The sequence below is a fragment of the Ochotona princeps genome, chromosome 13 (genome assembly GCF_030435755.1).
Source record: "Ochotona princeps isolate mOchPri1 chromosome 13, mOchPri1.hap1, whole genome shotgun sequence".
Lineage (NCBI taxonomy): Eukaryota > Metazoa > Chordata > Mammalia > Lagomorpha > Ochotonidae > Ochotona > Ochotona princeps.
The window spans coordinates 41,611,563-41,725,438 of record NC_080844.1 but is presented as its reverse complement, the minus strand read 5'-3'; the positions used below and the strand labels follow the sequence as shown (position 1 = coordinate 41,725,438).

Sequence of the window (113,876 nt, the reverse complement as noted above, 5' to 3'; positions counted from 1 at the left end):
AGGAGGATGGCCCAAAAGCCTTGGGATCCTGCAGCTGTGTGGGAGATCTGGAAGAAGCTCCTGACTCCTGTCTTTGGATTGGCTCCAGCCCCAGCTGAAATGGCCATCTGGGGAGTGAACTAGTGGCTGGAAGATTTTTCTCCTTGTCTCTCTTTCTCACTGTAAATCCAATAAAAATAAATAAATGTTATAAAATTTCAAAATTAACAAAAAGAAACAATGAGATAAATCATGTGACTAAAAATATTTTCAGCATTTTGGATTCTCAGATGCCACACAGTTACAAATTAATGTGGAGTAAATGAGTATACTTTACAGCTTATAATAGAAAGTGCTTATCTTAGCTTTTACACATATGTTCTTCCCCACAATGCCTGGTTCTACCACTTGTGAGCTAGCTTCCTCCATCGGCACAGCTTGGGAGTCTTCAGGTGTTTGGGTCCCAGGCACCCAAGTGGGAGACTCCGAGTTGTATACTCCAGGCTTTGGTCTGCCTGAGTTTTGGCTACTGCAGATTTTGGGGAAGTGAATCAGTGGATCGAAGATTTTGTTCTGTGTTTTTCAAACAAAATAAAAATGAATTTAAAGAAGCCACATGGATATTTTTTTCTTTGAAACTGGAAGCCTTCAATATGCCTTTGAGCTTTTTATTTATTTTTTTAAAGATTTATTTATTTTGGGCCCGGCGGCATGGCCTAGCGGCTAAAAGTCCTCGCCTTGAAAGCCCCGGGATCCCATATGGACGCCGTTCTAATCCCGGCAGCTCCACTTCCCATCCAGCTCCCTGCTTGTGGCCTGGGAAAGCAGTCGAGGACGGCCCAATGCATTGGGACCCTGCACCTGTGTGGGAGACCCGGAAGAGGTTCCAGGTTCCTGGCTTCGGATCGGCGCACCGGCCCGTTGCGGCTCACTTGGGGAGTGAATCATCGGATGGAAGATCTTCCTCTCTGTCTCTCCTCCTCTGTGTATATCTGGCTGTAATAAAATGAATAATTCTTTAAAAAAATTTATTTATTTTTATTTTTATTATAAAGTCAGATATACAGAGAGGAGGAGAGACAGAGAGGAAGAGCTTCTGTCCGATGATTCACTCCCTACGTGACCGCAATGGCTAGTGCTGTGCTGATCCGAAGCCGGGAACCAGGAACCTCTTCTGGGTCTCCCACATGGTGCAGGGTCCCAATGCTCTGGGCCGTCCTTGACTGCTTTCCCAGGCCACAAGCAGGGAGCTGGATGGGAAGCAGGTTGGCTGGGATTAGAGCCGGTGTCCATGTGGGATCCTGGCACAGGCGAGGCGAGGACTTTACCCGCTAGGCCACAGTGCCGGGCCCGCCTTTGAGCTTTTTAAAAATAAAATCCTAACATTATTCTTGCCAAGTATGATAGCTAGCATAACTCATTTATTATTAAATTTATTTTAAAAATTGTTCTATTTATTTGAAAGAGCTGCAGAGAGAGGGGGTAACATTTACACACAGAGGACATATTTTATCTTTGGTTTATTACCCAAATGGCTACAATGGCCACAGAGGGGCCAGGCCCAAGCCATGAAACTGGAGTTCCATCTACATGTCCCATTTGGTTGCCAAGCTCACATGTACTTGGGCCACATTAAGCTTCTTTCAGGTGCATTGCCGGGGAGCTGAATCAGATGTTGGAGCAGCTAAGACTCCAATCCAATGTTCCTATGGGATGCTGGCATCACTGGTAGTAGATTAACTCATTGCAACACAATGCTGGCCCCTAACAGATAAACCTATATATAATTGTACCATCTACAATGTTATGTTCTCAAATGCATATTCATTTAAAAGTTACCAAATCTGGCTAATTAATAATTGCATCCCATTACAATAGCTATAATGTATATGGTTGAAAGCACAAAACATCCACTATCTTTCCTTTATGTTTTTAAAATTTACTTATTCTCATTTTATTTGAGGAAAGGAGGGTATTGGAGAGAGGTATCATCCCTCTCTGAATTCATTTTCCAAAAGTCCTCAACATCAAAGGTTGGGGAAGGCTGAACCATGGACCCTGGAACTAGATCAAGGTCTTAGAGGAGGGGATGCAAACTACTTGAGCCATCACTTGATGTTTGCCAAATTGTATGATAACAGAAAGCTTCAGTCAAAGATCAAATAGCAGCATGAATGCAGGCATGAGCTTTGAAGTGAGTGTGGACATTTTATGCAACATCTTAAAAAATACACCCAACTTCAACCATTTGCTTTACATTTTTAGAAACACAATGTATTAATCCTACAGCAAATTTCTTGCAATTTATTCCTCTACCAAATTACAAGTAGCTATCCTTTGGTCAATATCTCCTCAATTCTAGCAACCATTACCTCTCTGCTTTGAATAGATTATCATTTTTAGATGACACATGTGAATGAGGTCCAATGTCATCTCTCCTCTCTTCGGTTTAATATGCTTAACAAAATGTGTTCCGTGTTCATCCATATTGTAGCAAATGGCAATGGCAGCAATTCAGTTTTGTGACTCAGTGGTACTACTTTTGGACATTTTTAAGGAGCAAAAGTATACAAAGTAGTTAGTAACTAAACATACACAACTTCTTTTTTTTAAATCAGTAAACACTCTAAAAGCACTGCAAGACAGAGATGTTTACTTTGAATGCTTATTTTTCAAATGTGGAGAAGGGACTGTGAGAGAACATATCTGCCTGGAGTCACTCAGCTCACAAGCAATAGGACTGGGATTTAAACTGGGAGTTTCTGACACGCATTGTGATGCACTGTGGCTTGTTATGTCCTTGCCCTTGACACCACTTCTAACCAATAAAAACTATCAAATGTTGGTTAGTCTGATGTCCTCTACATTGACTCTGTTTATCCATCCTCAGGTCACTGTAATAATAGCTGGGACACAGATTCCCATAAATTGAGGAATAGGGTTTTATCACCAAAACACAAATCTCTAATTCTTCCTACATCTCACTTACTTGCATTTCAATATGTCATAGTAATGTTTCTGACAATGACATACAATTAACACAGCAGAGTAGACTTATCTGGAGGTGACTAAGAGATGGAAATCTCAAGGCCCCCTAACAAAATCCTTCTCTTTCTGGCTCTATTCTGAGTTATACCAAGCAATGATAGAGAGGACTCTGTGTCCCAGGGTCTTGCTCAAGTGGTTTTGATAGCTCAACAGTTATGAATTGCTGCCAATCGCGCCATTCCAAGCACGATGAAATCTCTCCAGAATCCACTGGCTGACAAACTTCACCTTAGAGGCTCTGTTTGCCCAGTTTTTTTACTTCCAGTATATGGCCGGGACAGTTGATTGATTTGTTCTGTCCTCTATTGTGGTGCCAGGTATCCTCTGCAGGTTCTGATAGACTGCCCTATTCTCCATGTGCACCTGGTTATGCTGTCCACTGCTCCATCTGAGCCTCTGAGGAGGCTAGGTTCTGGCATTTGCAATCCATGGCAGACCATGGAACCTGCACTTCTCTTCATGATTGGGGTTCTGAGTCCAGCAGTTCAATTGGGGAGATCCCCAAAAAAACTTTTTCCGAGGTGATCCCAGACCAGGTTCTTGTGTGTACTTGCAAGTACAGGGCCTGACACAGTCCATCGCCCCAATCAGCTGGTGGTTGCAATTGCTGGGTCAGTTCTGTTTCCAGCCCTGTCTTCAGTGGCAAGAATCTTGATAAGATGACTTACAATTACTCTTCCATGCATTGCTGTCAACCCTTCTGAGTTTGCTCATTGCATCACCATATGGACACATTGGTGTCTATTCCCACATGCTGCTTGCTGAATTCCTTCAGGTTTGTATGGGATTATGGTTTAAAAAGAAAAGACTCTGCTAGCTCCTGAAATGTCCAGACAAGGCAAAGTCTTTTTAGTCTGCTCTGATTAAAATTTTCCTGTTCCTCTTACTGGATGATAAAATGCACAGGTTAGAAATAAACTAAAATTTAGTACTTATTAACAACATGAAATTATTCTAATAAAAATGTGAGAGCTCTTTTTAAACAGATAAATTTGTCCAAAAATTTCACGACATAATTAATGAGAAAAATGAACATTAAAAATTCTGTTAGAGATCATTGGCCATGCTAAAATTTTTAGATGAATTATACGTGAAGTGGGATATTCACATGTTCTTAAATTCCATGCCACATATGTTTATTAATTAATGAAAACCAGGAATATTTGACAAACATTTGCTTTCTAAATGAGCAGCTTTTTGTCATCTATTTTTTTGTCATCTATTCTGAGACGTGACATCTTCAAGATCAATGCTTCATACATCAATAAAATTTAACCTAAAGTAGACCATTAATGTACATGTGTGAGTTAAAGTTATAAAATTATTAGAAAAATGTAAGGGTAAATCTTCGACTCTATCTGTTGTAAAATATATATAGATAGGACACAAAAGCACAAATAATTTTTTAAAAAATTTATTTATTTTCATTGCAAAGTCAGATATACAGAGAGGAAGAGAGACAGAGAGGAAGATCTTCCGTTCAATGATTCACTCTCCAAGTGACCGCAATGGTCGGTGCTGAGCCGATCTGACGCCAGGAGTTAGGAACTTCCTCTAGAAGTCCAACTTGGGTGCAGGGTCCCAAGGCTTTGGGCCATCCTCGGCTGCTTTCCCAGGCAAAAGCAGGGAGCTGGAAAGGAAGTGGAGCTGCTGGGATTAGAACCGGTGCCCATATGGAATCCCAGCACATTCAAGACGAGGATTTTAGCCACTAGGCCATGCCGCCGGGCCCAGCACAAATGATTTTTATTAGGCTTCTGAAAATGATCCTTGCAGTTGAAGTTTTACTCTCTTTCAACTTTCTGCTTCTGATAAAAATACTAGCATTTATCTTCTTAGAACTCCAAGTATCCAATTGCTAAAGTGAGAATATAAGGGCCTAATATATTTCCATCTTCAGATTTTTTGTGATTTTCACAAGATATTATGAAGTAAACAGCAGACTTTATGATTCTTTTATTGTATTGTAGTTGTATATTCTAAACAAATAAATTGATAATTTTATAAAAATATGAATATTTGCTAAAATTTGATAAATAAGAACAGTATTTCCCAGGCCACAAACAGGGCACTGCATCATAACGGAAAGAGGAGCAGCTCGGAATCAAACCAGAGCTTATATGGGATGCCCTGTCACAGGAGGGTTAGCCTGCTATGCCACTCCCATATATTTGTTTCTGAGAATTCTGATACCTTTTGAATCTTGCTGCTGTACTTCCAATCCCCCTGTTTATGGCCTGGGAAAGCATCAGAGGATGGCTCAAGTCCTTGGTCCCCTCTACTCACGTGGAGGACCCAGAGGAAGATCCCAATTACTGGTTTTAGAATAGTCCAGCACTGGCGCTTGCAGCCATTTGGGGAGTGAACCGGTGAATGGAAGATCTCTCTCTCTCTTCTCTCTCTCTCTTTCTCCATGTGTCTCTTCCTTCCTGTGTAACTCTTTCAAATAAAAAAAATTAATAAAATGTGTAGAGGATTTCAATTTTCCCAAATTTATAATGCTGTAGCAGTCAGCATTCTAAGATAAAAAAGCAGTTGATTCAGCAATAAATTTTTTTCCAAAAGAAAATACATGTAACAGAAATAAGAATGGAATTCATGATTCCATTCATGATTCCATTTCAAAGCTTACTTCAAAACTACCATAATCAATCATTGATGGCCACTTGGTTTTCTTTTTAAAAAATATTTATTTATGTCCTCAATCCACTCTCCTGAGTAAATCAATCAACAAATGAGCAACCAGCTGCAGAAACTCTCACAGAGCTGAGCTGTTGGAACATTTCACTCGGTCTGTTTTGAGCAGGAAAAATAAAGTTCCAAGGATTGTTCATATCCAGTGATTGCTGGTCTTCCTTTATTGTGGATATCAGTGGTATTATCAATAAATTTTTTATGACTCCTTGGTAAATAACCTATGAGAGCTAGAAAATTATTTCAGATACAAACAAAACAAAACAAAACAAAAACAAAATGAAGCATTAAAAAAAAATCTGGGGCTGGCACAGTAGCCTTGTGGCTAAAGTCCTCGCCTTGCGCACTCGGGGATCTGGTTTGTGTCCCGGCAGTTTTGCTTCCCATCCAGCTCCCTGCTTGTGGTGTGGGAAAACAGTCAAGGGCAGCCCAAAGGCTTGGGACTCTGCACCCACATGGGAGACCTGGGGAAGGCTCTGGGCTCCTGATTTTGGATTGGTGCAGCTCCAGCCATTGTGTCTGCTTGGAGAGTGGATCAGTGGACAGAGGATCTTCCTCTCTGTCTCTCCTCTCTATATGCCTGACTTTATGATATAACTAAAATAAATTTTTAAAAAATAGAAAAATAATAAATTATTTGATTCAAAACTTTTCAGAATTCTTAATTCTCATATTGGTAAATGGTTCTAAAAATATTGTTGATTAATTTATTTAATTTAATGTCAGAAATACAGAGAGGAAGAGAGAGAGAGAGAGATCTTCCATCTGCTGGTTTACTCCTCAAATGACCTCAATGACCAGAGCTGGGCCAGTCTGGAGCCAGTAAACAAAAACTTCTTCTGAGTTCCCACAGGGCCCCAGGGGCCCAAAGACTTGGATCATCTTCTGCTTTCCCAGGTAAATTATCAGAGAGCTAGATTAGAAATGGAGCAGCTGTAACTAGCACAGGGACACACATGGGATGCCAGCTCTGCAGGCTGAGAATTAGTCTGATATGCCACTGCGCTGGCCCCAATAGACAGAAATATTTGTCTAGGGGAAATGAGTGTTTTCTATGTTTTGTTTATAGAAAATGTTTATCTTGTAAGGATTTTTACACAATAAGAAGTGCAGTGACCCTTCGGTAGCATGATCAATATGCACCTGCTGCTTTGTCATGTCTTGTTCCTCCACTGCCCAGCTTCCTTCAAGCGCTCACCCTGGAAGGCAGCAGGTTTATGGCAGAAGGATTTTAATCCTGTCCATCCCTGCAGGTGACTCAGGTTACATTCTGAGTTCCTGGCTTGTCCTGGCCCTGCTCTGTTGCAGATATTTGGGTGGATATGTTGCAGATGTCTTTCTCTGTCTGCCTTTCAGATAAAATACAAAAACCATTTCTAAAGGCCACATGGATATCTTATCTCTCAAAATGGAAAACTTTGATACATTTGAATATATGCCACTAACATCATAGCCACCTATAAATAAATTAGATAGCGTTTTAAATTTATTTTTTAAACATTTATTTTTTATTTGAAAGGTAAGGTTACATCTAGGAGCCTAGAACTGAGTCCAGATCTCCCACTTGGATGGCAGGTGCACAAATATTTAAGCCATCTTCTGTGTATCCTCAGGGAGCTGGATTGGAATTGCAGCAGGCGGAGAATTGATATGCTAATGTCGCCCTGGTCCCTTGGAAGAAACGTGCTCTGGTGAATCTAAGACATGGTGGGGAAAATACCCCTTTATATTTGAGAAAAAAATGAGGAGTTGGGGACCTAGAACACCCTAACTGCCTACTACCCAGTCTAACTCCTCTCTCAAGGGTACACCACGAAGCAGTGTTCTCTGGTTCAATCTCAATCAATGGTTTACAAAGCAAGTGCCAGATTAATAATTACAGTACCCGTAATAGTTCTGATGTGAAACCTTTACACTTACATAATCCTTGGCCGTAGTGAAATCTATTTTGCTCAAAAAGAAGCAATGCTTTACCGCCTGGCTTGCATAACTGTAAAATCTAAAAGAAATACACTCTCTGATTTAAGATAAAATGAACTTATGAATTCTTCTTGTTCGTTTTAACGCTATTTTCTTCCTCCTTCATCCCATGAGGCTTGTTTTTGGCCCTTTCTATCTTTTTTTAATGATCCACTCTTAAGTCATTTGAGACAGAATAAGTTTCAGAGATCCATCACTTTTTACTTAGGAATGATGAATTGAAGTTCCTACGACCTTAAATATTTTAGCACACACTTTTAGAAACCAACACTTTTCTTTTGTACAATTTTCATGTTACTATCAAATTTGGAACTTTACTATTAACTCATTAGACCCATCCATTCCTCAGAGGCCACGAGTGTTTTGGCAATAACATCCAGGAACATCTTCTATGTCCACATCAGAATGTATTCTCTATATAAAGCAGGTGGCTGTACCTGTCCCTTCTGTGTGTATTCCGCATGTCTCTGTTTTCTCAGCCTGGTATGTCTCTCTAGAGACATTCCCTTTTTGCTCGGCTTGGTTTGTGTCTCCTGACTAGGTAGTCCCACATTCTGCAACAGTATCCTTTTGTTTACTCAAGCTTTGTGATTTCATGCCCAGCTATCACAGTGGTTATCTTTGTCTTTGGTTCAATTGGTGAAGCCCCAACTCAGAAGACTGCTCATGTGTAGGTCCTGTGCCGCTGCTGCTCAGGATATGACGCACTATGAGAAAGTGCTGCCTTGGTGGGCATCATTCTTTCCCCACCCGCAGTCTCATCTATTACCCAAGCTGCCCGTCTGCAGCTGTATGTATTTATTTTTTACCCTGAGTGGATTTTACCAACTGCTATAGAGAAAGGCTTATCATTAGCACAATAACTCATTATTTGCAACCAGAGTGGATATGCTACTGAATTTCTCTAATATGTGAATGAGAGGAACAGGGTGCAGAAACCCAACGACTCCATTTTATATTTTGTTTATATCATCTGATATGGGGGGTGACTACATAGGGCAAAATAACAGTATTGGACTCCATGCATGGTTGATTCCAGAAATCCACCTACAAATTATGATGTTTTCCTATTTCAGTGAGTCTAGCAGAATCACAGTGAACCTAAAAATGCTCTCAGTTTTCTAGAATAATATGTGACAATTCAAATGAAGGAACACAGCAGTAAGAGGGAATATAAAAAGTCCTTGAGGGTCTGGTGCGATAGCCCAGCAGCTAAAGTGCTTGCCTTACATACACCGGGATCCCATGTGGGCACTGACTCTAATCCTGGCAGTCCCTGCTTCTCATCCAGCTCCCTGCTTGTGGCCTGAAAGAGCAGTTGAGGACGGCCTAAAGCTTGGGACCCTGCACCCAAGTGGGAGACCCGCAAGAAGTTCCTGGCTCCTGGCTTCAGTTCGGCACAGCTCCAGCTGTTGTGGCTGCTTGGGGAGTGAATCATTGGATGGAAGATCTTCCTATCTGTCTCCTCCTCTCTGTATATCTGATTTTGCAATTAAAAAACTAAATCTATTAAAAAAAATAAGTAAAAAGTCCCTGACTTTTGATATTGGAACTTACTCTTTTCATCCATTATAGGGATACAAGATTGATTTCTTTTTAAACATTTACTTATTTTTATTTTTATTACAAAGTCAGATATACAGAGAGGAGGAGAGACAGAGAGGAAGAGCTTCTGTCCGATGATTCACTCCCTAAGTGAGTGCAACGACCGGTGCTGCGCTAATCCGAAGCCAGGAACCAGGAACCTCTTCCGGATCTCCCACATGGGTGCAGGATCTCAAATCTTTGAGCCATCCTTGACTGTTTTCCCAGGCCACAAGCAGGGAGCTGGATGGGAAGTGGAGCTGCCGGGATTAGAACTGGCACCCATATGAGATCCCAGAGCGTTCCAGGTGAGGACTTTAGCCGCTAGGCCACGCCGCCAGGCCCACAAGATTGATTTTCATCAGAAAGAAGGCACGATGCTGGGCTGTGGCAGTGGATCACAGCTCCAAGTCAGCTGTGCGATCACAGTATCAGGAACCCAGACTCCACAGTGTGCTCTGTTGCTAAGACACAATGTTCAGTATATTCAGTGTATTTACGATACTATCAATTAAGTGATATTTTGCCCTTACTATGAGATTATTGATCAATCCATGACTCCATCACATGTAAGGAGCAGCCATACTTAGCAGTTTCTGATCTACATTGGACATGGAAGATTTTCCAGAATAGTTTCTACTACAGAGGTTCTCAAATTTGGTGCTAAAAGGAGTGAATTGGGTTTTCAGCAACATTGGCACTGTTAGACCATGCTATACTACCAGAGCAATGACTACGAGAAGCTCACTAGATTTTCTGCAAAGTGTGAGCTGATGTCACATTACAAACTCCAACAAAACAAAAAGCAAAATAAAAACTACAAGAAATCAGAAAGCAAAATAACCTATTTACATTGTATATATTGCTCTCAAGGGACTTATTTCTAGAAAATCTCTGTGTATGTATGTAAATGAGACATATGATATTATGCGAATCTAATTATCAGAAAAATTCAGTTATTTTCATTTTATAAATTTAAAAATATTTGCTAAATTATTTTCAAACTTAGACATTATACATACACATATATACTGTTATTTTCCTTTAAATTTGTATACATAAAGTTGCGTGACAAAACCAGACAGATTGCTATTTACATGGTATGATCAAATGAAGCAATATGTATAATTAGATACCAAATGATGTAATATACATACAATTGTGAATGTATCTTTATATAGCACATTCCACAAATCAACAAAAACATAGAATATTTGTCTTCATCATTTCTTCCTTCCAAAAAATGTGCACAAAGTATATTTTCTATTCTTTGTTAAAAGTATTTATACAACATTTAACAAAATAATAATAATAAAAAGTTATCTGTAAGCCACAGTTGAAGAAAGGTTCATATCCAGAAGATATCAGCAAGTCAAAAAAATTCAACATCAACAAAAAAACCAATTAATTCACTTCAGAAATGGGCAAAGAATTTCAACAGACTGTTCTTAAAATAAGAAATAAAAATGGCCAACAAATATATGATATAATGCCCAACAATATCAACCATTAGGGAAATAAGTGTATACACAACATATTAATATGATCTATTGTCACCCTGCTGTGTAAAGCAAGAAAAAACATATTTTAACATATGTTAACATTATTTTTTTAAAAATTTATTTATTTTTATTACAAAGTCAGATATATAGAGAGGAGGAGAGATAGAGAGGAAGATCTTTCAATCTTGCAATTCAAATCATTTATTAAACATTTTCCCTTGAATATTTTCGTGGGATTGAGATTCTGTTCTGTCTGTTGCCAGAGACCAGCTCCAGCTGAGTTCGGAGCTCACTGAAAGATGTGTGGAGTTGACGTTTTAAAAAAAGGTCAAGAGGGCTTGGCAGCGTGGCCTAGTGGCTAAGGTCCTTGCCTTGATCCCATATGGCTGCTGGTTCTAATCCCGGCAGCTCCACTTCCTCTCTATCTATCCTCCTCTCAGTATATCTGACTTTGTAATAAAAATAAAATAAATCTTTAAAAAAAATATTAAAAAAAAAAGGTCAAGAGATAAAGAGAAAAGATGGACTGCTATAATTAGATGATCATAATGGACAATCTAAGAAAGCTATCTCCTTTATTGATACAGAAATCATTCAAAGCTTTTGCATATACTTTTTTTTACTTCATGATAAAGTGGGTGTTCTCAAAAATTATGAAAATCATTTTACTTCAAGGCAGGCCATTATCCATTCTGATCTTGCATCCAGGAACTCCTCAACTGGCAACACATACTAATTAGTAATACAGTGCTACTACATTTCTCTTTCTGCAAATTATTTAATCATTAGAGGAGAAAATATATCACAGAGGGAAAAACATAAATATCAGAAATAAAACTCTTTAAATATAAATTCCCACAACAACCATGGGCTTTACAACTCTTTAAAGAGTTTGAAAGCATGTTTTACAATGTTAGTACAAATATCTTTGAGCCAAAGGGTCACGGGCGTGGCCAAGACAGCATACATTACTGCTAAAGATCCACTCATCCAGACGTTATTAACAACATTAGTTCCTAAGCTCACATCCATTAGAGACCATCTCACAACGGAAAACGACAATACGTCAACAGGTTTCAGTGTTTTTAAGGGGGTTGTGTCCGTTAAACTGCATTGAAGTGGGTGTAGAGGCATTTGCCAGGCCTTGCCATAGAGCTGGGAGCTCCTTGTGGCCTTGCTAGCAAAGGAGTCATTCTCTTCACACCTTTGTGTCTTTGATTCCGATTCCATGGCTTGTGGCAGTCTGTTCTCTGAAGCTGGAATTTATTCTTTTCAGTTGGAGAAAAATTTGAATTAGCCTTCCAAATGTTTATGTTTTCTACTCTGTTTCTACTCTACTTACTATATATCATCTGTATATAATGCATAATTCATAACTTTCCACACAGTTATATCCTATCTTCATCTTGAGTGCTCTGATTTCTGTAATAAGCTCCCCTGATTTTGGGTTAAATATGAACCTGAAAATTGAATGAAAAATCTAAGGAGTTTCTTAATATTTCTCCTTCTGCCCAGAATGCCTCCTATTATTAGCTGCATTTGTGTCACATGATGACACATTTGCTGAAATGTCACCCTGGACAGGCTCCAGGGGTGAGGCTTTGCCACCTCAGACCTTCTGAGGCTGAAAAAGAAGGCCCTCAATATTGAGGTACTCCAGGAGATTTGAGGGATATACCTCAGGTGTCTGGCAGCCTAGGCATGAGGATTTGCCACCTCAGACCCTCTTGGGTGACAAAGCCCTCAATGCTCAAGGTGCTTGGAAGATCCTCTGAGTTTCCTGACAAGCAATTGGTCTTTATTTTCTGATGTTTTCTATGCATCACTAGGACCACAGTGGTGAAAAGGCCTTCTGGGGTCACCAGCCTTAGACATGGCAGGGTAAGCCCCTTGAGAATTTTCAGGGTGCAGTAGTCATGGGATTCACCTAAAATTCCATTTGTTTGTTTCATTACCCAGAAACTCAGCTTCCTTTTATGAGGTGTGACCTCCTGGATGCCTGTATCCAGCAATGGTGTGAACAGTCCAAACTTGTTTGAAGTGTTGTGAAGAAGCCCAAATCATAGACGCATGTGTTTTCAAGTGTGTTGACATTTGTCATGGTGGTGTCCCCCCTAAGTGAGATGCATCGGAGGGTAATTGATCCATATGGGAACCCACAAGTGGGATGAATAAAACTGGAAGCCCTCCAGTAGGGTTACTAAAACAGGAAATCCCTCAATACAAGGTCAAATAGAGTCCTTTAGAAAGCTGTGTGAAACAGTGGACCCCAGTTTGGGTGCAAGGAAAAGAAATTAGGCACAAAAATTACAGTTGGCTACATAAAGAATTCAAGCCAAATATGTAAGCATAACTAGGCTCATGGAGAGCCATTTCTACTTTAGTCCTCTCAGATCATACAAAGAGGCTGCTCCACTGTTCACTTCTGCATGCATTCCTACAGACTCACTTCTAAGGAAACAGTTTCAAAACTGGTCATGGGATCCAAATTAGGGTGGCCTGCATGGTTAAGGGCAATTACTGCTACAGCGTCCCTGGTGGAGGAGGCGACAAAGCTAGCTTTAGGTTAGCCGCCTGATGTTCAAACACCACCTCAGGTGCAAGGAGTTGTAGAAATTAAGGGACATCAATGCTTTCTAACAGGAGGACATCTCACAAAATATCAGGCTAGACTCACCTGAGATTACTCTTAAGGTGTGTTAAGTCTTCAACCCAGTGACCCTCTTGCCACTGAAGAGTTAGTTCATTCCTGTGTAGAAATTATAGAAGAAAACTATAGAACAAGTGTATTCTAGTTGACCTGACCTATAGGGTAAACCTCTAGAGAGTTCTAATGTTGAATGGTTCACTGATCACAGCAGTTACTTGAAAAAGGGAGTCAGAAAGGCAGGCTATGCCATTGTGGAGCTTACTCAGGGGATGGAAGTTCAGACATTGCCAAGTAATACTTCAGCTCAGGAGGCTGAACTTATTAGTTTAACCAAAGGCTTGCAATTAGCGAACTTCAGAGAACTAATATCTATACAGATTATAAATATGTTTTGCTTGTGTTACATTTACATGCTGCTAAGCAGTCAACATCAAGCATGGAAAAGAGATGTAGACCTACTCCAGGCAGTGCTGGAACCTTTGGAAGTAGCTATCATTTCATGTGTGGGGCAAAATAAGGAAGATAGTCACATAAGCCAGGGAAATGCACTGGCCGATCAGGCAGCAAAACAAACAACCAGCACAGGCACACAGGAAACCAGGGAAATGGCTTTAATTCCTCAGTCTATAGAAATAACTAGGAGTCTTAATCTACAGAGTCCAAGGTTGAATGGGCACAGCAATGAGGCTACACTGAAGATGCTAGTGGATGGTGGACTTTGGGTCACAAGCTTACACTACCAATGGCATCTCAGTGGAAAATTATTAGTGAAATATATGATCCCACTCTCCATGGAAGAGGAGCATTAATACAAATAGTTTCTTGGCTATCTAGAGGCAAGGGATTGCATACTGTCATAAAGGAAAGAACTTGTTCCTTTCCCTTTTGTTTATAAATAACCCTGGTAGTAATATTCAGTCACCATCTTTTCTGACTTAATTTTAAAGTCCTCATAGTGGTTCACTGTCCAACCGGTCACAACAACCAGAGATGTGCCAGTCTGAATCCAGGAGCCAGGAGTCTCTTTTGGAGCTCCCACATAAGTGCAGGGTCTCAAAGCATTAGGGCATTCTCTACTGCTTTCTCAGGACATAAATCCATCTCCTGTGAACCAGTGAACATGTCCTCTGTTCATGTGGTTGTTTGAAAGCTGGCTAGTTCATTCCTCATCTCACTCACTGTAATAAAAACTAAAGGTCAACATTAGAGAGTTGTACTCAAATTTTTCCTCCATGCATTTTTTTTCTTTAGATTCTCAACCCACAACCTTAGCATAAAGCCTGAGATTAGCACCATGAACCGGAATACAGGCTGAGCTAACAAGTTCTCTCTCTCATCCCCATCCTCCTGATATTTGAGCTTGCTTTAATTCCCAGGTTACACATGAACCCCAGTCAGCACTTCGTCTCTCTGGAACCCTAAATAATATATTTCTTCTGCTTTATGAAAATTGACTTCACCTCCTCATTTTCTCATCTGACAACCAAAACTGACTTTCATTTTGTCAGGGCTCTCCTACAATTGTTGTCTTGCTATTTTGCTTGTGGGCTCGGTCACAGGCTAACATCTTCAGCAAAGTCTAGGACTTGCTGCAGTGCTCTGCTCTGCTGTGTGCTGCTGCCTGTTGCCAGTAGAGTACTACTAATACCCCATCCCTACTGGGAGGTCTTAGGGAGGACAAGTGCTTTCCAGCAATTGTAGCCTTCATAGAGCAAGGGTGACAACCAGAGTCACACTTTCATACTCCTACATGGCAATGTCATGTATGAAAAAAACACATAAAAACACAGAAAAATACATACTCAAATACTTCCATGTCACACTGTGTCGAATCATGAATCCATGAAGAGTTAAGAGTGCAATGATTCATCCCCTCTGGTTTTCTGCTGTGCTAAGCTGGTTCAACCAGATTCTGACACCTAGAATGTATATGATTTTCACCAAGCCAATTTAAACAGCATCTTTTTGGATATCCACAAATGCACACAAGAAAAGTGTGATAAGCTGAATAATGACCTTAAATGGTCACAATTTAATCTTCGGAATGTAGATCTTTAATTCAATATTTCACATGATAAAAGGACACCACAGATATGACACTGTTAAGAATCACAAGTGTGTTAGATTATATAAGATCATTCAAGTTGACCCACAGCAGTAACAAAGGACTTTGTATTAGGAAAATTAGAAGATAAACATGTGCAGAGATGTGATGAAGGAGGTTGAGATGGAATAAAAAGGAATCAGGGTCTATAGGACCCTGAAAATTCAAGTGAATGGATTTCTCTGCTAGAGATTCTGGAAGGATCAGCACTGCTGACACCATGATCTCAGCTCAATACGTTAGATATTCTAATCCAGAGTTTCAAGACTAGAAACGTATGCTTCATAGTATAAGACACTTTAGTTAAGCCACTATATTTGGGGCACTATTTAGGAGAAGTAACTGACATTAGCACAAGTGCCCAGATTATATTACTGTTTTATCAGTATATGTATAAAGTAGTTTCATGCATATGCCAAAAACAGTGCAGTCAGAATCAGAATTAAGAATTCAATAAAGGGAAAAGTGGTGATGCAGGGGGGATTAAAATTTTCATCAAGTACCAGATGAGTCATTGAGAAACTGACTTTATGTCAGTGCACCAGTCTGATTGTCCATACCTTCATCAACATTAGTGTACTAAAGGTACGTTTATTTGACAAATACAGAGTTTAAAATATACTTTAGCCTTATTTTAAATGCTTTATTTTTAATCAATTTCCATGTTCATTTTTTGATAAAACAATAATGGCATGCATTTATAGAGTGAAAGCTGAAACTGTGACATGTGTAGGCACTGCAGAATAACAAAAGCATATTAATTAATATGGTCATTATTCCACATACTCGTTCATTGCATGTGAGGAAAGTGTTACTGAAAAACTGTTTCAATAGTTTTAAAATATACAATCCATTATTAGTAATTATAGTCATCACATTGTAGAAAAGCTCATTAGAAGCTTTTCCTCTTATTGAAGTAATAGATTCGTAGATTTTAGTCAACAACTTTATTCTCCTCATTCACTTCACGCCTGCTACCTTCCAAATAACTGCATTTTGCCATTTATCTTTATGAATTCAAACTTCAAGATCCTATATGTAACTGAGATCATGTAGTATTAGTCTTCCTCTGCTTTATTTCCCACTAAAATCAGTTTCCAAGTTTTGGTCTGGTTTTGGTGACACCAAATAGATCACATGGGTATAAAAGATACAGTTGCCAAACACATGTGGGGAGAATGAAGAATGAGGAAGTTGGATGGTTCATGCATGCAGAATGGATAAGATGTGGGATGAGGTCATAGAGGCATCCCTAATAGAGAGAGAAGGAACTGAAAGGTGCCCAGCAGAACGAGTTGTTGACAACAGCTCAGATGCAGCCAGGACAACATCCCTTCTTCAGATGGGAATGAAGCAGAGCTGGTATTTCGGTGGTATAGAAGCAAATCCTTTGACAACTGGGGTGATATTGATGTCCTTTGGGTCATCCAGAGGTTTCAGCTTGAAGTTCTGTAAGATGGTGGTGAGGAACAAAAACAGCTCCATGCGGGCCAGGCCTTCTCCCGCACAAACCCGTTTTCCTGAAAGCAACAACACAGAGGACAGATATTCCTTGACTATGATATTCCTTTTGGCACAGGAAGAATGTACCATTATCATGTGATGGATTATTGAATGAATGTTTTCCAAGTGAATATGAAGGGTGATTGGAAGGATGGTTCATGTATTGATGGATAAGTGGATGGAAATGCATTATAGACACCTCATAGCTTTGTTATCAGGCATTATTGGATAAGTAAATTTATGGAATGTCTGCTCTGTGTGGATCTTCCTTCAATTCTTTTTGTAGAGGCACACCCTGATTGCTTATGTTCCCTGTTCACTGTCAGCTATTCGATTGCATGATCTTTGCCTCCATTGATTCCATTCTTTAGCCTCATATCTAGCCACCAGTTGTCCTCCTCAGTCTCCAACACCTCAAGGAGTTTCAACCTCTTTCTTACAGTGCTGTGTCTCATTAGGAAGCCCTAGTAATTACTTAGTGTTGCAGAGTGTGTGTGTAGCTGTGATCATGCAGTTCTGTCTTTCTGTGCTCACTTGTCCCATTACCCTCCATGATCCCTAAGACTGTAGATTCTCACTCTTTCTGGTTTCAGTTAGTAGTTAGACATAGATTCTTGAATCATTATTTTGTTTCCAAGTGGTGAAGGAGTAGTGTTGGTGATACAGTGATGCATTGAGAGGCAGAATTCAACTCTTCCTCTACCTCTCTTACTGTGGAAAGAGCAGAAGTCAGCCTCCAAATGAGGATACATCATGAGCAGGGCAGGTGCCAGAGAACTCAACTTTTTGTCATCATTCACACATTGAAGTTTTTCAGGGCCTGGAACAGGCATGATCAAGATCAAATGATTCCATGAAGTGAATCTTGACCTCTGAAAGATGGAGTTTCTCTTACCTGTTGAGAAAGGCATGAAGTAGTCACTCTTCTTAAAGTTGCCATTCTTGTCCAGGAAGTGTCCAGGGTCAAATCTTTCTGGGTTGGGGAACTCTTTGTCATCATGTAGCACTGATGTCAGCGATGTTAATATGGTCGTGCCCTGGAATGAACAGGCACAGGTCAAGAGTATACTGACGTCAAGGAGCTGGAAGAGATGTTGAAGGTTACTTGTTTTTCCTTTATTTCATTTTTGGTTGAGAAAATGCTAGGCCAAAGGAAAAGAAGTGCCATTCCTATGAGACATTTCAAATAGTTTAAGGCAGCTTTAGAGAGGAGAGGTAGAGAAAGATTTTCCATCTGCTGGTTAACTCCCCAAATGCTGCAAAAGCTGGAGTTGCACTGATTTGAAGTCAGGATCCAGGAGCTTCTTCTAGTTCTTCCACATGTGTGCAGGGTCCTAAGAATGTGGGCTATCCAGGCCAGAAGCAGAGAGCTGGATGAGTAGTAGAAAATCCAGGACATGACTCAGTACTGATATGGCAGCACGATTTGGAGAATTAGCCTGCCAGCCATGCCAAGCCATTTCACTGGCTCTGATATCATCTAGTTTAAAATTGCAATGAAATTGAGTATCATGAAATATTTTTTTTTCCCAGATGAACTAAAGTTTAATGATGTTCAGGCCTTGGGACCAACATGATGGGTCAAAGACCAATTATCTGCTGTTACTGGTCTCAACCTGTGTGGGAACTGCTTGTAGTCCTTGCTACTCCATTTCCCATTTAGCTCCATGGTTTTGTCCTTGGAAAGCACCAGAGGGTGTTCCAGGACCATGAGCGCCTGGACCCATGTGGTATCCCTTGAGAAGCCTCTGGCTTTGAATCAACTTGTTTTCAGGTATTTTGGCCTTATTTGGGTAAGTCCACCAAGTTACCACATTTATGAGCTTTTCTCTTCCCTTGTTGTGTTGACAGGTAATAGGCTGAAACTGTGAATTTAGCACCTTCAAGTTTGTGGAGGTGCAGTTTGACAGAAACCAGTTTACCTTGGGGATGAAGTAGTTTCTGTATTTAATGTCTTGTGTCACTGCATGAGGCAGGTTGGTGGGGATGAGGTCAATGAATCTCTGGATCTCATGTATGACAGCGTCCGTGTAGGGCATGTGGCTCCTGTCCTGCATGCAGGGGCTCCGGTGTCTGCCAATCACACGCTCAATCTCCTGCTGGAGCTTGACTGTTAAAAAATAAGAAAGAAGTGTTAGGAATGAGAAACCTGGCATAGTTGACAGAATATTTTCGGATTACAAGAAACATGGGATTATCCAAAAGGCATTTACATATGAATTACATGTTCCCAATATACTGAAATATAATATACTGAAATGTAATTGCCAAAAAATGGAGATATGTGACTCTCACACAAGCCAGTCACTATGGTACATTTGTACATATCAATCAATTGACATTCATGGCAGCTAGGAATTTCACGATGGTTTATATTTCAAACATGAAGATAATATATATCACATACTTAGTTTTGGAAACTATTGATAATGCAGAAAAAAATCAGGAATGCAGATTAATTTTTATTAAAATAATATAGAATGTTTTAAAATAAAATTTTACTGGTATTTTCCTTTTGATGCTCCTCATCTTGCAATGGAGCTATGCCTTGACAAAGCTATTCTAAGCTGAAAATATTAGTGTCAAAATGCAGTGCATTCTCTTTTTTTAAATTTAGGATTCCCCCCAAACTCCCACCCTGGACAAAATTTTCCAGTGTTGCTACAGTAGTACAGAACTTCATCAGGAGTCACAATCCCATTAGTCTTCTATTTAAGTGTGCCCCAACATTGCTGATACAGACAGTGTCAGACAGTCCGGCATATCATTGTCTATGCATTTCCAACAGTTTCAGTGGGAATCCATCTTTTGTTTGGAAGCAGGAATGCATGTTGCATTGTACCCCCACATCTGGATATGGTAGACCCCAGTACGCCATCACTATACATTTCCATAAATGAGAAGCCATGAAACAAGGTCAACAACTGGCATGAATTAGAACAACAACAATAGAGCAACAATAACAAAAGCTAGAGCAACAATAACAACAAATTACAGCATCATGAAAAAACACACCACAGAGTAACCCACACATGGATGACAAAAAGAAAACACGAAAGACTCTTGGGAAAAATAATGCCACTGTGTAATCCATGAGCCAGTGATGAATTCTGCAAGAGCAAAAAAGTATTTGGAATAAATGAAACAGAAACAAAAAACATCAGAACCCATGGGATGCAGCCAAAACAACAACAACAACAAAAATCCCAGCATGGATCGGGTTATAGAAGTTACACTTTCCTGGGCTTTTTTTTTTTTTATAAACACAAGTTACACTTTCTATGATGGTTTGCTTATATTAGAGAGAATATATGGTATTTGTTCTTTTGTGACTGACTCATTTCACTGAGCAAAATGGTCTCTAGTTGGGACCACCTAGTTGTAAATGGCATAATTTCATTCTTCTTAATAGCTTAATAATATTCCATGGAGTAGATGTACCATAGTTTCTTTAACCACTCTTCTTTGGAAGCACATATGGTTTGTTTCCATGTTTTTGCTGTTGTAGATTGTACTGCTGTAAATACACGAACACAGATCCCCCTCTCATATGAAGATCTAATTTCTGTTGGGTACATTCCCAGGAGCAGGATAGCTGGGTCATATGGCAGATGTGTTTGCAATTCTCCAAGCACTTTCCATACTGCTTTCTGCAGTGGTTATACTAGCCTACCAGCAATGAAGGAGAGTACTTTTCTCCCCATATCCATGCCAGCAGGTGCTGTTAGTTGAGTTCTGAATGTAGGCCGGTCTCACTGGTGTTAGGTGGTACCTCAACTTGGTTTTCATGTGTATCTCTCTGATGGCTAGGGAGCCTGAGCATCTTTTCAACATGTCGTTAGCCATTTGAATCTGTTCTTTTGAAAAATGCCTGTTCATTTCCTTTGCCCATTGTTTCACAGTTTTTTTTTTAAATCACTTGTGTAGTGTGCAAAAATTTTGTCCCATTCTGTTGGTTGCTTCCTCACTTTGTTGTTTCTTTTGCTGTATAGAAGCTTTTTAGTTTGATGTAGTCCCATTTGTTCATTTTGGCTTTGACTGCTTTTGCTTTTGGCATCTTTTCAAAGATGTCTTTCCATGTTCCTATATCTTGGAGAGTGCTTCCTGTGTTTTCCTTTAATAGTTGGATGGTTTCTGGGTGTAGATTTAGGTCCTTGATTCATTTAGAGGTGATTTTTGTATACTGTGACAGGTGTGGGCCATGTTTCTTTATTTTGCAAGTTGCTATTCAGTTGTCGCAACAGCATTTGTTGAAGAGACCAGGATTTTTGCCTGGATTGTTTTCCATTTTCTTGTCAACTATTAGTTGACTATACATGTGTGGATTCCATTCTGGTGTTTCTATTCTGTGCTATTGATCTTCTTCTCTGTTTCTGTACCAGTACCAAACTGTTTTGATAACCACTGCTCTGCAGTATGTCTTGAGGTCTGGAATTGTGATTCCTCCAGCTAGGTTTTTATTCTTCAGGATAGCTTTGGCTATTCGTGGTCTTTTGAGATTTCAGATGAAGAACTTTTGTATCATCTTTTCTATTTCTGAGGATAAGTTTCTCCATTTTCAAGATCTTCTTCTGTTTCCTTTTATGATGTTTTATAGTTTTCATCATAGTTAGCTTAATTCCTAGGTATTTAGAATTCCTCTCCTCTATTTTAAAAGGAACTGTACTTACAATTTCTTTCTCATCCATGGAATTGTTTGTGTACACTATTGCCATCAACTTGTGTTCATTAATTCTGTATCCTGCTATTCTGTCAAAGTCTCTTATGAGTTCCAATAGTCTCTTGACTGAGTCTTTTGGTTCTCCTATGTAGAGAATCATGTCGTCTGCAAATAGAGATAATTTTATTTCTTCTTTTCCAATTTGGATTCCTTTAATTCTTTTTTCTTGCCTAAGAGCTCTGGCAAGGACTTCCAGTACTAAATTGAAGAGTAGTAATGACAGTGAACATCCCTCTCTAGTTCCAGATTTTAGTGGGAAGGCTTCCAATCTTTCTCCACTTAGTATGATGCTGACATTGGGTTTTTCATAAATTGCTTTGGTAGTCTTGTAAAATGTTCCTTCCATGCCTATCTTGCTTAGGGTTTTCAGTATGAAATGGTGTTGGATTTTATCAAATGCATTCTCTGCATCTAATGAGAGGATCATACGGTTTTTATTATTTAATTTGTTGATGTGATGTATCATATTTATTGATTTACAGATGTTGAACCATCCTGCATACCTGGGATGAATCCCACCTGGTTTGGGTGAATGATCTGCCAGATATGCTGTTAGATCCTTTTGGCTAGCATTTTGTTGAGGATCTTTGCATCTATGTTCATCAAAGATATTGGTCTGTAGCTCTCTTTTTCTGTTGTTTCTGTATCTGGCTTTGATATTAAGGTGATATTGGCTTTATAGAAAGAGTTTGGAAGGGTTGCCTCACTTTCCATTGTTTGGAAAAGCTTGTGGAGGATTGGGGTAAGTTCCTATTGAAATGTTTGGTAGAATTTAGTAGTGAAGCCATCTGGTCCAGGACTTTTCTGGGTTGGAAGGGCTTTGATTATTTATTCAATTTCAGTGCATGTTATAGGTCTACTTAGATTGTTAATTGCTTCTTGATTCAATTTTGGTAGATTGTATATATCCAAAAATCTACCCATCTCTTCTATCTCTTCCGATTTGTTTGCATATACTTGCTTATAATAGTTCTTGATGATTCTCTGTATTTCTGAGGTATCTGTTGTTACATTTCCTTGCTTGTCTCTGGTGTTACTGATGCATATCTCCTTCCTTTTTTAATTAGTCGAGCTAGTGTGGAGTCTATTTTGTTGATTTTCTCAAAGAACCAGCTCGTTGATTCATTGATGTTATGAAGAGTTCTTTTGGCCTCTATTTGATTTATTTCCTCCCTTATTTTGATTATTTCTATCTTTCTGACTCCTAAGAACATTAAAATTGGAAACTAGAATCATGGTTTTTACATGAACAAGTGAGTATCACATTCATTACATAGTGGAATAAAAAAATTTCCAAGTAGAATGATCATGTATATAGGAGTGTCTCTACAGATGCATATGTCTTGTTCGTGAGTGCTCATCAAGTTTTCACAACACCCTCCTCAACCTTCTAACCAAGTACAACTTCTTTGAATCATTCTAGCCAAGCTCTTTCACACAGATTTCTACATACTGATTCAAATTTTATATTACATCAACATATATATATATATATTTAAACAATTACAACCACCTTCATACTATTCACTAGTAATAATTTACTTGTGAAATAATTGCTTGTTACAAAATTTCATATGTAAAGTCACAGCTAACATTTGGCTTTTTGTATTGGTCTTCTGTTCTTCATACCTGTTGCACTTTCTTACTGGAATCTGTTATGGTTGTTTTTTTTTTTTTTAAGATTTATTCATTTTTTATTACAGCCAGATATACAGAGAGGAGGAGAGACAGAGAGGAAGATCTTCCGTCCAATGATTCACTCCCCAAGTGACAGCAACGGCCGGTGCTGTGCCGATCCGAAGCCGGGAACCTGGAACCTCTTCCGGGTCTCCCACGTGGGTGTAGTGTCCCAATGCATTGGGCTGTCCTCAACTACCTTCCCAGGCCACAAGCAGGGAGCTGGATGGGAATTGGAGCTGCCGGGACTAGAACCGGTGCCCATATGGGATCCCGGGGCTTTCAAGGCGAGGACTTTAGCCGCTAGGCCACGCCGCCGGGCCCCTGGTTGTTTTTAATACTGAAGCTTTCCAAACAGAAATGAGATGCAGAATATTAACAGTGTGTTGACAAAGTCAAATTCTGAGGTTCCCCCTGCTCACCCTATATGCTCATACCTGCCACCTCAGGGTGCTTCAGCAGGAGCAGCAGCCCGTATCTCAGGGTGGTGCTGGTGGTCTCTGTTCCAGCAGAAAACAAATCAGCGGAAGTGATTTTCAGGCTTTCCAGAGTAAATTCAGACTGTGGATTATGCTTTTCCTAGGAATGAATTGATAAAATTATTGAACTACTTTCTAACACATTGATTCCAGTAATCACAAAATAATTGAGTTTGTATAAAGTCAAGCCAGCATTAAAAACTGGAGAAGAAATGGTAGGGAAGACATCTGTGTGACATCATGGACTGCAGTGCAGGTGACCTATTCCTGCTTGCTTAAAAATCCTCATCACCATCCTCTTTGCAGCCGGCTGTTCAATGGGTCTAATTAATCCCATTTGTCTAGTTTGAGTTTTGTTGCCTGTGCTTTGCAGCTTGTATCCAGGAAGTCAGGTCATCCACTACACCAATGTCTTGGAGTGTTTTCCTCCATTTTCTTCCAGTAACTTTATATTTTGAGATTCAACACTGAGATCTTTGATCTATACTGAGTTGACTTTTGTTTGTGGAATGAAATAGGGATTGAGTATATATAAATACACACAAAAACTATTCACATGGTTATTAAGGAATTCTTGTCTTTCTTGCACCCATGCCAAGTAGTTAGCAAACGCAACCTAACATGCACAAAGCAGTCAACTCTCTGAGCTGCTGTTCATACTTTACCTGTTCCATTTTGATCAGGAAACAATCAATAAGGTCCCGAGGATTGTTCACATCTAGGGATTGTTGGTGTTCTTTTATTTTTTCCGCAATAAAATTATGGATACAATACATATTATGTAAAACTTTGTTATGGCTCCCTGGAAAATAGTCAATTAGAGCTGGAAAATTATTGCAGACCTGAAAAGCAAAAACAAGAATTTTTTTTTAACCAAATAAAACATTTACTAAAGACATCCAGACTTCATTTTTAAGTAAAAGTGGGAAACTTTAGCCTTAAAAAAATAATGCAATGTTCACCTTGAGATAGATTTTTTTTCCCCCTTTACATGGACAATAAATCTCATACAATTGAGTTCTGGAGGAAAAATGTGACCAGAATTTAAAATTCAATAGTTATGTAATGTGGTCATAGAACAATATTATCAGTAAATACATGAAAAAAATAAATGCACTTTCAGATGACAACAAATGAGGAGGTATGATGTTTATCCGCTGTTTATTACTTATACCTCTAATGTAGAATGATTACTTCAGGACAGGGAGAGTTTGAAAATTCCATGAATGTATTTACTGGAGCATTTTATGTTCTTAGAAATGAGCATTTCTGTGACTTTTCTAAGATCCTACAAGGATTTTTCTTTTAAGAAAGAAAATAGCGTAATAGCTCAGCATAGGAAAACAATCACATTTCTTTATGTGATTTCTTTATATTTCTTTATATGTATATATTTAAAGATTTATTTATCTGTTTTTCTTTTAATTGACAATTTAGATAGAGACAGAGAGGAGGAGAGACAGAGGAAGATCTTCTGTCTGCTGATTCACTCCCCAAGTTGTTACCATTGCCAGAGCTGAGATGATTCTAAGCCAGGAGCCTGGAGCCTCTTCTTGGTTTACCATGTAGGCACAGGGTTCCGAGACTTTAGGCTGTCCTTGACTGCCTTCCTAGGCCACAAACAGGGAGCTGGATGGAAATTAGGGCCGCAAGGATTGGAAATGGCACCCACATGGGCCTAGAGAAGGGTGCCATTATGGGAGCCACTGTGTGCAAGGCGAGGAGATTAGCTGCTAGGATACCACACTGGGCCTTGTCTGTTAGCATCCAGACTGAGGCATCAAACTTCCAAATCTGTTTACAGCTTTCTGGCGACCTCTGTGCCTGTGGATATTGTCCCTCCTTGATTTTTAACCCATGATATCTTCCAAGTGTGATCAAGAAATTTCTAAAGGTCATTGTGGTACAATCCTGGTGATGGATGTCATCCTCCCCTAAACGCTGCACAAGCTTGAGTGTTGTGTCCCTGCATTTGTCAAGTCAGACAATGTCTAGGTAAAAGTTGTTTCTGGAGCTTGGTGAAACCCCCACAGGTCAAGGAGCCAGTGGGCTCGAACATCAGCTTTTTACTGTTGTGCGTAGAATCAAGGGCTCAGCTCAGCTTTTCAGAGTCCATTGACAACACAGAGCTCTGTGAGTGACTGTGGTGACATTTCATAGCGTGGGTCTCTTACTTAGCATAACAGGTACATTGGAGCCATGTTTTCTTATGAAGAAAGGATCTTGGTCTCACCTGGACCCATGGTGAGCTCATAATACTGATGGTCTCATGCAATAGCTTCAGAAAGTGAATAAATTTTTGGTCGGAATATTCAAAACGTTTCTGAAAAATAACGGAGCAGATCACATTGCAGGGAGCACAGCCCAGGATAAAGGCAGGATCACAGGGAGAGGCTGAAAAAATAACAGAGTTTAAAAATAACATTAGACTACATATAGTTAAGTTTTCATCTTTGAGACAGCAGGAAAGGATAATTTTACAAACGTTATTATTTACATAAAAGTCTCTCAATTAGAGAAAAACCACCATTCATAAAATTAGCATGTCTTTTGACTGAACTTCACTTGCATACTACAATTTTTCTAATATTGGTTATCTGATATTCCATACAAACACACAATCTTTACTAAATACTTGGTAAATTTTAAAAATCCATTTAAAATTTGTTTAATAGAACTGATTTTTGCACCTTATAGATACAATTCTAAGACGATAACCATATTTCTTTCCCTTCCCCCTCAGTTTTCCATTTTTCTTCCTTTTTCCTCTTTCCTTCCCTTGCCTTCCCTCCTCCTCCTCTCTCCCTTCCTCCTCTCCCCTCCTCCTCCTCTTCCCTCCTCCTCCTCTCCCCTCCTCCTCCTCTCCCCCCCCTCCCCTCCTCCTCTCTCCCCTCCTGGTCTCCCCTCCTCCTCTCTCCCCTCCTGGTCTCCCCTCCTCCTCTCTCCCCTCCTCCTCTCTCCCCTCCTCCTCTCTCCCCTCCTCCTCTCTCCCCTCCTCCTCTCTCCCCTCCTGGTCTCCCCTCCTCCTCTCTCCCCTCCTCCTCTCTCCCCTCCTCTCCTGTTTCCTCCCATTACCTTCCCTTTCCTTTTCATCACTCCCAATCCTCTCTTCCCCTCATCTCCTTTGTTTTCCTTCTTCTAACCGTTGTAATAGTACAATTCAAATTGACTTTATTACCACAGGTTTAAAGCACCACTAACTCTAATGTTCAACAATTAAAAAATAAGAAAAATATTACATTTTAGGTCAAGGTGTTCTGTATTTTGGGTGGATATTGAAAATATTAAGAAGGTGTATTTTTTGACGTGAAGTTGTGGTGCAGTGGGTTAAATCCCTCCTCTCAATGCTGGCTCCCCAGATTGGGGTACTGCTTTGAGTCCTGACTGCTTCACTTCGGCTACAATTCCCTGCTAATGCTCCTGGAAAGGCAGCATATGATGGTCCAAATACTTGAGTCGTTACCACCCATGTGAGAATCAAGGATGAAACTCCCAGCTTTTGCTTTTTGCCTGGCCCAGACTTGGTTCCTACAAACATTGTGGAGTGAACTAGGGAATGGGTTATCTCTTCTCCCTCACTCTCTCTGTTGTTCTTCCTTTCAAATAAAGAAGTATAACGAGGTCAAGAGGGAAAAAAAATAAACCCTTCTCATGCCAACAGAGTGTGATAATCAAATGTGGCCAATATTATTCATGAGCCAGGACCATTCTTCAGCTTCTGTCAGACCTTCATACTTGAGCCATCATCCACTGTCTCCCAGACGCAGTGAGAATCTGACATGAAGAGGAGCAGCTGAACTTGAGGTGATACTCTGATACACAATGTGGGTGTCACAACTTGTAGAATAATATGATGGACTACAATGCAGTTCGCTACTCTGTAAGGCTAAGAATTAGAGAATTCTTTAAAGAAAAAATGAGTAAATGAAAGGGCAATGAGTAGCGACAAGCCTGCTGAGCACCTTACTTTTACGATAGTGTGCATTAAACATTGCAGAGTTCCAAGATTGATAGCAAAGGTTTATTTTAGCTAGGGAGATGAAGGGTAATTGTGAACCTAGGGAAAACTTGGTGCATCATTCACAGTTAGATTCTGATGTTCAGATAGCAGGGCAGAACAAAGTCACCCACCGTTGGTTTTCCTCAGCTCCTCCACAAGGCAGCGGGCCTCCTCTTGAACTCGGTCCTCTATGCTCCTCTTCCCCATCCCGAAATTGCGCAAGGTCATGAGAGAGAAGCGTCGGAGCTCCTTCCATGTCTTCCCATTACTCATCCCGATTCCTGCCAGTGGGAGAACAGTGAGTAAGAGAATACCAGGCTAGGAGGAGGCAGATGACAGGGAGCAGTCACATGCATGGCATAGGCTCTCTCACAGAGCTCCTCAGGTCTCTGCTTTCCATCCTCCCCTCTTCATTACCAACCGCTGATCGACCAGGTACTCACTTCAACATGCATAGAGATGCATACACTCACCAAGTCCTTTGTTGATTCTTTCCAACAGTGGAATACTGCCTCTCCCAGCAAACTCTTCTCCACGATCAACCAGGGCCTCCTTCACTGCTTCATATCCATGCAGTATCACAGTGGGCTTTGTGCCAAAATACAGGGTGAACACGGGGCCATAGGCTTTGGAGAACTGAAAAAGAAGATGGAAATTTTACATAAAGAAGACATTATTTTGTCTGCGGAGAGTTCATCACTCAGATTTTAAATTCTGAAGATTTTATTACATCAGGTAAAGTTTCAAATATTTCTGAGTTATATTCATAAATGTGATGGTGATTATTATAGTTGCTGTTGATGTATGATCTAAAATGTGCCATGAAAAATCTTAGTATTTTTGGCAAACATTGTAGTTAGTACTCACTTCAGTACATTAATCAGGTTTATATGTCATGTTTGGAAATTATGGAAATTAAGTCAGAACCAAAAAGCTGCATTTTCCCATTTATATAACAGATTAAAATCTGTTAGCCTCACTATATTATTAGTATAGTTTTTCAAGAGTCATATGTCCATCATTGTGGGCATGGTGGACAATGGCAGAATGCAGCATCCTATTGTCAAGATATAGGTAACAGTTTCGCTGGGAGTTCATCATTGATCTGGAAGTACAGATGCATACTGTACCAGATCCTCACATCTGCGCATGTCGGTATCCACTACACAGTCACTATAAATCATTGAAATGAAAAGCCGCAAAACAAAATGAACAACAGGAAGAAAAATAGAAATTTACAATGCCATAAAGTGAAATAACATGCTACTGGATATGATAGTCTCCATTACACAGTTACTATACATTCCCTTAAATAAAAACCACAAAACAAAATCAACAACAAGAAAATATAAAACATTAAAGAACATGCTACTGAATGTCTAATGTGTCACTAAAGAAATGAAAAAAAAAATCAAGAACCTTCTTGAAGAAAATGATGCTACTATATGATTTATGAGACCATGAAGAATTTAATGAGAAACTAAATTAAATTAAATTAAATTAAATTAAATTTAATTTAATGAGAAATTAAATTTAATTTAGTTTCAAGAGATGAAACTAAATAAAAAAAAATCAATAGCCATGAGACACAGTTATCTTTGTTGGTGAGATATGGCATCTGGGGGCAACAAACGGGTGGGTTTTGTGTTTTTAATCCAGTCTACTCATCTATGACAATTGATTGCATTTAAGCCATTTACATTCAGGGTTAATATGAATGGGTGTTCATTTGTTCTTGTCATTTTAGCAATGAGTTGTTCATTGATTTAGTCTTCTGTTGTTACTTTACTGGGATGTTCATATTTGCCTTAGGTTTTGGTTGGTGTTATTCCTCTTGTCTGTCAAGAGAACATCTTGAAGTATCCTTTGCAGGGCAGGTTTGGAAAAGGCATATTTGTTTAACTTTTCTTTGTTGTAGAAGAATTTTATTTCATTTCCAAAGACAAAGGAAACCTTTGCTGTGTATGTTATGCTGGGCTGACAACTTTTTGGTTTTAGAATTTGGAATATGTTGCTGAATTCTCTTCTGACCTGTAGAGTTTTCTGTGAGAGGTCTCCTGTGAGTTTAATTGGCAGTCCTTTATATGTTAGTTGATTTTTTTCACATGCTCATTTAACGATCATTTTCTTATGTTTGATTGAAAAGAGCTTGATTATCATGTATCACGGTGAAGATCGCTTTTGGTCAATCCTGTTGGAAGTTCTGTGACCCTCATGGGTGCTGTTTCCCACTTTTTCTCCAGTTTAGGGACATTTTCATTTATTATTTAATTGAATACATGTGTAAGTCCAGTTTCTGTTTCCGCGCCTTCTGGGACTCCCATAACTCTTTTTTTAAAAAAAGATTTATTTATTTCTATTGGAAAGGTAGATATACAGAGAGAAGAGACAGAGAGGAAGATCTTGCATCCAATGGTTCACTCCTCAGATGAGAGCAAGGGCTGGAGCTGAGCCAATCCAAAGCCCGGAGCCAGGAGCTCTTCCAGATCTCCCATGCTGGTGCAGTGTGCCAAGGATGTGGGCCGTCCTCAACTGCTGTCCTAGGCCACAAGCAGGGAGCTGGATGGGAAGCAAGGCCGCTGGGATTAGATCCCGTGACCATATGGGATCTTAGGCGTGCAAGGCGAAGACTTTAACCACTATGCTATCGCACCAGGCCCCCATAACTTTTATATCTGGCCTTTTCATAGTGTCTTTCAATTCTTGAATACTTTTTTAGCCTGATCCAGCTCTGCTTCCAGGTTTTTGTTTGTTTCACCCTGATGACAGGATTATCTTCCAACTCTGAGATTCTTTCTTCTGCCTTCTTTGTTCCATTTTGGAAACTCTCCACTCTACCTTTAATTTGTATTCTTCATTTCTGATATATCAGCTTTAATTTGGTTCATTTCCTGCTTAACATATTGCTTAAATTTTTTAACTCCTGTATTACATGCTTCTCATTGTTCATAAGAAGCTTCACAGCATGTGTTTTGAAATCTGTATCCCCCATTTTCTCGAGGTGTTCCTCAATTAATTTTGAGTTTGGCAAAGGCTTTTGCTGCTTTGGAGGGGAGTCTTTGGTAACATTCATTGTGCTACTGTCGCTTTTGTGCTGTTGGTCATTGTTCTCCTAGTAGGCAGATTCTTCTCCTTATCGCACGTTTCTAAGCTGTGTATTCCTCAGTTCTACAATTCGATTTTACTTATTGTGGTTGGTACCTGGCTCTTTGCTTGTGATTACTTGTGTCATTCCTTCCAGTGAGTTCCAGGTCTGGGTTCTTATGTTAGATTTCCACAATGGTCTCCATAAACCCATCTCCTGACTCACCAGTCTCCACCCCCTGTGATACTGTGCTGAGGCTGTACTGTTGTCTGTGCAAATTTTTTCGCACTTCCTGTTAGAGCAGTTCCCAGCAATAGGGAGACACCAGGGGTCCTTTATAACTAGATTGTTGGTGTTGTTGATGTTTCTGGAACCTGTTGTGTTTTAGGTCTGTGGGACCAGTGTAATGCATTATGCTCAATGAGTTTGCTCCCAGCTCAGTGCATGTGCAGATCACTGTTGTCTCTGCAGTCTTAAATTCTTTGCCACACTATACAAAATGGTGCCTGATGTGCCACTGGTGGAGTTCTTGATCTACTGGCTGTTTTACCTGAGGGGTACTTAAACCTATTTTGGGTGAACCTGTAGGATGTTGCGTTGTTGCAGTACATTGAGCCAGAAATGAGTTCACTCCTAGCTCACTGTATGTGCAGTACTGTCCATAGCCATTGCACCCCTCTAGGAAATGGTACCTGATTTGGCTCTAGGGGGCAGACTAGGCTGTGAAATCTAACCTGCTCCTGCTCTGCCCATCTGGGACCTCTTCTCTGTCTCTGCTGCTGGTCAAATGAAACAGACCAGCAGAATGGGCAGTTCTGTATGGGTTCACTTCCTGTGCTCTCAGTGAACGCCTCTTTCTACCTGTTGCAGATAGGATTCTTTTTGCTGACTCAGTTCATCTTGGCAATCACTGAATGCTGCTGGGATATCAGGTCACTGCAACAGCACATCGTTGTGTCTGCTGCTTTGCTGTGTCTGTCAGTCCCCACGTACCCCTCTGCTGTTGTTTTGTCCTCTCCTATTGACTGTGCCTTCTCTGCTTGACCCTGGCTAATGTTTCTCCATCTGTTTAAACATGTCCTTAACCTCTTGTGCAATCTTGATTCTGTATTTCCTGTTCTTTTAATAATATCAGATATAAAAGTGTATTGTCTAGCATTTTTAGGGTATGTAATTGCTGCCTAGTGACATCCAGGGATAAGGGCTAGTGTGAGTGTAGGCAAGGGATGAATTCTGTGATTCCTAGTTATGGGGTCATGGAACTTGATTGCAAGCCTCGGGACTGAGATGTGAGGGTTTGGAGGGGAGATTCCATAAGTTCTATTTGGGCCAGACTAATTCACCAACCCATAAGGGAATCCTGAGATAGGCTGTTAGCATCAAGCATCACTGACTGCCACACACCAGTCCACGCAAAAGCTATGGCTGGGGTCCTGTATGGCAGGGCTAGGTACCAGTACCTGACCAAGTGGCGGAACAGGGGATGATGGGTCACACTTGGGAGGGTCAGGACACTAACCAAAACGTGAGAGAACCAGATCTGGCAGTAGATTCTCTAGGGGAAGTGTGGGCCCAACCCTGTGGAAATGCAAGTCCTGCTGCTTAGCTCGCAAGTTGGGGTTGTGATGGGCTGAGCTAGGTGTGACCATGGAACCTGCTATCACTTATGCGTAAAGGAACTGACAACAGTCTGGGAAGGTCAAGGCAGCAGCACCTGAATGTGTATGCTAAAACAGGATGTGCGGTGGGCTGAGCTGCAACTGGAAAGGGGCAAACCTTAACTCACAAGGAAGAACAGAAATCAGGATGGAGCACAAGTCATGCCGAACTAGGCTATTAAACCTACTGGTCTGCATGAGCCAGGGATACTTGGACACAGCAGTGAAGGCAAAGACAAATACAGGTGAGGGGCTGTGCCATGCTGGGTCAGAGCAACCACTGGCATGCATGCAATCTATGGTTGGGAACAGGCCCGATTGGGGAGCTAAGAAGACACCCTAACTAGGTTGGGGGTTCCCATTGGTGAGTTTGGGGGCTGGAGGGGAACTGTGTTCTGGTCTGGACATGGCTGCAGTCTCCCTTGGTACAAGTATGGACTGGGAATTAACTCACCAGGCTGGGGGAGACTCCAGCACCATCCAGTGCTCTGGAGGACCAGGGTAGATATAAGATGGACTAGGCTATGTCTCTGCCTCTACTGAGCTATGTGTGAGCCATGTCTGGGTATGGACGAGCCTTCCTGGGCTGAAACATCCAACAATAAGAACTGGAATGGGTTGAAGGCCAGTCAGGAAAGGCCACTGTTTCTTTTAGGACAAGAGGTGGCCTAAGTAGGGCTGGCTCATGGACCCACCGGTATGCGTGAGATCTGGCAATGGGAGAGGTTCTGATGGAGGAGCTTGGGCAACTCCTCTGGCAGGACACAGTCCATGCAGGTGATTGCAAGAACCACGATAGGGAGCAGCCCAGACCAGGCCAGGGAATGGTACCCACCAGCATACATTTGGTATAGGTTGGGGGCAGATCAGGCTGAAATGGTTCACACCACTTGCTGGCAAATCTGAGCACCAGAACAGAGTGTGGGTCAGGCCAGGTACGATCACAACACCGACCAGTGCACATTATGGCTGAGACTGGATGCCTGATGGGTTGGGCCGGGCCAGGCTATAACCCTCACCAGCATCAGCTGAAAATGGGGTGGGCTGGGCCAGGCTATAACACCCACTGGCAAGGTGAGGTGGACCGTACCAGACTGGGCTGCAACGCCCAACCAGCACACGTGAGAACTAGGGAGGGAGGGGGCAAAGGTGGTAGGAGGAATGTGGAGTGCTCCCCTGCTGGACAGCCATTCCCATAGGAGAATGTGAGCTAGGATGGAGTCGGATCAGACCAGGCAGGGCTGCGACACCTGTGGGCCTCATGTGAGCTGGATCAGGAAAAAGCCAGACTGAATTGACTGTTTCTACTAGTACAAGTAAATTAGAGTGGGTGAGGGTTGGTTGGGCTTTGACACACCATCAGATGGCAGAGGCTGGCACTGGGGGCTAATTCTGTCAAGTTAAACCGCAGAACCACCTGGAGAGTATGTAATCTGGGGGTGGGAGTGGTCTAGGAGGGAAACCGTGAGCGCCTCCCCCTTGGGTTGCCATTCCCATTGGAGAGCATGAAAACCAGGACTGGGGCATGGGTGGCTAGACTGAAAGGCACCTCCAAGTATGTGTGTGGGTTGGATAATAGGACTGGTTGGTTTGAACTAGGTTTCAATGTTCATTGACCCGTACGAGAGCTAAATGGGATGTGGGACAGACTGAACAAGTCTGCGGTACATACTGGCAAGCATGGGAACCAGGATAGGGGGCAGGCCTGGTGGGGGTTAAGGGGAGTCGCCCCGGTTAGGCTGCAGCTCCCACTGTTTTGTATGAGGGCCGAGTATGAAGTGGGCAGGATTGGGTTGGATTACAACACCCATTGGTTCAAGTGAAAGACAGAACTGACCCAGCAATTGCAACACCAGCACATGCATGAGCTGATTGGGGTGACAGACAGTGCCAGACCTTGTACTGGCAAGCACACACAACAATCAGGTCTGGGAACATCTCAGACGAAGTTTCTCTAGGGAGCCCTCCAAATGAACTGCTGATCTCAGAACTCTAACCATGAAGAGACTATGCCAACCAGTGGATTCTGAAGATTTAATCATGCTTGGAACGGTGAGATTGGCAGCAATTCAGAACTGTTGAACTATCAAAACTCCCACCAGGGATGGGTGGGAGGCTATCTGGGGCTTTTACCTTTATCTCTTACCTCACCCCAGATACAGAAAAAAAATTAGCTCAAAAACAATGGTCTTACCCACTTTCCTGTAGCCCTTGACCCTTTGTGCCCTAATCAACTATGTAAAGATTACCAAAATAAAATAATAAAAAAAGTATATTGGTGATGCAAGATTAGAAAGCTGTCCTCCATACTTTCTTCTGAATAATATATTTCAGAGTCTATGAATATCACAGAACTAGAGTGTAATGAAAGGGCTGGATACATAGATGAACATGGGAGATGAAGATATTGTTCAAAGGATATACATTAAAACTAGATGACCAGATATTTTGAAATTCAGAAATAGAAATTATGGAGAGACCGGAGGTTAATAAATGGTTGTTTGGGGCCTAATATAATAGAAGAGGACGGAGAGTGGGAAAATTCTTTGAATCTTTTTAGGAGTTTGAAATTTACTTTTCACTATGATGTTTAAACATTATTTTAAAAATAATTTTAATTGGTTAAACAAGATGGCAGAATAGGTTAAGGGCAGATGTAAACAGATAATGAAATATTAGCCATGATGAAGCAGAGAGGCCGTGATCCTGGGAAACAGGAGAGGACAAATGGCTGAGCAACACTTGGAGACCCATGGAGAAGGGGAAGTAGCAGAGACAGCATAGTGGTGTTGCAGTGACCAGACACTCCAGTGGTGGTTAGCAATTAGTGATCAGAGCTGCAAGAGCAGTCAGGTGAGAAGGGCATTTCACCTGGACCTCATGAGGTGACCCCAGGTGTAGAACTGCCCATCCTGCTAATTTGCTTGATTTGACCATGAGCAGAAGCAGAACAGAATAGCCGAAGCAGGTGGGTCCAGGAACAGGGATAATTTCATGGCTCAGATCCACACCAGTACCACATCAGATGCCATTTTATGTACTGAGGCAAAGTTTATGGGGCTGGAAGGAAAACAGTGATTTGTTATTCCAGGAGCAGTTCAATCTCAGCTTGATGCATTTCACTCGCCTCCTAAGCAGTACTGACTTGGGATCCTATAGGTGCCACCCAAGAAAGGTCTGGGTGGCACTCAGACCTCATGGATAGCAATCCCTGACCTCCACCAGTGCCACATCAGGTGATATTGAGTACTATGGAAAAGACTTCCAGCTCAACACATTGTACTTGTGAAACTGGGAAAATAGTATTGACCTAGCATCCTATGGGTTCCACCCAAAATTAATTTGGGTGGACCAACACCACTGACAATCCAGTAATTTAGGGCAGCTGGCATCTCCCTGATCCTGGGCACTGCTCAAACTGGGAGTGGGAGAAAGGTCATGCAGGCAAGCGTGTGGCCACAGCATGGGATGACAGGGGATGGAAAGTGGCACTGGGAGCCTGCACTAGGGGGACATTGGTGGTGGTGGTGGGAGGGACATTGGTGGACTGTAGTATAAGATCCCAGGACTGAAACTTGCTGGAGGGAGTGGAACAACTGTCTTCAATTGAAGAACCAAGTACCAAATGTAATCAGTAAAATTAACCTGTAGACCAGTGGACAACACAGCTCAGAAACCTGTCCTAAGGGGAAGAATCTGCTAACCAGAATAGCAACGACCAAGAGCAAAAGAAGACACAGGGGCTCAATGAATGCTACTGAGGCCCTACCTTCAAAGGAACAAAAGCCTTTGTCCAACTCAGAGCTATCTGAGAAAAGAACAAGGAAGTGGGGGATAAAGAATTTAAACATCAAAAAAAAAAGAATTAAAATATCTTGTTATAAAACCTAACAACAATGAGATGTACATACAAGAATTTAAGGAATTTAGGAATATGTCAAACAGGTAATAGGAACCCTGAAAGAAAATCAAGGAATGAAGCAGCCATATTAGAAATGAAGGACACAACGGAGCAAATGATCAGTTCAGTAGAAAGCCTCAACAATAGAACTGTGGCATATATATATTTATATATTTTATATAAAAATAAATATAATGTGATAATAAAATACACATCATATATATTTATATATATAACATGGCTAAAAACAAAGAAAATGTACATTTGTTATTGGTTTTTATTTATTTTCTGTTTTCTTCTTTGACAGATGACTGGAGTTTTGGATTCCTTTTCTAGTATTTGCTTATAAAAATTACCACAGTCCTTTATAAGTTACAGTCATTTCACTCCCAGAAACATACATGGAACTGGTGGCTATCATATTTACTAGAGTCATTTATATACACAAAATAAATACAACCTTACCTGCATCATATATGAAAAGTAAAAAGCACCCAATCTGAACTCAGATATCATTTTTCAGTTGTTGTTTTGAAGCTTTATTTACTCCTTTCTTCATTCACTTAGAGAACTTATTCACTTTAGATATTTTTTCTCAAAAATTTTCATGCATCTTAGTATGAAAGCCTCCTTGAAATGCTTGCTATCAGGGCCAGAACTTTGGTGCTGGTATTCCATATGATGCTGCTGTGTGTCCCAGCTGCTCCACTTTGGCTGCAGCTCCCCGCTATGGCCTGGGAAAGCAGTACAAGTTGATCAAGTCCTTTGAACCCTACAACCATGTGGGAGACCTGGAAGAAGCCTCTGGCTCCTGGTTTTGGATTGCCATTGCAGCCATTCGGGGAGTGAAGCAGTGGGTGTGAGATTGTCTTTGTCTCGCCATATATCTGTAATTCTGTAGTTCCAATAAAAAAATCTTTTAAAGAAACATGCTATGGGGTCCAGTGTGGTAGTCTAGTGGTTAAAATCCTTGCCTTGCATATACTGGGATCCTAAATGGGCAACAGTTTCATGTCCCAGCTGCCCCAGTTTCTGTCCAACTCCCTGCTTGTGGCCTAGGAAAACCGTTAAGAAAGGCCAAAGCCTTGGGATCCTGCATCTGCTTGGGCGTCCTGGAAGAAGTTCCTGACTTCTGGCTTGGATCAGCTCAGCTCCAGGCATTGGGGCCACTTGGGGAGTGCATCAGTGGATGGAACATCTTTCTCTTTGTGGCTCCTTCTTTCTAAATGTCTGATTCCAATAAAAATAAACAAATCTTAAAAAAGAAACATGCTATGAATCAAGTGGGTATTTAGCTTAGTGGTTAAGATGTTCCCAACAAAACTAAGCTATGGTCCTGGATCCAGCATCTTGCTATTGTGTCTCTTGGAAAGATTCTGGGGTGACTACTTAATCAGATTCTTGTCACTCAGTTGTGAGACCTGGATCATGTTGTTAAACTTAGCTTTGAACTTGGCCTAATATGGGGCATTAAGGATGTTTGGGAATTGAAACAACTGATAAACTCTCCCTCTCTCTCTCTCTGTCTTTCAGCTCACAACCAAAAATTGAAAACATATTTGGTAGGGTCAAAGCCAAATAAAATTGTCTATGTAACTTCAAGAGAGACCAGCAAGCACAGTCTAATAACCAAAGTTAGCATTAATGAACCCAAATAAAACAACATCAATTCTGTTACAAGATGTGTTGAGACAGTCTATGTGAGCACTGATTTCTAATCCAGTGTAGAACGTCGGTGAGAGGAAGGGTGTTAGTAAGTCCATGAAGAGGCAGGCACATTGCTCTTGTTTCCTCACTCAAACACAGAACTCAGCTTTGTGACAAAGGACAGGAACTGATCTGTGTAAGGCAGGCAGTTCTCTATGGACAGAAAACCTAGAGAGAAGACAATGGATCACCCTCTACTGTGACTATGGGAAACCTGTGTGTGATAGGCAGGGAAGTACATGTGACTGTTAAATGCTGATTTTTTTTTTAACATTTTATCATTATTATTATCATTTTATGATACAGTTCCATAGGCTCCTGGTATATCCCTTATCCCCTCCCCAATTCTCCCCAACCTAATTCCTCTATATCATTACTAAAATGTAGTTCTTCATACACAGTCATATGTCCATCATTGAGGGCATGAACAATGGCAGAGAGTCCAGCATCCTATTGACAAGATACAGTGAACAGTTTCATTGTAAGTCCATCTTAGTCTGGAAGTAGAAATGCATACTACCTTGTATCCTCACATCTGGACGTTAGTCTCCATTTTACAGCTACTGTACATCCTCTTAAATGAAAAGTCATAATACAAAATCAATAGAAAGAAAAACAGAAATTTACAATGCCATGAAGTTAAATAACATGTTACTAGATATGACAGTCTCCATTACACAGCTACTATACATCCCCTTAAATGAAAAGTCATAATACAAAATCAACATCAGGGAGAAAAAAGAAATGGACCACACCATGAAGTTAAATAACATGGTAATGAATGACTAACATGTCACTGAAGAAATGAAAATCAAGAACCTTCTTGAAGAAAATGATGTCACTGTATGATCTATGAGTCATTGAATGATTTAATCAGAAGAAAGTGTTTTGAAGAGATGAAACTAACAGAAAACATAAAAACCCGTGTGATATAGTTTCTGCTGACTTTTGTTGGTGATGTGTGTCTCTTCTAGACAACAAATAGATGGGTTTTGTTTGTAATCCAGTCTATGACGTTTGATTGAGCTTAAGCAATTTACTGGTGAGCCAGGAGCTGGGGCTGTGGAGACCATGGTGGAAATCTAACATAAGAACCCAGACCTGGAATTCACCAGAGGTTGTGGCACAAGTGGCTGCAAGCAGAGAGCTGTGTACCAACTGCAAAAGTAAAATCGCATTGTAGATCTGTGGGTGACACAGCTTAGAAACCTGCTCCAAGGAGAAGTCTCTGTTAACCAGAAGTATAATGACCAAGAGCAAAAGAAGAGACAAAGGCACTAGGAATATTACTGAAAATTCCCCTGCAAAAGAGCAAAAACCTATGCCAAGCTCAGAGTTAACTGAGGAAGACATCGAAAAAATGGGGGACACAGAATTCATAAAACTCATTTTAAAGCTGCTGATCAACAATGAGAAGCACATACAAGAGTTCCCTTTACTTTTCAGATTCCACATGAATCCCTGTCAGCACCTTAAACTCTGTGGGACTCTAAACCATATATTGCTTCTCTTTGATACATCTTGCTGTCACTTCCTCTTTGCCTTTTATTTGACAACCAAAACTAACTTTCATTTGGTGAAGACTCTCCTACAGTAGTTGTCTTGCTTTTTTGCAACCTTTGGCTGAGGGATTTCAAATGAGCAAATAGGTTATTTGAAATCACAATTGGTGTAGGGAGCAGGGTACGGGGTCAGGACTGTCAGATACACAGCAGAATGTCTTATTTCTCTGTTGCTTTTGGGCTCAGCCACAGGCTAACATCTTCAGCAAAGTCTAGGACTTGCTGCAGTGTTCTGCTCTGCTGTGTGCTGCTGCTTGTTGCCAGTGGAGTACTCCCAGGACCCCAGCCTTACTTGGTGGTCTTAGGAAAGCCAAGTGCTTTCCACCAATTGTAGCCTTCATAGAGCAAGGGTGGCAACCACAGTCACACTTTCATACTCCTACATGGCAGAGTCATGTATGAAAAAAACAGAAAACATGTATTTCAACAATTCCATATCACACTGTGTAGAATCATGGCTCCAGCATGAGTTGAGAGCACACTGGTCAGCCCCCTGTGTTTTCCTGCTGTGCTATGCTGGATTAACCACACTCTGACACCTAGAATGTATGTGATGTTCACCACGCCACTTTAAATAGCTCTCTTTTGGTTGTCTGCAAATGGACACAATAAAAGTATGGTGGGCTGAATAATGACCTTAAATGGCCCCAATTCATCTTTGGAATCTGAATCGTCGATTTCATTATTTCATATGATAAAAGAACACCAGAGATATGATACTGTTAAGGATCACAAGAGGGCTAGATTATATAAGATCATTCATGTGGACCCAAAGCAGTAGCAAAAGACTTTGTTAGGAAAATTAGAGGATAGACATGTGCAGAGATGTGATGACGGAGGTCGAGATCGAATAAAATGGAATCAGGGTCCCTAGCACCCTGAGAAGTTCAATCGAATGAATTTCTCTGCTAGAGATTCTGGAAGGATCATCACTTCTGACACCATGATCTCAGTTCAATAAACTTGATGTTATATATATTCTAACTCAAGGTTGCCAGAATACAAATATATGCTTTATAGAATAAGCCACTTATTTAAATCACTAAATTTGGGGGACCATTTAATAGAAGCAACTGACATTAGCACAAGTGCCCAGGTTATATTACTGTTTTATCAGTATATGTATAGAATAGTGCCATGCAAGTTCAAAAACAGTGCCATCAGAATCAAGACTTCAGTGATCAGGGAGGTGGTGATGCAGGGGAGGTGGAAGTTTCAAGTACCAGATGAGTCACTGAGAAATTGACTTTATGTCAGTGCACCAGTCTGACTGTCCATACATTCATCAACATTAGTGTACTAAAGGTATGTTTATTTGACAGAGAGTTTAATGTATATCTTAGTCTTAATTTAAATCCTTTATTTTAATCTATTTCCACGGTTTATCATTGATAAAGAAAATAATGGCATGCATTTGTAGGGTGAAAGCTGAAGCTGTGACATGTGTAGGCACTACAGAATAACAAAAGCATATTAATTAACAGCGTCATTATCCCACATACCTCTTCTTTGCATGTGAGGGAGATGTTGCTGAAAAACTGTTTCAGTAGTTTTAAAATATACAATCCATTATTAGTAGTTATAGTCATCACATTGTAGAAAAGGTCATTAGAAATTTTTCCTCTTATCGAAGTAATAGTTTTGTAGGTTTTAGTCAGCAACTCTTTTTCTCCTCATTCACTTCACCCCCACCACCCAAAATGAACTATATTTTACCATTTACTGCCATGAATTCAAACTTCAAGATCCTATATGTAACTGAGATCATTTAGTGTTTGTCTTTCTCTGCTTCATTTCCCGCTAAAATCCGTTTCCAAGTTTTGGTGACACCATAGTAATAGGTCACATGGGTATAAAAGATACAGTTGCCAAATTCATCTGGGAAGAATGAATAATAAGGAAGTGGATGGTTAATGCATGCTGAAGAGATAAGATGTGGGGTAGTGAGTTATAGAGGCATCCCTAATAGAGAGAGAAGGAGCTGAAAGGTGCCCAGCAGAACGAGTTGTTGACGACAGCTCAGATGCAGCCAGGGCAACATCCCTTCTTCAGATGGGAATAAAGCAGAGCTGGTATGGCGGTGGCACAGAAGACAATCCTTTGACAACTGGGGTGATATTGATGTCCTTTGGGTCAACCAGAGGTTTCAGCTTGAAGTTTTGTAAGATGGTGGTGAGGAACAAAAACAGCTCCATGCGGGCCAGGCCCTCTCCCACACAAACCCGTTTTCCTGAAAGCAACAACACAGAGGACAGATATTCCTTGACTATGATATTCCTTTTGGCACAGGAAGAATGTACCATTATCAAGTGATGGATTACTGAATGAATGTTTTCCAAGTGAATATGAAGGGTGATTGGAAGGATGGTTCATGTATTGATGGATAAGTGGATGGAAATGCATTATAGACACCTCATAGCTTTGTTATCAGGCATTATTGGATAAGTAAATTTATGGAATGTCTGCTCTGTGTGGATCTTCCTTCAATTCTTTTTGTAGAGGCACACCCTGATTGCTTATGTTCCCTGTTCACTGTCAGCTATTCGATTGCATGATCTTTGCCTCCATTGATTCCATTCTTTAGCCTTGTATCTAGCCACCAGTTGTCCTCCTCAGTCTCCAACACCTCAAGGAGTTTCAACCTCTTTCTTACAGTGCTGTGTCTCATTTTGAAGCCCTAGTAATTACTTAGTGTTGCAGAGTGTGTGTGTAGCTGTGATCATGCAGTTCTGTCTTTCTGTGCTCACTTGTCCCATTACCCTCCATGATCCCTAAGACTGTAGATTCTCATTCTTTCTGGTTTCAGTTAGTAGTTAGACATAGATTCTTGAATCATTATTTTGTTTCCAAGTGGTGAAGGAGTAGTGTTGGTGATACAGTGATGCATTGAGAGGCAGAATTCAACTCTTCCTCTACCTCTCTTCCTGTGGATAGAGCAGAAGTCAGCCTCCAAATGAGGATACATCATGAGCAGGGCAGGTGCCAGAGAACTCCACTTTTTGTCATCATTCACACATTGAAGTTTTTCAGGGCCTGGAACAGGCATCATCCAGATCAAAAGCTTCCATGAAGTGAATCTTGACCTCTGAAAGATGGAGTTTCTCTTACCTGTTGAGAAAGGCATGAAGTAGTCACTCTTCTTAAAGTTGCCATTCTTGTCCAGGAAGTGTCCAGGGTCAAATCTTTCTGGGTTGGGGAACTCTTTGTCATCATGTAGCACTGATGTCAGCGATGTTAATATGGTCGTGCCCTGGAATGAACAGGCACAGGTCAAGAGGTATACTGACGTCAAGGAGCTGGAAGAGATGTTGAAGGTTACTTGTTTTTCCTTTATTTCATTTTTGGTTGAGAAAGTGCTAAGCCAAAGGAAAAGAAGTGCCATTCCTATGAGACATTTCAAATAGCTAAAGGCAGCTTTAGAGAGAAGGAGAGGTAGAGAAAGATTTTCCATCTGCTGGTTAACTTCCCAAATGGCTGCAAAGACTGGAATTGAACTGATTTGAAGTCAGGATCCAGGAGCTTCTTCTAGTTCTTCCACACATGGGTACAGGGTTAAGGATGTGGGTATCCTTCACTGTTTTGCCAGGCCAGAAGCAGAGAGCTGGATGAGTAGTAGAAAATCCAGGACATGACTCAGTACTGATATGGCAGCACGATTTGGAGAATTAGCCTGGCCATCCATGGCACTGTCCCCAATTACATCTCAGTTAAAAGTGCAATGAAATTGAGTATGATGAAATTTTTTTTTCCCAGATGAGCTTAAACTAGAGGACTTAAATGCTTTCATGTCAGCATGATGGCTCAACGACCAATTCTCTGCCTTTCATTGCTGGCCTCTGTTATGGGAACTGCTTCTAGTCCTGGCTATTCCACTTCCCATTCAGCTACATGGTTTTGTCCTTGGAAAGCAGCAGAGGATGTTCCAGACCCTGGGTACCTGGAACATGTGGTAACCCCTGAGAAACCTCTGGCTTTGAATTAGATTGTTTTCAGCTGTTTTGGCCTTCTGGGAGTAAGCCAGTAGAAGAAATATTTCTCCTTCCCTCTGTAAATCTGCTTTCAAATAAACATAAAAGAAATTTAAAAACCTGGAAAAACACCACCCCCTTTTCATCTAACTCCTATTTGATATAAGGCATAAGCACAAGTTATTCATCCTCAATTCAGTTAATCTGGCATCTCAAAATCATTCTTGGTGAACTACTTTTACTATGTTGCATTTGTTCTGTTTTAATTCCCAAATTTGATCATTTACCTTTTTAGAAGTATGCAATGTCATTAGTGAAGATTCATAGACCTAGTGTATTTCCATTTTAGGAGTTTTGTATTTTAACAGGTGATAGGAAATAAACACTAGAATTTATGATACTCTCAACATACTGCAGAATGCTGAGATTTAGTCAAATACAGTGACAAGTTTAGAAAAACATGAATATTCAAACTTTTGCACAAATGAGAACATCAATGCTGCCCTTTAGTTCAAGTCAAGTTTTACTCACCCAATTAGCTCATGACAAACTTGTACATAGTTTTTAACACTTGAAGTAATAAAAGATTTCTAAATAGAGTTAAGGAAAAAACATGTTTCTGGTCTAAGTTAGTTTAGCTATGTGCCCACAAATTTATTTATACTGAGTAGTGATCTTATTAAATGTTTGTAAATGAATACAATTCACTAATGCACATTTATTAATGAAATCATAAGAATTGAACAGTCAGCTCTGGTTAATTCTGTTTTTCTTTGTTCAAATAGGAATGCTTCATGAATTTGCATGTCATCCTTGTACAGGGGCTTTGCTAATCTTTTCTGTATCATTTAAGTTTTCGTATATGTGCTACTGAAGCAAGTATGGTTAATTACGTTTTACAGGACAATACAGGTTTTGAACATTTCTATTGTGTAGAAAGTGCTATTGGACTTAACTGTCTCAGCACAGTACTAACTTAATTAGAGCCATAGCTAATTTAGCCTGCCACAGGCTTTTGTAAATATCTTGATTTCTGAATTTAAAATTGATAAATCATAAAAAATCAATAATGCTTTATGACACATGGATTATTAAATTTAAATTTCAGTTTATCTGACTGTTGGGACACACTATCTGCATTCATTTACATAGAGGTTAAAACAGCTTTTTATTATAGTGAAACTGAATATTGGCTGGAAAGAGTTACATATATCTATAGCTATAGGTATGTCTATATCCATCTATATATGTATTAAAACTTATGATTTGTCACAAAAAATATTTTGCAATTTGCTTTAGATCATGCAGTGCTTCCCTGAGCAGGTCCCCAGAACTGATGCAGTGTGTGAAGAAGTAGATGAGCCCTATCTGATCCCCATTGTATTTACCAACTAGTTATAATAGAGTCTTGAAGAATTTTGACTTGTATTACCCTTAAAACCCAATATTGAGGAAGAAACTCTATAGGTACAACTGAATATTCACTAAATAAGAGTGAAAATCTAGGAATATAATAAAAATAGACCGAAAAATGACAGTATCTCACCTCATTCTATGAAGATCAACATTACCTTGATATCAGAAATTTGACATGAACGTTTCAATGAAGAAATATTAGAGAAGGCTAAAATGGCCGACAGTGGTAGACTAATGTAACCAGGGGTGTTGAAATAACTGAATGGGAGTCAGCAGAGGAGAGGGCAAGAGGAAGAGAATCCCGGGGAAAGCTGGGGGAAATCCCCGGGTGTCGCCAGGACCGAGAAAGATGGCCCACAGCAGTGAAAAAGACATGAAAGACTGAATTGCAACCTGGGTGGGTAAAGGAGGGCTCCACCCAGGGCACTGGAGCGAAATTCGGTGAGTAGCTGACACAGGGAAGTGCCGGCCCATACCAGGGGGAGAGTGACAGGTGGATCCTGGGAGCAAAACAGGGGCTAAGGGAGCCTGAACTGAGAGAAGTGTAGCAGATGTGGAGCTAGGTGAGCTGGCCGGAGGAGCGAATGCCATTGCGCAGAAAGAAACAAAGGGGCTGGGAGAACCTGGGAACTTGAATCCTCCCACACCAGGCTGCACCACTCAGTGGACCACTACAACTACACGGAAGGGAGACCTAATATCTACCTCTAATATTACCCAGGACCGAGATGCCCACAGAATCACAGAACTGTGGGAGTGAGGAAGAAGGCAAGTGAGTAAGCTCATCTCCATGATGAACATTGATGCTAAGATCCTCAACACTACCCTAGCCATTAGAATTAAAAAAAAAAATACAGATCAGTCATCTGGATCAAGTAGGATTCATCCCGGGCATGCAGGGATGACTCAACATTCATAAATCCATGAATGTAATACACCACACCCAGAAACTGAAGTGCAAAAATCACATAATAGTCTCAACAGATGCAGGAAAAGCTTTTGACAATATCCAACACCACTTCATGCTAAAAGTGCTAAACAAGGTAGGCATAGAAGGAACAATCCACACCATAATCAAACCAATATACGAAAAACCCAATGCCAGCATCATACTGAATGGAGAAAAATTGGAAGCCTTCCCACTGAGATCTGGAACAAGACGAGGATGTCCACTATCACCACTGGTATTCATCATAGTACTGGAAGTACTCGCAGAAGCTCCAAGGCAAGAAAAAGAAATCAAAGGAATTCAAATGGGAAATGAAGAAGTCAAGCTTTTACTATTTGCAGATGAGATGATCCTTTACACAGAAGAACCAAGAGACTCAACACAGAGACTGCTAGAACTTATATGAGAGTTTGGTAGAATGGCAGGGGACAAAATGAATGAACAAAAATCAGCAGCCATAGTGTATGCAAAACACTCCCAAGATGGAAAAAGATCTAACCAGCATGGTATCGTTCAAAATAACAGAGAAGAAAATGAAGTATCTAGGAATAAACCTAACTAAAAATGTAGAAGACCTCTTTGAGGAAAACTACAAAATACCTAAAAAAGAATTTGAAGAAGATTCAAGAAATGGAGAAACATACCATGTTCCTGGATGGGTAAAATCAATATCATCAAAATGTCCGTACTACCAAAACCAGCATATACGTTCAATGCAGTCCCAATCAAACTGCCCAAAACATTCTTCATAGTACTGGAAAAATGACACAAGGGTTCATCTGGAAACACAAAAAACCACAAATAGGTAGTACCATCCTGAAGAACAGGAATCTAACAGGGTGGATCATAATTCTAGACCTCTGGACATACTAAAGGGTGGTGGTTATTAAAATAGCCTGGTACTGGCATAAAGACAGAGAGGAGGATCAATGAAGTAGAATACAAGCAGCAGAAGGGAACCCATGCAGGTTCAGCCAAATAATCTTTGACAAAAAACAGATGACAATCCAGGAAATTGGAAGGTCTCTTCAATAAATGCTGTGGGAACAATTGGTCAATAGCCTGCAGAAACAAGAAAGTAGACCCACATATTTCACCATACACTAAGATCAAATCTAAATGGGTAAAAGACCTAAGCGTACATCCAGAAACCTTCAAATGTTTGGAAGAAAACGTTGGCAACACCCTGCAAGATTTAGGTGTAGACCCTGATTTCCTAAAAAAAAATCACCAAAAGCAATAGCAATCAAGACCTAAATAAACAACTGGGATTACATCAAACTAGCAAGCTTCTGCACAGCAAAAGAAACAATCAGTAACATAAAAAAGCAACCCACAGAGCGGGAGAAGATCTTTGCACACTACATAGGTGTTAGGGGACTAATCACCAGAATGTACAAAGATCTCCAGAATAACCAAAACACAAAAACAAACAAACCACTCCATAAATGGGCACGGGAAATGGGCAAACACTTCACAAAGGAACAAACCCAAATAGCAAATAAACATATGAAAAAATGCTCAAGTTCTCTGGCAATAAGGAAAATCCAAATTATGACTTCACTGAATACCACCTAACGCCAGTAAGAATGGACCACATATGAGAAACCACCAGCAACATTTGCTGGCAAGAATCCAGGGAGAAGAGAACCCTACTGCACTGTTGGTGGGGCTGCAGGTTGGTACAGCCTCTATGGAAATCAGTATAGAGAACACTCAAACAACTGAAAATCTGCATACCATATGATATAGCAATAGCACTTCTAGGAATATAGCCCAAACACCTGTTACACGAGAAACCAACATGCACCCTTATGTTTCATAGCAGCACAACTAATAATTGCAAAAACTTGGAAGCAACCAAAATGCCCATCAACAGAGTCCTGGATAAGGAAACTATGGTTAATCTACTCTATGAAATACTACTAAGCTATTAAAAAAAAATGAAATGCATTTCTTCATGGCCAAATGGGCCCAATTGGAAACCATTATACTAAGGGAAATGCGCCAATCCCAAAAGGTTAGATACCACATGTTTGCTTTAATTTAAGATGAGATGATGTCAATCCTAAAAATGATACCTGTAGAGCCCGGTGCTGTGGCCTAGCGACTACAGTCCTCGCCTTGAAAGCACTGGGATCCCATATGTGCACTGGTTCTGGTGTCGGCGGCTCCACTTCCCATCCAGCTCCCTGCCTGTGGCTGGGAAAGCAGTCGAGGACGGGCCAAAGACTTGGGACCCTGCACCCATGTGGGAGACCTGGAAGAAGTTCCTGGCTACTGGCTTCGGATCGGCACAACACCGGCCATTGTGGGCCCTTGTGGAGTGAATCATCGGACGGAAGATCTTCCTCTCTGTATATCTGACTTGGTAATGAAAATAAAAAAACCAAATCTTTAAAAATGATACCTGTAAATTGTAATATTATTACACCCTCAAACAGCCAGCATGACACGCAATAAGATATTGTGATGTAACCAATCAATGAGAGTCAGACTGCTTATGATCTACATCAAAGAACTGAAGAGCCTGATATGCGTTTAATACTCTATGTTATTCCACAATGGGTTGGAAGAGCAGAGAAATTTTCCACCTTCTTAGAGTGCTTGAGGAAGATGCTAAGTATAATCTATCAAGATTGTAACAGGTAACTTACAGACAGCAGACTTGAATCTGCATTAGATATTAGCAAAAACTAAAACGACATACAGTGGAATCCAAGAGCGATCCTGATAGCCTCTTACATAGGTGGTCATTTGCACAGAGCAGGAGGGGACCCCAGTGTGGAACAGGAGGAGGTTTGTATTCTAACCCTGGAGACTCCCAGTAACCTCCTAAATGCTTTTGCCACAGAAGCAGTGGATACCTCATCAAGGACTATCAGTATGGGCACCAAGGACTATAACCCAACTGCCAAGGAGATCACAGGGAATTGGAATGCCCTCATAGGCTGAGAACTCTGAGGTCAACCATTCCTTTTTGGATCTCCCACATGGGATGGAAGAAGCCCAAAACCATCCTCACAGGGTCTAATGACATCGGAACAACAGCCAATGTCCTGAGTGGTCCTTAGAAACAGAAGAACAGTAAACTTCCTTTGGGACTCAGGAGAGGGGCTTTCTCTGGCCCTTACTAAGCTCCAACTTTGGCTCCCCATCCTCTCTTGCAATGACCATCAGGGTCGCTCCAGATTCCCAAAAATTAGATCAGATAGACAAACAGAGACCAATAAGGAAAGCTTAGAACAGACAGGAAAAAGTCAGCTTGGACTCCCATATACCTCACTAGGTAGGACACAAAGATCAGTTACTCCTCACTAAGTTAGAGAAGATATCTCTGTGCACCCCTCCTAAAACTGTTCTGAATTATCTTAAAACTCACAAAGTTCAGTAAAATCACGCGTGAATGCTGTAAGCTGCTAAACATAAATATGAAGAAAAAAGACATGAGACAACTGAATAGTATCCTACAATCATTTTAAGGTTTACAGCAGTCGGTTATGTATAAACTGAAATTGAGATGTCAAGGAAGTAGTTACAGGATGTGGTTAACAACTTGCATTTTCTAACACATTGGTCACTCCATAGCATGTCAATTGACTTCATGATGTTGTAAATTTCCATGTTTCTTCCTGTTGTTGAATTTGTATTATGGCTTTTCATTGGAGGGGATGATATTTTGCCAGCTCTACTCTCAGATCAAGGATGGTCTCTCAATGAAACTGTTGAATTTATATTGACAATGAGATGCTGGACTCTCTGCATGGTCCATGCCAATAATGATGGAATTATGACTGGTTATGAGCTATACTACTGTAATAATATGGAGGGAATCAATATGGGGGAAGGTCATGGGGAAGGGTTGGGGGAATCCCAGAGCCTATGGAACTGTGTCATAAAATTAAATAATAATAATAAAAAGAAATAATAAGGAATGACTTCTCACAAATATAGATATAAGATTCCTTTACATTGGTGAGAAAATATGATTTGCATATTTTGTTGGCGAAGTGATGCCAAATATATGTCTATATCAATGAAATTGGTTTAATTGTACTGTACATACATTGATCACAAGACATCATACAAAGGTTGAGGAAAGAAAACATCTCTCATACATTAAAATGAAGAGGAGCAGTTGCACTTCATAGCCTGGTATTAAACACTCTCAGAGAAACCATGAAACAAAGAAGATGTCTACCCCCACAGCTTCTGCTCAACACTCTCTTGAGAACCTTGTCATAATGGGTAATTAAGGCCATGAGATTTAGAAAAAAAGGAATAAAACAGATATCAACCTGGCTAGCAGGATAAACACATAAGAAGCTTCAGCTATCTATGCAAGCAATCTTTAACAGTAATTGATGAGTTTAGCAAATTGGTAACAACAAATGATCAAAATAAAATGTAATTACATTCTGCCTACTGAAAATCAAGAAATAGAAAAAGCATTTAATATTTTATTATTGATAGTAGGAACACAAATATTAATCAACAGGAAGAAGCCTTACAAAATGTGTGCCCAATTGTAATGATCAAGTCCGTAAAAGATGGAAAGATATGCAATGGTCATATACTGAAATATAGAAGAAGTTAGCATCACCATTCTTTCTAAATTTTGCTATAGATTAAAGTCAGCTTCCAAAATTCTTGGAAAGGTTTGGAAATTTAACATTTGACACCAATATTTATTTGGAAATGTACAGAGCTAATAGCAGTCCAATAATAAAGAAAAAGTGGAACAAACTTCGAAGACACATTACCAAATAATGTTAAATTTTTTCCTTTCTTTTGATACATGAAAATATAATTACATTTTAATTTTTATTACTTTTTGATACAAATTTTAGCCATTACAGAGTTATTTTGGAAATAGTGCTAAGTCTATCAAGCTACCGCATTTGTGTGATTTGTTCTTCCCTTGCTGTGCTGGGAGATAATGAACTGATATTATGAATTTAGGAACCTCGAGAATGTGGAGGTGCAGTGTGAGAGAAATAATTTTACCTTGGGGATAAGGTAGTTTCTGAATTTAACGTCATGCGTCACTGCGTGGGGCAGGTTAGTGGGAGCCAGGTTAATGAATCTCTGGATCTCGTGTATGACAGCGTCCGTGTAGGGCATGTGGCTCCTGTCCTGCATGCAGGGGCTCCGGTTTCTGCCAATCACACGCTCAATCTCCTGCTGGAGCTTGACTGTTAAAAAAATAAGAAAGAAGTGTTAGGAATGAGAAAACTGGCATAGTTGACAGAATATGTTAGAGCTACAAGAAACATGAGATTATCCAAAAGGCATTTAGATTTGAATTACATGTTCCCAATATACTGAAATAGATAATGTAATTGCCATAAAATGGAGATGTGTGACTCTTACATGAGCTAGGCACTATGGTACATTTGTACATATCAATCAATTGGCATTCATGGCAGCTAGCAAGTTCACGATGGTATTTGTTTAAAAATATGAATGTAATATTTATCACATAATTCCAGAAACTATTGGCTATGCAGGGAAAAATCAGGAAGACATTTTTTAAAATTAAAATAATACATATGTTTTAAAGTTAAATTTTACTGGTGATTCCCTATAGATGCCTCTCATCTTACAATGGAGTTATGCCTTAACAAAGCTATTCTAAGCTGTAAATGACGTTCTTGTGAAAATGCATTGAATACTCTTAATATCTCAAATGTGATCGCTTAGTGTTGGTTTCTTTAAACGTGCTTAGATCACATACAAAGCCCAAAGTTGAACAAAACTCTTTTTTATAAACTCTCTTTATTGATATTATTATCATATTATTAGTATTATATGATACAGGTTCATAGGCCATGGGAATTTCCTTATCCCCTCTCCGAATGCCCCATGTGCCTCACAGAGTTCTCCCATATCATTACAACAGCATAGTTCCTCGTAAACAGTCATAAGTCCATCATTGCAGGCATGGACAATGACAAAGGATTGCTATTCTTTTATGTGTCAGTTGATTATTTTCACAGGCATATCTTTTTTATATTTTATTTTCTATTAATTATTTTGCATTATGTGACAATTTCATAGGCTCTGGGTATCCTCCCACCCCTCCCCACGCCCCTCCCCCCTGGTGGATTCCTCCACCTTGATGCAGTATTACAGTTCAAATTCAATCAAGATTCTTTCCTTGCAAACGTATACCAAGCATAGAGTCCAGCTACTTATTGTCCAGATGGGTTGAACAGTTTCTTGGGGAGACCATTTCTGGTCCGAAGTTAGAGCTGGTAGAATATCATCCCAGTCAATTAAGAGTCCCAATATAACATCAACAGCAATTTGCAACATTATGGAATTGACATGGTTTTGAGTAACCAGTATGTTAAAAAAAAAAAAAGAAGCAAGTTCTTAACCACAACCTATGATTAGCTCATTGACATTTCAATTTTAGTTTGTATACGGCACCGGCTGCTATATACCTTAAAATGGCTATAAGGTACCATTCAGCTGTCTCGTGTCTATTTCATTTTAGTATTTAGCCATTTGTTTTCACAGGCATATTTAAGGATACTATCCTTTTGTTTGATTGATAAGACCTTAATTATCATGTGTCTTAGTGAAGATTGCTTTTGGTCAACCCTGCTGCAAGTTCAGTGCCCTTCCTGGATATTATTTCCTAATTTCTTCTCCAGATTAGGGAAGTTTTCATTTATTATTTCATTAAACACATTTTTAAACCCAGCTTTTTTTTGTGCATCTTCTGGAACTCCCGTAACTCCTATATTTGGATTTTTTATAGTGTCTCTTAATTCTTGAATATGATTTTTTAGCTTGGCCCAGATCTGCATTTAGCGTTTTCCCATTGTGACAAAAAACATCTTCCAATTCTGAGACTGTTTCTTTTGCCTCCTTCATTCTATTATTGAGACTTTCCACTAAATTTTTAATTTGCTCTATTGTATCCTTCATTTCCAATATTTCAGCTTGATTCTGTTTCAATGTTGCTATTTCCTTTTGATACATTCCTTAATTTTCTGCATGTGTTTTTCACTGTTGATAAGAAGCTTTGTAATAAGTGTTTTGAATTCTTTATCCCCCATTTTCTCGATGTCTTCGCAGTTAACTCTGAGGCTGGCAAAGGCTTTTGCTGCTTTGCAGGGGGAGTCTTTAGTAATATTCTTTGTGCCTTTGTCTCTTTCTTTGCTTTTGGTTGTTGTAGTTTTGGTTAGTAGATTCTTCTCCTTAGCTCAAGTTTTCAAGCTGTGTCACTGCAATTTGATTTTACTGATTGTAGTTTGTACACAGTTCTTTGTTTGCAGTCCCTTTTTTCCATTTCCTACAGTCAGTTTCAGATCTGGGTTCTTACATTATACTTCCATCACGGCCTCCATAGCCCAGCTCCTTGCTTAGCACTCTACCTCCTGTGATCCCATACTGTTGTTGCACTGTTATCTGTACAACGTTTCTCCAATTCCAGTTTGCATAGTTCTCAGGATTAGGGAGACACCAGGGGTCTTGAATAGCTAAGTTGTTGGCAGTGCTGATCTTGCCAGATCCTGATGGCCATTAGGTCTATTGGCCACTCACGGATATTTTGAGTTACAAGATGCCAATGTTGGTATTATTTTTTATTTTGGACTGGTGCAATGTACTGAGCTCGATGAATTTGCTTCCAGCTCAGTGCATGCACAGCTAACTGTTGTCCTTACAGTCTCAAAATCTTTGCCATACTGTACAAAATGGCACCTGATATGCCACTGGTGGAGTTCTTGATCTGTTGGCATTAGGTTTGGGGCCTACCCGAACCTATTTCAGGTGGAACCTTAAGGCTGTCACATCAATGCAATTCACTGAGCCAAAAATGAGGTTGCTCTGAGTTAGTGCATGTGCATTCCTGTCCCATAGCCAATGCCTCCCTACACATGATAATGCCCTATTTGGCTCACTGGAATTTTGGGCTGTGAAATCCACCATGTTCCTGCACTGCCTGTTTTGGATACGTGTTTACCTCTGCTCCTGGTCAAACGAAACAGACTGGCCGGCAGAATGGGCAGTTCTTTGGCAGGGTTCACCTCCTGATTTCCCAGTGAACTCCTCTCTTCCCACCTGGTTGCTGGTGGAGTTTTAGCTTCCAGTGGAGTTCAGATCGTCCCTTGCTGAATGTCGTTGGCATATTGCATGACTGCAACACCACACCATTGTCTCCAATGCTTTCTTTTCTGTGTCCATCAGCCTCCAGGTGCTGCTCAGATTTAGTCTGTCCTTTCCTAGTTCTTGGAATGTGCCTTGTGTGCTTCAGCCTGGCTAATGTTTCTCCATCTGTTTAAATGTGTCCTCTACCTATTCTGCCATCTTGACTCTCTGATTAAAACTCTTAATGCAAATAAATTTCATAATAAAATGTGGGCTAATTCATCAAATTTATTGAAAATGACTCACTGTAGAGAATTAGTTGTTTTCCTCGTGTCATTGTAGAACAGACTGTTAACTTCAATTTCCTACGCTATTAATACCTGTGACCTCAGGGTACTTCAGTAGGAGCAGGAGTCCATGTCTCAAGGTGATGCTTGTGGTCTCTGTTCCAGCAGAAAACAAATCAAATGCAGTGATTTTCAGGTTTTCCAGAGTAAATTCAGATTGCTCATTATGTTTTTCCTAGGATTGAATTGATAAAATTATTTGATGAATTAATTTCTAGCATATTGATTCCAGTAAGCACAAAATAATTTAGCTTGTATAAAGTAAGGCCAACATCAAAAGCTGGGGAAGAAATGGTAGGGAAGACATCTATGTGACATCATGGACTGCAGTACAGGTGACCTGTTCTTGCTTGCCTAAAAATACTCATCACCATCCTCTTTGTAGCTGGCTGTTCCATGGGTTATATAGTTCATGATCACTATTTACAAGCAGAGGCCTGTTAGTATCACTTCCTTCTTTTCTTAAAAAATGAAGATATGAAGGTATAGACAAGTGAAACAGCACCTGAGGGTAGGATTTAAGGTGAAAGCTGGCATGCAAAGTGTGATGGTAGCAAGTGGGAGTAAAGCAACCTGTAAAGGGGCAGAATTAGTGTACTAATATCACACTAGCCTCCACAAGATTTCTTTTTTTGCAAGATAAATAAGCTCATAATTTTAAGCCATTTTTGATTGGAATTTTTTGTGGGTAGATAGTCTTAATTTATAGTAATAGATAAAGATAAGTGATTATTATGAAGGGATGTAATAATCGTCTATCAAGAGTGCGTGGTTTTCTTCTGGAAAAGAATTACTTGGATCAGAAACTTCCACACACTGCAGGTGAATCTGGAATTGTTCATAACGTGAGACAACAGTCAAGTTCGCCTAGAAAAGTTCAAGACAAATCAGAAATATTTATGCTGAAGAGAACTGCAAACCTGTGGAATAGGGGCACAAACTGCCAATGTGGGATTAAACTGGAGAAAAAGAGATGATAGCCATTGAAAAGAAAAAAATTAGATTGATTTAGAGTTGAGGAGATTATTTGAAACGATAATGCTGACAGCATGGTCTCAATTTAAGTCTATTAGATACAACGTGTTCAGATGTTTTGTGTATATATCAAGTAGTAGGCATGGTAGTTCCAATGCGAAGTCAATTTTAATTTTTAAAGACCTGCATACAGTTTTCCAAAGTGGTTGCAATACTTTACATTCCCATCAACAGTGCCCAAGTGTTCTCCTTTTTCCACAGCCTCATCAACATTTGCTACTCTGTGTTTCAGATAATAGCTACTCTGACAGCAATGACAGCAATCTCATTGTGGTTTAGATTTGCATTTCCTTAATGGCCAGTGAGGTTTAGCATTTTTTTTCACATGTTTGTTGACCATTTTTACTTCTTCCTTTGAGAACTGTCTATTGAGGTTCTTTGCTCCTGAATTTTTTTTTTGTTTTTGGAATATTCTGGATATTAATCATTTGTTAGGAAGCTTAGAAATATTTTATCCATTCTGTTGAATTCTGTCACTCTATTGATTGTTTTCTTTACTGTGTTGAAGCTTCTGTGTCTGATTAAACCAATTTGTCTAGTTTGATTTTTGTTGCTTGTGCTTTGCAGCTTGTATCCAAGAAGTCAAGTCATCCACTACACCAATGTCTTGGAGTGTTTTCCTCCATTTTCTTCCAGTAACTTTATATTCTGAGATTCAACACTGAGATCTTTGATCTATACTGAGTTGACTTTTGTTTGTGGTAAGAAATAAGGGTCTGGTACAGATCTATACACACAAACTATTCACTTGATTATTAAGGAATTCTTGTCTTTCTTGCATCCATGCCAAATAGATCAGCAAATGCATCATACATGCATAAAGCAATCAACTCTCTGAGCTGCTGTTCATATTTTACCTGTTCCATTTTGATCAGGAAACAATCAATAAAGTCCCGAGGATTGTTCACATCTAGGGATTGCTGGTGTTCTTTTATTTTTTCTGCAATAAAATTCTGGATATAATACATATTATGAAAAACTTTGTAATGGCTCCCTGGAAAATAGTCAATTAGAGCTGGAAAAGTATTGCACACCTAAAAAGCAAGAACAAGAAAAAAAAGTTTACTGAATAAAACATTTACTAAAGACATCCAGACTTCATTTCAAGTGCAGTTTGAAAACTTAAGCTGTAACAGTAAAAACAATAAAATGTTCACTTTGAGAACGACTTTTTTTCCTTTAGTATACATTGACAATAAGTCTCTCACAGAATGAGTTCTGGGAGAACAATCTGACCAAAGATTTAAATGTGATAGTCATGTAATATGCTCATAGAAGAATTTTATAAGTAAATAAATAAATAAATGCACTTTCAGATGACAACAGATGTTGAGGAAGTTGGGCAGTCAAACCATGAGTATGATGTTTATCCGCTGTTTATTACTTATGCCTCTAGTGTAGAATGATTACTTCAGGACAGGGAGAGTTTGAAAATTCCATGAATGTATTCACCGGAACACTTTATGTTCTTAGTGACAGTGGAAATAAGCATTTCTGTGACTTTTCTAAGATCCTACAAGGATTTTTCTTTTAAGAAAGAAAATAGCGTAATAACTCAGCATAGGAAAACAATCACATTTCTTTTGACTCTTGTCTTTTTAAAGGTTTGTTTTATTTTATTTTTCTTTTAATTGACAATTCAGATAAAGACAGAGAGGAGGAGAGACAGAGGAAGATCTTCTGTCTGCTGATTCACTCCCCAAGTTGTTACCATTGCCAGAGCTGAGATGATTCTAAGCCAGGAGCCTGGAGCCTCTTCTTGGTTTACCATGTAGGCACAGGGTCCCAAGACTTTAGGCTGTCCTTGACTGCCTTCCTAGGCCACAAACAGGGAGCTGGATGGAAATTAGGGCCGCAAGGATTGGAAATGGCACCCACATGGGCCTAGAGAAGGGTGCCATTATGGGAGCCACTGTGTGCAAGGCGAGGAGATTAGCTGCTAGGATACCACACTGGGCCTTGTCTGTTAGCATCCAGACTGAGGCGTCAAGCTTCCAAATCTGTTTACAGCTTTATGGCAACCTCTGTGCCTGTGCATATTGTCCCTCCTTGATTTTTAACCCATGATATCTTCCAAGTGTGATCAAGAAATTTCTAAAGGTCATTGTGGTACAATCCTGGTGATGGATGTTATCCTCCCCGAAACTCTGCACAAGCTTGAGTGTTGTGTCCCTGCATTTGTCAAGTCAGACAATGTCTAGGTAAAAGTTGTTTCTGGAGCTTGGTGAAACCCCCACAGGTCAAGGAGCCAGTGGGCTCGAACTTCAGCTTTTTACTGTTGTGCGTAGAACCAAGGGCTCAGCTCAGCTTTTCAGAGTCCATTGACAACACAGAGCTCTGTGAGTGATTGTGGTGACATTTCATAGCGTGGGTCTCTTACTTAGCATAACAGGTACATTGGAGCCATGTTTTCTTATGAAGAAAGGATCTTGGTCTCACCTGGACCCATGGTGAGCTCATAATACATGCAATAGCTTCAGAAAGTGAATAAATTTTTGGTCGGAATATTCAAAACGTTTCTGAAAAATAACGGAGCAGATCACATTGCAGGGAGCACAGCCCAGGATAAAGGCAGGATCACAGGGAGAGGCTGAAAAAATAACAGAGTTTAAAAATGACGTTAGACTATACATAGTAAAGCCTTCATCTTTGAGACAGCAGGAAAGGATAATTTTACAAGTGTTATCATTTACATAAAAAGTCTCTCAATTAGAGAAAAGCCACCATTCATAAAATTAGCATGTCTTCTGACTTGAATTTCATTTGCATGCTACATTTTTGTAATATTGGTTACCTGATATTCCATACAAATACATAATCTGTGTTAAATGCTTAGTAAATTTTAAAAATTATTTTTAAAAATTTTTCAATAGAACTGATTTTTGCACCTTATAGATACAATTCTAAGACGATAACCATCTTTCTTTCCCTTCCCCCTCAGTTTTCTGTTGTTCCTCCTTTTTCTTCTTTCCTTCCCTTCCTTTACTTTCCCTTCTTTTTTGTACCCTCCTTTTTCTCTCCTCCCCTCATCTCCGTTGTTTTCCTTCTTCTAACCGTTGTAATAGTACAATTCAAATTGACTTAATACCACAGGTTTAATGCACCACTAACTCTATTGTTCAGCAGATATAAAATAAAATTAGAATATTTTAGGTCAAGGTGTTCTGTATTTTGGGTGGACATTGAAAACATTTAAGAAGGTATTTTTTATGGGGTGAAGTTGTGGTGCAGTGGGTTAAATCCCTCCTCTCAATGCTGGCTCCCCAGATTGGAGTACTGGTTAGAGTCCTGACTGCTTCACTTCGGCTACAATTCCCTGCTAATGTTCCTGGAAAGGCAGCAAAGGATGGTCCAAATACTTGAGTCCATAGGACCCATGTGAGAATCCAGGATGAAAATCTTAGCTTTTTTTTTTTTTTTTTTGCCTGGCCCAGACATGGTTCCCACAAATATTGTGGAATGATCTAGAGAATGGGTTATCTCTTCTCCCTCACACTCTCTCTGTTTTTCCTCCTTTCATATAAATAAAGAAGCACAAGAAAGTCACAAAAGAAATAAACCCTTCTCATGCCAACAGAGTGTGATAATCAAATGTGGCCAATATGATTCATGAGCCAGGACCATTCTTCAGCTTCTGTCACATGGTGGCAGAGACCTACATACTTGAACCATCATCCACTGTCTCCCAGACGCAGTGAGAATCTGACATGAAGAGGAGCAGCTGAACTAGAGGTGACACTCTGATAAACAATGTGGGTGTCACAACTTGTAGAATAATATGATGGACTACAACACAGTTTCCTGTGCTGTATTGCTTACCGTTAATTAATTAAAAAAAAAATAAATGAGTAAATGAAAGGGCAATGAGTAGCGACAAGCCTGCTGAGCACCTTACTTTTACGATAGTGTGCATTAAACATTACAGAGTTCAGAGATTGATAGCAAATGTTTATTTTAGCTAGGGAGATGAAGGGTAATTGTGAACCTAGGGAAAACTTGGTGCATCATTCACAGTTAGATCCTGATGTCTGGTTAGCAGGGCAGAACAAAGTCACCCACCGTTGGTTTTCCTCAGCTCCTCCACAAGGCAGCGGGCCTCCTCTTGAACTCGGTCCTCTATGCTCCTCTTCCCCATCCCGAAATTGCGCAGGGTCATGAGAGAGAAGCGTCGGAGCTCCTTCCATGTCTTCCCATTACTCATCGCAATTCCTGCCAGTGGGAGAGCAGCGTGTAAGAGAATACCAGGCTAGGAGGAGGCAGATGACAGGGAGCAGTCACATGCATGACGTAGGCTCTCTCACAGAGCTCCTCAGGTCTCTGCTTTCCATCCTCCCCTCTTCATTACCAACCACTGATCAACCAGGTACTCACTGGAACATGTACACAGGTGCATACACTCACCAAGCATTTTGGTGAATTTTTGAAATACTGGAATACTGCCTCTCCCAGCAAACTCTTCTCCACGATCAACCAGGGCCTCCTTCACTGCTTCATATCCATGCAGTATCACAGTGGGCTTTGTGCCAAAATACAGTGTGAACACGGGGCCATAGGCTTTTGACAGCTGGAAAAGGAAATGAAAATTTTATCAAAGAAGACATTATTTTGTCTACATAGAGTTCGCCACTCAGATTTTAAATCCTAAATATTTAATTTTTTTCAGGTAAAGTTTCAAATATTTCTGAAATATATTCATACATGTGATGGTGATTATTATAGTTGCTGTTGCTGTTTAATCTAAAATGTGCCATGAAAAATCCCGATAATTTGGGCAAACATTGTAATTAATCCTCAGTCAGTATATTAATCAGGTTTATATATCATGTTTGGAAATAATGGAAATGAAGTCAGAAAATTGCAAACCAAAAAGCAGCATTTTCCCGCATTTGCAGCAGATTAAAATTTGTTATCTACTGGTGTTTGAGCAATTTGTGATGCCAGTGTCACACAGAGATGTGGCAACGTGGAATTGATTGCTTCAGGATCATTATCACAGTTCTTTCCTGGTCGATTCTAGTATATTAGCATGATAAAAAATGCTGAGAATAAATGAGCCTTTAAAAATGAACCCAGGCGATTTTAATATTTACCCCCCTCTGAGAATACATGACATAAGCAGCTCAGAAAGACAGCAAGTACTAGAGGCAATGTCAGACCTGGGACGTCTTATGGAAGCATAACACTTCTCTCTGTGTATTTGCAGTAGACAGGCAGTAAGAGTTTGAAGAGTCTGTGTGATACTGTCATCACCCACTGGAGCCTGAATGATTAAACATTTACTGATTTATGCTGGCCCTCAGTTATCAGTGATTTTCTTTTATTAATTAATCAATTTGTTTTTTGAGAAGCAGCTTTATTGCATCATGATTGGAAAAATCAGATTTATTTCAGCTATATAATGTGATATTGGGGATGAATGTACACATTTCACAAGGATTGTCACATCAATTAATAATCAGTGCTGCAACAGCAGCCAGGTGAGAATGGCATTTCACCGGAACCTCATGAGGTGACCCCAGGCATAAACCTGCTGATTTGCCTGATTGACTACAAACAGAAATCTCCATCCTGCTGATTTGCTTGATCCAATGACAAACAGAAGCCGAGTTGCAGAGCCAAAGCAGGCATGTCCAGGAACAGGGTGGATTTCATGGCTTAGATCCACACCAGTATCACATCAGATGCCATTTTATGTACTGAGGCAAAGTTTATGGGGCTGGAGGGACAACAGTGATTTGTTATTCCAGGAGCAGTTCATGCCTAGCTTGATGCGTTTTATTTCCCCCACCCCCAGGGAAAACAGTACTGACTTGGAATCCTACAGGTTCTACCCCGGAAAGTCAGGGTGGCACTCAGACCTCATGGATAGCAATCCCTGACCTCCACCAGTGCCACATCAGGTGATATTGTATACTGTGGAAAAGACAGTGGGGGCTGAAGGAATAAGGGCACTGAGCCTGGAGAAAACTCACTTCCAGCTCAACAGATGGCACTGGTCTCACTGGGAAAATAGTATTGACCTAGCATCCTACGGCTTCCACCCAAAATTGGTCTGGGTGGACCAACACCACTGACAAGGAAAGAAAATTCTTCCACACTAAAAACAAGCTCAAAGAATTTGCCTGTTTCAGACTTCCAAAGGATGTTCTTTTGACAAAGAAAAAGAATAGCACCTACCAAAACCAAAGGCAAATGTGCAGAACATCCCAGTAATATAATAGCAGAAGATGAAATGAAGCAATGAACAACCCATTGCTAACATGACAGGATCAAGTGACCACCTATCCATATTAACTCTGAATGCAAATGGCTTAAATTCATTAACTAAGCCACATAACTTTATATGTCAACTGATTTTTTTCACGTGCACATTTCAGGATCTTTTCTTTATGTTCAATTGAAGAGAACTTGATAATCATGTGTTGTGGTGAAGATCACTTTTGATCAAGGCTGTAGGGAGTTCTGTGACCCTCCTGAATGTTGTTTCCCAATTCCTTTTCTAGATTAGGGAAATTTCCCCTTATTATTTCATTAAATATATCTGTAAAACCAGTTTCTCTTTCTGCACCTTCTGGGACTCCCATAACTCTTATATTTGGCCTCTTAATAGTGTCTTTCAATTCTTGAACACTTCTTTTCGGCCTGATCCAACTCAGCTTCCATGTTTTTGTTTGTTTCCCCTCAGTGACAGGAAATATCTTCCAATTCTCCTTTTTTTTTTTTTTTTTTTTTTAATCTTGCTTTTGCTTGCTAATCTTTTCTTTGCTAATTTGTGGCCTCCTGGAGAGTGATTGAGCAGATGAAACATCTTTCTCTCTGTGGTTCCTTCTTTCTAAATCTCACTGTCTAATAAAAATAAATAAATCTTATAAAATAAACATGCTATGAATCAAGTGGGTATTTAGCTTAGTGGTTAAGGTGATACCAACAAAATTAAGCTATGTCTCTTGGATCCAGCATCTTGCTATTGTGTCTCTTGGAAAGATTCTGGGGTGACTACTTAATCAGATTCTTGTCACTCAGTTGTGAGGCCTGGATCATATTCATGCACCCAACTTTGAACCTGGCCTAGTATGGGGCATTAAGGATGTTTGGGGGAGTGAAACAACAGATAAAATCTCTCTCTCTCTCTCTTTCAGCTCACAACCAAAAATTGAAAACATATTTGGTAGGGTCAAAGCCAAACAAAATTGTCTATGCAACTTCCAGAGAGACCAGCGGGCACAGTCTAATAACCAAAGTTAGCATTAATGAACCCAAATAAAACAACATCAGTTCTGTTACAAGATGTGTTGAGACAGTCTCTGTGAGCACTGATTTCTAATCCAGTGTAGAACGTCGGTGAGAGGAAGGGTGTTAGTAAGTCCATGAAGAGGCAGGCACATTGCTCTTGTTTCCTCACTCAAACACAGAACTCAGCTTGGTGACAAGGGACAGGAACTGATCTGTGTAAGGCAGGCAGTTCTCTATGGACAGAAAACCTAGAGAGAAGACAATGGATCACCCTCTACTGTGACTATGGGAAACCTGTGTGTGATAGGCAGGGAAGTACATGTGACTGTTAAATGCTGATTTTATCTCTCTTGAATGATTCTCTCTCCAAATGGCTGCAACAGTCAGGACTGGGGTCCAGATGAAAGTCAGAAGCCAACACTTTCTCAGGGTCTACCTCAGGAATGACAACAGCCCAAAAACCTGGGATAAGATTTGCTGCTCTTCCCATGCCATTAACATTTATCTGGATTAGAATTGGAGCAAGTACAATGGGAAAAATTGGCAATATTTGATGTTGGTATGCTGGTGGCAGCTTGATATGCTATTGTATAGGCCAGCCCCTGGATTTGATAGCATTTTGCTCCATATTATTGGGTGTTCTTCAGAGATCTGATCCCATGGTTCTCCTTTGTCTTGCATGTTAGATTGGTTTTGGCCTTAACCTATGCTGGGCTCACAGAATGAATTCAGGAGGGTTCTTTTCTCTTTCATACTTTTTTTTTTTTAATAATTTAAGTTGAATTGAGATGAATTATTTCTGAAAAGTTTGACAAAACTCATCAGTGTATCCCTCTTAGCTGGGCTTTTTTTTTTTTAAAATTCTTGAGGCCTGTTATTAGTGATTCAATCTCAATCTTTATTCTAGTCAGATTTTGTTTGTCATGACTCAATGCTGATAAATTTTAAGTGTTGAGTAATGTATCACTTTCTCCTACATTTTCCAATTTGTTGATGAATAGTTATTTTTTTTTAAATTCCTACTTATTTGTTTTTTTGTGGTAGGAACTGTAACATGTTGTTCATGTCTGTTTTTATAAACTTATGGCTTCCCCCATTTTTGAATAATTGGTCATATGGTTTATAATTTTCTTTTTAAGACCATCTCTTTGTTTCATTAATCTTTTTATAGATTTTCTTTTTTCTATTTTAATTTTTATTTTATAATTTCATTATTTCTTCTCTTTTATTAACTTTATTTTAACTTTTTTTTTAATTCATTGATTACATTGTATTATGTGATACAGTTTCGTTGGAGTTGGGAATCACCCCAGCCCTCCCCCAGCCCTCCCGCCATATGGAATATTCCACCTTGTTGCATATCCACTGATCAAGTACAGTTGAGATTCCCTCTTTGTATTTTAACTTGTTCTTGCCTTTTTCGGTCTTCACCTGAACATCTTGGAAAAAATGTTTTAAATATTGGCAATCATCCCTATCAACCTTCCTGTGAGCACTGCTTTTGCTGTTGCTCAGAAGTTTGAAATGTTGTGTTTTCATTTTCCTTCATTTCAAGTAATTGTTCTTATTTACCACTTGAATTCTTCTTTGACACCCTGTTCCTCCGGAAGCATGTTGTCTAGTTTCCTTGTGTTTGTGCACATTTTAGAGTTTTCTTGACTAAAACACAGCTGAAGTTTCTATGTTGAATTTGTGTAGTGCAACTTTGCATAATTCATTTACAGTATGAACAGTTCCGGTGGATTCTTTAGGGTTTTCTCTGTGTAAGGTAGTGCCCTCTGCCAGTACAGACTATGACATACGTTTTCTAATTAGGATGTCCTTCCGGACTTTCTGTTATCTCGTGTCTCTGCCTTTGGTCTAGTTTGAAGTTGATTAGAACGAGCAAGACTGGGCACTCTTGTGCTTGTACTTCGAGGAAAATCTTTCAAGTTTTCAGCCCTGAGCATAATGTTAAACTTGTCATATACCTACTTACTATGTTGAGACACATCATTTCTGTGCCTATTCTACTGGGAATGGTTTTCATGTAAAAAGGAACAATTATCTCACATATCTTTTCTGTACCTGTTGAAATAATCATATAAATTTTGTTGTCCAGTCTGTTAACATTTGACCTTTCTGGATGTGTGTATTGAATCATCCTTGTTTCCCTGGGTGAATAGCATTTGATCTTGATCAATGATCTTCCAAAGCAATGGAAGTGAAAATATAATTATTTTGGCAAAAATAAAACTGTTCTTTCTGTGAGTTTGAATGATTTACTAGTATTTTGTGATCCACTGTGCTGTTGTAGGTTCTTAAGTGAACTCCTAAGTTCTCCTGTGCCCTTTGTCATTCCTGTATAGCTGTTTATAGATTGATTGCATGAAATTAGTCACTTTAGTATTTTGATCCTACCACGTGATAACTTAAACATTTCTCCTTTTTCAAAGTACATTATCTCTGGGTAGTACTGATAATAATGAGGAAAAACAAAAAAGCAATGGGACTGTCTAAATCCATAGGAGTCACTTCCTACACAAAAATAGCTCACATATTTGCCTCCAAGAATATATTTTAACTTCAAAGTCAATTCATATTTACTTACCCTTTGCAAGCCACCAGAGGAACATCACGGGTACTTACTTTGGTCAAGGATTTGCTTATGTCCTTCAAATCCATCTGCAGGATGTTTCCAATAACTGGAAGAGGCGTGGGGCCAGGAGGGAGCTTCTGCCTGGTGGTGCTCCATCTCCAGAGTGAAAAGAGAAGCAGGCAGCAGACACTGAGCACCAGAGCCACAGCTGGGTCCATTGGAGCTGCTGTTCCCCTGAGACAGTGAGGAGCTGAAGATCGAGGCTTTTAAAATCCTCCCTGCTAGCTCAGTGTGTGTGTGTGTGTGTGTGTGTGTGTGTGTGTGTGTGTGCCATTGACATACTAAGTGATTAATCAATCTGGTAGGTCAGCTCTAATCTTTTCTGAGTGGACTTTGTTCATTGAGAAAGTTAATAAGAATTTTTTTCCAAGACTGGCTCACCTGGCAGTTCTTACCTTGCAAGTTTGTTAGATTATTTCTGTGAAAGGACATAGGAATCACTAATAAACGATGAAAGATGCTTTCATTGTACAGCAGGATTTAAAAAATAATGAGGTAATTTTTAACATTCTAAGTTCCTAAATGGATAGATAGAAACCTTTGTTGAAAGTTGATGTGCTTTACGACTTGTAATTGGCTCTTGTTACTATCATAAGGCTTTATGAAACCCTGCGAGGCTTTATTAAACATAAGGAGATGAAGTGAGCATTTGGTGTGGTTTTGACTCCTCACATCCCATACAGAAATGGTTGGCTTGAATCATGTTTCCTCTTTTCTGAACCAGCATCTTCCTAATGTTCCCCTGGTAGGCTGTAGGTGATCTCTCAAATCCTTGGGTTCTTGTCCCAGCACTTCAGAATGCTGTGGGGTCCTTATTCAGGTCACACAGCGTGACTTCTGGTTTGCTCCCACAGTTAGTCCCACAATTACCATCTTGAAGCACAGCAATGCAGATAAGGCTTTCCAGGCATCACCAGTGACTTTGAGTTGCTCCCGGAATTGTGTCCCCAGCACTCACAGTCCTAGGGCTTCAGAACACAAAAGGAACTGCTCTCAAATTGTACATGGCATGCTAGGGTGGTGCTGGAGCTTGTACCCAGGCCTCCAAGAAACCTCTGCTAAGTTATCAAGCAGGGATCATGTTAAGTTCTGTTCCTCTGTGCTCGCACACCAGCTGCTTTCAGAATCAGTCTCAAACAATGTTCCTAGATTACAGAGTAAACAAGGCATTAGGGCTTGTGTCAAGAAACCATTCATATGCAGTATTCAGGAGGGCCTAGTCTCTGCCCTGTGAAGTGCCCTGGGATTTCAGGGCCACCTTTTTGGCAGTGACACACCTGCTATTGCTTCATACCAAATAGAGCTTAGTGGTGCTGGGATTGTAGCACCTTAATTCTAGCGCTTTTGAGACATGAGGGATATGAGGAGCGTTTTCTGCCCCCTTCCTTTTTTAGGTAGAAAAGCATTTGACACAGCAGAGATACATTCTACTTTTCTAGGCTGAATTTAAAGACAATGAAGACTGTCAATCTGTGATGGTGTATGACTCATGGAGCTTTCTGTTTACCTTTTTCCTTTAATATAGATTTCCCCAGGCCAGGGAACTGGTTAGAAGTTATAAGGTTCATTGAGCTTCTCTCTGTGCTGAATTTCTGGGTCTATGCTCTTCAGAGTTTCTATCACGTCTTCTCAGAATGTTTCCTTCTTTCATAGTTTTTAAAGGTGAAAGTTGGGCTATTCATTTAAGAAAACATGTAATACAGTGTGGATCATACAAAATATATGAAATAAGAGAGTACCATTCACTCATTAAGCAAAATTTCCTATAGTATGATAAACCTGGAGATCATTATGTAAAGTTTCATAAATCAGGTGTAGGACAAACAATACTGCAGAATGTCATTCATATGTGTAATCTAAACAAAGGGATGCCATCATAGTAGGGAGTGTAATGGTAGCTGGCAGAGCCTGGGAGCATAGCAGACAAGGGGATGAGCAGATGTTGGTCAAAGGATGCAAAACTATGGTTAGACAGGAGGAACACTTTTTAAGGAATGTATTGCACAGCAATGTGACTATTGTTGATATATTGTGTTTCCTGAAGATGTAGAAAGGGAGTTGCATCCAGTTGTTAAGATCCTCCTAAAATGCCCACATTCCATGTCAGAATACCTGGAGTCAAGTCCTACAGATCAAAAATGATCAGAAAGGATGTATTGAGAGTCCAGAATTGTGGGTAATAACATTCCTGAAGTCACCCTGTGTGACCCGAATAAGGACCCCACAACATTCTGCAGCTCTGGGACTGTGGCTGTGGGTTATATAAGGTACATGGACACCCGTGCTCACCAATAGGGACAGTGAGGACTCAACTGCATTCCTTTACTTTTGGCCTATCCCTTCTAATGTGCAATCCTCGTTATAAACTGTGATTACAGTGTAGGGCACGTATCAGGTGCCTTCATGCCCAAAAGCCGTAGGTCTTCGAGGCTATGTTCCATAGTCACCTGCATTCACACTGATAGACCTGGGAAAGGACCCCATTTTGGTCAGCAACTCCAGACCTGTTGCTGTTTGTGATCTGTGGCCCCAGAGACTGCTGTACTGAACTGGAGATGGGGGGAAGGGAGTGACTGAGAAGGCTCCATTTGTATGCATATCTTTAAGGCTTGCACCCTTTAGTACACAAGCCACTGTGTATTTTGTGATAAACATTGAGGGTGTTGCTAAGTCACACTTTGAGTGCTGCAGGTCTGAGATTATAACTGTTGGAGCCATGGTCCCCAAGTTGCCTGAGTTCAACTCATACGAATTGGTGAGAATCTCAGATGTAGACAATAGATCCCAATCCTGGCCTGCTAGGCCCAGTCCCAAACCTAAACTGCTCATGAAACATAGGACTTTGATAAAATCCTGCAGGTCGTTGTTTTCCTGTGTGGCTTGTGCATTATATACCTTTAAAAAAAATGCTTTTAATTTTAGATGATTTCATAGTTGATTAGAGTGGGAAGGATGAATATTTAGGGAAAAGTGGGTATGGCCATTGTTTTCAAATTTTCTATTTTTTCTTCCTGTTTCTTAGGAAGGGAAGTATAAGGGCAGAAGCCATACCCAGCTTCCCAACCGCCCCAAACACGGGGATTCGGAATGGCCACCTGGTATCAACCCAGGGTCCTGATGTGGTACATGCTCTGAGGGTTCTGTCCAGGTGGTTTTGATAGTTCTGAAATGTTGTTCATCTCACCAATGCAAAGATAAGGAAATGCTTCCAAGGTCCATTGGCTGACATAGTTGATATTAGAGCCTCCATTTGCCCAGATATTTGTTGTCATTGTTGATTAGGGGTAGTTTTCCAATTTGTTCTGTCCTTCCTCTGGCAGGTATCAGATGTCCTGTGTAGGCATCAATGGGCTGTGATATCTTCTATGTGGATCAAAGCCAGCTATTCACTACTCTATTTTTTCTATTGAGTAGGACTAGTTCTCACAGGTGTGCCCAAGGACCTGTGCCAGATGACCTTGCCCCCACTGTACATCTCACCCTGTGGCTCACGGACCTGGCACTCACTCTGATGATTGGCCAAGGACCCCTGCCAGGTGAGCTGGGTCTTGCTGAATCACCTGCCCCCGGGACTCACAGGCCTGGCATCCACCTCATAGACAGGCCAAGGACCTGGGACAATCTGGGCCCCCTGGACCCTACTGGACGCCCTTCCTCCTGGGCTCATGGAATCGGCATCCACCATGCAGGCAGGCCAAGGGCCTGGGCCAGGCAATCCAGGCCTCCTGACCACCTGACCCCTGCAACTCACTGACTTGGCACCCTCTACGGAGGCAGGCCGAGGACCTGGACTAGGCGATCAGGCCTCACTGGATTCCCTGCCCCCAGGGTTCAAATACCTGGCATTCAAGAAAGTGGGCTAGATGATCCAGGCCCGGCCTGACCTGCTGCTCCTGGGGCTCATGGATCCAGCACCCACTTCCCCCAGACTGGCATGACTCACCTTGGCATCCATCGGTGGATACTGTAGCCTGGTTCAGTCAAGCCTGTTGCCAATTGTAGTGGGTATTGCAGCCTAAGCCAGCCCAACCAGCCAGCCAGCCTCCGGTCCTTGTTCTAATGTGAACTGACTGGTGTTGCGTCCCAGTCAGGCCCCTCTTGCACCCCGTCCTGGTTCTCAGCTCTGACAGTGGATGTCATGAACTGGCCCAGCCTGGCCTGCCCCCAGACCTGGCCCACACATATGTAGGTGGGTACAGTGACCTGGCCTGGCCTGGGCTGCTTCTTTCCTTTTTTTTTTTTTTTTTTTTTACTTATCTACAAGGACTGCATCCTGACAAAGCAGTTCCCTAAGCTTCTCTATCAGGTCTCCTTTCAGTGGCAGATGCTGCACACAGCAATGGGTCATTGTCCCAGGTTGACTTAGTCCACCTCTTGTCCTGACAGGAACAGTGTCCTTACCCAACCAGCCCACAAACATTCTGGCTCTTATTGTTGGGTATTACAGCCCAATCACAGCTCGTCCTCAGAGACACAGCATCCATGTGACTCAGCAGGAGCTGAGGCCTAGCCCAGCCTGTTCCACACCCATCCTGGCTCTCATGAGTACCAGTGGGTGTTGAGTCTAGCCCAGTCTGGTGCTTCCCAGACCTGGTTCACATTCATGCCAAGGGAGACTGCAGCCATGTCCAGTGTAGCCCACTTCCTCTGTTCTGATTCTTGTATTTACTAGTATGAGCTCCAACTCAGCCAGGGTATCCCTTTAGCTCCTCAACCAGGCCTGTTCTCAGCTACAGATCTTGCTTGTGCCAATGGAAACTGTTGTTCCACAGGAGTGAGGACCCATTGTGTCCCCTCCACCCCCTGATTCTGCCCCCAGACCTGATTCATTCACATGCTGGTTAGTGTCATGGCCTGGCTTCACATTACCATTCCCTGTTCCGATCCCACTGGTTGGTACTGTGATCGAGCACTGTGAGATAGGCCCACATCCCTAGCTCTACTGTGTTCCTGTGAGTGGTGTTTCGTGATGGGCGATGTTACCTACTCCAGCTCAGGCCTCCCATGTGTGCTAGTACTTTGGTCTGATCCTTACAGGACCTCCCACTCCCCACTCCAAACAGCTCAGTCACAGCCCCCTTGCTTACCTGCCAGTAGATTGGCCAGGTTCATGGGAGTCCCTTGGAAGTCATTCCTTACCTGGACAAGAATCCTCAGCTCCCTACACTCCTCTACCTGTGCTGTCCTCCAGACCCCCCATAGACCCACATCCCCAAGTTTCCAGAGCTCACTGCTGGGCGACCTAAGATTTTACTGACCACAGCTGCTCAGCGGGCATGATAGAAATGCAGGGTCAGGTGCCTAAGCTGCCTGAAATTCCACTGGCTGTAGCTGTGCATGCAGCCAGCAGGGTGGGTCACATGCCTAGGCTGCCCAAAATTCCACCGGCTGTAGCTAGGCAGTCAGAGAGCCAGCAATCCTGGATGTGTGCCTAGGTTCAGGATACTTTTGTCCTACAGTTCTGGGATTATGAAAAGTAAAGCTATTTTCCTCAGAGTAACTCACCCAGCACAACCTGGAGATGATTTCGTGTACATTGCACAGTTCCAGGTCCTCACTTGTCATTGGACAATCCTTAACACTATCTGTTTTCATTCCACTGTTCTTGTGCAGGGTTCACTCAGTATTGAGACTGAGACTTTGGTGCCAGAAGCCCTGGTGCCACCTCTACCTACAAGGTTGGACATACTATACATCTCACTCAGATCACACATTCTCAGGGTCACAGCTATCGCTCACAGTTGGTAGGATAACAGTGCAGTTCTTCTGTGTTCCACAGCAGAAGGAACCAGGCTGCTGCCACTAGAAACTTCGGTGTGCTTGACATCCTGAGGCTAAAGACATGTACCTTTCACATTCCACTTGTCCACTTCACATTCATACTTCTACCTGCACGAACTGCTACAGATAACTCAGAGACATTAGTGACACTAATTTCAGCCATTGACATCACTCAGAGATTAACCTAAGGGATCATATAGAGCCCAAGTAAAGTAGCTGCGTAAATGACACCCTGCACTCCATTCAGACCAAATCTGTTCCATAAAGAACAAGGGACTATTACAGTACATGCACTGCTGAATGTAGGGGCACAGAAAATGATGAGATATTAGAATGCTGATTAATAGAGATCTAGATGTAGATTTAAGGAAATATATTACAGATCTAGCAGTAGATATTGTACTATGCCATGTTAAGCCACTGTTTGCTCTCTCAAAGTAGCAGCTAAGATAGAATACTGCCTGTCCTTTAAAAAAAGATAGATGTATTTATTTATTTATTTATTTGTTTGTTTGTTTGTTTATGGGTAGTCCTCTGCCCTGTGGCATCAACATCCCATGTAGGTACCTGTTTGAGTCCTGGCTGTTCCATTCCAATCCAGCGCTCTGCTTATGGACTGGGAAAGCAGGAGAGGATGGCTTAAGTTTTGCAGACACTGCATTGGAAATTTATTTAGTAAAGTAACAGTTGAAAACATTCTGAGTCTTGAAAGATCTATTACATACAGATGCAGTGAGCTCAGAGGACCACCACCAGATTCAACCAAAAATGGTAAACCTCCAAATTAATGTTGTAAAGAAAAGATCAAAAACTCAGAATAAGGAGAGAATTAAGACTATATGAGAAAAACAACAGCCTGTATATAAAAAAATGCATTAAATAAGCTACAGACTTCTTAGCCAAAAACCTATGAGCCAAAACAGAATGGAATGCAACCATTCAAGGTCTTCAAAGGAAAAAAAAAAAGAAATAAAACTTCTAACCAAGAATAAAAAGCTCAGTGAAATTAATGAAGAAAAAAATCTCTTTCAGTCAAGGGAAAATTGAGCTACATTGTTGAAGGACACAGAATTTTCACATTTTATAACCACTTCCTGCTGATTAGAGACATAGGTCTTTTATATCCTAGGTTCAGAAATCTCTCCCAATCATCTAATGGATTGATCAAATGAACTGGAGAATTTCACATTACTGTCAATGGATGTAACCCCCTTCTCATTACTCTGAGAAATTATCAGATTCTGAAAAATAAAAGTTTATCAGTCTGTATGAGTGCAATTTGAAAGAAACTAATTTCAAGTGGAGTGCTCTTCAAGAATTGAAGAATAGGGCCCAGCATGGTAGCCTAGTGGCTAAAGTCATCCCCTTGCATGTCCTGGGATGCCATATGGACACCAGTTGTAATCCTAGCAACCCTGCTTCCCATCCAGCTTCCTGCTTGTGGCCTGGGGAAGCAGTCGAGGACAGGTCAAAGTCTTGAAACCCTGCACCCACATGGATGAGAGACACAGAAGAAGCTCCTGGCTCCTCTCTTTGGATTGGCTCAGCTCTAACCATTGTGGCCACTTGGGGAGTGAATCAGCAGCTGAAAGATCTTCCTCTCTGTATCTCCTCCTTTTCTACATATCTGACTTTCCAATAAAAAAGCTTAAAAAAGGAATTGAAAAATAAATATTATTTCCCAAATGCTGGGTATTGACAGATTACCCCTACACAGATGGTAAAACCATCTAGCTTACTCATTAAAACTTGTAACATCCCTTTCAGTGAACATACTAGCATTAGAAGTGACAGATTCCATTAATGTGTACTAACATAGGCTCCTCCTTGTTTTGCAAGTATATATTCTAGTGTTTCAGTTGTCCACAGCTGCTTCAGACAGAGCGTCTGTGTATTTGAGTCCATACCGTAGAAGTTGGCTTGAAATGACTCCCAGGAACAAATTTCCAGGCTAAATTACCTAAAGCAATGTTTTTTTTTTTTTTTTAGATAATTAGATTGACATCAGAAACAGATCTTCCAATAATAATAGAAGAGCTCACTGAGGAGTGCTCCTGCCAATAGAAGTTTCCAGGGAGGATCAAGGGAAGAAGCAGGTAAAAACTCATTTGTGTTAAAGTGCAGCATTTGTGTTTTGTCTTTTGAAAAGGTATTGAGGCCTTTGGTTCACTAGAGGAGGCAGATTTATCTTCCACATGTACCTGGGTATATTCCTCTCCTATGCATAAAAGTCAGCAAAGGAGGGAATTAACATATAACTTCTTTGCTGAGGTCAGGAACACATCCATGGACTTTGGTCCCTGAGACTGGAGATACTGAAGTATCTGAAGACAACAAGTTAAAGAAGCATGAGTGGCTTGGCAATACAATCAATCATCAATGACATAAATAGCAATTTAGATGAGGGCAAGGGTTCCTGGAAGTTGCAACTGACTGGCTTCTACGAAACAGAGGTGACGCGGGCATCAACACCTTGACTCAGGCCCTCTCCCAGCCGGGTAGCTATAGCGGCAGAGTCAGAACAGACTCCCTGTCCCCATCCCATCAGGTCCAGTTTCTCTACCAAGAAAAATGAAAGAAAGAAAGAAAGAAAGACAGAAAGAAAGACAGAAAGAAAGAAAGAAAGAAAGAAAGAAAGAGGGAAAATGAAGGACAAAAAAGAAAAGAAAGAAAAAGCTGCCCTACATTTACATGATTTATTCGAAAAATTGCATTCTGTGAGGATTAAACATTTGTATCAACTAGGCTAGGTTATAATACCCAGACCTAGGGTATACACCAATAATCATTACTTGAAGGTGCTTTTTGGATGTGATTACGTCTAAATCCAGAGACACTGAATGGAGCTGTTTCCATAATTTCCAAAGGTTCGTCTAACCTGCGGAAAGCTTAGAGAAAGGACTAGGGTCTCCCCAAAAGGAATGGATTTTGCCTCCAGTTTGTGTTTCTACTAAAGACTGCAGTATCAGATTCCCCCAGGTGTCTAATCTATGGGATGTATTGATTTCAAAATTGTCAAACCAGCATTAAGTGAGGTACTCCCTTGAAGTAAACCATTTATCTCCCACGGTCTCCTTGAATTACAATGGAAAAGTAAACACACCATGATTTCAGGGCACTGTATTTCTGAAAGTACGAAAAATGTAAGTTTCTATATGCTATGGTATACCACTTTGTCTCTTGCAACTGCTTTTAAAGCTATCGTAGAGGATTGTTAAAGATAAATTCATGTAGTAGTGTTTACTATAAAACTAAAAAGATAGTATCTTTGAAAAGGTGAATAATTTTAAGATTATGTAATTGCCATGCAACAGGATATGATAAAAATATCTATGATACATTAAGCTTCAAATAGTAGCCATATTATACACATTCACAATATTTTTTATTTGCATGGTTTAAATATAATCTTGTACTCTAATTTCATGTAAGTTTTAAATTATTTGTTTATTTATAAAGTTTTATTTTATTCATTTGAAAGGCAGGGTTATATATAGAGAGGGAGACAGAGAAGGGGAAAAGGGTTTCAGAGAGAGAGAGAGAGAGAGAGAGAAGAAATCTTCCAATGGCTGTATTGGAAATGAATTAGAAATGAAAATAACAGGACATGGGCCAGCACCCATATAGCATGTTGGCATTGCAGGTGGCAGCTTAACCCATTATAACACAATGCTGGCCCCTTCCCCAAATGTTATTTATTTTGAAAACAACAGAGACAAAGTGAGGTAGTGTCAGATAGACAGAGCTCTTCTATATCCTGTTTCACTTCCCCAATGCCTGCAACAGCTAGGCAAGAACTAGGAATATGGAACATTCATGAGATCTCCATGTGGATGGCAGAGATGCGACACCTGAGCCATACCAGGACTTACATCAGCAGGAAACTGGAATCAGGAGTTGTTGGGTCAGGGCTTGAACACAAGCACACCAATGTGGATTGAAGGCATCACAAGTAGTGTCCTAACCTCTGTTCCAAATGTCTGTGCTGTGCTCTGCTTCTTCATTTTTAATAAAATAACATAAGATACCTACGGTGAGTTTCCATTAGATATATACCAAAGAGAGGTGGAGTTTATGAACTCTGGATTGCATTATGAAAATAATTTTATTGGGAGTCCAAACAAGGAATTATTTTCTATGTGGGAAAATTTGGACTGGATCCTGATGAATTGGGAAAATTAGAAGGCACAGTGTTTAGTTACAGCATTCTCCCTGGCAAGGGAGGGGTGGAGAATGTATGACACAATGTTGGAACCATCTGATTGGTTCAGATAACTGTGCAAGTTCCCTCCCTAGAGGCTGCTGACTTTTTCAGACTGGAATAAAGCACAGCTCATAGCAGGGGGAAAAGAGACTATCCCATTGTCTGCTGGGGTGGGGTCAATGTCCTTTGGATCAACCAGAGGTTTCAAGGTGAAATGCTGTAAGATGGTAGTTAGGACTAAAAACAGCTCCAGGTCCTCCCCATCAAGCAGTATGGAAATGAGCATTTGCTTGCAGAGTGAGAGTCCCTGGTTATACCAATAGCATATGTGTGGAAGGCTCAGTGGTCTACAGTTCTACTGTGATAACAACTGTGGTCTTAAGAAGGAGCTTTACAGGTGACAGGCCTTTCACCTTTGGAATATGATACCCTCTGAACTGACCATCCTGAGTCACTGCATGGGGCAGGTTAGTGGGGAGGAGGTCAATGAATCTCTGGATCTTGTGTATGACAGCGTCCGTGTAGGGTATGCGGCTCCTGTCCTGCATGCAGGGGCTCCGGTGTCTGCCGATCACACGCTCAATCTCCTCCTGCACTTTAGCTGGGAATGCAGGAATAAAATATCAAGATAATTCTATTTAACAATCATTGCAACACACTGGAAAGAGATGGGTAGATTGGGAAGTGATATACTACTCTCTGCACAAAGGGAAACGGGGTAAACAGTTTCATCTTCCACGGATGATTGCAGATTTATGGGAGTAACTAGATGCACACATAAAATGTAACAAAACTCTGAGATTTCCTACCCAATTCAAATTCTCTGGGCTTTGTTTGAAAAACATGGGCATCAGGGACTTCAACGGCTCACTAAAGATATGTATTTCAGTTTTTATTTCAGATGTACACTTTCCAAGGGGATGACAACCACCTGCTGAAAGAAGTGTTCAGTAAGAACAATATGATAACTCAAATTGAGTCGATTTAGCATAGAGAAACAAAAAGCAAGCCAACACTCATTTCAAAGTAGCTTTATGTATTAGGTATTATACACCTACGTATTAGGTATTGTAACATCTAGGCAAGATGTGTCTTTTCTCATGAAATTTCCCTAATACAGGAAGGGAATGAATGCAGCGGGAAAAGCGGTGAATCTAGTCCCAAGTAGAGTCAGAATCAGAAGCCTGTGCCATCAGAGTATCATCTGTGTACCAAAGTAATAATACCATGTTACTGCTTTGGTCAAATTGAATATATTTGCTATTTGAAGAATATTTGTAATGGAGTATTTGAAAGCTTAAAGGAAAAAAAAAAAAGAAACACAGGCAAGTTTAGGTAGAATTTCTTCTCAGAGAGGTTGCTTTTTTGTCTAGTTGACCATGGAGAAATAAGGTGACTGAGAACCGCTCATAAAGGCAAAGTGGAGTATAGAGTGACACCATGAGGGAGGAAGACAGGGAGAAAGGAAATGTAGCTGAGCATGTACAAAAAGATGGAAATGGAAAATAAACATAAAAGTGATGGCTTCTCAATGGCCAAAATATCTACTGTTTTGGAGAAAATGTCATATCCTACTTCCAGTTTTGATACAAGGTAAAGTGAATTTATTCTTGCAAAGTTTGGGTCTTATGACAGAAACACAGGACCACTGTATGTCATATTGTGTTCTATCAAAGTAATTTTAAGATTATGTTCATAAACCACAGTATCCAAAACTGATTTGCTATTCAAATGAGAGAACAGAAGGATATTAAACAACCCAGAAAAATTAAATGTCCATATTATAGCAATAAATTCTGTAAGATGTAATCATAATAAAAATGTCCCAACACTTAAATGCAATAGATGATATTATATTGACAGAAATTTCTGCTTAGGACTCATAAAGAGAAAAACAGAGGAGACAGAGAAGGAGAGAGAAAGACAATGGAAGGAGCAGGAGGGGGGAGGAGGGAAACAAAGGGAAAAACTGCAATTACAGGAGAAACTTGTGAGAAAAATTTTGTTTACTCGAAACAGTAAGTTAAAATAAATTTTTATTTCCCTGCAATGCTTTCAAAGAATGTCAAGAAATATTAGCAAATTAGACCAAACATCAACTCAAAAAGATCATTGATTGTGATCTAGTGTGACTTATCTGAGAAATGCAAGGATTGTTCACTATATGTGAATAAGTATAATAAATGATGTTAATCAAATAATTGAACAAATCACATAATCATCTCAATAGCTTCAGGAAAGTAGTCAATAAAATTTATCCTCCATATTAACTTATAATCCTAGGCTAAATAGAAACAGAAGGTTCTAGTTTACTTCCCCATCCCCAAGTTTCGCAAAATCATGAGTGTGAAATGACACAGTTGTCTCCATGTTTATCTATTGCTGAGAACAGCTCCTATCACATGCAGACACAAAAATAGAATACTATCTACTGTCATGAATTCCAGGTGATTGACTTCATATCTGGAAGTTATCCATAAACAGCTGTAGTAGGATATAATTACATCTCTTGCTTTCTAAAATAAGTTGACCTACATGCTGGTCTTGCAGATAGTGGGTTAAATAATTGCCTGAGATACTCATGTCTCCTGTGTGTTGCTATTTGAATCCCAGTTGTTCTTCCCAAGGAACCCAACTGGAATTCCAGGCTGTTGGGTAAGACTGGCCCAGCTCCAGCACTTTTGGTAATTTTGAGAGCAAAACAGCAAATGGAATCTTTCTTTATTTCCCTCAGCTAGAACTCTTTAACTTTGACTTTAAAATAAATAAATAAATAAGTACACATAAATAATTATATAGACAGATAATCAAATAAATATGCAAATTAACCAATTTGTGTTTTGGGAGCCAGTACTGTGGCAGTGTGGGTTAAGTAAATGCCTGCATCATCAGTATCCTATAAGGGCAATGATTGGTCCTAACGGATTTACTTTTGATCCAACTCTCTGCTACAGTTTCTGGGAAAGCAGAGAGGATGGCCTGAGTGCTTGGGTCCTTGCATTTTTGTGGAAGACCCGGATGAAACGCCTGGATCCTGGCTTTTGTCTGGTAAAACTCTGGTGTTTTTTCTCTGTCTCTCTCTCTCTCTCTACCTGTCCCAGGCCATAAGCAGAGAGCTCAATGGGAAGTGCAACAGCCGGAACAATAACTTATGCCAATATAGAATGATGGTACCAAAGGGTGGAGAGTTAGTCTTTGCCATGGTATAGGCTCCAAATAGCAACTATTATTATGTTACTGTTAACAATGGTAATATTATTATCACCAGAAATACTTATCCTCTTGAGATATTAATGTGTAACAGAGATATATTTTGTATTTATTCATAATATATTTTTAACATTTTTAAAACCTAAAAAAAATATTTGAAGGGCAGAGTTACGGAGGGAGACATAGGTGGAGAAATACATCTTCCATCCACTGGTTCACTCCCCAAACAGCCCCAACCGTTGGAAATGAACCAAATCTGAAGTCAGGAGCAGGGTGCTGTCTCTGATTCTCTCTTGTGGGTATAGCAGCCCAAGGACTTGATCATCCTCTTCTGCTTTTCCTGGTGATTAGTGGGGAATCTGGATCAGGGAGTTTCTGGGGCTCAAACTAACACACATATGGTATGCTGGTGACACAGGCGGAACTTTGCTATGCCATGGCAAGAACCCCCCTTTAAAATTCTTATAACAAATCTGTTTTGCACTAAATTTCTTCTAAGTAGGGAACAACCCTATGACATTCCTGATACAGAGACAAAACTATCCTTCATTTTCTGGTCTTCAAATTTTGTTTCTATCACCAAGGACTCTAAACTTAATTCATCATGAATATCATGGCATCATTGGCAGATTCATTGCCCAGGTTTACTTGAAGCCAGATTGTGGTCCCTTGACTGTTTCTTTTACTGATGTTAGCAGAAGAGAGAGTTGCAAATTCTATGCTGCTATCTGAAAAGCTTTTGTAGCCCATTTCTTCTACTATTGGTCAGAATGGTAGAATCCAGATTTCAATCTGTAACAATGCAATGGGACAGTCGTCTAGGGACAGGCAGTAGTAGAACCTGAACACTAGGGAAAACTGGTTCTCAGAAGGACCCCTGGAGAACAGGCAGCTTTCAATAATCACCTCTAGGTCATTAGCTGCGAGAGAGATTAACTCCTGTGTTTTGTTAGTCTTTGTGTAATTGGGGCCTTCCTGTCATGTCAGCTTATTTGGTATTCTAAATGACATAACACAATGTTCTGTTTGTAAAGATTTTATTGTTTTAATTTTTAAAAGATCACACATGCAATATTTCTCAGTGTCACAAATAGAACAGATTCATTGTAGTCCCTAGATACAGTTCTAAGAATATAATGATGGTTAGGAGGGGAGTGAGAGAAGCGAAGGGAGTCAGGATCACAACGTTTCAGCTTGTCTGGTGTTGGGCTCCTTTTGGTGCTCTCAGATGCATTCTCCGTAAAGCAATCAGGTGAACTTTACACACTGCAAAGACTTTGTGTAACATGCGTGCTGATGACAATATACAGCTCCTTGATGAAAAGCACTGATGTTATTAAAATCCCGAGATAGTCCAGGGTAGGACAGGCCAAAGATACAAGCCTGGAACGCTGCTGAAAATAGTGTTCATGCAAACCTGACATTCCAGGCACCAATTCAGGCCCAGATATATGCATTCCTAGAATGTGAGGGTTTTATTTTTTTTAGTATTTTAAGGTAGTTTCATATCCTTTAGCATTCATCAAAGTATCATTGTAGTAACTGAGATCTGCAACATAACATGAACAGGGAATTATCCTTTTGGAAATTTCAATATTTCATGGCTCTCCCTCTCTTTTGAACATATTCATTCCCAAATCACATTCAGCTATCCAATGGGTACTTTTCTTTAAGATCTTCCCTTTAAAACAAGACATGGCCTGAGACTACTATTGTTTAGTTATGACTGCCTTCTTTACACACTGCAAACAATGGAGGGAAAACTTACCATGTCTATGGATTTGCTGATGTTGTTGGTATTTAGCTGTGGCGTATTTCCAACAATTGGGAGAGGAGTAGGTCCAGGTGGGAGCTTCCCTTTAGCATTGCTTCTCTTTCAGAGAGAAGCAAGAACCAAACAAGAAAGACAAATCCCAGGGCAGTGAGGAGATCCATGGGTGTGTGTTGAGTGACTGTGATGGTAAGCTGAGGCTTTTAAGATGTTATAAACACAGTTCTTGCTTATCACCAAAAATGTCCTGGACTTGAGCTTCAGTTAAATATTGCTTGCAATGTACTTTGGGCTGGTAGCAGAAATGAAAACAAAATTAATCAAATACACATTGAGAAATTAATTTTCACTGTACATTTACAGAAGAAATATGAGACAGTTGTAACTGTGGTCACAGTTTTAAAATAAAATTGAAAACTGTAAGATTGTTAAGGATTTGAACTGATGGGAGCTGAGAACACAACTGAATGAGATGTTCCAGCGATGACTTCCCCACAGACATGATTTTCTTTCTTTATTTCTAGAGAGAGAATAAACTCCATGCATTTAATATCTATAGCTTCAAGAGCATAGTGGTTATTCTCAGCTACCCTTTCTCCCTCCTTTACTCTCCCTTCCTGTTCCCTTCTGTTCTTATTTTTTCTTTTCATCTTTACAATGAAATACTTTTAATTTACATAATAATCACAAACATACCACTTAATAAGGAAGTTAACAAGTAATAAGTATAAAATCTGTTTTAAAGGAAAATAATAAATAATCATGAATTGCAATGGCTCTTGATGTACTAGGTCACATTCACAAGTTTTATAGGGCAGAGGCAGAAACAGTGCTTTTCTCTGGTGCAATAACAAGAAAGTTTGCATTGAAGAAAACAAGAAAGAGGTTTCATGTCACCTCTCCCAGCTCTAAGAAGGTTACTGTGGAGAAGGCAGCTTCCTGTTTGGGACGGAGAGAGGGAACTGGATCTCAAAAAACCTACAGCTAAAACTTCCAGAAGCAGACCAAGGCATTCTGCTCTTATCCTCAGCACTGTATCTAAGGAGGAGAACTGGCAGCCTCCGTAGCCAGGTGGCCTCCATCACCCCTCCATCAGCATCTTCAGAACAAACTCCAGTCACTCATGGTATGAAAACAGAGGGTAGTATGGACCTCAGATTGGACATCGGTGTCAGGCTGACCACCAGGAGATCCAGACCTGAGGAAACCCCAGGCATTCATTCTGACCTCTGACAGAGTTCACAGAGTTGTTTGATGTCAGCTGGGGACCTGCATAGTGATGGGACAGGCTTGTCTTTGTATGCATCATCATTGTCTGTCTGTGAGCCTGCTGTGCAGCCTTAGAGTTCAGTATACAGGGACACAGGTGGGGCCCAGCCTAGTATCAATCTTTGTAGACAGACATCTGTATTTATTACCATGCTGCAACTTTGGGTATAAAAAAAGCTCAATTTGTTTGGGACAAATATACTCATCTTGAGTGAACATCATGGAATGTGTACATGTATTAAAATACCATATTGTACCCTTAGATAGTGTGTTTCTACCAAGAGTTTTGTTTTACAATGTCTTTAGATGAATATAGAGGTATAGATGGCACAAAATGTGGCATCAGCAAGAGGAAGAAGCAGAAAAGCCAATGTTATGATCCAGCCCAGTTTCTTTCTCTAAAACATTTATTTATTTTTTATTGTTAAGGTTAATTTATAGAGAGAAGCAGAGAAAGAGAGTCAGAGAAAGATCTTTCATTCTCTGTCTCAAATGGCTACAATGAGTGGAGTTGAGCCAAGAAGCCAATACGTCAAGCTTCTTCTGGGTCTCCCACATGGGTGAAGGTACCAATGACTTGAGTCTTTGTTCACTGCTTTCCTAGGCTATATCGAACAACTGGGGGCAGTAGGGACATGAACCGGAGCCCAAATGGAATGCTAGCACTTGTAGGTAAGCATTAGCCAATTGAGTTACCATGCCAGCCCCAATTCAGTCCTACTTGAAAGCACTGAGAACAAGCGTGGCCAAGAATTGCCTTAAACACGTGACAAGGGAAGAAAGAGCCTGCTGGTGCAAGTTTTGGGGTCCATATGCCTGTACCCAAGGGCAGAGGAAGTAGCTCCCTGCTCAAGAACTCACGGGATGTTTCAAAATCTTCCACACTGTCTCCTTAAGAGCTTTACCAATTTATATTTTCAGCAAATGCATGCAGATGCCATATTCTCTACACACTTAACAGTGCTCATCTTTTGCTTTGTTTCGGGATAGAAGATCCAACAAATAGGAGATATGTTATCATGGCTTTGATTTTATTTTTGTAATGACTACAGGTAATGTGTATCTTTTCTCAAATGAGGGTTGGAAGACAGAATAGGAGTCTGTCCAGAGTCACTTCTCTTACAGGTGGTAGAACTGGAACTTAAATGTCATCAGATAATACTCATTGTGCTGTGCCATTGTTCAGCTTCCTGTGTCTTAAAGAAAAATTTTGCTAACATGAAGTAAAATGGCTGAAACATTAGTATGTGAATCTATCCAAATTTTTATGCAGCCCTATTTAACTCTGAAAATATCTGAGTCATTGAATTCTAGAAAAGGTGGGGAAAAGATATCATTCTCCATTCTTCATCACTGTGGAAACTAAGCCATCTCAGATTGACTGTAACCACTAAATGAAACTTAATGGGAAATTCTTAAAAAACTGTAATTCCCATTTCACACTTCACCTAAGGTAAGTCTACTTCTGCTGCTACTTTAGTACATTATTGTCAAAAATAATGTAGAGAAGCATCATATAGCAAGGGAGTGGATATAGGAGGCAGAAGCACAGACCTACATTGTGGGAGTGGAGGGACTTCATTCAACAGACTCAGAGCACAGAAGGATGACAAAGTGCAAACCTGAATGGGAGGTGTCATTTAAAGTTGTGAGTCCATGAAAGATCACCAGTGGCACTGCAAGTACAAAGATGTGCCCTGTGAATGTGGCATCATATATTTTTCACTCAGTAGTTCAGTTATTTTCAAGCTCTTTAACAATGAGAAATCTAGCTTCCAGCAACAGACTCCTGTTTTGCCCTCAAGTTTCCAGAGATTTTGATATTTAAAATGAAGTTGAAACTCACCATGTCTCGTTGATGTTTACCAATGAACTTTGCCTGGTGAAAATGTATTCCCGCTTTAGATCTGAATAACAGATCGGAATACTACCTTAGTCAACAGCCTAAGGTAGACTGCTAACAAGAAACCATATTCACTGTGTCTTACAGGATCTGAACAAAATGAAAATCAGAGATTATTGAGTGTGTTCTATCATGCACTATTTCTTGAATCACCTTGCACCAGTGACATATAAACCACTACTAACAATAATTTCAATACCAGTGGCAAAAACAGGGATCACAAATTGATACTTTAACCTTTAGAATTTGTGTAAGCTAAGGTCTCAGTGAACTTTGTTGGGTCAAAGAAAATCAGGAGTTTTCTACCTGATGCACTAGGTTCAGAGCCAAACCCGATTACTTTGGAAACACATGATCTCAATGGCTCTCCTTACACCATTCCAATTTCCTACTAGAGCATGGGTGCCTGCTCTTCCTCCCCCCAGGAACTATTTTTTGAGCAGGTCTCTGGATTCTGTGAAAATCATAAATAATCAGAGACAGAAATGCTTTCACATATCCACCAATCTTATTATTAGGATTGCAGATTTAAAATTGTGATGATTAATCAGTGTAAGACCCTCCTTATTATTGTCATGATTAAATAAAGAGATGGATGGGAAGTGGAGCAGCTGGGACATGAACTGGAGTCTGTATGTGTTTCTGGCACTTGGAGTTGAAGGATTAACCAAATGAGCTATCATTCCAGGCCTAGGTCTTTATTCCAGTTGGCTTAAAAAAGAATGTGAGACAGAGGAAAACAAATGTATTCTAGTGCATGTGAATATGCAAAAATACCAGCATTATTTATTGAAAAGATGATAGAGGTTATCAATGATAGTTTCACTGCTAGACTTTCAGTTTTGTTCTCACTGCTCTGTTACTGTTGTTTTTCCTTTCAAATTTTGTTTTGTAAGTTGTGGAACAGTATAACACAAATTGTTGTTTATTCATTTTTTGAAATACCAAGAGAAGAGAGAAAAAGTCACATAAAGAAGAGAGCTCAACATCTCTGGTTCATTACCAGAATGCTAACAGCCAGAATGGGCCAAGGTGAATCAATTGGCTGATATTTCAACTTGAATTTCTGTGCAATTACCGGAGTCATCATGTGCTGCTTCCCAGGGTGTACAATAAAAGGAAATTGCAGAAAGCTTTGTGCGGCAGTGGGTTAAATTACACTCTGAAATGCCAGGATCATATGCAGGTACGTGTTCAAGCCCTAACTGCTTTATTTCCAGTCAGCCCCTTGTTTATACACCTAGGAAATCAGTGAGAGGTGGTTCAAATTTGGGTTCCTGATGTCCAAGTGGAAGACCTGGCATTTGATATTTCTAGATTTGGCCAGGACAAGGTCTTGCTGTGGTGGACATCTGGGGATTGAACTAGTAGAAGGGAACTCTCTCTTTCAAAGAAATAAGTAAATATCTTTTATTAAAAAAAAACAACAGGAAGCTTGAAATGAGAGCAGAACCAATATTCAAACTTATGCATGCTACTGAATGCTTGTATTATTTAAGACATTTTAGAATGATGTTTTCCGTCTGGTCCTTCTTGTTCAAGATTGCTTTGAAAGGTTGAGATCCTTTACAAATGAATAGATATTGTAGTAACACATTTTTCTACTTCCTTTTATCATTTATTTTTCAATCTTTTTCTGAAAGCCAGGATTACATAGAGAGGGGGCAGAGAGAGAGAGAGAGAGAGAGAAAGAATGAGAAATGACCCAGGTGGCTGATATGGTTAGAGCTGGGCCAGTTGAAGCTGGGAGCCAGTACATTCTGGATCACCATATGTGACTTAGAATCACCTTGCAGGGATCCAAGGGTTTGGGCCATCCTCCTTTGCTTCCCAAAGATATCACAGGGAGCCGAATCAGAAGTAGTGTACCGGGAAACTAAATGGCACTTGTGTGGGTTGCTGGCACCACGGGCTGAGGATTAGCATTATCCATAACTGCACCAGCCTCCAATAAGACTTTTTCAATAGCTCAGTGAAATAGGTCTTGTACTGCCTCTGTCAATCATTTTGAAGAGTATACACATTTTAATCACACTGAATCTCCCATGAATATAGGATGCTTTTTTCATTTCTTTTGGTCCTCTTTATTTTTATCAATGTTTTATAGTTTTCATTTTGGAGATCTCTTACCTCTTTGGTTAAATTTATTCCTGTTTGGGTGTTGAAATAGCATTCCTTTCTTGACGTTTTTACACAAGTTGCTATTGGCCTATACAACCCTGCTATTTATTTTTGGACATTATCTTGATGTTGTAGTTATGCAAATTCTGCTTATTAGTTCAAATAGCTTATTGGTAGTCCTTGGGTTTTCTGATGTTCACATTATGTTACTTGCAAATAGCAACCAATTGATTCCTCCTTTCCTACTTTGATGATCTCAGCTTATTTCTGTTGTTTACTTTTTCTTGGGAGGACATGCAGTTCTGGGTTGATTAAGTATTGTCAGATAAGATCTTGTTTATAATCCAGAATTTCAAGTCCCAGTTCCATAACTTCTCACAGCTGATGGACTGGTCACACTACCTTGTTGGATACACACCAGGGCATATGGTACATTATTTAGACAATAACTAAACGTTTCTTTGCCTGAGCGGTCGGAGACTGCATGCTGTTTCCATATTAAGGCTATTTACATTAATTTTCTTTTTTGATTTTAGATAGGGAAATCACAATGTGCATTTAAAAATAAAATGTAACACTGTAACCTGAACACGCCTTTCCCTTTTTTGGAGGAAAATGAATTAAAGATCACTCCAATCAACTAAGGCCAATGTAAAAAAATAAATCCTGCTAAACATCTGATACAAGTTGAGTGGAATGATGGTGACTGAAGAGGAGGATGGAAAACAGTATTGTGACATGTCGCTTAATGGAAACTAAGCTTAAACAAGAATTTCTGGTATCCTACAAATCGTACAGATTAACATAATGTGCTGATAAACATAATAACTACAGACAAACATAACTGACTCTCTGACAGTCACTACAGTCACCAGCAATGTAGAAGTGAATCAGTTTGTCCACAACCTTACATCGTTGTTCTTTGTGTGCTTGACATTTTTTTTCAGTCGGATGGGCATGTAGTGCTGTCTCCCTGGAAGACTTATCGTCCATGTGCACCTGGATGTGTTCCTCTTCCTTTCAGAAGGTCAGAAAGGAAGTGGCATGTCAGTGTACATAGTGTGCTGAGGTCAGGGTTCACACACTCATGGGCTCTGACCCCTGAGATAAGAGCTCCTGCAGCATCAGAAGCCAACAGATGTGAAATCACAGGCTTTTTTTCTGATGCCAAAGGCCATCAGTGGGGTGAAGAGCAGTTCTGCTGAAGGCAGGGCTTCTGAGAAGGCTCAGATGACCTGCCTACGGGACACAGAGGGGACACAGGCAACAACACCCTGGAACAGCCTTTCTCCCAGCCAGGCTGGTGATGGTGGCAGGGCTGGGAAGACCCTACCCACATGTCGCAGGCACTCTCTCTCCCGCAATGCGTGGGCATGCATTAACACAGATACTGCTTTGAAGGCTCTTTTTGGAAGCAATGAATATGTGGTGTAGCATGGTGACTTGGAACACAACCCTCTATCTGTAGTTGTCGTTCCACCTCCAACCCAGTTCCCTCTTGTGGACTGGGAAAGTAGCAGAGGATGGCTCAAGATCTTGGGCCCCTGCACCCATGTGTGAGATCTGGAAGAAGTTCCTGGCTCCTGGCTTTGGATCAGCTCAGCTCTGAACATTGCAACTGCTTTGGGAGTGAGCCAACAGAAGGTCTGCTTGTCTGTTTCACATTTTGTCTGTAAGCTAGTTTTTCAAACAGAAACAAGCAAATAGTTTTTAAAAATAGGCGGTTACTATATAAATCCAGAGTGCTTGAATGAACTTGTTCACCCTTGAAATGCCTTAAATATTGCAGTCAAGTAAGGAAATTTTTCTTTCATTTATTTATTTAATTACATATTTATTTTCATTTAGACTGTCAACCCACAACCACACTAAAAAGCTTGTGATTAGCACCCATGTTCGGAATACAGGCTGAGCTTAACACGCTCTCTTTCTGTTTCTCCCTCTCATTCCCTCCCTCATTCCTGCTTTTTGAGTTCCCTTTACTTTTCAGGTTCCACATGAATCCTTGTCAGCACCTCAAACTCTGTGGGACTCTAAACCATATATTGCTTCTCTCTGATACATCTTGTTGTCATGTCCTCTTTGCCTTTTATTTGACAACCAAAACTATCTTTTGGTTGGTCAGGATTCTCCTACAGTGTTGTGGGCTAAGGAGTTGATTAGTGCTCATTGGACTGAGCAGGAACAGGAACTGGGTAGGAAAGGGTACTGGGCTAAAAACAGTTAGACTAATTGGACTCATCTCTATCCAATATCCTGCTAAATGAGGATGTGGGGGAAGAGTATACAAGGAGAGGTGAAGGAGCAATAAAAAGAGACTTTCAGAGACTTGTGCCATCACTGGTCTCCTGTCGGTGCTTTATCCTCAGACCCTCTTCCTGTCCACATTACTGGCTCTGCTGGTCGGAGCACTACAGTATTTGTCTTGCTTTTTTGCAACCTTTGGCTGAGGGATTGCAAATGAGAAAATAGGTTATTTGAAATCACAATTGGTGTAGGGAGCAGGGTGTGTGGTCCGGACTGTCAGATACACAGTCTTATTGCTCTGTGTTGCTTGTGGGCTCAGCCACAGGCTAACATGTTCAGCAAAGTCTAGGACTGAAGAGCCCAAATTTAGCTCCAACAAAAAAAAAGGGTCAACAGGATGCCTATAGGCAGAAGACCTTACAAGATAAGGAATGGCAGAAGACCTTACAAGATAGGGAGCTGGGAGCCGTTGGGTACTTTCCAAGAGCTCAGACAAATAAGTTTCAGTTTCCCAAGTTTCTATTTCCCAAAAGAGAGATAAGTTTCCATTTCTCGGACACTGAGCCATTCTTAAAAACCGCCTTAAGCAAGGGCAACTCCTGTACCAATTGCAGCCTTGTGTAATTTAAATGTGCCAATGAGATCCCTGTAACCATGCATCTGCTTCTGTAACCTCGCTTCCTGCTTCTCGTATCCTATAAAAAGACCCAGCTTGTGTGGCTCGGCTCGACTCCTTGCTCCAACGAGCGAGAGCGCCCACAGGCCCGTGTGAAATAAACCTTGCCTCATGCGTAGTTGCATCTCTTGGTCTCCTGTCTGTCTGCCAGAGGGATCCGTTCGTCCAGGGGCGAGGGGCCCCTGGCCATCGCCCGCTCGGGTCTAACAGGACTTGCTGCAGTGTTCTGCTCTGCTGTGTGCTGCTGCCTGTTGCCAGTGGAGTAGTACCAGTACCCCATCTCTACTGGGTGGTCTTGGGGTGGCCAAGTGCTTTCCAGCAATTGTAGCCTTCATAGAGCAAGGGTGACAACCACAGTTTCATTCTACTACCTGCCAGTGTCATGGATTAAAAAACACATAAAACATGGATTGCAACACTTCCATGTCACTCTGTGTAGAATCATGGCTCCAGCATGAGTTGAGAGCACACTGGTCAGCCCCTGTGTTTTCCTGCTTCTCTATGGGGATCAACCAGACTCTGACACCTAGAATGTATGTGATGGTCACCAAAGCACTTTAAATAGCACGGTTTAGGTTGTCTGCAAATGGACACAATTAAAATATGGTGGGCTGAATAATGACCTTAAATGGTCCCAAGTTAATCCTTGGTATCTGAATCGTCGATTTCATTATTTCACATGATAAAGAGCACACCACAGATATGACACTGTTAAGGATCACAAGAGGGCTAGATTATATAAAATTATTCATATTGACCCAAAACAGTAGCAAAAGACTTTGTATTAGGAAAATTAGAGGATAGACATGTGCAGAGATGTGATGACGGAGGTTGAGATGGAACAAAAAGGAACCAGGGTCCCTAGCACCCTGAAAATCAAGTGAATGGATTTCTGTGCTAAGATTCTGGAAGTATCCCCACTGCTGACACCGAGATCTTAGCTGAATATATGATATTCTAAATCAGAATTGTGAGAATGTATATGTCTTCTTCATAGTATAAGCCACTTTATTTAAGCCACTATTTTGGGATACGTTTTAGCAAAAATAATTGACATTAGCACAAATGCCCACACTATATTACTGTTTTATCAGAATATGTATAAAATAGTGCCATGCAAGTTCAAAAACAGTGCTGTCAGAATCAAGAATTCAGTAATCAGGGAGGTGGTGATGCAGGGGAGATGGAAGTTTCATTAAGTATCAGATGAGTTATTGAGAAATTGACTTTATGTCAATGTACCAGTCTGACTGTCCATACATTCATCAACATTAGTGTATTAAATTATGCTCATTTCCCAGAGTTTAAAACATACTTTAGTCTTAATTTAAATGCTTTATTTTTAATCAATTTCCATGTTCATTGATAAGACAATAATGGCAAGCATTAATAGGGTAAAAGCTGAAGCTGTGACACATGTAAGCACTGCAGAATAACAAAAGCATATTAATTAATAGAGTCATTATCCCACATACTTGTTCTTTGCATGTGAGGAAAATGTTACTGAAAAACAGTTTCAGTAGTTTTGAAATATACAATCCATTATTAGTAGTTATAATCATCACATTGTAGAAAACATTATTAGAAATTATTCCTCTTATCAAAGTAATAATTTTGTAGGTTTTAGTGAACAACTAACTCTTCTCTCCTCATTCACCTCACCCCCACTACCTTCTAATTAATTGCATTGTGACTTCTACTTCCATGAATCCAAACCGCAAGATCCTATATGTAACTGAGATCATTTAGTGTTTGTTTTTCTCTGCTTCATTTCCCACTAAAAGAAGTTTCCAAGTTTTGGTCTGGTTTGGAGACACCATAGTAATAGATCACATGGGTATAAAAGATACAGTTGCCAAATTCATTTGGGGAAATTGAAGAATGAGGAAGTTGGATGGTTAATGCATGCTGAAAGGATAAGATGTGGGGTAGTGAGTTATAGAGGCATCCCTAGTAGAGAGAGAAGGAGCTGAAAGATGCCCAGCAGGAGGAGTGGTTGACAACAGCTCAGATGCAGCCAGGACAACATCCCTTCTTCAGATGGGAATGAAGCAGAGCTGGTATGGCGGTGGCACAGAAGACATTCCACCAAAAACTGGGGTGATACTGATGTCCTTTGGTTCAACCAGAGGTTTCAGCTTGAAGTTCTGTAAGATGGTGGTGAGCAGCAAAAACAGCTCCATGCGGGCCAGGCCCTCTCCCACACAAACTCGTTTTCCTGAAAGCAACAACACAGAGGACAGATACTCCTTGACTATGATGTTCCTTTTGGCACAGGAAGAATGTACCATTATCAAGTGATGGATTATTGAATGAACGGTTTCCAAGTGAATATGAAAGGTGATTGGAAGGATGGTTGATGTTATTGATGGATAAGTGGATGGAAATGCATTATACATACCTCATAGCTTTGTTAACAGGAATTATTGGATAACAAAATTTATGGAATGTCTGCTCTGTGTGGATCTTCCTTCAATCCTTTTTGTAGATGCACACCCTGATTGCTTATGTTCCCTGTTCACTCTCAGGTATTCTATTCCATGATCTTTACTGTTTCTGGTTTTAGTTAGCAGTTAGACATAGATTCTTGAATCATTATTTTGTTTCTAGGTGGTGAAGGAGTAGTGTTGGTGATACAGTGATGCATTGAGAGGCAGAATTCAACTCTTCCTCTACCTGTCTTACTGTGGATAGAGCAGAAGTCAGCCTCCAAATGAGGACACATCATGAGCAGGGAAGGCGCCAGAGCACTGAGCTGTTTGTGATCATTCACAGACAGCAGGTTGCCAGGGCCTGGAACAGGCATGATCAAGATCAAAAGCCTCCATGAAGTGAATCTTGACCTCTGAAAAATGGAGTTTCTCTTACCTGTTGAGAAAGCCAGGAAGTAGTCAGTCTTTTTAAAGTTTCCATTCTTGTCCAGGAAGTGTCCAGGGTCAAACCTCTCTGGGTTGGGAAACTGTTTGTCATCATGTAGCGCTGATGTCAGTGATGGTAATACGGTCGTACCCTGGAACGAACAGTCATAGTTAAAGGGGTATACTGACATTAAGGAGCTGAGAGGGGTGTTTAATTGATTTTCATTTCTTTTTTTTATAGATAGGATGAGAAGTTATTTAATAAACATTTTAAAACATCAGACTGGATCTATTAAAGTAAAGGGAATATGCTGCATGAATCAAAAGATGGGGTTTTAATCTCACCTTTGAATTTTTTTTCATTTCTTTGATTTTTAGGTTGAGAAAATGCTGAACCAAAGGAAAAGAATTGACCTTCCTATTAGATATTTCAAATAATTAAAGGCAGATTTACAGAAGGAGAGGCAGAAAACTATTTTTCATCTGCTGGTTGACTCTCCAAATGGCTGCAAAAGCTGGGGTTGAACTGATTTGAAACCAGGATCCAGGAGCTTCTTTTAGGTCTCCCACATGTGTGCAGGGTCCTAAGGACATGGGCTATCCTTCACTGCTTCGCCAGGCCAGAAGTTGAGAGATGGATGAGTAGTGGAGAAACCGGGACATGAACCAGAACTCATGTGGCAGCAGAGTGTGGAGAATTAGCCTGGGAATCCATGGCACCGGCCCTGATAACATATAGTTTAAAAGTGCAATAAAATTGAGTTTTGATGAACGTTTTTTTTTTCCAGATGAACTTAAGCAAAAAGATGTGTAGGTCTTGGGGTCAGCATGATGGCTCAGCAGACGAATTCTCTGCCTGTTGGTGCTGGCATTGCATGTGGGCACCACTTCTAGTCCTGGCTACATCTTCTTCCCATTCAGCTCCATGCGTTTGCCCTGGGAGGACAGCAGAGGACGATCCTGGACCATGGGCACCTGAACCAATGTGGTAGCCCCTGAGAAGCTTCTGGCTTTGAATCAGCTGGTTTCAACTGTTGTGACCTTTTGGGGTAAACCAGTGGAAGGAAGATCTCTCCTCTCTGTAAATCTGCTTCCAAATAAACATTAAAGAGATTAAAAAATATAGAAAAAGGTCACCCCCACAAATTAAAGATCTTGTGATATAAGCCATTTATGATATAGCACAAATTATTCATTCCCAATTCATTTTAATCTGGCATCTCAAAGTCATTTTTAGTGAGCTATTTTGCTACGTTGCATTTGCTCTGCTTTAGTTCCCAAATCTGAGCATTTATCTTCTTAGAGATAGAAGTATTCAATCTCTTCAGTGAAAATTCATATACTCAGTGTATTTGCATTTTCAGGACTTTAATATTTTAACAGGTGATTGGAAATAAACACTAGAATTTATGATACTCTCACATACTGCAGGATGCTGGGATCTACTCAAATACACTCATAGTTTTAGAAAAGTATATAAATATTCAAACAATTTTGCATAAATGAGTACATCGATGCTGCCCTTTAATTCAAGTCAAGTTTTAGTCACCCAATTAGCTCATGACAAACTTGTACATAGTTTTTAATACTTGAAGTAATAAAGGCTTTCTAAATAGATTTAGGGAAAAACATATGTCTGGTCTAAGTTAGAGTAGCCACGTGTCTATAAATTTATTTATACTGAAGATTGATCTTATTAAATGATTGCAAATGAATACAATTCACTAATATACATTCACTAATGAAATCACAGGAATTCAGCAGTCAGCTCTGGTTAATTATCTCTCTTTTTTTTTTACATGAAACGCTTCATGAATTTGCATGTCATCTTTGTCTAGGGGCCATGGTAATCTTCTCTGTATAGTTCCAGCTTTGTGTATGTGTTGCCAAAGTGAACAGTGTTAATTACTTCTTATAGGACAATACAAGTGTTGAGCATTTCCATCACTGTATTGAACTCAACTATCTCCAAGCAGTCATAACTTAATCACAGCCCCAGCTAATTCAGCTTGCCACAGGGTTTGGTAAGTCTCTAGTTATGAATTTAATATAGAAAAATCATAAAAAGTAATACTGCTTTATGACACATGGAGTATTAAATTTTAAATTTCAGTTTATCTGACAGTTGGGACATTGTATCTACATTCATTTACACAGAAGTTAAAACAGTTTTGTGTAAGTATGGTGAAACTGAATATTGGCTGGAAAAAAATATATATATATGCTGAAGCTTATTACTTTTCACAGAAAACATTCTGCAATTTGTCTATCTCCTGCAGTGCTTCCCTGAGCAGGTCCCCAGAGCTGATGCAGTGGATGAAGGAGTAGATGAGCCCGATCTGATCCTTGTTGTATTTACCAAGTAGTTAGTAATAGAGTCAGGAAGAATTCTGACTTGTATTAAAACACAATATTGAGGAAGAAACTCCAGAGCTACTACTTACTATTCACTAAATTAGAGTGAAAATCGAGGGATATAATAAAAATAGACCGAAACAGACAGTATCTCACCTCATTCGATGAAGATCAATGTTACTTTGACATCAGAAATTTGACATGAATATTTCAATGTAGAAATATTAGAGAATGACTTCTCACAAATATAGATACGGGCATCCTTTACATGGTGAGAAGATATGATCTGCATATTTAGTGGACAAAGTGATGCCAAATATATGTGTATATCAATGGAATTTGTTTAATTGTACTGTACATACATTGATCACAAGACATCATACAAAGATTGAGGAAAGGAAACATCTCTCATACATTGAAATGAAGAGGAGCAGTTACACTTCATAGCCTGGTATTAAACTCTCTCAGAGAGAGAAAGATGTCTACCTCCACAGCTTCTGCTCAACACTTGATAGAAAACGTTGCTGGGGAAAATGTCATAACGGGAAATTAAGCCATGAGATAGAAAATAAGGAATAAAACAGATATCGACCTCATTAGCAGGATGACACACAGAAGAAACTTCAATTTTAAACAACTTTTAGCACTAATTGATGAGTTTAGCAAATTGTAAAAAGAAAGAATCAAAACAAAATGTAAATACATTCTGTCTAGTAAAAATCAAGAAATGGAAAAAGTATTTAATATTTTATTATTGATAGTATGAACACAAATATTAATTAACAGGAAGAAGCCCTATAAAATGTGTGTACCTAATTGTAATGATAAAGTCCGCAAAAGATGGAAAGCTATACAATGCTCATGTACTGAAATATTGAAGAAGTTAGGATCACCATTCTAAGTTTTGCTATAGATTAGAGTCACCTTCCAAAATTTTAGGACACCAATATATATTTGGAAATGTACAGAGCTGATAATAGCCCAATAATCACATAAAAGTGGAACAAACTTGGTAGACTCACATTCCAGAAAATAATAAATTCTTATTTTTCATTCATGAAAATAATTACATTTTAATTTTTATTGCTTTTTTGATACAAATTTTAGCCGTTATAGAGTTATTTTGGAAATAGTGCTAAGTTTATCAGGCTGCCACATTTATGTGATTTGTTCTTCCCTTGTTGTGCTGGGAAATAATGGACTGATAATGTGAGTTTAGGAAGCTCGAGAATGTGGAGGTGCAGTGTGAGAGAAACAATTTTACCTTGGGGATAAGGTAGTTTCTGAATTTAACGTCATGCGTCACTGCGCGGGGTGCGTTAGTGGGACCCATGTTAATGAATCTCAAAATCTCATGTATGACAGCGTCCGTGTAGGGCATGTGGCTCCTGTCCTGCATGCAGGGGCTCCGGTTTCTGCCAATCACACGCTCAATCTCCTGCTGGAGCTTGACTGTTACAAAAATAAGAAGGAACTGATAGGAAAGAGAAAACTGGCATAGTTGACAGAATATGTTAGAGCTACAAGAAACATGGGATTATCCAAAAGGCATTTAGATTTGAATTACATGTTCCCAATATACTGAAATAGATAAAGTAATTGCCATAAAATGGAGATATGTGACTCTCACACAAGCCAGGCACTATGGTACATTTGTACATATCAGTCAATTGGCATTCATGGCAACTAGCAAGTTCCCGATGGTATTTGTTTAAAAATATGAATGTAATATTTATCACATTTTCCAGAAACTATTAGCATTGCAGAGAAGAAGCAGGAATGCATAATATTTTATAAAAAAATAATATAGGATATTTTAAAGTTAGATTTTACTGGTGATTCCCTATAGATGCTTCTCATCTTACAATGAGTTATGCCTTAACGAAGCCATTCTAAGTTAAACATGGCATTAGTGTCCAAATACATTGAATACTCTTAATATCTCAAATATGATATATTAGTGTAGGTTTCCTTAAACATGCTTAGAACACATACAAAACCCAACATTGATCAAAATTCTTTTTTCCATAAACTCTTTTTTATTAATATAATTATGATATTATTATCATTTTATGATCCATTTCATAGGCCGTGGGATGTCCCTTATCCCCTCTCCTAATGCCCCATGTGCCTCACAGAGTTCTCCCATATCATTACAGTGGCATAGTTCCTAATAAACAGCCATAAGTCCATCATTGTGGGCCTGGACAATGACAGATAATCAAGCATTCTATTGCCAAAACACTTGCAAACATTTTCACTGGGAGTCCATCCTCGATGCAGAAGTAGATATGCACACTGCACCATATCCTCATATCTGCACATATCAGTCTCCACCACAAAATCACTATAAATCTTCTCAAGTGAAAAGCCACAAAGAAAATAAACAACAGGAAGAAAAACAGAAATTTACAATGCCATAATTTAAACAGCATGCCACTGGATATGAAAGTCTCCATTACAGAGTTACTGTACATTCCCTTAAATGAAACACCACAAAACAAAATCAACAACAGCAAGAAAATATAAGACTTACAGTGCCACAAAGTTAAATAACATGCCGCTGAATGACTAATGTGTTACTGAAGAAATGAAAAAAAAGAACTTTCTTGAAGAAAATGATGTTACTGTATGATCTATGAAACATTGAATAATTTGATCAGAAAAAAATAACATGTTTTGAAGAAATGAAACTAAATCAAAAAACATCCAAATCCATGAGATGTAGTTTCCACTTATGTTTGATGGTGAAATGTATCTCCTGTAGGCAACAAATAGATGAGCTTTGTGTTTTTAATCCAGTTCATTAATCTATGATATTTGATGGATGAGTTTAAGCCATTATATTCAGGCTTAATATAAATACGTGGTAGTTGTTGTTGTCATTAGCAATGGGTTGTTCATTGATTTAGTCTTCTGTTGTTATTTTATTGGGATGTTCCTTGCATTTGCCTTTGGTTTTGATGGATGCCAGTCCTCTTGTCTGTTAAGAGAGCATCTTTAAGTATCACTTGTAGGGTAGGTCTGGAAGAGGCATATTCTTTTAATTTTTCTTTGTTGTGGAAGAATTTTATTTTATTTTGAAAGATAAAGGAAAACTTTGCTGGGTACCTTATTCTGGGTCAACAATGTTTTGCTTTTAGAGTCTGGAATATGTTGCTGCATCCTCTCTTGGCTTGTAGATTTTTGCGAGAGGTCGGTTGTTAGTGTGATTGCCGTTCTTCTATATGTCATGAGCATGTTTAGGATCTTTTCCTTATGTTCGATTGAAGAGAGCTTAATTATCATGTGTCGTAGTGAAGTTGCTTTTGGTCAACACTGTTTGGAGTTCAGTGACCCTCCTGGATGTTGTTTCCAAATTCTCTCTCTCCAGATTAGGGAAGCTTTCATTTATTATTTAATTAAACACATTTTTTTAAACCCAGCTTCTCTTTCTGTGCCTTCTGGAACTCCCGTAACTCTTAATTTGCCCATTTAATAGTCTCTCTTAATTCTTGAATGCTTTTTTTAGCTTGACCCAGGTCTGCTTTTAACCGTTTGATTGTTTCCCCTTTATGACAGGAAACATGTTCCAATTCTGAGATTCTTTCTTCTGCTTCCTTCATTTTATTATTGAAAATTTCCACTGAATTTGCTTTATTATATCCTTAACTTCCAATAATTTGGCTTGGTTTTGTTTCAGTGTTTTATTTCCTTAAATTCTTGCATGTGCTTCTCATTATTGATATGAAATTTTACACAGTGTTTTGATTTCTTTATTCCCCATTTTCTCGATGTCTTCGCAGTTAACTCTGAGGTTGGCAAAGGCTTTTGCTGCTTTACAGAGGAGTCTTTAGTAATATTCATTGTGCCTTTGTCTCTTCCTTTGCTCTTGGTCATTGTAGTTTTGTTTAATAGATTCAAGTTTTCAAGCTGTGTCCCTGCAATTTGATTTTACTGATTGTAGTTTGTACACAGTTCTTTGTTTGCAGTCACTTTTTCCACTCTCTACAGCGAGTTTCAGATCTGGGTTCTTACGTTAGACTTCCACCATGGTCTCCGTAGCCCAGCAGCAACCCAGCATGGTACTTCTCGTGATCCCACACTGTTGTTGCACCGTTATCTGTGCACTGTTTCTCCAAGTTCCAGTTTTCATAGTTCCTGGGATTAAGGAGACACCAGGTGTCCTGAATAGCTAGGTTGTTGGCAGTGCTGATCTTGCCAGAACCTGATGACCATAAGGTCTATAGGCCACCCAGGCACATTTTGAGTTGCAAGATGCCAAAGTCAGTATTAGTTTTGATGTGGGACCAGTGCAACGTACTGAGCTCGATGTATCTGCTTCCAATTCAGCGCCTGTGCAGCTAACTGTTGTCCCTGTAGTCTCAACGCCTTTTGCACACCCTACAAAATGGGACCCAATGTGCCATTGGTGGAGTTTCTGATCTGCTTGTTACCTGCACGTATTTCGGGTGGAACTTAAAAGGTGTTGGTGGAGTTCCTGGTGCCAGTGTAGTTCAGATTGCCACTTGCTGAATGCCTTTGGCATGTCAGGTCACTGCAACACCACACCATTGTCTCCGCTGCTTTTCTGTGTCCATCAGTCTCCATGTGCTCCTCTGTTTCTGTTTGTCCTTTGCTATTTCCTGGAATGTGGCCTCTCAGCTTCACCCTGGCTAATGTTTCTTCATCTATGTAAATGTGGCTTTATGAATTTTGCCATCTTGACTCTCCAGTCAAAACTCTGAATGCAATTAAATTTCATAATAAAATGTGGAATAATTCAATAAACTGAAAATGACTCACAGTAGGGAATCAATTATTTCCCTCTCATCATTTCAGAACAGACTGTAAACTTCAACTTCCTATGTTATTCATACCTGTGACCTCAGGGTGCTTCAGTAGGAGGAGTAGTCCATATCTCACGGTGCTGCTGATGCTATCTGTCCCACCAATAAACAAATCAAATGCAGCAATTTTCAGGTTTTCCAGAGTAAATTCAGATTGCTCATTATGTTTTTCCTAGGAATGAATTGATAAAATTATTTGATGAATTAATTTCTAACATATAGGTTCCAGTAAGCACAAAATAATTGAGTTTGTAAAGTAAAACCAACATCAAAAACAGGGGAAGAAATGGTAGGGAAGACATCTATGTGACATCATGGACTGCAGTACAGGTGACCTGTTCTTGCTTGCCTAAAAATACTCATCACCATCCTCCTTGTAGCTGCCTGTTAAATGGGTTATATTTTTTGCTCATGGTTTACAAGCAATTAGTATCACTTCTTGTTTTCTTCAAACATGCAGATGTGAAGGTGTAGACAAGTGAAACAGCACCTGAGAGTAGGATGTAAGGTGAAAGTTGGCATGCAAAGTGTGATGGTAGCAAGTGGAAGTGAATGAACCTGTGATGGGGCAGAATTAGTGCACTAGGACCACACTAGCCTCCACAAGACTTCTTTTTTTGCAAGATGAACAAGCATACCACTTAAGGCCATTTGTGATTGGATTTTTGTGGGTTAGTTGGAGTCCTAATTAGAAGCGATATATAAAGATAAGTAATTGTTATAAAGGGATTAATAATCTTCTATCAAGAGAGTGTGGTTTTCTTCTGGAAAAGAATTACTTGGATCAGGCTTTCCCATGCACTGAAGGTGAATCTGAAATTTTTTGGAATGTGAGACCCCAGTCAAGTTCACCTAGAAAAGTTCAAGATGAATCAGAAATATTTATGCTGAAGAGCACTGCAAACCCGTGTAATAGGAGCACAAACTGCCAATGTGGGATTAAATTGGAGAAAAAGAGATGATAAGCCATAGAAAAGAAAAAAAAACAGTTGATTTAGAGTTGAGGAGATTATTTGAAACGATAATGCCAACAACAAGGACTTAATTTCAGTAACAATGAGATATAACATGTTCATATGTTTTGTTATGTATCAACTAGTGTGCTTGGTGGTTGCAATCAGAAATCAATTTTAGTTTTTAAAGATGTCTGCATACAGTTTTCCATAGTGGTCACAACACTTTACATTCCCACCAACGTTGCCCAAGCTGTTCTGACAGCAATGAGGTGTTATCTCATTGTGGTTTAGATTTACATTTCCTTCATGGACAGTGAAGCTAAATATTTTCTCATATATTTGTTGCCAATTTTTCTTTTTCTTTTGAGAATTGTCTATTGAGGTTCTGTGCTCTTGAATGTTTTAGTTTCTGGAATGTTCTAGATATTAATCCTTTGTTAGGTAGCTTACAAATATTTTCTTCCATTCTGTTGAATTCTGTCATTCTATCTATTGTTTCTTTTCTGTGTTGAAGCTTCTGTGTGTATATTCCCATTTGTCCTTTTGACTTTTGTTGCCTGTGCTTTGCAAGCTGTATCCAAGAAGTCAGGTCATCCACTACACCAATGTCTTGGAGTGTTTTCCTTCATCTTCTTCCAGTAACTTCATATTCTGAGATTCAACACTGAGATCTTCGATCAATTTTGAGGTGACTTCTATTTGTGGTAAGAAATAGGGATCTGATACAGATCGAAAAACACACAAAGTGCTCAAGTGTTTTTTTTAAAGGAATTCTTGTTTTTCTTGCACCCATGCCAAGTAGATCATCAGATGCATCATACATGCACAAAGCAATCAACTATTTGAGCTGCTGTTCATATTTTACCTGTTCCATTTTGATCAGGAAACAATCAATAAAGTCCCGAGGATTATTCACATCTAGTGATTGTTGGTGTTCTTTTATTTTTTCCAAAATGAAATTCTGGATAAAACACATATTTTTAATAAATTTATTATGGCTCCCTGGAAGGTAGTCAATGAGAGCTGGAAAATTAGTGCAGACCTAAAAAGCAAGAAAAAAAGAAATTTTTTAACCAAATGAAACATTTACAAAAGACATCCAGACTTTATTTCAAGTGCAGTTTGAAAACTTCCGGTGTAACAGTAAAAATTATACAATGTTCACTTTGAGATACACTATGTTTTTTTCCTTTACTATACATTGACAGCAAGTCTCTTAAGGAATTAGTTCTGGAAAAAAATCTGACCAAAGATTTAAATGTGATAGCCATGTAACATGCTCAAAGAAGAATTTTATAAGTAAGTAAGTAAATAAATGCACTTTCAGATGACAACCGATGTTTAGGAAGTTGGGCAGTCAAACCATGAGTATGATGTTTATCCACTGTTTATTACTTATGCCTCTAGTGTAGAATGATTACTTTAGGACACGGGAGTTTGAAAATTCCATGAATGTATTCACTGGAACATTTTATGTTCTTACTGACAGTGGAAATAAGCATTTTTGTGGCTTTTCTAAGATCCTACAAGGATTTTTTTTTTTAAAGAAAGAAAGTAGAGTAATAGCTCAGCATAGGAAAACAATCACATTTCTTTACAGATCCATACTTTTTAAAAAAGCATTAATTTATGTTTTTATTGGAAAGGTGGAAATACAAGAGGAGAGACAGTGAGGAAGATCTGCCTTTCGATGCTTTACTCCCCAAGCTGCCGCAAGGGCTGGAGCTGAGCCAATCCGAAGCCAGGAGCCAGGAGCTTCTTCTAGGTTTCCCATGTGGGTGCAGGGTCCCAAAGTTTTGGGTTGTCCTTGATTGCATTCCCAGGCCACAAGCAGGGAGCTGGATGGGAAGCGGGGCTGCGGGATTAGAACTGGCGCCCATATGGGATCCTGGCTCGTTCAAGGCAAGGACTTTCACCGCTATACAATAGTGCCAGACCCATGACTCCATATTTTTTAAAGATTCTTTTATTTTTCTTCTATTGGAAAGTCAGTTATATACAGAGAGGATCACAGCAGAGAGGAAGATCTTTTTCCACTCATTCACTCTCCAAGCGGCTGCCACCACCAGAATTGAGCCAATCTGAAGCAAGGACACTGGAGCCTCTTCCAGGTCTCCCACTTGGGCACAGCGTCCTAAGACTTTGGTCTGTCCTTGACTGCCTTCAGAGGTCACAAGCAGGGAGCTGGACGGGATGCGGGGCCACCAGAATTGGAACCGGCACCCACATGGGACTAGAAATGGACCCCTTATGGAATCCCGCTGTGTGCAAGGCGAGGACTTTAGCTGCTAGGCTACCACACTGTGCCCATTTTTATGGCTCTTGTTACATAGCCTATTTGTTGGCATTCAGATTGAGGCATCAAACTTGCAAATCTGTTCACAGCTTTCTGGCAGTGTATGTGGCTGTGAACATCCTCCCTCCTTGATTTCTTAACCCATGATATCTTCCAAGCGTGGTATAGAAAATTCTAAAGGTCATTGTGGTACAATCCTGGTGGTGGATGTTATCCTCCCCTAAACTCTGCATAAGCTTGAATGTGACGTCCTTGCATTTGTCAAGTCAGCCAATGTCTACCTGAAAATTGGCCCAAGAGCTTGGTATAGCCACCACCGGTCAAGGAGACAGTGGGATTGAACAGCTTGTTATCTGACCACTGATTTCCTGGTGTTCAGATCAAGGTCTCAGCTCTGTTTCTGATTTAATTGACAACGAGAGCTCTGTGCAAGACTGTGATGACATTTCATAGCGTGGGTCTCTTACTTAGCATGATCAGTAAGTACGATTGATGATTTCTTATGAAGAAAGGATCATGATCTCACCTGAATCCATGGGGAGCCTAGAATAGTGAAGGCCTCAGTCAAAAGCTTCAGAAAGTGGATAAAATTTTGATCTGAATATTCAAAACGTTTCTGGAAAATAACGGAGCAGATCACATTGCAGGGAGCACAGCCCAGGATAAAGGTAGGATCACAAGGAGAAGCTGAGAAAATAACAGAGTTTAAAAGTAGCATTAGACTATACATAGTAAAGCCTTCATCTTTGAGACAGCAGGAAAGGATACTTTTACAAATGTTATTATTTACACAAAAAGTCTGTTAAGTGGAGAAAAACCACCATTCATAAAATTAGCATGTCTTTTGACTTTAACTTCATTTGCATACTACAATTTTTCTAATATTGGTTACCTGATATTCCATACAAACACACAATCTGTGTTAAATATTTAATAAATTCTAAAATTTGTTGTAAAAATTATTAGAGTATTGATTTCTTACACCTAATAGATACAATTCTAAGATGATAACCATTCTTCTTTCCCTATTTCCCTCAGTTTTCCCCTGCCTTCCATTTCTTTTCTTTCCTTTCCCTTCCCTTCCCTTTTCTCAGTTCCCAATCCTCTCCTCCCCTCCTATCTGTTGTTTTCCTTCTTCTAACTGCTGTAAAAGTATATTCAAATTGACCTTGTTACCACAGGTTTAATGCACCACTAACTCTAATGTGCAACAAATAACAAATTAAATATTATATTTTAGTTCAAAGTGTTCTGTGTTTGGGTGGAAATCGAAAAAGTTTAAGAGGATAATTTTTAAGGGCTCAAGTTGTGGTGCAGTGGGTTAAATCCCTCCTTTCAAATTGGGGTACTGGTTTGAGTCCTGACTGCTTACCTTTGACTCCAATTCCCTGCAAATGTTCCTGGAAAGGCAGCAAAGGATGGTCCAAATACTTGAGTCCCTACGACCCACGTGAGAATCCAGGATGAAATTCCTAGGTTTTGGATTTTGCCTGGCCCAGACTTGGCTGCTACAAACATTTTGGGGTGAACTAGGAAATGAAAAATTTCTGCTCCCTCACTCTCTCTCTGTTGTTCCTTTCAGATATATATTGAAGTTATAAGAAAGTGATAAAACAACCCTTCTCATGCCAACAGATTGTGATAATCAAATGTGGCCAATATGATTCATGAGCCAGGACCATTCTTCAGCTTCTGTCACATGGTGGCAGAGACCTACATACTTGAACCATCATCCACTGTCTCCCAGACGCAGTGAGAATCTGACATGAAGAGGAGCAGCTGAACTTGAGGTGACACTCTGATAAACAATGTGGGTGTCACAACTAGTAGAATAATATGATGCACTACAATGCAGTTCCCCTCTACGTATTTTAAGAATAAGAATTCTTTAAAGAAAAAATGAGTAAATGAAAGCGCAATGAGTAGCATCAAGCCTGCTGAGCACCTTACTTTTATGATAGTGTGCATTAAACATTGCAGAGTTCCAAGATTGATAGCAAAGGTTTATTTTAGCTAAGGAGATGAAGGGTAATTGTGAACCTAGGGAAAACTTGGTGCACCCCTTGCAGGTAGATCCTGATGTCTGGTTAGCAGGGCAGAGCAATGTCACCCACCGTTGGTTTTCCTCAGCTCCTCCACAAGGCAGCGGGCCTCCTCTTGAACTCGCTCCTCTATGCTCCTCTTCCCCATCCCGAAATTGCGCAGGGTCATGAGAGAGAAGCGCCGCATCTCCTTCCACGGCTTTCCATTACTCATCCCGATTCCTGCCAGTGGGAGAACAGTGAGTAAGAGAATACCAGGCTAGGAGGAGGCAGATGACAGGGAGCAGTCACATGCATGGCATAGGCTCTCTCACAGAGCTCCTCAGGTCTCTGCTTTCCATCCTCCCCTCTTCATTACCAACCGCTGGTTGACCAGGTACACACTTGAACACGCACACAGGTGCATACACTCACCATGTCCTTTGTTGATTCTTTCAAACAATGGGAAACTGCCTCTCCCAGAAAACTCGTCTCCATGATCAACCAGGGCCTCCTTCACTGCTTCATATCCGTGTAATATCACAGTGGGCTTTGTGCCAAAATACAGGGTGAACACGGGGCCATAGGCTTTGGAGAACTGAAAAAGAAGATGGAAATTTTACATAAAGAAGACATTATTTTGTTTACATCGAGTTCATTACTCAGATTTTAAATCCTAAATATTTAATTTTTTTCAGGTAAAGTTTCAAATATTTCTGAATTATATTCATACATGTGATGGTGATTATTATAGTTGCTGTTTAATCTAAAAAATTCCTTGAAAAATCAGTATTTTGGGCAACAATGTAATTAATCCTCACCTCAGCACATTAATCAGGTTTATATATCATGTTTGGAAATAATGGAAATAAAGTCAGAAAATTACAAACCAAAAAGCAGCATTTTCCCGCATTTGCAGCAGATTAAAATTTGTTCGCTTTCAGTTTTTGAGCAATTTGTGATGCCAGTGTCACACAGAGATGTGCAATGTGCTAGTGATTGCTTCACAATCAGTAACACAGTTCATCCCAGATTGGTTCTGGTCTATTAGCATGATAAAAATACTAAGAATAAATGTGTCTTTAAAAATGTGCCTTTAAGAATTCTAATGATTACTCCATTCTGAGAATACATGGCATAAACAGCTCAGAAAGACAGCAAGTACTAGAGGCAATGTCAGACCTGGGACATCTCACGGAAGCATAATTTCTCTGTGTATTTGCAGGAGGCAGGCAGTAGCAGTTTGAAGAGTCCAATAAGATACTGTCATCACCCACTGGAGCTTGAATGATGAAAATTTTACTGATTTATGCTGGTCCTCAGTACTCAGTGATTGCTTTTTGCCCCTGAGAAACAGCTGTATTGAGTCATGATTGGAAGTAATATATTTCAGCCATATAGTGTGATTTTGGGGAATGAATGCATGCATTTCAGAGTGATTGTCACATCAAGCTAATTAGCAAAAATGTCCTGTCATACAGCTACATTTTTGTGTGTCTCAAGAATGCTTGAGCTCTAGTCCTTGGAGAACTTAGGATGTTTCATTCACTATTATTTATTGATAAAACACTGACATTTGGTCTTTATCTAGCTACCTCTTACTCATCCAAAGAAGAATAAAATTCTATTTTGTATGTATACTTATTTGCTTTGTGTATTGATCCATTAATGTGCTTCTTGCTTGCTTTCATGTCTTGACTACTTATAAATGATCTAACAATGAAAATAGAAATATTGCTATTTTATGAGATTTCACATTCTTGGGATATGTACACTTTAGAGGGGATACTGGATTGAATGGTGTTCTGTTTTTATTATTTTTTTTTCATAAAGGCTCAAGCATGTATTGACGTCAAGCTGTCATCTGGCCTGCAAACCTCTGATACATGTGTCAGTCCATGTTCTGGCTCCTGCACGTCGGAGAATGGCTCAAGTGCTTGGGTACCTACACCCCGTGTGGGAGTCCCTGGCTTCCCAGGTCTGGACATTGTTGGTATTTGGAGAGTGAAAAAGTGAGTGGAAAATCAGTCTTTGGCTCTTCAACAATTCTTTCTAACTCTGTCTTTCAAATGGATATATACATCTTTAAAAACAGAGTTCCCTTTCCTATAACACTTGTTAGCAATTCTTTTTTAATTTTATGGTAATTGACCATAGTCGACGACATGGGGTGATACAACATTTTGCTTTATATATTCATTTCCTTGATTCTAGATGTGGTGTGAATGCTTTCTTATTCTTCTTGTCAATTTCTATGTCTCCTTTTAAAAAAAGTCAAACTCCAAGTATTTGTGCATTTTAAGTGGTTCATTTGATTTTTGCTAAAGAGTTAACTTGTTGAATATTAACTCTATGTACCTTTGATTTTCTCCTATTCCTTAGAATAGCTTTTTCGTTTTGTAAATTGTTTCCCTTTTGTGCATAAAATGTTATCCTTGAAGTAGTTAACTATGCTCATTTTTGTTTTAATCTCTTATCTTTCTAATATCAGATATAAAAGTGCTTTGCTGATACAAGGTCAGAGAGCTATCTTCCTTGTTTTCTTCTGAATAATTTATTTCAGATTCTATGAATATCAGAGATGTAGAGTGTAATGAGAGGCCCGGACAGATAGATAGGAGTGGGAGGTGAAAGTATTGTTCAAAGGATGTAAATTAAAACTAGATGGCCAGATATTTTAAAATTCAGAAATAGAAATTATGGAGAGACCAGAGGTAAATAATTGATTGTTTGAGGCCTAGGATAATAGAAGAGGAGGGAGAGTGGGAAAATTCTTTGAACCTTTTTTAGAATTTTGAAATATAATTTGCATTATGACACTGTTTGAATATTATTTTAAAATAATTTTAAATTGGTTAAAGAAGATGGCAGAATAGGTTAAGAGTCGATCTAACAAGACAGAAACGTTAGCCATGATGAAGCAGAGCGGCTGTGATCCTGGGAAATAGGAGAGGACAGACCAATGGCTGAGGGACACCTGGAGCCCAACGGAGCAGGGGAAGCAGCAGAGACAGCGTAGTGGTTTCACAGTGACCAGAAACTCCAGTGGTGGTCAGTAATTAGTGATTGGAGATACACCAGCAGGGAAGTTGGAAGGGCATTTCACCCCAGGCATAGACCTGCTGATTTGCTTGATTCAAGCACAAATAGAAGCCAAGTGGCAGAGCCAAAACAGGCGGGTCCAGGAACAGGGATGATTTCATGGATCAGATCCACACCACTATCACATAAGTTGCCATTTGTGTATTGAGGCAAAGTTTATGGGGCTGGAGGGACAACAGTGATCTGTTATTCCAGGAGCTGCTCAATCCCAGCTTGTTGCATTGCACTGGCCACCCCCAAGGAAAACAGTACTGACTTGGAATCCTACAGGTGCCACCCAAGAAAGGTCTGGGTAGCACTCAGACCTCATGGATAGCAAGCTCTGACCTCCACCAGTGCTGCATCATGTGATATTTTGAACTGTGGAAAAGACAGTGGGGGCTGAAGGAATTAGGGTAAGATGCATAGGCACTGAGCTTGGAGAAAACTCACTTCCAGCTCAACACATTGTACTTGTGAAACTGGGAAAATAGCATTGACCTAGCATCCTATGGGTTCCACCCAGAATTGGCTCAGATAGACCAGCGTTACTGACAATTCAGTAATTTAGGGCAGCTGGCATCTCCCTGATCCTGGGCACTGCTCAAACTGGGAGTGGGAGAAAGGTCATGCAGGCAAACATGTGGCCACCGCATGGGATGACAGGGGATGGAAAGTGGTACTGGGAGCTGGCACTAGGGGGACATTGGTGGACTGTAGCATGAAGATCCCAGGACTGAAACTTGCTGGAGGGAGTGGAACAACTGTCTTCAATTGAAGAACCAAGTACCAAATGTAATCAGTAAAATTAACCTGTAGACCAGTGGACAACACAGCTCAGAAACCTGTCCTAAGGGGAACAATCTGCTAACCAGAATAGCAATGACCAAGAACAAAAGAAGACACAGGGGCTCAATGAATGCTACTGAGGCCCTACCTTCAAAGGAACAAAAGCCTTTGTCCATCTCAGAGCTATCTGAGAAAAGAACAAGGAAGTGGGGGATAAAGAATTTAAAATAAAAATAAAAATTGCAAATCTTGTTATAAAACCTAACAACAATAAGGCATACACTCAAGAGTTCAAGGAATTTAAGGAATATGTAACACAGGAAATAGCAACACTGAAACAAAATCAAGCAGCTATATTAGAAATGAAGGACACAATGGAGCAAATGAACAATTCAGTGGAAAGCCTCAACAATTGAATGAATGAAGCAGAAGACAAAATCTCAGACTTGAAAGCTATTTACTTTAAGAGTGATTAAATAACCAAAAAGTTGAAATAAGAACTGAGTCAAACTAAGAAAAGTATTCAAGAATTGAGGGACACTATCAAAAGGCCAAATATAGGAGTCAAGGGAATTCCAGAAGGTACAGAAAGAGAAGCTGGGTTAAAAAATGTATTTAATGGAAAAATAAAGAAACACTTACCTAATCTGGAGAAAGAATTGGGAAACAAAATACAGAACAACCATACAGCTCTATATCAGTTGACCAAAGGCAATTTTTGCCACAACACGTGATAATCAAGTTCTCCCCAAATGGTTGCAAGGAAAAAAATCTTTAAATATGTACATGAAAAATTAATTGACATATAGGGGAACCCCAGTCAGACTCACTGCTGACTTCTCAGAATAATCTCTATGAATCAGAAGGAAATGGAGTGACATATTCCAGATTCCAAAATGAAAAGATTGTCAGCCCAGAATAACATACCCAATAAACTTTTCCTTGTCTTACAAAATCAAAGAAAATTCTTTAATACTAAAAACAAGCTTCAAGAATATGCCACCTCCAGAGCTGTCCTACAAATGATACTCAAAGATGTTCTGTTGACAAAGAAAAAGAATAGCACCTACCAAAACCAAAGGCAAAGGTGCAGAACTTTCCAATAATATACCAACAGAAGATGAAATGAAGCAATGAACAACCCATTGCTAAAATGACAGGATCAAGTGACCACCTATCCATATTAGCTCTGAATGCAAATGGCTTAAACTTATCAATCATGCATCATAATTTCGTGGACAGTATCAAAAAACAAAACCCAACTATCTGTTGCCTACAGGAGACACATCTCACCAGTAAAGACACGTGGAAACCAAAAGTGAAAGGATTGAAAAAGATATTCCAGGCTAATGGAAAGGAAAAATTAGCTTGTGTAGCCATTTTTATATAAAATAATATAGATTTTGATGTGAAAAATATTAAGAGACACAAAGAAGGACACTGTTAATCATCAAAGGATCCATTCAGCAAGAAGAGGTAACCTTTTAGATTCTTACAATGTGTTCTTATTATCGATACATTTTCTTGTTGTTTTTTCTCATGCTTTTCTTTGCTAATCTTTTTTTTCTTTGCTTGTCTTTGCTAATCTCTGTGTCTCCTTTTCTCTAAATTTCACTTTCCAATAAAGATAAATAAATCTTGAAAAATAAGCATGCTATGAATCAAGTGGGTATTTAGCTTAGTGGTTAAGATGTTCCCAACAAAACTAAGCTATGGTCCTGGATCCAGCATCTTGCTATTGTGTCTCTTGGAAAGATTCTGGGGTGACTACTTAATCAGATTCTTGTCATTCAGTTGTGAGACCTGGATCATGTTCTTAAACCTAGCTTTGAACCTGGCCTAGTATGGGGCATTAAGGATGTTTTGGGGACTGAAACAACAGATAAGATTGCTCTCTCTCTCTCTTTCAGCTCACAACCAAAAAATTGAAAACATATTTGGTAGGTTCAAACAAAGCTGTCTATGTAACTTCCAGAGAGACCAGCAGGCACAGTCAATAGCCAAAGTTAGCATCAATGAACCCAAATAAAACAACATCAATTCTGTTACAAGATGTGTTGAGACAGTCTCTGTGAGCACTGATTTCTAATCCAGTGTAGAACGTCGGTGAGAGGAAAGGTGTTAGTAAGTCCCATGAAGAGGCAGGCACATTGCTCGTTTCCTCACTCAAACACAGAACTCAGCTTGGTGACAAGGGACAGGAACTGATCTGTGTAAGGCAGGCAGTTCTCTATGGACAGAAAACCTAGAAAGAATACAGTGGATCACCCTTCTAGTGTGACTATTGGAAATCTATGTGAAATAGGCAGGGAAGTACAAGTAACTGTTAAATGCTGATTTTATCTCTCTTGAATGATTCTCTCTCCAAATGGCTGCAACAGTCAGAGCAGGGTCCAGATGAAAGTCAGGAGCCAACACTTCCTCAGGGTCTACCTCAGGAATGACAGCAGCCCAAATAATTGGGATAAACTATGCTGAAATTCCGGGCTATTAACATTTTGTTGGATTAGAATTGAAGCAAGTAGAATGGAAATAAGTGGCAATATTTGATGTTGGTATGCAAGTGGCAGCTTGATATGCTATTGTATAGGCCAGCCCCTGGATTTGATAGTACTTTGTTTAATATTATAGTCTTCAGAGATGTTCTTCAGCGATTTTATCCCGTAATTCTACTTTTTCTTGCATGTTAGTTTGGTTTTGGCGTTGACCTATGCTGTCCTCAGAGAATGAATGTAGGAGGATTCTTTCCCTTCCATACTTTTTGAATAATTTAAGATGAATAGAACAGAATTATTTCTGAAAAGTTTGACAGAATTCATGAGCGAAGCCCTCTTAGCTGGAGGCCTGTTATTGGTGATTCACTCTCAACCTTTGTTACTGTTCTAGTCAGATTTTGTTTGTCATGACTCAATGCTGAGGAATTTTATGAATTCAGTAATGTATCAATTCTTCTAGATTTTCGAATTTGTTGATGAATAGTTCTTTTTTATAATTCATATTTATTCTTTTTTTTGTGGTAGGAAGTGTCACATCTGTTTCGTATCTGATTTCATGAGCTTATGGCTTTCTCCTTTGTGAATAGTTGGGCATAAGTTTTATAATTTTCTTTTAATAACTAGCTCTTTGTTTCATTAATCTTTTATATAGCTTTTTCCTATTTGATTATTTATTTTTAATTTCATTATTTCTTCTCTTTTATTAACAATGGATTTGACTTGTTCTTGCCATTTTAGGTCCTGATATCTTTATCTGATATTTTGGAAAAAAGTGTTTTAAATGTTGGCACTCATCCCTATCAACCTTCCTGTGAGCATTGCTTTTGTTGTTGTTCAGAAGTTTGAAATGTTGTGTTTCCATTTTCTTTCATTTCAAGTAATTGTTTTTATTTACCACTTGAATTCTTCTTTGCTGTTTATCTAGTAGCATGCTGTCCAGTCTTGTTGTATTGCTATGCATTTCAGAGTTTTCTTGACTAAAACACAACTGAAGTTTCTATGTTGATTTTGGAGTCTGCAACTTTGCGTAATTCATTGGCTAGTTTGAACAGTTCCGGTGGATTCTTTAGGGTTTTCTCTGTGTAGGGTAGTGTCCTCTGCCAGTACAGACTATGTCATATGTTTCCCAATTGGGATGTCCTTCAGGATTTTCTATTGTCTAATGTCTTTGCCTTGGGTCTAGTCTGAAGTTGATTAGAACTAGCAAGAGTGGGCAGTCTTGTGTTTGTACTTAGAGGAAAATCTTCCACGTTTTCAGCCCTGAGCATGATGTTAGACCTGTCATATACGTACTTACTATGTTGAGGCACATCATTTCTGTGCCTATTCTACTGGGAATGGTTTTCATGCAAGAATGAACAATTTTCTCAGATATCTTTTCTGATAATCATATAAAATTTATTGTCCAGTCTGCTAACATTTGATTTTTCTGCATATGTGTGTGTGTGTGTGTGTGTGTATTGAATCACTCTTGCTTCTCTGGGTGAATAACACTTGATCTTGGTCAATGATCTTCCAAAGGGATGAAAATAAGAATGGAAATATTTATGCAAAAATAAAACTGCTCTTCCTGTGACTTTGAATAATTCACTAGTGTTTTTTTTTTTTGATTCACTGTGCTGTTGTAGGTTCTTAAGTGAACTCTTGAGTTTCTACACTTCTTGTCATTCCTGTATAGCTGTTTATAGATTGATCTCATGAAATTAATCACTTTAGTGTTTTGATCCTACCAAATGACAACTGAAATATTTCTCCTTTTTCAAAATGTGTTATCTCGGGCCACTAGTGATAACAATGAGGAAAAAAGGGGGCAATTGAACCATCATACTCCATAGGAGCTATTTCCTACATAAAAACATCTTAGTTATTTGCCTCCAAGAATTTATTTTAACTTCAAAGTCAATTCATATTTACTTACCCTTTGCAAGCCACCAGAGGAGCATCATGGGTACTTACTTTGGTCAAGGACTTGCTTATGTCCTTCAAATCCATCTGCAGGATGTTTCCAATAATTGGAAGAGGCGTGGGGCCAGGAGGGAGCTTCTGCCTGGTGGTGCTCCATCTCCAGAGTGAAAAGAGAAGCAGGCAGGAGATACTGAGCACCAGGGCCACAGCTGGGTCCATTGGAGCTGCTGTTCCCCTGAGACAGTGAGGAGCTGAAGATTGAGGCTTTTAAAATCCTCCCTGCTAGCTCAGTGTGTGTGTGTGTGTGTGCCACTGACATACTAAATGATTAATTAATCTGGTAGGTCAGCTCTAATCTTTTCTGAGTGGACTTTGTTCATTGAGAAAGATACCTCCTCAGATACCTCCAAAATCAAGATTGGGCCAAGATAAAACCAGGAGCCTAGAACTAACTCAGATCTCCCTGTGTGTGACACAGACCCAGTATTAACTGATACTGTGCCATAAAAAGCAGTTTCTTTCCATTAATGTCTTTCACATTCAGCAATTTTGTTACTAATTACAGTTTTAGTTAAATCAAATGGAGGTAAGAGAAGTTTGATTGTAACACCATTGTAGCTACATAATCCCATGACACATTGAACATTTTGACCATTACAAGAAATGCAATAATTTTCCCTTGTTTTGTACAATTGTAAAATAGTGAAAATGGTTATACTCATGCTATTTGAATGCAGTAACCTGATTTGTACAATAAAATTCAAAGTAAATAAGCAAAGAAAGTTATCCACATGAGAAAGCCTGTGAATGACAACCTGATATAAAAAAACCTCATACTAAATGTAAAAAAGATTGAAAACACCTCTTTTAAAACTTGGAGCTAGGACCGGTGGCGTGGCCGCTGGTTCTAATCCCGGCAGCTCCATTTCCCATCCAGCTCCCTGCTTGTGGCCTGGGAAAGCAGTGAAGGATGGCCGAATGCTTTGGGACCCTGCAACCCACGTGGGAGACCTGGAATAGGTTCCTGGTTCCCGGCTTTGGATCGGCGCACACCGGCCATTGCGGCTCATTTGGGGAGTGAATCATCGGATGGAAGATCTTCCTCTCTGTCTCTCCTCCTCTCTGTATATCTGATTTTGTAATAAAATAAATAATGATTTAAAGAAAAAGACTTGGAGCTAGACAAGAATGTTCACTTAACAAATCCTTCATTGATAGTTTAGGCAAAGGGAAACCAATCCTTTGAAGTGATCCCTACATTCCAATGTTCTTGGAAATATTAATCATAATGGCCAAAAATGGAATCAAACTTGGTGGGCTTCAATGGAAAAATGGAAAACAAAACGTGAACTATATGTATAATGGAGTAGTATTCAGGCATGAAGAGAATGAGTTCCATGATTTGCAACATAGTTTGCTTGACATAATGCCAAGTAAAACAAGCAAAATTGAGAAACACAACATCGCTTTATCTGACTCACATTGCACCAGTCAGAGTTGCTTACCAGAAGTTAGACAATCAGGAGACAAGGAGAAAGGAGACATGTGGATCAAACAACATCTCTTAAATATCAAGATATTGAATAA

The 113,876-nt window shown here is 39.9% G+C and overlaps 2 protein-coding genes, 2 non-coding genes and 1 pseudogene across 7 annotated transcripts; all 5 read right to left on the bottom strand.

The window, feature by feature from the left end:
* Positions 1–16,879: 16,879 nt before the first annotated feature.
* On the bottom strand, positions 16,880–29,071 carry LOC131481626 (cytochrome P450 2C18-like). The gene is made up of 9 exons (XM_058671086.1): positions 29,051–29,071; positions 28,394–28,556; positions 28,052–28,201; positions 26,154–26,314; positions 24,586–24,762; positions 23,879–24,020; positions 18,967–19,154; positions 17,940–18,081; positions 16,880–17,061 (listed from the first exon to the last, which is right to left on the bottom strand). Exons 1-9 carry the CDS (start codon positions 29,069–29,071, stop codon positions 16,880–16,882), a joined length of 1,326 nt encoding a protein of 441 aa, XP_058527069.1.
* Positions 29,072–41,881: 12,810 nt separating this feature from the next.
* Positions 41,882–65,680, bottom strand: LOC101524225 (cytochrome P450 2C18-like; annotated as a pseudogene).
* On the bottom strand, positions 44,578–44,680 carry LOC118759466 (U6 spliceosomal RNA). The gene has a single exon (XR_004996201.2). It is a non-coding gene; the product is annotated as a U6 spliceosomal RNA (small nuclear RNA).
* A 25,060-nt stretch (positions 65,681–90,740) lies between the features above and the next one.
* LOC101524463 (cytochrome P450 2C18-like) lies at positions 90,741–112,508 on the bottom strand. Of its 4 annotated transcripts, none has more exons than XM_004580024.4 (9): positions 112,341–112,508; positions 104,455–104,617; positions 104,113–104,262; positions 102,525–102,685; positions 100,568–100,744; positions 98,777–98,918; positions 95,182–95,369; positions 91,573–91,714; positions 90,741–90,922 (listed from the first exon to the last, which is right to left on the bottom strand). In XM_004580024.4, the coding sequence occupies exons 1-9, from the start codon at positions 112,506–112,508 to the stop codon at positions 90,741–90,743; spliced, it is 1,473 nt and encodes a 490-aa protein (XP_004580081.2). The 4 variants fall into 4 exon arrangements, with proteins under 4 accessions (XP_004580081.2, XP_058528016.1, XP_004580082.2 ...); XM_058672033.1 differs by having other exon boundaries at positions 102,525–102,656; positions 104,114–104,262; XM_004580025.4 differs by lacking the exon at positions 100,568–100,744.
* LOC118759476 (U6 spliceosomal RNA) lies at positions 93,356–93,460 on the bottom strand. Its single transcript, XR_004996210.2, has one exon. It is a non-coding gene; the product is annotated as a U6 spliceosomal RNA (small nuclear RNA).
* Positions 112,509–113,876: the final 1,368 nt, after the last annotated feature.

What these genes read in the sequence shown, in the direction of transcription:
- LOC131481626 (XM_058671086.1), bottom strand. Translation starts at nt 29,071, where the DNA reads ATGCGCAGATGTGAGGATCTG. An exon ending in TGCGCAGATGTGAGGATCTG is followed by an intron (nt 28,557 to 29,050) that starts GTACAGTATGCA and finishes CTTCTTTTTCAG; the next exon opens with TTCTCCAAAGCCTATGGCCC. An exon ending in CTTCATGCCTTTCTCAACAG is followed by an intron (nt 17,062 to 17,939) that starts GTAAGAGAAACT and finishes TGTTGCTTTCAG; the next exon opens with GAAAACGGGTTTGTGCGGGA.
- LOC101524463 (XM_004580024.4), bottom strand. Translation starts at nt 112,508, where the DNA reads ATGGACCCAGCTGTGGCCCTGGTGCTCAGTATCTCCTGCCTGCTTCTC. An exon ending in TAAGCAAGTCCTTGACCAAA is followed by an intron (nt 104,618 to 112,340) that starts GTAAGTACCCAT and finishes CTTCTTTTTCAG; the next exon opens with TTCTCCAAAGCCTATGGCCC. An exon ending in CTTCCTGGCTTTCTCAACAG is followed by an intron (nt 90,923 to 91,572) that starts GTAAGAGAAACT and finishes TGTTGCTTTCAG; the next exon opens with GAAAACGAGTTTGTGTGGGA.